Source organism: Phyllostomus discolor, chromosome 5, assembly GCF_004126475.2.
Source record: "Phyllostomus discolor isolate MPI-MPIP mPhyDis1 chromosome 5, mPhyDis1.pri.v3, whole genome shotgun sequence".
NCBI lineage: Eukaryota > Metazoa > Chordata > Mammalia > Chiroptera > Phyllostomidae > Phyllostomus > Phyllostomus discolor.
Window position 1 is genome coordinate 170,517,360 of NC_040907.2, and position 121,896 is coordinate 170,639,255.

The following is a 121,896-nucleotide window of genomic DNA, read 5'->3' on the forward strand; positions in this document are numbered from 1 at the left end:
CCAGGCAGACCCCGGTCTCAGACCCGCCGTCCCTCCCCTCATCACCCCAAAGGGCGCCCTGCACCCTGGCCACAGCAGCTGCCCGAGGTTGGACGGAGCTGCGGTTCAGCCTGGGTCCTGGCTACACCCGATTTCCACCCACGCAACATTTTGCTGCGGACATTGTCCCACGTCGTGAAGATTGCTTGGAAGCCCGGTCTTGAACACCTAACAGCCCAAAACAAGGATTGCCCATAGTCTTTGTGGAGCCCACCTCCTGTTGTTGGGCACGTGGGCTGTTCCCCATTTTCCGCCTTGTAAGTCGGGCTCTAAAAGCCTGTGAGTCCCCAGCGTGTTGACTGCATCATGGATTATTTTCCTGGGATGTGTTTCTAGAAGTGGGAGGAGTGGGCCGTAGACAGTGTTGCCGCTGGCCAATGAGATGCCGGTTGGAGACAGCTGATCTCTTTTTAAACACCCCATTCCGCGGTTCACCAACCTTCAGGGCCCCAAGCACGCACGCCCACCAGTTTGGTGCCGTGGTGAGCTTCCTGCCCACTGTCAGGGATGAGGGATGAGGATGCTGAGAATCGATGAAGGTTTGCCACGTGCCAAAAGCAGCAGACACAGCTCTAAAGGGTAGAGGCAGGATGGGTTCTAGGTTTGTCTAATTCCACATCCTGTGCTGTCCCCAAGAGGGTGTCACTTCCTGCTGGGAGTCCACCTAAAAAATAACACACACACACACCCCGCTGGTGCTGGGACACTTCCTGTGCAACAGCATGAGGGATCCCGCCAGGAGCACATGGTAAATTATTTTGGATCCTAGATCTTGCAGGTTACACGGTAAGAACATCAGGGTTGGTTGCACTGAGGACCCGTTTTAAGCAAAGCGGAGCTGTGCGTAGCTAAGAGGAAAGCCCCCCACCCGGAGAGGCAGCCCTGTGAATGGGGGGGCTCCTGGTCTGGGGCCTGTGAGCCCCTTGGCCAATAGAGCCGCAGCCCGGATGCTGGTTAGAGTTCCCTCCCATGGCACCCTCAGGTCCCCTTCCAGGGTCCCCGTCAGGTGGACAGAGGGAGAGCAAGTGCTGCACAGGCCAAGTTCACGGGGCTCCCCCGTCAGGTGTTCTTGGTGCCGCCAAAGGCCCCGCTCTGGCTGAGGCAAGTTCTGAAGAAATGGCGAAGGGGGCATGGGCTATGAAGGCGGGGGGTGGGGGGGCACCCTCCCTCCCCTGCTTCTTCCCTGAAGGGGCCGAGGCTCCCAGTCTGTGGCAGGATGTCCTTGTGGGCCGCAGCTCCCGCGGCCAGCGCTGAGTGGACACACATCGGCTGGGGCACGACAGTGGCGGGTGGCTTCCCCATCTGTGAGATGGGGGCCAGACACGAGGAGCCCCGGGGCTGCCCGTCGGGAAGCAAGAGCAGGCGAGGCGCAGACAGAACGCCCGGGAGGAGAGGGGCTAACATGTCACCAGGAGCTCTCTCCGCGAGACGGGATTATGGACGATTTTTCTGCGCTCCTGTATATTTTTCTACATTAAGTGCTTTTCAGTGAGCATATATCACTTTTATAATAGTAAAGCACATTTATAATGCAGTCAGAGCTCCCCTTGCCTCCTGGCCCACTCAGGGCGGGTCCGAGTGCTCCGCAGGTGTGGTGGCGGGACGGGGGGGCGCAGGTGGGCAGCCTGGGGCAGAGCTGAGCCCGCACCCACGGCCGCCTGGCATCCCGGGCACAGTCCACACCCGGGCAAAGAGGCCCCCTCTCGGCCTTTCAGGCACCGAGGGCGTATCTGGGGCATGAAACCACCAAAAGGTCCAGTCATCGGTCTCTGGGGTCCAGGACCGTGTGCCGACCGTCAGCAGAGGTCCCAGGGTGGGGGGCTGGCGGAGGGCATCCCGAGGGGTGGGGGGGGTGGCGCACAGGGGCTTGCCCCTTTAGAGTCACCCGCCCCCAGTGCGGTGCATACAGTCACTCCCCTGGCTCCCCCGGGGTGGCAGCGGTTCCGGACCAACATGAGGACTGTCTCAGAGGTGTGACAGCTGACGAGAAAGCCTTGCAGGGAGTGACAGGCTCACCCGAGGGGCAGACACCGGCCAGTAGTCCCCCAAGGCCTGGCCCGGGCCACTCGGTCCCAAGTTACCACCTCCTCGGCAGGCAGGGCCCAGCACCCCACCTCATGGACGCGGAGCGAACTCGTGGGTGTCCTGTAGCTCGGGGCATGCGCCCCGCTCTGAGGGCCAGCGAGGCAGCAGGGACTCGAGAAGGCTGGCAATTCGGTCCCTTCTGGCTGCTACCCTTGATGTGGGGTTTCACTGTCATTCATCCAGTGCAGGGACTCGGGGGCCACTGCTCCCACACTATGCAAAGCAGAGACACATGACCACGTGGCGGGGCTGCTGTTTCTGTCCACCTCCTGACCCTGAGCTTGCACTTTGCCTGTGATTTTCGGTGACACTCTGGTGCCCCTTAGAGGGGTGGCCTGGACAGTGAGTCGCCCAGCCGGGCCTCCCTTCAGTCAGGTCTGCCCACTCTGCAGCCAGAAAGGAACACCCACGTCCTGCCGCCAAGCTCCTGGGCCTGACCCTTCCCCTTTGCGGGTCAGACTCCACACACCTGCTCTGACGCCCCTGCCCCTCATGCGCAGTCCTCCCTGAGGCCCCTGCTTCTCCGTGCGCCTCCCCAACTCCTCTCCCATCCTGGTTTGCCTGAGTTTTTTTACTGCCTTGGTCTCTCCCTCCTCATGACCTTGAGGTTCTTCTGCCTGTCTTCTCTTTGCTCCCGCTCTCCGGCCCTGGGCACTGTTCCTAGCCTTGTAAGATGCCCACCGTCTCTGGATGAACTTGGAATTGCTGATCTGTTTCTGAAATGAATCCATTCTCCAGCTCTTCTTGGCAGTTGTCTGGACCCCCGTCCAAGATGCCGGCTGGGCGGGCAGGTGTGCCGCAGAGATCCAGGGAGCCAGCTTCTCCCTTCCTCCAAATGCCCCCCCAACTCCAACTCCCCCGCTTTCCTCCGCACATGCGCTGGGGGGAGCGGGCTCCTCCACTTGAATAAATACGCCGGCCCTTGTAAACATCAGCGCTGTGAGCATAGTAAATCACCACACCGGGAGGCACCTCTGCGAGCGAAGAGGATCTGCTCCCGCGAGCGCTGTCGGGGAGGGCGCGCCATCAATCACGCCTGATGGGGAAGTCAAAGCCCTCCTATCGGGATCCTGCTTGGTGGGAGCGGATTCCCGGGGTGAGGACTGTGACGAATGCAGCCTCCTGGGGAGGTCGGGTGGGGCCCTGGTCACCCGGTCACGTGGCCTGTGCTGCCCGAGCCAGGACAGGCGCCCAGGGGGCCGTGGGGACCAGCCCCACCTGAGACGGGAACTGCAGGAGGCGGCCCCAACCTGTCACTCAAAGCACCGGGAGCCCGATCTGCTCTCTGCCCCTGATGGAGCTCCCTGGCCCCCCGGGGGTGGTCCCTGTCCTTTCCAACTCGGCCACCCCCTGCCTGGCACACAGTAGGTACTCAGAAAAGACTGTGGAATTGTGGATCCCGAACTGCTGGTGCTAAACAAGTAATCATAAGTTAGAGGTCGGATTCGGTCCCAGGAAAACCGGTCTGTCCACAGTTATCCTCAGTGGAGCTGCTCAGTTCCCCGAGAATGGACGGCGCTGCTGTCATCACAGACCCGACCTTCCAGGCCGGACCCCTGACGTCTCGGTCCAAGGGTTCTCGGGCGGGCTGCCACCAGCAGCATCTGAGCCGTCTGATACAGAGATGCGTGTGGCAGGCCCAGCCCGGGCTGGGAGCGAGAGCCCTCCAGAGACAGGGCCGCCCACGTGCTGCAGGGGGTCCCCAGGACCGCTGTTGCTCAAGACCCCCTGACCCTGTTTGGGCAGAGCTCACCCTCTCCCCACCTCCGGCAGGACCACCACGCCCTGCTGGGTGCTGGGCCCCAACTCCAAGAGCAGGCAGCGGGCTGCCCCCCTCATCCCCACCTTGGGATCCGCTTGCCGCCCTCCAAACGACCCTGAACAAGAGCCGCCCGAATGCTGGCCTCCACACCAGGCCCACAGGGTGGGCACAGTCCGGTGACCACAAACGAGCCCACCAGGTGCCCCCAAAAGACTCATCCAGACCGCTTTTCAGCAAACAAGCAGATGCGGTCCCAGGAGTAGCAGCGCCCCCAGGAGGGTCTAGAAATGACTTACAGCTGTGCTGCCCTCCCCCCGTCCCGCCCCCGCCGCCACAGGGGACAGCAGCGTGCCCCTGGGATGGGTGCGTGTCCCTGCACAGAGGTGGGCCCCTTTCCCAGGAAGTCCAGGGGCTGTCCATCAGCACTGTTAGGGGAATGTCCCTCTCATCCCGCACCCAGAGCCCTGGGTGGCCCTGAAGCATGTCCCATGTGCAGTGAGGACACGGGGAGAGATGGCAAGAGGTTCTCCGGACCGGGGCTCGAAACAGGGGTGCAAAGTCAGATCTGCGGGCAGCTTTTCACAGCACCACGCCCAGGCCCCACCCACGGGCTGCACGAGACAGACCCACAGGGAAAGGCCCAGCCCCGGCACAGTGTGTGTGACCTTGGGCAAGTCAGCTAACCTCGAGGAGCCTCAGTCTTCTCGCCTGCGGAATGGGGCAATAGGAGCACACCAGCACCACCCTGCTGTGAGGGGGAAGAACCACCTTTGCACACGCTTTCTCTCGGGGCACGCAGAAAACCTGAGCGTGTGTTCCCAGTGCCCTGAGGACAGGAACATGACGACTTGTGTGATATCTCCTGCCCCTGAGGCCCCCAGCCACCCCAGAGCTGGATGGGCCCCCTTTCTGGCCCCCACACCCCGATCACAGGCAGCAGGATGCGGAGGGCAGCTGTGCTGAAGGCCGGACCCCACAGAGGACAGTCGGGGGCCGGCACAGGCCGAGCCCCCACCCGGAGCTGTGGTCCGCCCTCTCTGCAGGGAGGCCTGGGAGGGGACAGCGCCATCTGTAACGAGCCCCCTGCGAGGTTCTGGAGCAGCTGGCCTGCAAGGCTGCACTCAGACTTCGGGTTCTAGCTGGTCGGAGCAGCGGGCTCTCCCTTGCAGGGTCACCAGCTCCCCCCACCCTTCTCCCCGCTTCCTGCTGCCCACCCACCGCTAGGGTCCTCCCCACCTAATTAGCAGGCAAGTCCTGCTCTGGGAGGACTGAATGGGTCCCTTCTGCTCCGGGGCATCCCTCACAGTGTCCCTTTGTGGCTGCCAGCCTCCCGACCAGGCCAGACCGGGTCCTCAGCTGTTTACTCTCAGGGCAGTTCTGACTTCGCCTTCCAGCTCCCACCTTCTGGGCTGTGATGTGCGCCCAGGGGGCGGCACGGGCTGCCTTTCCCTCCGGAGAAGCCGCCGGCCGCAGGCGGGGCCGGGGCCACAGACACCCCTGGGCTGGCTGTTTGCAGGGGGTGTGTCCACCCAAACAGACAGGCTTGGAGGTGAGAAGGGCAGTCAGCCAGCCCAGGGAGAGGGGGACAGTCTGGCAAATGGGCTCCCCAACCCTCCATTCCACTCCTGCAGCTGAACACTGCACCCCCCACAGCTCCCCAAAGGTACAGAGGCCCCCACCTCGAGACAGAGCAACCTACAGAAGGCTCCTCAGAGGCAGACATTCCTCCAGACCCAGGCAGGGCCCCTCCGCACCTGCAAGAGCCTGTGGCTACCCTCTCCCAAAGGCAAACCAGCCCCTGCTCTAGGGGAGGGTGACTCCCCCAGGTGGGCTGGGGCTGGGGCACAGGTAGGGGGCGCAGACCAGGAGCCAGAGGTGGGAACTGCCTCCCGCACCTCTGGAGCAGGCTGCGGCCCTGCTTACCAAGCAGCCAGCCCGGCCACTCCGGGGCCGGGGACCTCCCGCCACAGGTCGCTGTCATGAAGTGCGCAGCACAGACTCGGGCCATCTGGGCACCAGGCTCCCCGAGGTTCAAGCCCCAGCTCCTACCGAAGACGGACACCTGTCTGCCCGATCCGGGACTGGGCCTGTCAACGGCCAGTTCTGGGGGGCTGCTGTGGGGACCCACGACTGCGGGGAGCGGCCATGGGAGGTCTGCTTCTACATTTTGGAATTTCCTACAAAGAGCACATGTAATCATGATCAACTCTTACAAAAAGTCCACTGCGCTCTCCGCGGTCGCAAGGCTCGGGCCGGACCCCGTGGACCCTGGCCCTCTTGCACCGCCCGCAGCCCGGCCAGCTCTGCCGCGTGGGGACCTGGAGACCGCCCGCTCGCTCCGGGCTCTCCCAGGGCGCATGCGCAGCTCTCGTTCGCCAGGCGCAAAGCTTTGCGGACAGCGCCCCCTGCCGTCCAGAAGCGCCTGGGCTCTACGCCCGCGAGTGGGTCTGGCCGAACCAAGACCTGGCGCCGGGTTTTGTGGAGTTGCCCGGGGGTGCTGGATCTTGGAGGGGAGGGACAACTCACCACAATCCTGTCGTTCTCCCAGAGCCGAAGCCCCCCTCAGCAGAAATGGGGCCTCCCCTTTGAGAGGGACTGCCTTTGGGGGAAACTGAGTCATAAGGGATCTTAAAATTCCAGGAGGGAATTGGGAAGCTCACAAAGCCAATGGCTGTTTTCCGGCTGTCTCTACGTGGAACCTTCTTCGGGGTCGTGAGACTCGGCCCCTCTGAGGGCTGACAGGGCTGCCGATGGCGGCCCCCCACCCCCCGACCCCGTGCACACTGGCTGGGCCGCAGGCTCACCGAGGCAGGCCAGGACCCCACCTCCCGAAACCAGCTCCGCCCCTCCAGGGCCACTCGCTAAGGGACCCCGGCTTAATGCAACCTGCTCATTTCATTGACAGGCAGCCAGTGACTTGCCTGAGGCCCCCGAGCAGTGGGGAGAGCAAACCTGCAGCTGTCAGGGAGACCGCCACCCACCCCCATGCCACACGGGCAGCGGAGACGGGAGGCTGTCACAGCTCCCACCCAGCTCTGCCACCACAGGCTCTGTGCGCGTGGCAGGTCCCTTCGCCTCTGAGCGGAGCAGGGAAGGACTGGCAACAGATCCCCAGGGCCAACCCAGGGCCCCTCCCTGGCCACCCCCACGGGTCCTGCAGCTTCCCGTGTTCTTCCCATGTTTCTATTGAAACCACTCCCGGAGGTCATTACTTCCAGGTCAGTACAAAGTGCATTGCTAGGCACTCCAGAGCCACAAGGGCTTTGCAGAAAAAAGGGTGCGGGCGGGTCTCACCAGCACCCTTCCCTGTCTGTGTGAGACAGGAGTTTTCATTAACGGTTTGAGGGCCTGGACCAACATGCAGGAGGAAGAAGCATCTCATTTGCAAGTCAATCAGAAAAAGGCTGGGGGGCCGGTAAAACTCCTCTGAGTCATTCGCACGTGCATGGCACAGTAACGCAGTGGAAAATATTTTAAAGAGCTTCTCCTAAACAGACGAAGAAGAAGCTGTGTCGGCTGTGTCCTGCAGATACTCGTGTGTGTGTGTGTGTGTGTGTGTTTGAATGGCTCCTGCCGGCCTCTTTAAGAACCCATCCCCCCTCCAAGTTAGAACCGAACGGAAGTGCTTTCACACACCTGGAGCCTCTCAGCCATGCTCAAGGGACATGGATCAGTCCCCCTGCTCCCAACCCCTGACTGGTGCAGTACTTTCGCTTTGTGGGAGCCACACCACAAAGCACAAGGTTGCAGGTTCGATTCCCACTTGGAGCACATGCCTGGGTTGCAGGCTCATGCAAGAGGCAACGGATCCATGCTTCTCTCTCACATCGATGCTTCTCTCCCTCTCCTTCCCTTCCCTTCTCTCTAAAAATAGTCTTCATTTAAAAAACCACCCAAAATACCCCATTCATCGGCAAAAAAGTTAAACACCATGAATAAGGATACTTCATAAAAAGGATACAGCATTCCCCCTTACCCACAGGAAATACATCCCAAGATCTCCAGCGGATGCCTGAGACTGAAAGTAGCACCAAACCCTATATATAGTTTTTCCTATATGTACACGGGTTTAACTGAGACACAGTAAGGCATTAACGGCAATAACTAGTAAAATAGAATAATTATAGTGGTATGCTGCTCGTGTCAGTGCACAGGCTGAGGGCCTCTGGCACAGTGGGGACGCGTCCTCTGTCCACACCCGCCACCCGCAACGTCACTGCCCTTCCCATCTTCACTGGGCCCTTACCACGCACTGTGTGGCCCTCACTTGTGCAGTCTGGGGTGCAATGGCAAAACCAACCCAAATCTTTTGCCTTCCGCACCGTCAGATAGATTTGTCCTCCCTGGAGATCTTAGGAACCTCAGCGTACTTTTTCCTTTCTTCCCTTATTAAGTCGAGAACTTTCGCCTTTTCACTCAACGGGAGCACTTCACAGCTTCCCGGCGGCGTGTCCTACTTGCCGGCAACACCCCTCATGCACCTGGGGGCCATTCCGTAAAGCGGGGTGACCTGAACACAAGCACTGCGACCCCACAGTGACATGGGGAGGGGAGAGGGCTGGGGACACTGGGCGAAAAGACGATGCCCATCCAGGACAAGACAGGACAAAGCGAGGCAGCCGGAGACCTGCCGTGCTCCTCCGAGGGGCACACGGCTGAAACCTATGAACTGCTTGTTTCTGGACCCTCCGTGGAACACTCCTGGACCAGCGTGGGTGGGCCACGGGTGACAAGCCACCGGCACCCGAAACTGCAGAAAGCACAACGGCAAAGCAGCCGAGACCGCTGCGGCACGGCCCCCAGGAAAAGGCGATTGCTCTGAAAGGGCAGGAGGGAATATCGTCAGAGACATTTTACAATTTCGTATTTGTAGAGGTGACCGAAGACACGGAAACGCTCTTAGAAAACTCAGTTAAAGCAGGCAGAGGGCATTCTCAGCGAGCTTCGAAATGCCAACCAGCGATACTGCGCCGGCGGTCACAGCACAGCCATCAGGGCAGACATTTTAAATACAGGCTTTATTTTAATTTTAAAGAGCAATTGATTGTAAGTATTTTGCACAATTTATATCAACACTTAAAACACAGTTTGGGAATCTTTAGCAATAATTCTTTTTTATTTTATTTTATTTTACTTTTATCCCCCCAGAGGGGATGGAAGGGAGAGAGGGAGAGAAACATTGATGTGTGGTTGCCTCTCTTGCACCCCCTACTGGGGACCTGGCCTGCAACCCAGGCACGTGCCCTGACTGGGAATCGAACCTGCGACCCTTTGGTTTTCCATCCACTGAGCCACACCAGCCAGGGCTGAAACAATAATTCTTAAGTCGAAATAAGGACACTCATCCTGGTGTGGGCTAATACGAACTTTATTTCAATCTACTAGTTTACATAATAAGCTTAACCATTTCATCCTTCCTAAAATTCAATGACTATGATTCAGCTTCATAAGGTTAAACCAGTAAAACCAGTCTCGTATATAACTTTTTAAACATAATACATTTACACCAGCTGGGAAACTATAAAAACGTAAATAGGTCGCACGGGGCTTGATCAGGAGGCTGCCCGTGCACGGACAGGCAGGTGCGCCCCCCTCAGGAAGCTCACGAACACGCTGCGGTGTCCAACGCGGACGCCGCTCTCTGACACGGCACACTGCACGGCCACGCCGGCCATGCCGGCACACGTGAACTGAAAAATGCACACGTTAAAAAAAAACACGAGTCCTTGAGGACACAGGGGAGTGGAATGTGCCTGCTCCGAGAGCAGGAACACAGAGGATCCCGGGCGGGATGTCCCCGAGCACCTGGTGCCCGGCCGGCCCCGGGCCCCGCGGGAAGCCGCCGCCGCCGCCACCCTCAGAAAGACAGGATGGTCTTGTTGATGATCTCCACGGACTCCTGGATCTCGTCCTCCTTGATCACCAGCGGCGGGGCCAGCCGGATGATGTCGCCGTGCGTCGGCTTGGCCAGGAGCCCGTTGTCTCGGAGCCGCAGGCACACCTTCCACGCGTCGTAGTCTGGAGAGAAACAGACACGCCTGCTGATCAGGGACACACGCTCCGTCCGACACCCCCCCCCCCCCCCCCCCCCCCGCGGCAGAGGGGGCACCCCTGCGGCAGAGGGGGCCCGGCCAGCGGAATCCCACTCCCACTCAAGGAAGACGGCTCAGCCCATAGATCGCTTTGTTCCGGTCTTAAAGAAGTCACTTGTCAGCAAGCACATCACTAGGTTTGAATGGTATGAGCAGACATACGGTTTTTGTTAGTTTTCCATAAAAGCACCCGAACCCAGCGCACGCCGCACACGCCTCCCACAGAGCTGCCCCCTGACCCGCGGGGCCGCACGCGCGTCGAGAGAGAGCACGGTCCTCAGCCCCAGCGGCACGCCGCCGTCCCTCCGTGCCTGCGCCCCCCCACCCACGGAACCAGAGTCTTCCGGCTGGAGCAACTTTTATGAAAGCCCCCGCCCCCAGGTATTTCTGAATGCAGCCGAGGCTGAAATCACTGCTCTAAAAGGAGAGGTTATCCCGACAAAATCCCGCAGGGAACCCAGAGGGTTACAGAGGAGGCACTAAAACACCCAACGGTTCGCCGAGTGGCAGCTCAGGGCATCTTCAGCACCACCTTCGCCATTCCTGTCATCGTCGGTGCCGTCCCTACAGCCCCGCTGACCAGCAAAGTGTTAAAGTGACACAGGACGGGGCAGCGGCGAGGAAGCATTTGAGGGGAGCACTCCCTGCAGACGCACGGACAGGAGTGAGTGTGCGTCTCCAGGCGCCCCACACTTAACCCCAGGCGGAACGACGGCCGTCAGAGAGGAACGAGACCGGGACGAATGAGTTACTTCCACGCACCTTCCCGCAGGAAGGGCCCACGTTCTGTAAGACCAGTCGGTAAACCGGATGGCCCCGGGCCTGAGTCAAGACTTGGTCTTCCAGCAGGCGGCCAGCCACCGGTTTTGGAGGGACCCAGCGACCAGACAACATGCCAGGCGTGTCTGGGGTCTCCCCACGCAGGGGACACCCTGGGAGGACGCGTACCTTTGGTGGCGCGGATGACGATGGCGTTCAGCAGGCCCTTGCCGCGCACGGCGGTGACAATGTCGGAGGGCAGCTTCATGAGCTCGTTCCTCAGGAGGGCGCCCATCCTCTCGGCATTCTCGGCCAGGTTCTCTTCCTCCAGAACCTGCGTCGGGAGAGAGATCACACACACACACACACGTTACAGCTGCCTTTTCCTCTCGCAGGGTGCTTGGAGGGGGATGCAAAGGGAGACACACGCAACGGGAGAACCTGACTGAAGGCCTGAACTTCCGTTTCAATTCTGCAAAACCTACGCCAGCCCAACTTCCAACCAAACACGCACGGGCTCAGACGGGGCCCTGCTCGGTCACAGCCCGTCGCCCGTCTGCCTCGGTGGCAAGAGAAGGCTTAGAATTCGTTGAAGGCAACTAATGTATCCTTTTCTTTTTTTAATTAATTTTTTTAAAAAAGATTTTATTTTTAGAGAGACGGGAAGGGAGGGAGAGGGAGAGAAACATGGGTTAGTTGCCTCTCGTGTGCCTGCAACTGGGGACCTGGTCCGCACCCCAGGCACGTGTCCTGACCGGGAATCAGACCAGGGACCCTTCGGCTCGCAGGACGACACACGATCCTCTGAGCCACGCCAGCCAGGGCAGATATAGTCTTATTAATTGCATAAATCAATGGACTGAATATAGTTTAACTTTTTAACTGTAATAGAGCTTCCTTTCTTTTCCCCCTTAAAAGGCCATCCTTACCAATCACATAATTGTATGCCTTTGGTAGGCACGAAAGTACTAAACTTGAAAGTGTCCAAAGACACGCTTAGAAAACACCATGTGTGCTAAGGCCTGGCGGCCAGGCCTGGTCACAGAGAGAGCCCTGGGCAGGCCACCCAGTGCCTATAGGACCAAAGCCTCGGGGGACTGCAGACGCCGCACGCCCACAGAGGACCCTGTCCTCTATGCCAAGGACTTTTACAGGATTTACAGGACTTTTCACGAAGGCCACGCCCCTAAAGCTGCTCCTCTGCCCTCGTGCTCAGTACGACTTGCCAGTCTTACGGCATTTCTCAGTGCACCCCGGGTTCAGAGTTCACGGTCCCTACAGCGCAGCCCGGGGAACAGCGCCGCCCAGCCGCACCAGACTCACCTCCAGGGCGGCGATGGCCACGCGGCAGCCCAGAGGGTTGCCCCCGTACGTTGAGCCATGCTCCCCGGGCTTGATGGTCAGCATGATGTCATCGTCGCACAGGACCGCAGACACCTGAAAGGCAGAGGTCGGGGCTTGGCGGACCGCTCCGCGACGAGCCGGCCCAAGTCTCAGCACGCCGGGAACACAGAGACGCACGAAGCTGCTGGCAAACTGGACGCAGAGCTTCAACAAGCAAGGGCTGCGCAGCGGCCGCCTTCGCCCACCCCCCCCCACCGCCCCCGAGCACAGCCGGCCCACTCCAACGGCACAGCGCGGCCGCCCTCCGGAACTAAGGCACAGCTGCCCCCCCCCCCCGGGGACCACAGCTGACTGTTCTGCGCCGTCCCTCCGAGCCTGTAACCCAGCGCAAGCGGCTGGCTCGAGGGCTCGCCCAAGAACATGGCAAAACACGGAATCTTCCCGGTCTCTGCGTGAACCCATCCCGGCTTCAGACACTGAGTGACGTTGTGCTTCTGAACGACGGGAAAGAGCGGGGCGGGGAGTTGGGGGGGAAAGTACAGAAGTACTTTGGGGGGGAACGCTCCCGCCCAAAGCAAACTCGGCAGCAAGCTCCAAGGCCCACTCAGGTCTCCAGTCCAAAGTGACTAAGGGGCCACCCTATGGGGCTCTGACGTGCCCTCGCACACTTTCCGGGGACCTACAGCCGCTGAGTAACCCCGAGCTGCAGCAACGGCACTGCCGTCCTGCCCGGCAGACACGGAGCACGTCTGAGGGGCGCACTCCGTGAGCGCGGGGAACAGAAAGGGGGGTGGGCGCCGAACTCACAGGGTACAAGCCTCCAGAAAGAGCCTTGCCCAGCAGGACCAGGTCAGGTCTGACGTTCTCGTGGTCCACGGCCAGCCAGCGGCCGGTTCTGGCCAGCCCCGTCTGTATCTCATCGGCGATGAACAGAACCTGGAGGAGAGCAGCAGTAATCACCCACTCCGCTCCCACGGGGAACGGCGGTCTTTGTTCGACTCCTCCCACCCCCGCAGGCGAACGTGACATCTGCCATTCCCTCAGACTCGCGAACGTGCTTTAATCACCCGTGTCGACAGTGCCCCGTGACGACCCTGTCGGACACACACACCAGTGTCCCCGGGTCAGGCCACTCTCCCCCGGGGCCCACTCTGCAGGTCCCACATGGTGGGGAAAGGCACCCACGCCACGGGAGGGCTTTCTCGGGGCCTCCGAATAGAACTGCTCTCAGGAAATAAACTAACTCGCTCACTTGCTCCACACACATTACTGAACCTTTACTTGTTACTAACTATGCACCAGCCTGGGGGGAAGGGGAGGGGGGAACTTAAATGTCACAGCAGAGGACAAGGGCCCGGGAGGAATCGGAACAGGCTGCTGCAGAGCCCGGGAGAGGGCGGCCGCTCTGAGAGCGCTGTCTCCCCCTAGTGGAGAGGCTGGGTCACCGCTGCACGCGGCCCATCAGCAGAACCCCAAGGGACAGACCCCCGCGGTGGGCGGGAGAGGAGGGGCCGCGGACCTGGTGCTGCGTGCAGAGCTCCCGCACGCCCATCAGGTAGCCTGGGTCCGGAACGATGACACCCGCTTCGCCCTGAATCGGCTCCACCATGAACCCGGCGACGTTTGGATCCTGAAGTGCGCGCTACAAGAAAAAGGGAACGATACATTCCGGTCACTTCCTTTCTAGCCTGTTTGGGTTATCTGGAGTCACCCGGCGCACGGGCACAATTTCCTGCTGAGAACAAATGTAACATTTCTGACTGACGTTCAGTTGCCAGAGACCCCAAACACTTCATTCAGCTTTAAGTTGCTCTATCCCACGTTTTCTAACGTATGGGGAAGTACACTGGAGCCAAAAACCAGAGAAAATGGCTGTTTTTAGAAGCCGTTTTAAGTGCATCTTTTTGTTTTTACAAGTTCTCCACTCTTGACTTTCGAAAGCTAGCTGCAAACTCAGTAGTTTGTCTAGTAATTACACAGAGACTCGCCCAGTTAGTACGCATCCAGGACGCAAATCTAAAGCGTGGGTGGGGCGTCGGGGTTAGACCGCGAACTCGGTCCCCCAGCCGCGCACTAGCTGGCCAGCACAGAACCCGGTCCAAAATCTCGGCTGCCTTCAGTGAGGCAGTTTCCATCAGTCACACCCATGGGTAATGCATGCACCCTACACATTTAATTCCCACTGAGTACGAGCCGAAGCGAGCAACGCCAGCGACGCACCTCAAGGGCTGGCAGGTCGTTGTACGGAATAATCTCGAAGCCTGGCATGAACGGCCCGAACCCGTCGTAACTGGTCGGGTCTGTGGAACTGGAGATCGCGGACATGGTTCTACCCCAGAAGTTTCCGGCTAGAAAGGAGAAAGACACAGTGATTACGTCAAACGAACACGCAAATTTAAAAAGCACAGTCCCCCAAAAATACCTTCGGAGAGTTTGAGTTTTGAAAAACCAAGGTTTTGGCCCTGGCTGGTGTGGCACAGTGGACTGAGTGCCAGCCTGTGAACCAAAGGGTCGCCAGTTTGATTCCCAGTCAGGGCACCTGCCTGGGTTGCAGGCCATGACCCCCCACAGGGGGCTCGTGAGAGGCAACCACACACCGATGTTTCTCTCCCTCTCCTCCCTTCTCTAAAAATAAATACTAAAATCTTTTAAAAAGAAAAGAAAAACCAAGAGCTTGCTTTAAAGAGCTCCCAGTGAGCGTCCCTTGGTTCCAATGAGTCTGATGTCAAACACCATGGGCCCCAAGGCCACCAAGGTCTGGCCTCGCAACCGCTCCTTTACACACTGAGCTCCTGACCTCCCACCTGGGCCGCAGAGCCCCCGAGGACGGACAGCTGTCCCTCCTCTCGCTGACCCACACCCTAACCACTGAGACAGCGCACCTGCGGCCGTGAAGTGAAAGAGAGCACCCTTCATAGAGGACTAGCATCTTTCCTTTCAAAAACCCTTTTAAAAACTAGTTAGCTGTGGGCTCACTAGTCTACCGAGTGGATTTTACATTTCATTTGGAGAATGTGCCCTCTGGCAGTCCAAACACTTTCAATTTCGCCTTCCGTGGTACTGTGGTCTCCTATGTGCCAGTGACAGACAGCTGCCTTCGTACAAAAGCACTTCCCACCCACCGACTCACTGCATTAGTGACTCTGATTGGACTGAGGAGCTGCTCCGTGAGGGCGCCAAGCTGCGTGCCGGAGCAGAAAGGCAGACAGGTGACCGGGACTGACACGCTCCCCGGGAGAAACACCGTCACACAGAGCAAACGCACGAGGTCATTTCAACCGGGTTAAATTCAAAGAAGGAAGGACAACAGTGTAGAATGAGAGAGACTCGCAGGTTCTCCTACTTTTGTTTTTTTTTTTTAACATCTTCCCACCACCGACTCATTAAACCCACTACTGACTCCCTGTATGTTGGCTTCACAGCCTCTCTAAACACCACTCTTGCGACATGTCTCACCTACGAGGAACCCCCACTTCGCCGGGCCACAGGCGGCAGCACGCCAACTCTGACCAGCATGTTCAGAGAAAACCCACGCACTGGACGTGAGCCTGATTGCTCTCCCTGCCCAGCCTCCGCCCAGCCTCAGGGGCCTCACCCTTCGGCCTCACCCTGCAGTGTCACCGACTGACCGCTAGGGGCAGCCTTCCGTGTCTGGGTGAAAACAGCTTTGCTAATCTAAGACACGGGATACGAGTGGTAAGAATAAAAACCGCCAGAAAGTCCATTTTTGTTTGAAAGATACAGTTGTGTTTTCCCACAACTAAGGCACAAGGTCCCAAAACGGCAGGTCACAGGGCTGGGCAAAGATCTCTCCTGCTTCCGTAGCAATCTGTCCCCGCAGCACCGACTGCCGCTGGCGGCCGGCTGAACCCCGGATTTCTGCCACGTGGCGGGGTTTGTCACTCCACTGCCGCACGTGCTCACAAGGCAAAGCATCTCACGACTGACTCTTACCAGAGTGACTTTTGACCATGTGCAGTGATAAGTTTATCCACGGTCTGCTTTTAGAAATTAAAATTAAAGCTTTAAAAAAATGTCACAGTCTATCAACGAACAGCGGCATTAAGGAGCCCAAAGTCAGCTGGCGTCATCGCGAGGAGCTGCTGCGTCTCCCAAACCAGCGTCCGGCTCGCTCCTCTCAGCGCTTCCCGGAGGCGCGCCCGGGGTGACTCCAGCCCCCTCCCCCTCCACTTCTAGGGACCCAATCCGACAGCACACTGCACATGGAGGCTCACACTTCGCATCACACCTGGGAGACGGCCCCGCTGGAACAAAACCAAGCTCAACCCCCTAACAAAAACGCTCCACCATTACACTGTCTAAGTAACGGAATCTGCTGCGAAGCCAGCCGACGAGCAAATGAGAAATAAATCATAGTCACTCGTTTTAGAGGGAGGAGCAGGAAACTATTTAAAAGAGAAAAATCTCATACGTGAACATTTGGAAATAAATCCGAGAAAAGAATGTTTCATGAAACATTCAACAAATAAACATTATCATGTATGAAGCACACGCACGGGGCGCATCTCATCGGTACGTTAAAACGGTGAACGCCGCCGCCACCGCCGCGTGCTAAGACCGCAGAAGGCCGAACCGCACACACCTGCGAAAATGATCTTCGCCTTGTACTTCGGGATGCCCTTGACGCTGTACCCCCACCGCCGGGCCAGCTTGCACGCCGTCTCCCCGGCCTCCACGCCTGTCGGGAGAGGAAACGGTTCGGTGGTTGGCAGTGTTTCTGAATCACCAGAAAACAATAAAGCTGCTCCCCCTGGGCTGATCAGAGGAAGCGAAATGCTTTACCCGTGTTCATCGGGAGAACTTTGTGGTAGTTGAACAGCTTCGTCACGTGCTCCTCGTACTCCCCGAGGACGGTGTTGTAGAAAGCCCTGGACGTCAGGGTCAGCTTGTCGGCCTGGTCCTTCAGCGCGTCCACGATCTTCGGGTGGCAGTGCCCCTGGTTGACAGCGCTGTAAGCGCTCAGGAAGTCGAAATACTTCCTGCCTTCCACGTCCCACACATAAATACCTAAAACACGTAAGGGAAAATAGCTGCGGAGAACCACAAAATCCAGGACAGATTGGAAAATCATTTCAGGAAATCACGAAATCACATGAAGTTCACTAAGACTGCTAGCACTGTGGGTAAGGCCTGTTTTAGTTCAAGCATGATGAACTCTGGCGTATAAGGAATTATTGTATCTGTCCAGCCTCAAATTTACATTTAACAAGAACAGTGTGACATAAAAAAGTCAGAACTTAAAGGGAGGAGTTATACATAACATAAACGTCGTGATTAGTTAACTGTAACAACCAACAAGACAGGAAGAAGTATCTCTAAGTCACGTATCTCACAAGGATCTAGTACCCAGCACTTCTACAGCTCAATGAAAGGACACAGAACGCAACTGAAAACAGGCAAAGAACGTGAGTGGGCATCTCTCCGAAGAGTAAACGACACAGAAAGAAAACACACGAGTGACCAACAAGCCCATGAGAAGGCGCTCAACACCACGCATGAGTCCTTGGAGAAACGAAAGGCGAAACCACAACAGCCCTGCACACCCCGTACCACGATCACGAATGTTTTAAGAGAAAGACAAACAAACGTTGGCGAGGATGCAGAGAAATCCGAACTCTCTTATTGCAAGTGGGAGTATACAGTGGTGCGGCAGCTACAGAAATAGTCTGGCAGAGGGAAATTCTTTGTACTACTGTTGCAACTTTTTTTCTTTAACTCTAAAATTACGCCAAGACGGCAGTTACAGGGGAAAACGACGGCGGTGTCACAGTGCTTCACTGAAGTGTATTACCTCCCACACGACACACACAGACTGAGGTCGCCGTCACCCTCCCCGCGGCACCGGACACAGCCAGCACTCGAGCCACTCACAGTGAGTGCTGGGTTACTGCATCTCAATACAGAAATCAAAGGCCTCTGGAGAAATGCAGACTGAGCAAATAACCGGGTTGGCCAAAGAAGTTCATTTGGTTTCCTTCTAGAAAATGGCTGTAGGTGCACTTAGCTGTCTGGAGCTTCATTCGGAACAATTTTGGTAAAATGCATGTGACAGCTGTCCTATCAGCGTGCATTAAAAAAAAACGTCAAAATTGGTGAATTTTTGTGCAGCCATCTTAATGTTGAAGATGGAACAAAACACAATATTTTCAGCATATTATGCTTTCATTTTTCAAGAAAGGTAAAAATGCAACTGTAACGCAAAAAAAAAAAGATCTGTACAGTGTGCGGAGCAGGCGCTGTGATGGATCGAACGTGTCAGCAGCAGTTTGCGAAGCTTCGTGCTGGAGAGTCCTCGCTGGACGGTGCTCCCCAGCCGGGCAGACCAGCGGAGGTTGACCGCGATCCAGTCGAGACATGAACTGGGAACAGTCCATGTTCTACCACATGGGACACAGCCAACATACGGAACACAGCCAAATCAATAAAGTGACTGGTGAAAATGAAAAATGTGTCTTTTATTTGAAGGAAAAACCATCCAGCCTTCCTTGGCCAAGCCAACACAGAAGCGATGTTTATCAAAGGGTTTGCAGCAGGACAGAAGGGCTGTTGGATAACTCGCAACGTACCTTTCCCTCTCTCCAGGGCCACGGGTAGGGGGTGGTAGTTGTGCGCCCCATACTTGGCTTCCCGCTCGAACACATAATCGGAGGACGGCGGGGGGCCCTGGGCCGTTTTCTTAGTCGCAACCGAGGCAACAGAAGCCGCTGACGAGTGGACCCCCCGGCAGAGCCCAGCGACGGTCTGGAAACGGGCCAGTTTGGAGAGCATGGCGTCCTTCGAGCGGGGACGTCACGGATCTGTCTGGAGGAGAGAGACGGCGCCGAGACGGAGTCGGTGCGAGACGAGTCCGCACTCGTTGAATTGCTACTGAGCGTTTGCCGAGAAGTCAAGAACGTGAGAGCTACAGCCTGTGGGAAGCCTGGAGACAGACAAGGGGAACAAGTACACAAATATTTACGGTGAGGCCTGGCAAGTGCTACCACGGCGCAGCCAACGGGCTACAGTCCAAGAGAACGAACAAGGAACACAATTGGTTGGGGGGTGGGGCGGTCAGGGGCTCTCACTTCTCAGGTGCACCCCTCTGTACCACCTGGCGATTTCGTAATAAATACACACACACTTTTTTTTTTTAAGTTGTCAGTGCTGACGGCACATCAAGGACAGGGCCCTCGCTCCGGGGGGTCAGGCAAGGCTGAACCGCAGCCGGGTTAAAGGTTGGTGTCTGACCTTGCGGACAGAGCAGCCCTTCAAAGGCACTTAGCCGTGGGGCACAATTGCCCAGCACTCGGTGAGCTGCCAAGTCAGCAAAGCTCAATGCCCGGGGCTTGGCTGGCGCCGCTCGGACTTGGCGCGTGCAGTAAACCCAGCGTGCTGGGGAAGGAGCAAGCACCCAGCACCATCCAGCACTCGGTCGACACACTCACCGGATACCCTTCCTTCCCACGGTTCGGAAGGGGAGACGGACGGTCAGCCCAAGGCCAGGGATGGTCTTCGGGGTCCAGTAAGTCCTGAAATGAAATGCAGAGCGAGCTGTATGCATGACGGAGGAGCAGGGCCCTAAGGCTATATCTCAGAGAAGCATGTGTCAACAACAAACAAAAAGTTCTATCAGAAACGTCAGACCGGACACGGCTGCTGGCAAAAATGCCTAGTTTCCCAAGACAGAACCTCCCCGAAGACTACTGCTAAGTCTAAGTCTGAAACGTAGGTTTTTAACTTTATTTCTCGGGCTCTTTCTGCTCAACTCAGTAAGAATTAATGCTTCACTTGGCCACCTAAAAATTTAAGCACATTTCTTGCCTTCACCGAATTCGCAATAAAACACAGCACTTCTCAAGGGCACGCTAAGCTACCTTCTGAAGAGAATTACAGGCGTCGGAAAAGCCTTGGAAGTGTTTGCATTCTCAGACCAGTAACTTCACCCACGAGGTTCCAGGGTAGGAAATACTCAGGAGGCCCTGGCCGGGCAGCTCAGCTGTCGTCCCGACACACCAAGGCTGTGGTTCGCTCCCGGGCCAGGGCGCACACGCGAATCAACCAATGAATGCATCAGTAAGTGAAACAACTCTCTCTCTCCCCCGTCTTCTCCCCCCGCTCTTTGAAGTCAATAAATTAAATATTTTTTAAAAATAGCCAACATCAATGATTTTATCTCCCACAAAGGCATGGTAGAGTAAGAGGCGAGAGTGGAGAGTCCAGGGTCCGGAGACCAGGAACTGGATTCTGGCGGGGGGCCCTGTCTCCGCACGGTCCTCCCGAGCGCCGACCTCTCTGTTGGTAAATGACGTGGAAGCCACTCGGGTCGTCCCCGAGGACTCGGCCAGATGATGCTAAAGCGCCGAACCTCGCAGAACTGGCCAGTTTCTGCAACACACGTGTCAACAGTGCCGTGGCTTCTTTTTCAAACCAGGCAATTTTTCTTTAAAAGAGCCCTGGCTGCTGTGGCTCAGTGGACTGAGCACCAGCCTGCCAATCAAGGGGTCACCGGTTCAATTGCCCATCTAAGGCACACGCCTGAGTTGCGGGCCAGGTCCCCAGTAGGGGACACGCAAGAGGCAACTACACATTGATGTGTCTCTCTCTTCCCCTCTCTAAAAATAAAAAATAACTTTAAAAAAAAAAAAATCAGTAAAAGTTTTCTATTGATTAAAACCCTTCTGAAGACTCTCAAGTAACTTTGCCCAAACTTTTGTCACAGGTCTTAACATTTCAGGACACTTGTCTTCATGACTGTCCCCCTATTAGAATCCTACAAGGCTCTTTTTTTTTTTTTTTTTAATTTACTTCTAGAGAGAGGGGAAGGGAGGGAGAAAGAGAGAAACTTCAATGTGCGATACATCAATTGGCTGTCTCTCGCACACCCACAACTGGGAACCTGGCCCACAACCCAGGCATGTGCCCTGACTAGGAATCTAACCTATGACCTTTTGGTTCACAGGCCAGAGCTCAATCCACTGAGCCACACCAGCCAGGGTGCTACTAAGCTCCTTAAATGGACAATAACTATGTCCTGAAATTCCCTTTGCATCCATCCAGAACCTAGCCCTGGTTTGGGATCCTGTCGGCTTTCCTTGTCTGTCCATGAGTGAGGCCCACTTAGACACAGGACTCCTGAAGGAGTCAAGTCAGCAAAGAGGGGTGAGGAAGGCCCTCGGGAGAGACAAACTGCCTTGTGTGGGTGGCTCAGGTGGTCGGAGCATCGTCCCATAGATCAAAGGGTCACAGGTTCGATTCCCGGTCAGGGCACGTGCCTGGGTTGCTGGTGCCATCCCAGGCCGGGGCACTTACAAAAGCAGCTGATTGATGTTTCTCTCTCATCCGATGTTTTCTCTCTCTTCCCTCCCTCCCTTCCCCTCTCTCTAAAGTTGGTAAACATGTCCTCCGGTGAGGATTAAAAAACAGAGGGACAGAGACACAGAGGGAAAAGCCACCCGTCCCTAACCACGTTGGATCTAGCTCGAAAAGGACATTAGATATGGAGTAACTAGTCTTTCCACCCCGAGTTCACTTCCCTAGATTCAATGACCTTCACGAGTCAAGATCAAGTGCACCAGTGTGAACATTCCAGGCCGTTATCATGCATTTCCCCAAAGCCCACACTCGGGTCCTAAGGAAAGGAAACTTCTATTGACAGCAAAGCTTCTAACATCAGATGTTTCCAGTAACCCACATAATTATTAACAAAGTCCTTCTTCAAGCCGCTCTTCACTTCCTCCTAGCTAACCGGCCCTACTTACACGAGAACATGCCTAAAACAGAATTTCTATTAAAGGCTGCATTTTGAAGAGTTCCTTTAGCAAACACCATGAAATACTATTTTTTAAATTCATTCAAAGAAAAACCAGAGTAAACTCATCAAAAGAACACTAAACATATTCCACTTGAGTAAACTTGGTTTTACTACATTTGTCAAATATTTACTTTTCTTGAGGTAACCATTTACAACAGATACAACCTTTTTAAAAGTTCTGCCAACAAAAGTGTTTTTTTGTTATCTTTTTTTTTATGTAATCTGGCTAAAATTCAACTGAAGTGCGTCACGGGCAGACACCTCGGGCGCTACGATGGGACAAGAACAGTGTCCACCTCACAGCACCCTCCGCCTGTCACCACATACCAGGCCACTCGCCAGGGTTTTAAAATGTATGAGACTGAGCCCATCCTCAGAAACTACTCAGGCAAAGCCATAAAATATGCACGCAAGTAACTGTGGTAAAGGCAGAGTAGGAGGGGAAATACAGCTAAACCTCTTTGAGGAGGGAAAAAAATGCCTTTTAAGAATTTTTACTATGTAGCCCTGGCTGGTGTGGCTCAGTGGATTGAGCACAGGCTACAAACCAAAGCATCGCAGGTTTAATTCCCAGTCAGGGCACATGCCTGGGTTGCAGGCCACGGCCCCCAGCAACCGCCCCCAGCAACCGCACATTGATGTTTCTCTCTCTCACCCTCCCTTCTCTCTCTAAAAATAAATAAATAAAATCTTTTTTAAAAAGAAGTGGCCAGTTGGATTCCCAATCAGGACACACGCCTGGGCTGTGGGCCAGGTCCCCAGTAGGGGGCGTGTGAGAGGCAACCACACACTGATGTTTCTCTCTCCCCTCCCTTTCCCCTCTCTAAAAATAAAATAAATAATAAAATTTTTTAAGAATTTTTAATACGTAAAGATTAATGGGTTTGGAGGAGAGAGGATGCAAAGTTAATTTCAAACACCATGAAAAATTACAAACCCAAAATACACTTTTTTATTTGTCTTATTTTTATCAAAACAATTCTTCTTTTCCTGGCTGGTGTGGCTCAGTGGACTGACTGTGGACTGTGAAGCAAAGCATCACTGGTTCGATTCCCAGTCAGGGCACATGCCTGGGTTGTGGGCCAGGTCCCCAGTGGGGGGTCGAGCAAGAGGCAACCACACATTGATGCTTCTCTCCCTCTCTTTCTCCCTCCCCACTCTAAAATAAATAAAATCCTTAAAAAAAAATTCTTTTTGCATGCTTGGATCTCTTTCAGAGTCAGAACTAGGTTCTCTGAAGAAGAAACCAGAATCCTCTAATGAAAGAAGTCTTTCATTCCTTTCCTGTTTATTTCGAGTGAACTGAGAACTTTGGATCACACACCTAAGAACAGCGCCAGGCTCCCACTGCGTGAACTAGTTTGCCTACAGAAACCCTTATAAACCCCAAGAAACTGGAGATTAGTCATTAATTCAGATAAAGCCACTCCATTGCCAGGTCACTCCTCCTTAACCCCCCCTAACTTACCACAACTTATCAAACAGGTAAGGCTGAACCCTAAGAAGGTACGAGAGCCCTTCTGGCTGGTGCAGCTCAGTGGACTGCGCTCTGGCCTGTGGACTGAACGTGTCTGGTTCGATTCCCAGTCGGGCCTGGGTTTCAGGCCAGGTCCCCGGTTGGGGGCACACGAGAGGCAACCACACGTGGATGTTTCTCTCCGTTTCTCCCTCCCTGCTCCTCCAAAAATAAATAAAACCTTTAAAAGAAAAAAAGATAAGAGATACAGCGAGTGACGACGGGAGGAGACGGCAGTCACTGAGAACAGCGTCCCGTCGAAGTCAGCCGGAGAGTGCGGTGCTCAGCTCGGTAGAAAAGGAATCCTAGGAATGCCTCCGTCGGGCTGGAATCCTTGTTGGCCCCAGTCCCTGGACACCATCTAGTTACCCTGCACGTTTCTCACTCTAAGGTAGGCTCTACTTCCTTAACGTTTTATTCGAACAAAGACTGGGGGCGGGGGGGGGGGGGGAGAGGAAGTTTGGGGGAGGGGAGTGATAAGCAGTTTGGCTACAGGGGCCGGAGGCTGCACGAGAGGTCTCCGCCGGCGCCCCCGCCCCCCAACAAAAGCCACCGCCTACTGGGTGAGCAGTTACGTGGTCTGCAGGATGCACCCTCCAAGCCGACCTCGGGCACGCAGGCCCGCGGCGCCCCGAGCCGCCGCCCCACGCACCGGGGCCCAAACGCCTCCTTCCCCGAAACCCGGTGGCGTTCGAGTGGCGCGGAGCCAAGACGCAGACACCTTGGGGAGCGTGGGACCAGCGGGCGGGGGCCGCAGAGGGGCCGGGCGGGCCGCGCCCGCTCTGGAGGGAGAAAGTGCCACATCCACAGACTCAGCCTCCAGCTTCCCGCCCTCGCCCGCGGCTCCGCGGCCCAGGGATGCAGCCCCCGCCGCGGAGGCGGAGCCTGCCCGCCCGCCGAGGCCCAGCGCGCCCCCTCCGGCGGCTCCCTCGGAACCCGGCCCCGAGCCGCCTGCGCCCCGCCGCCCCGTGGGGTGCCCAGGCCCCCTTCCGAGCCCCGGCCCCGCCACACCCACGCGGATACCTGGCAGCACCTCTGAGAACCGCCCAGGACGCGCGCTGCTCGGACTGAACGGGAGCGGAGAGTGTGACGCGGCACGGAGCTTAAAGCGAGGCTCCCGCCCCGCCCCCAAGACGCCCTCGCCGCCCATTGGCTGATGTCGAGGGCTGGGCCCCCCTCGCCCCGCCCACCCCGCCAGCGCGGCCAAGCGCAGACGCGCGCGCTCTAGATCCTGCCAGGAACCGCGGGTTCGAGCCGCACGCGCGCGCGCATCCTGGGCCTGGCTGCTGTGGGCCGCTCCCGGGTCCTTGCGCCTGGGCGCCCACCTGGCCGGTGCCTTTCCCTCGGTCTCTCACTGCCTGCCCTTTGCTGTTGGGAAAACGAGACCCGAGGGAATAAAACAGTGGATGGACTTCCTCGGGCACGCGGCGTTGCCTGAGCCCCAGCGTTGGGCCGGACCGCGGGCTCGACCCCCAGCCCTGTCCCCCCGCGGCCGTGCCAGTCCCTTGCCTCGCAGAGCCTCACTTGGGGCGCCAACGTCAGCCCCACACCAGACTGGGATGCTGCCCCCTTGCCCTTGAACCCTGGTGCTCTGTCGCGCTGTTGCGCTTCTGAATTCACCCCAGAAGTCCTCGCGGCAGCTGGAAAACACTGCCACCTCCTCGTCGCTGCGGGTAGAAGACTAAATGACTACAACACACTCACTGTGTGTGTGGCGCCCTCCACCCCGTTGTAACACTCGGGACTCAAAATGGAATAGTCGAGGGCAATCTCGTGTTGAAATCGGAAGGGACTTGGACATCATTTAGTTTACACTATTTTGTTATATGTTGGGTAACAGACAGGGAGAGGACAAGCGATTTGTCCAGGGTCACCCCAAAGGTGAGGGGCAGCCCAGCCCTTTGTGCTACCCCCCTTCTCAGAGGGCAGTCGCCGACAGCTACAGGGACAGAGGACTGAACTTAGTACCATGTTCCTTTAGACCCACGTGATTAGTCAGCGTCCCAGCCGGAACAGATGGGACCCTCCAAAATGTACACTTGGGGTCTGCTTGTGAGAGAAGTCATTTAAGCGTGGACAGGTAAACCACAGGGGTGGAGAAGTTCATCGCCTGGGGCCGGTGCGCCAGGGGGCCATTGTCAACCCTAGGCCTAAAGAGAATGATTTCCAAAACCCACACCTGCCTGGGCCACAGTCATAAGTGTCCCCTCGGGAACGGAGCTGGGCTGACAAAGATTCCGGCCTCTCTTCTGCCAGGGTTACCCATGGGCTGAGCCCATTAGGAAGCCAGAGACCTAGGGTGGCAGCCCTTTGAGGCCACCACCTGCAGGTCAGCCTCCTGGGACACGGACAGGGTACAGAAGGGTGGAGAGTAGATGGGGTAGGAGGGCAAATGGAAGACATTTGACATACGTAACCAGGTGAGCAGGAAGTAAGGTCACAGCTGTATGGTAGGGGTTGGGAAACGGCATAGGCACAGAGGCAGAGCCGTCAACTGCAGAGCCCAGGTTTGCAGGTGCCTAGAACAAGCCCCAGAAGGGATTCAGACCTCCTGGACCCGTCTGCCCTAGACCAAGGTCAATGACTCCAATAGTTGTGGCCGGGCAGCAGTCTCAGGGGCTCAGGGAGAGTAGGCCTATGCCTTTTTTTTTTTCTTTTTTCCTATCAGTCCACTACCTGCATACAATGTGGTTAACTTCTTGGAAGTTAGCTGGTTCTGCCCAAGGAATCGGACAGTAGTCATTTTTCCACATTCCTGCTCTACAAACCTGGGCACAGGTGTAAAGCCAAGCCGTCTCTCGGTACGGTCACAAAGCACAGCGACCCCAGGTTATGCCTTCCCAAGTAGGAGCGGGCACTTCTGAGTTCATAGAGGTGGCATGACACCCAAGATGTGCGTGGCACCATACACGGAAATGCTCTGGGACGCCCAGATAAGGTGCTCTTTCACAAACTGCTTTCCCATGCAAGAAAGTGCCGAGAATGTCTGGGTTTTATCTCTTCTCCCTTATCAGAAAAAATGCAATAGGTACAGAGAACATGATAATATTTTATAGTTTCTCTACGAGCAGTTGTTTTCTCTGCTTAACGTGACCTTGGAGATGTAGACAAGAAAAAAGCTTGTTTTCAACCACGAAATGGAGCTGTTTCATTGGCATGTATTTTATGTGTACAGTCCGGAAATACGTAAGGAAAAACATATATTCCCAAGATTTTTGAGCCTCTAAAGCTATTCATAGACTCCAGTAATTAACTGAACCATAATTACGGGAACCATGAAACTGAAAGGTAGAAAGACTGATCCCATAGCAGACAGCCAACACCTACATTGATTTCATCCGTTCACTCAGCACATGTCCCTGGAGTCTGTGAGCCTGATGTCGCAAAGGGTGTCGCACCAGGTACGCACAGGTGGGACTCTTCAGTGAGGAGGGAGAAGTCGAGGAGGAAATGCTCCTTCCACAGGTGTGAACTGAAATCTTGCCTGCACCTTGACCGTCCGAAAAAGCTGCCACTATATTAAAAAGGAAAGAACTCTTGATTTTCTTATACAAGCAACTCTCAGTTATTCTGGGACCAGAAAAAAATGATTTATGGATTATGCAGGCCTCTCGTTCTTGATTTCTTCTTCACGGTGTTGGGTGATTTTTACCCAGCATGAGAAAATACTTCCCTCCAGGTTATGGTCCCCCTAGAAAGACATCTTCCAACAAAAGCCTCGGCACCGTGCAGAATTCCTGCCCCCTGCCGCTGCTGCACTGGGGGGAGGGGGGGGGCAGGCATTTATGTCTGGAGGAGAGTGCACCTCCGTAAGTCCAGAATGGCAGCAGCAGGTTAAGCGAAGGGGTGAGGAGGATTGCAGAGGGATGGCAGTTACATTCTGAACTTAGGTGTGAATGGGGGATCGTAGGCAGAGATTCAGAAATTCTGCAGGCAAATGTTGGCTCTGGTAGGAGGAGGTGCCTGCCGTGAGCATTTATCTTCTCTCCCCTGGGAGCCAAACCTAAGAAGGGGCAGCTCCTGGCCTTCCTTGCCCACGTGACACGCTCCCCGGTGCCTTGGGCCACTTCGTTCTTCCTGGCCACTTGTCACAGCACTGCCCACAGTTGCCTCCAGCTCTGTCTGTATCTTATTCCTCCCAGCCAGGCTCTCGGTTCTTGAAGTCCAAGCCCCTCTTGCAGGATTCCTACAGCCTCCCAGAGCCCAGCAACATGTTGCTTTTAATAGGAATTGTTCTTCCACGTTTGTCAGTACTTATCTTTGTGCCCATGGGCAGGAATTAGGGGCAGAGCAAGGGGCCCAGTATGAGAGGACGATCCTGCATTTCCCAAACCCCAGGGGGCCCCAAACCCTCCCCACTCCTAGCATAGTAACAGCCATTCTAGTTAGAACACCCTAGAAGCTTGGGTTGGAGAAAGGAGGATGCTTCATTGTTGCCCTTGCTACTTGTCTAAGTGCCAAAGGAACGTCACCTGTGTGGGATGAGCGTACAAAGTTGCGTGCTGGAGAGAAGGGGCGGGCCAGTTCTCAGGGAGGGGCAGGAGATCCGGAACGGAGTGGGGTCCGGGGCGGGGAGCGTCTGAGAGAGCCGGTGACCACAGAGGGAAGACACGGTACCTGGAAGGCTGAGCGGAGAGAGAACAGAAAATACCAGAAGCAGGATGGAGGCAATCCGGGCCTATCCGGCTCCCACAGCTGGAGGTGAAGTCTGCTGAAAGCAACTCAACACCCTGTTTAAAAAGAACCGTGGCTCGGGGAGCTGAGAGGTCAGCTAATTCTTGATATTGAAACATCATAAACATGTTACTTCGAATATACGAACTAGAGATGTACGTGCATGATAGATTTGAAAGCTGAAAAGCCTTGAAGACCTAGTCCAGCACTTTTAAAGGCAGGAAAATGCCGGATTCCGCCGTCGAGGGCCCAGCCAGGCCGACGAAATGGGTGGCCAGGGAGCCAGCGGGTCCGCCCCGTCATGCTTGGTGCACCAGACACTTAATCAGCAGAAAAAAATTTCAACCAAGAGCAAAAAAGGTTAAAGTGACATCTTCTTGACAAAAAGTTAAGTAGTGAGTCAACAGCAGCATTCATTTGGAAAATATTTACATTGTTCATTAACTTCAAAATGAAGTAAGAGATACCTCAAGTACTAGTTAAATATTTACGGCCTTATTGACTTGGTGTGTTTTGCAATGATTTTTTTTTATTGATTACGTGAGGGCTACCCCCGAGTGCCAAAAGTTAGATAACTTCTGTTACTTATCTTGGCAGAACTTTAATTCTGACTTTTTGTTGTTGTTGTTGAACTATAGTAAAAAGAACAATATAATTAATTAATTAAAAATAACTCAAAGTTTTCTCCTAAAATCATTTTTTTAAGATTTCATTTTTTTGGTTTTAGAGAGAGGGGAAGGGAGGGAGAAAGAGAGAGAAACATCGATGTGTGGTTGCCTCTCACAGGCTCCCTACTGGAGACCCAGGCCCACAAACCAGGCATGTGCCCTGACTGGGAATCGAACCGACGATACCTTGGTTCACAGGCCAGCACTCAATCCACTGAGCCCCACCAGCCAGGGCTCATGTAAAATTACCATGGTAAATAAATTGGTTTTAATTTTTTTTAATTTCAAAGTTAAAGGCTATTTAATACATGTACTGTGGTATCATAAATTATTTCATCTGTGCTGAAGACACCAAGTTGATTCTGGCCAGAATTTTGCCGTGAGTGGCTCGCCATTCTGGAAAGCCTGGTCACAGACAACAACGCCAGTCCTGGTATTTGAGTCGCCAGCGCGCCCTGCGTTTGTGGCTGTCATGTCCTTGTCAGAGGTGTATGTCCTCTCTCTTCTCCTTTGCCATAGATTCTCCCCCAGAAGGATTTTAATTAAAAATGAATTAAATCACCCTGGCTGGTGTGGCTCCGTGGATAGAGCACCGGCCGGGGGCACCTGCCTGGGTTGCCAGGCAATCAGTCAATACTTCTCTCCCTCTCTTTCTCCCTCCCCTCCTCTCTCTCTAAAAATAAATAAATACAATCTTTTTTAAAAAATGAATTATATCCTTAAATTAGGGCTGACAAATGACACTTCCCTGCCACCTCCAGTTTGATGTATCGAATTGATTCAGCTAGTTCACTTTTGTTTTCCTGATGTCCGAATTGGTTTCAATAGAGATTAAAGCAGCAAAAGATCTCCACCGTATTAGTCTGCCCATCTCCGATTCTACCTGGAACCACGCGAGCCGTGCGGCCCGGTTCACAAAGCGCCCAGCGGCGGGGCTCTGAGAGAGCCGACGGTGGAATACACGGCCACTGCCACCTTCAAAGGTGTGAGCCTCACTAATCGATGCTCCCAAGCGCTGGCATCCAGACCTACAGAAGCTAAGACGCAGGTCTCAGCATCAGAAAATACAGAAGTAGTGTCATAGGTTCGATTCCCAGTCAGGGTGCATGCTGGGTTGCAGGCCATGACCCCCAGCAACCACACATTGATGTTTCTCTCTATCTCCCTCCCTTCCCTCTCTAAAAATAAATAAATAAAACCTTAAAAAAAAAAAAAAAAAAAGAAAAGAAAATCCAGAGGCCCATCCAGACTCCACCCCTCCTTAGCTGGGCAGCAAAAGATCCCCCAACCTTCCCCCTTCCCCCGCCCCCACCCCCCGCCAGCTCACTTGCCCATCATGTAAAGCAGGCAGATCACTGACACTCTGAAACACCCAGTCGCTTCTGAGCCACCCAGCCACTGAAACCGTGAGTGGCATTGTTATTTTTAATTACACTGATGAGAGGAGGTTATCGTGCAAGCCCTCACCATCGTGTCCGGTTCGAATCTTCCCTCTTCTACAGATTCCTGTTGCAATCTGTGCGGACGCGAAGGGGCCGAGTGGCAACCCCGACAAGCTCGGGGGAGGCCTGCGTGCTGGCCTCACAAACACAGAGACCTCAGGGAACCGCCTAGGGGGGTCGGTGACTCACGCTTTGTAACTAAGAGCAGTTTCTGTCACGTCGTCACGTCCTGGGCTGGAAGCTTCCCCGACAAAAGTCGCTCTTCACCTGAGCCGAGCCTGGCTGTGGTCTGTGTGCATCTGTGATAACACACCTTTGGAATGTCAGGTGACTTCGCTATTTCCAAACCCCTGGGGCACAGCCACCAGAGCTGAGACCACACATCCCCTCGTGGGTACAGTTACGTGTCAGTTGTTGAGTGTCGTATCTATGCCCTCACCCTCCTCTGTAAAGGAAGTCTGTCTATCATTTCACTTGTCACCCAGCCCCAGAGGTCCCACCCCCCTCTTGGCTCCCTCCTGCCTCCCTCACCTGTTACCCGATGGATTCCATGTAGCCCTCCCACGCCCCTCGTTGGGTTGTCATGCATACAACCAGGTGCAAAACCGCTGCCTTCCAGAGCATGTTCTCAGTCCACTGAGGTTTTGTTTACCAGGAACTGTTGTCAGTTTGGCTCAAATAAACTCATAAAAATTCTTACCATGTGGTATCATAAATTATTTCATGATTGGATGTTCATTATTTCAGGTTTGGATGTTTTTACCTCGACATCCAACTAAATCACATATACTTAGAAAGCTAGAACACTGTGAATTAAGGAAGCAACAGTTAATTACTTTGATCTTCTGGAATAAATTTTACTTAGAAAAGATGACTTCTTTTCCCTGTTGAGCGACCTCAGCTGAGAAACTTCCTACTTGGGCCCCAGTTCTCCGAGCCGCTCCCGGGGCCCGGGAGGCTGTGCCGGCCGGGTTACAAGGTCCAACTTCCGCGCGAGCCGGCTTTCGACTGATCAAAGAGACGCCTTGGCGAGGGCTCTACCTGTGTGTTCGTTTTCTGGAGGGAACCCGAGATAAAGGCAGGGGCACAGCCCGGGGCCCCACCGGGCTGGTGTTGCAAACAGTTTCAATTCTCTCCTTCCTTTCCAAAGATTGATACTAGAAAGAACTTTAAAAACCTTCCAATTACATAAAGATTCCAGCTCTTTTTTTTTCTTCCTGCCTTTTTCTTTCTTTCCTTTTTTCTTTTTTCAGAAAACCATCAAACTACTTCCTGCTCCACCAACATTTCCACCCCATCCCCCAGCCCCAGCAGCATCTTTCTGTTTTAAACAGTGAATGCACTGGTTTCCTCTACCAATCAAGGCACAGCAGAAAGGACACGCCTGGAAGGCTTCCCCTGCCCACCGCACCCAGCCCATGTCGCCCACCATGGACGCCCCCTACAGTAGCTCCTTGTGTGCCCTTCCGGGGATTTTCAGTGGAAACAGAACCAGGTGCCGAGGCAGGGGAGTAAGGAGCCAGGAAGGTTCCTCGGCAGGTGCGCCAGGGCGAATGAGACAGAGCTGAGCACACCGGCCGAGCCGTGCACAGCCCGACACAGAGGCCGCCTCCGCGGAGGTAGCACCTGGGCCTCGGCTGTGTTTCAGCTCCAGGTGCAGGGAGGCAGCAAAACCAGGTGGGCGACTCCAGGACCTGCTGCTGCAGGGACGGATGCACCCCTGCCCGGTGCTGGCCAATCAGGAGAGACCCTGACTCTCAAAGAGCGCACCTGGAGAAGGGATGAATATTCGGCTGGAACCCTCCCCTGAGGCCTCCCTTAAGATCCCGCCTGCAAGAGAGAAATGCAAACAGACAAAAAGCCCAGCTCTCCCGCTAGCCCCTCCCTCCAGGCAGCAGCGCGTCCTGTTTTCTGCCCCCACTTACTCCTCCACTGCCACTCGTCCCCTCCTAACTCTGAGGGCCCCTGTGAGATTGCAACCAGGGAAGCAATGGGCAGCAGCAGCTAGTCCCGGGCTAACCCCCTGAGTCTGTCCCCAGGGACCCCTTTTCTTCGACCTCCCCATGAGCTAAGGCAGCCCTGCCTCAGCTCTCCGGTTGCTTCTTCCATGCCAGGCCCTTCCTTGTGCCGCAGTGCCCAGCTTTCATAAATGGCCCCTCCTAGCCACCTGGACGCGTGTTGTGAAATCTTCCCTACAGGAAGTCAAGAGCCCACACATGACCAGCTGGCCCCAGGCGGACCCGCTGGGGGCCAGACCCCCATCTGGTGACAGTGCAGACACCTGTCACTGTCCCCCACTTTATAGCACCTGCACTAGCAGGTTGCGTGCACTCTTTGTACCTGGCTGCCTCCTGGGCCCCAGCGCTCTCGGTGTCGGTGAGAGAGCTCGCCCTCCACCTTTTGTTTATTGCTGCACTAATAGCCCCGGATCGCCAGACGCTCGGGTTATTTCCCGTCTCGCGCTCTGCGGTATCACAACAGATAACCTGGTCCCTGACGTCTCAGGAAGGCCTGTCTGTAGGTTATGTAGCATCCAGCACACGCGAGAACCAATATCGGAGACTTTCAGGGGTTCAAAGGTGTTATTTTATTGGCCAAGTTTAACCTGCGCAGGGGCGAACTCTCAAAGTGTCCAGCGACACAGTGCCCACAAGGAGCTGCAAACGAGAGCCGCCGCGAGCGCGTACAACTACTTTCTTATATAGGGGCGGGCAAGCAAGCGTTATACAGAAGCAGACGTGGCAGTTAGCAATTCGCTTACAGAGACCGCGCGCGGGAATTTCAAACCAAGCATTTTTGCATAAGGCGGGAAGGCAGGCTGTTTGTTCATTAACCTAGTAATCTCCTGGCTCTAGCTAGCTAGATTTCTATTTTCTCATTAAAAACTACAAAGCACTGCTTATCTAGCCTACTCAAGGGAGAGCGTCTGCTAGACACGGGATGTTTGCTTAACTGCCCTGTGTCTCCCTTATCATTTCCTTTTAGCTACAATGTGGTTCTTGTCTATTAGAGGAAATTTAGTTCTTAATTTCCTTATTCCCAACAGTTAAAGTCCCAGCCCAGGGTTGCTGGGTCAAAAGCCTGGCCTCCATTTTCCGTCTCAGCGCATCTCCATCCAGGCTTCGGGGGAGGAAAGCAGGCTGCTCCCTGTGTGGTCCGAAAGGATGAAGTCAGCGCTGTTTGCTGCAACGGCAGGCCTCTGCCCTTGGTAAACAACGCTGCTATTTCACTCTTCTGAGCTCACCCCCAGGACAGGGAAGCACTGGGAGCAGGAACAGAACTAACCTCTCCCTGCGGCCACAGGCGGAAGAGCATTTTGTAACAAACTGCAGCCTCGGTTCCAGCGCCCCCAACAGTCCAGGGGCCACACAGTGGCAACCCCCCCACCCAGCCTTCTTTAATCTGATTATAACCCCATGAAAGCTCAAAGCCCCCACCCCTCCAGGCTGGCGCACCTCTCCACGCCACCCACCTCTCCTTTCTCAGAGAGGGAGTAAACCCTTCATCGTCTACACGTCCTTCTGACTGTGAATTCTTTCCCAGCCCGCGCAGCCACCCTGAGGGGGTCCGCAGGCCGGGGCCAGGCTGCAGCCAGACGGAGAGGAAGCTGAGGAGCATCAGAAAGCCGAGAGCCATCTGCCCTTGCGCTGACGTCCAGGCACGCGCGGTCACTTGTCCAAGTAGTTGGTCCTTATTGATTTTCTCCATCTGTGACGAGTGGAAAGAAAAAATTGCTTCTGTCAACACAAGGAACGCTCAAACCTGTGGGGAATTTTTATGAGTGTACTCGAGCCCCAACGACAACAGTGGCCAGGAAGCTTTAAACCTCAGCGAGCTGAGAAAATGTTCTGGAAAGTGGCAGTGTGGCACCTAGTTTCACACGGTGCAATCCAAAGAGGAGGCATAAGGGGGTTACGTGGAACCCACTGGTGGCAGATGAGGGAGGCGGGAGGAAGCAGAGAGGGGTCAGGGGGCGGCTCTGGGGTTGGGTAAAAGGTGAAACGGTAGCCACGCGCTTCTTCGCACAGGCGGGTGCGGGCAGTAGCGGTCAACGAGGAACAGGCCCACAGCAACAAGGAGGAGATCAGCGGGCTCTGCTCTGGTGTCTTTCTGTGCCCAGAAGAGTCCAGAAAAAGCGATGGTACCCTGACATCCAAAGGTGTGTTACCACAGATGCACACAGACCACAGCCAGGCTCAGCTCGGGTGAAGACTGACTTTTGTCGGGGAAGCTTTTAGCCTAGGACATGGCTACGTGACACAAACTACTGTAGTTAAAAAGTGTGAGTCACCGACCCCCCTAGGCGGTTCCCTGAGGTCTCTGAGTTTGTGAGGCCAGCATGCAGGCCTCCCCCGAGCTTGTCAGGGTTAGTACGTGGCCCCTTGGCATCCACACTCCTACAGCTACGGCTACGCAAAAGCTATAAACAACTTTTGTATCCATGTAGGATGTCCTTTCAAATCATTTCACATTCAGTAACGTTTGTTACCCAAAGCTTCGAAGAAGTTGTGGAAAACTAGGACTACTCCTACACACCAAAAAATAAAACAAAAGTAGCCAAGAAGGAAAAACCTATTTCAGTCATTTAACAGCAATGGATTGAAGACGAGCATGCCCTGATGGGGGAGACCAAAGCCCCACAAACCACATGGATACATTCCAGGGTCAGGGAGACAGGAGCAGAGCCTGTCCCGGATATCGAACGAGCAGATGATGAGACCCACAAAGTGCAGCAGCAGGTGCTGAGTGGTGGGGGGTGTCAGGGGAGTCGGGGGGGGGGAGCCTTCCCTGCAGAAGGACCTGGCCGCCCCCCAGGCAGAAAAGCAATGTCTCCAGAACAGTCCTGTCTGCCAAACATTGGGGAGACGGTGTGAGAGGAAAGAGGAATGAATGTGCGGGAAGGAAATGTCAGAAGTCCCACTTCGATTTCATAATCTCATCCTTTGAAATAGACATTTTTTTTGCAAAGTAAATACTCCTTGATTTTTTAGGTGCACAGGTTAAACAAATGCATATGTTGGGGATACAGACATGCTGCTTTTCTGTTCTCAAAGGTATGGCATCGGAAGAGTTGAGAGACCACGCGCTAGGTATAAGGAAGGACTGGATGGTAGGGATGGGCTGTCTGCTCCCCGTCGTGCCCTGGGGACACGGGGCCCGACACACAGCAAGCCAGAGGGACTGTGTGGGCCCCGACACAGCTTCGGGAATCAGCACCCACCAGGGGCCCAGCTGCTACTTTCTGCAGGCGTGGTTGCTACAGGTCAAGCTTCCCAAGAGAGGAAGGACAAACTATCATTTTTTACGTCCCGCCATGAAGCTGTTGTTGAAACGCAGTGCTTTGCCCTTCTGGAGTTGAAAGCCAAAGTAGACACCAGCTGTCGGATCGAATCACATGGGCCGGTTCTTCGTCAGCACACGGGAAGCACGGGGCGTAGCCAGTGTATGGGTCCGGGTCTCCGATTGAAGTGATGAAAAGATCTGGAACTAGAGAGAGCTGCTGGTTGTGCAATATGGTAAACATACTTACCTGCTGTTATTGACGAGTTTGGGTTCTTGTCTCCTGATTTAAAAGAATTTAGACCAAAGGCAGGTTTATCGAGGCTCTGCAGAGGGTGAGAGTACTGAGGTAGGGCCTCAGATTCCGTGCCCTAAATGTGGGGCTGGGGGCCCCACATTTATTTATTTTATTAAATAAGTTTATTGCTTGGGAGCACAGAAGCTGCTGGCGTTAACCAATCAGAGTATAGGTTAGCAGGCTTTTTTCCTGTTTTGGAAAAGTGATGTTGGAGTACATGTCAGTGAAGCAAAGCATTCTGGGATTGGGCAGGACTTACTATGAGATACAGGAAGAAGCTTCCCCCACCAGGTACTGAGTTTGTCTGTGTGGCTTGGCTTTAGATCTGAAACACAGACTTAAAAGGAGTCAGAGTAGCTCCAGGGCCATTGTTTTATAGCTGTTACACTGCCATGGTTCCAGCAGGGCTGGACTCGATGGGGCAATTTTTCAGAACGTTTTTTTGTTTGTTTGTTTTTTAAATATTTTTACAAGATTTTTTTATTTTTCAGAACTTTTTTGTTTGTTTTTTAAATATTTTTACAAGATTTTTAAATTTATTTATTTTCAGAGAGGGAAGGGAGGGAGAAAGACAGAGAAACATCAGTGTGCGGTTGCTGGGGGTCATGGCCTGCAACCCAGGCATGTGCCCTGACTGGGAATCGAACCTGTGACACTTTGGTTCGCAGCCCGCGCTCAATCCACTGAGCTACGCCAGCCAGGACTTCAGAACGTTTTATTCTAGCTGTTTCAGTGCCACTAAATCAAACACAAGGGTAAAATGATCAATTTTCTGTTGTGTATATGTTTCTACAATCACCAAAAAACAGTGTTTTAAAAGATGAAGAAGTGTGATTCCCATGAAAGGCGTTTGGATTAAGTCAGCTTGTGAATTCGTCACAACAAACGGGGTGTCCTTGCGGCAGCTCCAGAGGAGTTCCTGTTTGCAATACGACCGAGCTGACTTCTTCGGAAGGAAGCTAATTTCTAACTAGAGATCTGCTTGAATGTCGACATCTTTAAAAAAATTTTATCAGCCCTGGCTGGTGTAGCTCAGTGGATTGAGTGCGGGCTGCAAACCAAAGCATCGCAGGTTCGATTCCCAGTCAGGGCACATGCCTGGGTTGCAAGCCACAGCCCCCAGCAACCTCACACTGATGTTTCTCTCTCTCTCTCTCTCTTTCTCCCTCCCTTCCCTCTCTCAAAATAAATAAATAAAATCTTTTAAAAAAATTTATCAAAATCTTGCTTTGAGATACATGAGTTTGGTTGTGGTTTTTTTCTTCTGTTTGTTTGGTTTTTGGGGATCGAAGAAGAGTTGGTTAGTTTTTTTTTCTCCCTGTGTGGATATTTATCAGAATTAAGTATTTCTGAAGTCTTGGGAACTTAGAGTAAGTTAGTCAGCTATAATGATGTATCAAGAAAGAAAGAAAGGAAGAAAGAAAGAAAGAAAGAAAGAAAGAGAAGGAAAGGAAAAGAAAATCCAGCTATGTAAAACTAGTACCCCTTGGAAAAATGCAATAGTGGAATAATGTCATTTTTAAATTTTTTTATTTATCAATTGAGAGAGAAAGAGAAAGAGGGAAGCATCAGTTTGGCCTTCCCTTTATTGACACACGCATTGGTTGATTCCTGTGTGTGCCCTCACCGGGATGGAACCGGCAACACTGGTGTATCGGGACGACACTCCAACCAACCAACTACCCGGCTGGGGCTGGAAGAATGGAATTTTGGGGAAAGGAATAAACTCTCCTTTTAACGGTTATTTTAGAAACTTTCTGCACAGTGGTGGTCACTTCAGACCTCAGGAGTACGGACTCCTGGCCAGGCTAAGTTCCCCCAGGTCCAGCCCCTCTGCCTTAGGACATGCCAGTTATACAGAAGCAAAGAGGACCCTGGCCCCTTTTGTAAAGTATTAACGGCACACAAACGAAAATGAATCACCAGGAGGGAATCAAATCTTTTAAATAATGGCTTTATAAGATTGTCCGCTCAGCTCTGCTGTGTGGACTGCCATCTCCCGCCCCCAGCAAGCCCAGCAGGGGAGGCCTTTCAGGGGTCACCACGTGGCTGGCAGCTCCCTGGGATGGCTCTGCATTTCAAACTTGGTCTTTGCTCATTTCGAGGCCAGTTCCAAACCCCGTGGTCACCTAAATGTGCCAAAGTGCAATTAGGCAGGAAGAACGTTAACACCTGGCGAGGGAGGGCACGCTCTGTGCCTGTCAGAGCCTTGGAAACCTTAGGACACTAGCCGGAGGCTGCAGTGAGTGGCGGAGAGAGGGCTGTGCACTAACCTCCATGGTCCTAGAAAGGCTGGGAATGCCGAGGTAATCTCCCCCGAGCCTGGGACCCCCTTTGCCTTTATAAATTCTAACTGCCCAAAACAGTCGTTGGCACAGAATAGGGGCTCCATGCCCCTATGCAGATGGCGGGGTGAGTGGGAGGGCAGGAAGGAGGCGGAGCTACGGCCTACGCTCTCCTTCCAGGACGGGCCCAGCCCTGCAACCGCAGAATGCCCAAACAGCGCTGAGACCGCTGTAAAGGACATTAATGGGATATTTTATGTGGCTGGCAAGCCCGCATCCAATCTCAACCACCCACGTCTCAGGCTCTGCTCTTTTCTCCCCAGCTGTATGACCTTGGGCAAGTCAGGTAACCCCACTGAGCCTGTTTTCCAGGTGATGTGGGTCACTTTGGACAAGTCACCCCCTCCCTAATACTCAGTGTACCCGAAAACGAGGGGGTTAACCAGCGGGCAGAGAGCCGATGAAACACTTCACTAAAACAGAGACCCAAGGGGCCGGTGGGCATATGGAGAGTTAGGCAACCTCATTCCCCATCGGGAAACGAACATGAAACCCACACACAGCGCGGGTACTGCTCACACCCTCCGGGAGCACCGGATGGCAAAGGCAGTCCATCCCGCGTGTGGGGAGCTGGCTCTCCCTGCTCTCCGCCCCCAGGCTCCTTTTGGTGTCCTCCCTCTGAAGGGGTCAGGGGGCACTTTCAGCTTCTCTTCCCCCAAGTCTGTGTCTTCCCGCTTCTTAGATTCTTAGATGCTTCCCTTGGATTGATCTTAAGGTGGAATTTCATTTTTAAGTGTACTTAGCATTCATTGAAGAATGTCTTATGTTGGCCTACTCATAATCTTAAAACATAGTTCAATAGGTTCTTACAAGTTATTTCTTTTTATTTTTAAGATTTTATTTATTTATTTTAGAGAGAGGGGAAGGGAGGGAGAAAGAGAGGGAGAGAAACTTCAGTGTGTAGTTGCCCCTCATGCACCCCCTGTGGGGGACCTGGCCCACAACCCAGGCATGTGCCTTGACTGGGAATCGAACCAGTGACCCTTTGGTTCACAGGCCAGCACTCAATCCACTGAGCGACACCAGCCAGGGTGGTTCTTATAAGTTATTTCTAAAAAGGCAGGTAGACTAAATTGATCTGTGCCCACAAAGTGGACAGGGGGTCGCTAAATATTAGGAATGCTCCCTACTCACTCCCTGGCCACAGGGTTTCAAGTGGGAATCTAAAATAGTCATTTTTAACACCAGAAACCTATGACTAGTGGGCAGCCCAAGTCTGAAACGTGATCCACCAAGCCCTTTATGGGCTGTTAAGGACTTGTAAAGTAAGCGTAGAAGTTAACGAAGCCTTAGAAATCTGGTAGGTAGGTGTAGATTTCAATTGCAGCCACTAATACAAATCCTGTAAACATGCTTCACGCTTGCTGTGAAGTCGCCCGTGTGTCTGTCACGTACCGCTGGCCAGGGTAGCTGCAAGGTGCACATCTAGCCATGGTCTGAAAAGGCTGGCCTGAGGAAGTGGTGTCAGGGGTAGACACACCCTCTCTTTGTGAATGCTAGCCGGTGGGGCAAAGGCGATACCTCTCTACAGCCTCTGATCGTGAAATTAGTAAAAGCTTTGCTACCAGGGAGCAAGAAATAATTCAATGAGCAGTCGTTACAAAAGAATTTATTAGACAAACACATCCATAGATTGAGCCTAAGGATTTGGTTGCAAAGCCACGGGGCCTTTTAAAGCAGCAGAAACCCAAGGTCACACGTTTCGAGCATTCTTCTGTTCAGATCGGGGGACACAGGGAAGGCCAGGAAGGAGGGCATCCCTCGCTGGTCTGCACGCGAGTGGGCTCCCCCTCGTTCCCTAGTCCCCCTCTCTAACTGCAGTCTGTGGTTCTGGTACCTGAGAAGAATGAAACTGTTTCCCACTCCTTCCAGAAATGCAGCTTTTGTTACAGATCTTGCCTCTGGACACGTGCACTGCTGTGGACTGTTACTTTTGAGAAACCAGGGAATAGTTACTGAGGGAGTTTGTATCAACACGCAAAGTGAATAAAATAATAGCCTCTGCCAGAGGAACCAACCGCATTTGGAATCTCATCTGGCATCGGCTGTGTTGTAGGAAGTACAGTGCCTTGTTTGGGAACGCTTTTCTTCTTCGGAACAGAAGAAGAAGAGTCTCATTAGTAAAGGATATGTAAATAAATAATACATATTTTCAAATCGTGTGAGTCCTGTAAGTGAAGTCTTCACTTAACGTCAGAGAAGGGGGTATTGTCTATCATTCCGGATCAACACAGAAGTTGATATTTCCAGATGACAATAGTATCACGTGCTCATGATACCAAACAGTGTGATTTTACCTTATAAGAAGTCATCGATCATTACATTTAACTATCGATGGAACAGACTACCAAGAAGTAGCAAGGAATACACCATCCAGGTGGGTATCGGTGGGCCCCCATCAAATGAAGGTGAGCACGAGACATCCATGGCCTGGTCTGGGTGTCTGAGAGACGGGCCACAAACCACATTGCCCAGAGGACTGGAGGAAAGACATTCCCAACACAACTGGCAAGAGGATTTCACAAGGGAAATGATTTTGAGGGGAGATGATAAAAGCAGTAGTGAGAATGCATGTTGGATCCATTATAGGTACGTTTCTGATTCCACAGTCCTTCTTTACATCCAAGAAGCATTTCTTGCACAGCCCCTGACGACCTACTGCCCATTCATTCACCAGGTCATTTTTGAGGAGAGTGTCTTTGAAACAAGAATTGCTTTCCCACCAGAATCTCAGAGGAAGCTCGAAAGCTGTCGAATGTGTGCTTTTAAAACATAGACCAATTCGTGTATGTGCTTGAGGAGCCAACCCGCCCCCAAAGCTGTCCCCCATCGGGCACCTAGGAAGCGCTGGGACAGATACACTGGCCAGGACTGCGGCTTCCCCAGGGTCAGGTCCTGCAACTCAAAATAGGCCGTCTTGTCCCTCTCCTCCCCACAGAACTTGTGGGGGACGATCGGCAGGCTCGGGGGTGGACCTTGAGACTTCAGCTGAGCCACGGGACCCTCCCCAGCCGTGTGTCTGTCCTTGGGGCCACCGCTGTGCTTTGCCCACGCTGCTCTGAGACCTTGGCCGCGCCGCGCCGGCTGCGTCCACCTGAGCAGGTAAGCCTGGCTGCGACGCTGCAGATCTCCTGGCACCGACTGCGGGTCTTCCCAGAGACGGCGAGTCCCCATTGCCTCGGGAGAGTGGCCTGCAGAGAGTCCGTTTGGCACAAGAACGGTGCTCAAGTCCAAGTCGTAAAGGAAGTTCTAAACACGTGAGCTTTGTGCGTTAAAAAAAAAAAAAAATGTCCATCTCACCGCGGCAGTGTGCGCTCCGGGACCCAGCTCGGCCAGCTCTGTCCAGTGTTTGGGCGGGGTCGCTGGGCTCGGGCCAATGGTAAAGCATGGAAAGGAGAACAGTCGGCTAGGAAGAGGGAACGCGCCTTACCCTCCGAGTGAACCAACACCGCGGAGGTTTCCGTCCCACGTGCGAGCAGCTGGCGGGCTGGAGGCCTCTGCTCCCTGGTGTCCGCACCCCCGCGGGTTGTGGCCCGGCGCCCGACACCCAGAACCACGAAAGGAGCCCCGGAGCCGAACTAAGCCCGACCGAGAGTGAAAATCCAGGTCGTGAAGCGAGCAGATTTGAGGACATTTGAAAAGACGTGGGCTGCGAGGATTGGGGGGTCGGCGCCGCAGGCAGGCGCGCCGCTGGGAGCCCCTCCCTGCCCCCTCTGGCAGCGCTTCCCGCGGCTGGCTGGAAGGGGCGCGCCAGGAGGGGTCGGTCCCTGCGCCTCAGCGCCCCTCCGTGGAGTGGGGAACCTCACGACGACGCCACTCACTCGGCTTCATAGATGAGGGGCGTAGAAAGGGGTCAGGTAGGAGGGACCAAGGAAGGGCGCAAAGGAGCCCCCGGCAGCTGCGACGGCAGTCAGCGGGAAGGAGGAGGCGGCCGGGAAGAGGACGTTGGCCGCGGAGTAGGAGGGAAAAGTCTGGAAGGGCAGTGTGCTGGGGCCTGGGGGTCCGGGGCTGCCCCCGGTGCCGCCACCACCGCTGGACGCTGCCACCCCGGGAGCCCCGGGCTGGGGCGCGCTGCCCCCCGCCTGCGCGGTGCCGTCTGAGCCGGGGTTCTGCTTCTTCCACTTGGTCCTGCGGTTCTGGAACCAAATTTTGACCTGCGTTTCAGTGAGGCTGAGCGACAGCGCGAGGTTCAGGCGCTCGCACACGGAGAGGTAGCGCGTGGCCCGGAACTTGTTCTCCAAGGCCACCAGCTGCTCGTAGGTGAAAGCGGTGCGCGCGCGCCTCGGCTTGGCGCAGCTGGGCTCCGCGCGTCGGCGCCGGGGCCGCGGGGAGCCGGGCGAGCCCGGGGAGCCCGCCAGGCCGCCCGCGCCGCGCTCCCCCGCCGCCAATGCCGCCGCCCGAGTCTCAGGGGAGAGCGGCGGGCCCGCCTGCAGGCGCGCGGCCCGCTCCGGCCGCGGACGCCTTCCCGCATCCTCCGTGTCCTCCTCCTCCTCTGCCTCCTCCGCCTCGGAGCCCTCCAGAGGGGACGTCGCCCCCGCGCCTAGGCCCGCAGCATCTAGGGGAGAAGGGGCCGGTGATCAGAAGCCCGGAACCACCCGGCCCGGCCCGGGTCCCCAAGCCTCCTTCAGGTCCTCCCCAGAGCACGCAGCTCTTCTCCCAATCCAGCCCCCAGCGCATCTTAGCGAGCCCGACCCAGGACCATACATCTCCGCAAGGCCTTCCCGGAGTCGGAGTTTAGGGGTGCAGTGCCCCCTTGCCTCTTACTCATCTGTCACCCAGTAGGCGTCCAAGAAGTGTATTTTGAATGAATGACACCCTGCATTAAGGAAAAATAGTGACCTTATTGGACAACCCCATGGCGGGGGCAACCTCATTGCACATTAAGACATCGGGACGTCAGGGGCGTTTAGGGCTGTGTCTCCCCAGCCACAAGAGCCCGTTTTGGCCTGGGACTCCTAGCAATTAAGAAAGAAGTTATTAGGCCCCCTCCCCCTTTAAAGTGAAATCCCCCTTTCCCATCTTCTCTCTCCTGCTGTGTTAATAGAGTTTCAGATTTGTGCGGGGCTGGATCGATAGATGTCATCTATTAAAGGTAAGTTTTAATCGAACAATATTAGGATCAGACAGGGAAAGGGGGTTTGAAGTCCGTACCTGCAAGCTGTGGGCAGGAGATATGCAGGCGCCAGTAATAGAATATCGATCATGGGACGGGGAAGGGGAGCGCGGCCCCTCGGAGAGGCGATCCTAACAATTACCAGGCTGACCGCCCGGGCTGGAGCGCAGCCGCCAGAGGCGCGCGGAGCCCCAGACAATCACCGGCAAACTCGGGGAGGGGAAGCGGGAGGATGCGCGGCGTCCCGCCCCTCCCGAGCCAGCTTCCCTGACCCTTGGCGCCCCTCCAGGGAGCCTGGTGCCCACTCCCCACCCAGCACGGCCCTGGTGCCTTTTGCCTTTCCTCCTAGACACCAGCTCGCCTGGACCCCTCACCAGGTGTCCACCAGAGTCGGGAGTAAGTCAAAGGGTTCCAAGGAGAAAGAACCAAAAGCCTCCCACCATCATTCCCCGCCCCCCCGTGAGCGCGCGGCCCGCGGAGTCTCTGCAGGTGTCTCCGGATCGCGGGGAGTGCGCGCTCCATGGTAACCCTGCCCTGGGTGCTCACTAAGACCACCATGCCCGATGAGGCCTCAGCACCCCCGTCCGTAAAATGGGGGCGATGTTGATGACACAGCCTCGCAAGTCCTGAAGTTTTTCCGACTTTTGTCCCAATCTCTCGCCCAGGTCCGGGCACACGGCAGGAGCAGTGAATGCCCCATACGGGAGCGAGCCTGGGGAAGGTGGGCGCTGGGCGTCGGTTTCCACTGCCAGCAAATCGCAGGTGTGATGCTTACTCGCTGGGCAGGTGGGCAGGGATGGGGCTTTGGTGGCGAACCCCTCACCTGGGATCCTGGGGGCCTCTCTTCTGCCTCCACCCAATTCCAAGACAGGGGCTACACCTTGTCCTGTGCGCCTTCTCTCTTTGGAGAAGACTCCGCTATATGCCACTCCCCGCTCCCCGGCTGCCCCCCCCCCCCCCCCCAACTCCCCACCCCACCACGCACGGACACCTTTCCGTCGCGCCATCTGAAGCCCGGGCTTCCCGGGGCTCCTCGAATCCTTACCAGGGGTCTCTGGTTGGCTGGCCTGGTCCCCCGAGCTGGCGTCCTTCCCCGCTTCGGCCTCTGCCAAACTTTTCTTGGCTTCCCGAGGAGCAGGGCGCAGGGCCGGGAGCGCCGCGCGGGTGAATTTCTGTGGGTCCAGGATGTCCAGGACGGAGAAGGAGATCTTGTGGTGGGCGGGGGCCGCCTTGGCCCCGCCGTCCTGCCATGCCAGCATGCCCGCCGCCCGCGGGCCGGAGGCCGGCGGCGCGGGGTCCGGGATGGCCGCGCTCAAGCTTGCCTTGGTCTGCGGCTCGGCGGTGGCTCTCCAGTCGATAGGAGGGTCGGGGCGGCCAAGTGAAGCTGGGGCGGGGGGGCGGGAAGGCGGAGCGGGGAGAGAGCAGCGGGGGGCTGCGCGCGGATTGGCACTCGCGCGGCCCAGGCCCCCACCACGTGCAGGGCGCGCTCGCAGCAACCCCTAGACTGCCTCGCGCGGGACCCGGCGGCTAGCCTTTGCAAGGGGCGCTTCGGTGCGCCCGGTGCGCGCGCCCGCTCGGAGAGCGCTGCGGGCTCCGCGCGCCTCCGCCCAATCCGCGGGGATTACCGGTGTAAACGAGCCAGGGAGGGAGGGCCGGACGCTTTCATCCCCGGGACCCCACACAGACGCACACCACCGAGCTTGCGCCCTTTCCCCCGGTGCACCCGCCTTTGCGCTGGGGATGCGGTTGAGGCCAGGACTGGTTACCTCCGGGCAACGCTCAGCACATCTTTTGACCCGCCAGCGAATCACGGACGGTGACGGCCTCGGACCCGGCCTCCTCCTAGGGTTTAGGCCCTAGTGTCCTCACAGTTTACAAAGCGCTCTCGGGCTTTCGTGATCCCACTTTATTGTGGGGATTCTCAGAGCATCCCAGTGAGGTGGGCGTGGTCCCGCAAGGCTATTATTCCCGTTGTAAAGATGAGGAAATTAAGTTTCAAAGATGAGTAGGGAGTTGTCCGGAGTCTCTGTTGGTTGGTGACAGAGTCTGAATTCGAACTCAGGACTTCGTCTCCCAGACCAGTACCCTTTTCAGTACATCCTGCTGTCCCGGGAGTGGAGGAAGAAAATTCTGCCCTGAGCCAAGGCTTCCCCCTCCACCCCAGGGCCAGGCTTTGGAGAGACGTCCTAGCGCGCCCCCACCCCCAGGTGGGCCGCTGCTTTGCAGACTTTGGCGGGCCTCGGGCTCAGAGCCAGGTGAGCCGGGTGAGGGTGGCTACCTTGGTGGCTCACACACCGAGCACAGCCCTCGGTGCCCTTCAGCCTTCTTTGCGGTCACAGATTTAGTCGTTTGCAGCGGAAATTGGGTCTCTGAGAATGTATCTTCGACCTCCATCCCTCCCAGGCCCAGGAAGAAGAAGGTTAAAAGACGTTTGCCTGGTTTGAGTGTGAGGTCAGGACACAGAGAGGACCCAAAAGGCCCCGGTTGCCCCGCCGAGTCCTGGGGCCCAGTGAGCACCAGCCCCTGGGGAGGCGTGCCGCGGCCACCCTTGTCTGAACATCCCCTTCTCCCGCGTCACTCACTCGGGCAACAAGGGACTGGGAGCACCAGGCGCGGGCCTCATTCATCTGAGGCTTCCCCTAACCGCTCTGCCCAGAAGCACCTCTGCCGCTTCTGTCCTCCCCCACCCCCGCCCCCACCCCATGGGGCTTTCAGACAATGGCTCGGCCATTCATAGTGTGCAGGCAGGTAGAGGAGGAAGGGGAGGAGAAGCCTCATCAAAGGGCTGGGGCTGCGGAGCCCATCTGTTCCCGAAGAGCGGGCCCACCAGGCCGGCCCCTTGTAGCTTTTCTCATTCAAACCTCCCGGCTCCTCCCCACGGCCGCCACTGGGTTCCCCGGGGACTTGAAAGCCCTGCCGAACTTCAAGCCAGCCCCCGCCCTGAAGCGAAGATGGATTGTGCTTTAAAAGGAAATCAGGAAAGGAAGCGCCCTGCCCGAGCCCGCTGGACCACCACCTCCCACCAGAGGGCACGCCCACCTGTGACCACCAAAGCAAAGGCAGCCCCCGACTCTCACGGTGCAACCACCGGGGGCCTGGCGGGGGAGGGGGGGGGCGGACCGCAGACCTGCCTGCAAACGGAGAGGGCCGCTCTGTGTCCTGTTCTGACTGCTCTTCACACCCCGCTCTGGCTGGATTGGCCTTCCTCAGCCTTCCTCTCCTTTCTCCCTCCGTGCCCGTCCTGAGCTCAGCCCCCTTTTACTTTTTAACGCCCACGTTTGTATTTTTTTTCAAAGATTTTATTTATTTATTTTTAGAGGGGGAGAGAGAGAGAGAGAGAGGAACATCAATGTGCAGGTGCTGGGGGTCATGGCCTGCAACCCAGGCATGTACCTTGACTGGGAATCAAACCTGCGACACTCTGGTTCGCAGCCCGAGCTCAATCCATGGAGCTACGCCAGCCAGGTGTATTTTTTCAAATGTAGGTTCTTCAGGGTAGCTGGACGTAGATCTCCTGAAGGTAGCTCCGAAACGGACGTTCGTGGCTTCCCGTGGTCCCTCTCTCATCTGTTCACCCGAGGAGACATGGAGGCCATTCTCACGGGGAGCTGGGCTGGCATTCCTGAGCCCCCCCTCCGGCCCCCCACTCAAAGGGACAGGGAAGAAGGCCCCAACCCGGATCATCTGCATTTCGCTTTATAAATTGCCTCAACGTGTTTCGTTTAAATGATAGGAATTCTCTTTCCTTGGATGCGAGTCATTTTCTTTTGCGGCCCACAGGTGTTAGATACGGAAACGGAGCTGAGAAGGGAGGAGCAACACGTTGGGAAGTCAAGAACACATCAAGGCCACGTGCTTTAAGACTTTGTATCTTCTTTTAATAGTTACATTGTTTCGATCATTTATTTTTTAAGACTTTATTCATTTTCAGAGAGAGAGGAAGAGAAGGAGAAAGAGAGGGAGAGAAACATCCATGGGTGGTTGCCTCTCACACAACCCAACCGGGGACCGACCTGACCCACAACCCAGGCGTGCGCCCTGACCGGGAATCGAGCCGGCGACCTTTCAGTTCTCAGCCCGGTGCTCGATTCGCTGAGCCACACCAGCCGGGGCTGTGAAGTTTTTCTTGTACTTTATCATTTCTGTGTTTCTGATGTGTGTGTGTTCACACTCCGTGCCTGGCTTCTGGGAACAGGGGACACAGAAGAAACAGTGAGGGGTCTCCCCCCAACACTGAAGGGAAAGAAAAGTTCTCCCCTGTACTCACCCAGCCTCAAGGGAACCGCCCACCCCACCCTGAGAACAGCCCCGGGTTCTCCAGTTTGGCGAGGACAGAGGCGGCTCTGGGGAGTGGTTTTTCTGGCCACCGGCCGTGTGAATGACCAGGAGGCAGGGAGAGGCACAATTTGGTGGTGTGCTGACTTGCTGACATCCTCACATGTGTGTTTACACCCCAGGTATTTTGTATGATAAATACACCCATATCCGGTGAGCTGCTTTCCCTCTGTGCATGGAGCTGACCTGTTTTTCCAGCGTGGCCATTAAAATTCCGCCCGAGTGCTGTCTTCAAATTGCCTTGATGCAAGGTGGGCTCCAACCCTGACCTGTCCTGATGGCGAGTGAAGGCTGTAACAAGCCCGGGATCAATATTCATAGCGGGTGTGCTGAGCTGATAACGCCGTCCGAGACAATGTTCACTATCAGGGCAGACAGCTGAGATATTGCACCATTAGGGATGTTGTGTTAAATAACCTGATCCATTTCTGGGGCTATTTAATGAATTTCACAGTTTAGATAGTATCTGTGAGGAGAAGGCAAGGGCTGTTCCGGAGGCACTGAGGCAAATCAATGGCGCCCCCCCTTGCGGAGCTATTTCACAAACAAAGTGGCCTGTGACTCCAGCAGGGCCTGGAGGAGCTGCTGCCCAGCCCCAGACCGCTGTGAACAATGGAAAGAATTTGCCGTTGATGCGGAGGGAGAGCAATATTATGAGCCCCATTAAAGCAACGTAGATACAATCTCATGTTCCTGAAATGAAACACAACTGAAATTCTCGAGGTGAACGCCTGCCGTTTGGGCCAGCCCACACACAGGGCAGGACACACGGGCCAGGAGACAGCTTCATAAGGCACAGCGCGGCGACAAAGGGGTAGTCGACAGCGGGGAACGGTCGTGTGGGCGACCCCGTTAACTCGTCACCTCGGCCGGCTGTCCCCAAGTTGGGCCTCTCCAATGCAGGGGGTCTCCAGGGCCCGAGGGGGCAGCTCTGGCTTTTGAAAGCAAACTATCGATAGCAGCAGACTCTGTCGGTAAATCTTTGCTTGACTCTCTCTCTGCCCCTGGTTGCTGGAGAGTTCGTTCACCATTCAAGGCCAGCCTTTTCCGTTTCCCACCAGATCTTGGGGCTCTGGCTGCCAAGCACAGAAGGTGTTCCTTTCACGGTCCCCCCTCGGAGACTGGGGCGAAAGCTCAGCCTTTCCACCCACCCCCAGACTGTGACCCGAGAGAAAATGTCTAGTCAACCTATTTTGCTTTTAAGAAATTAGCATTTCTGGGCCCTGGCTGGCATAGCTCAGTGGATTGAGCGCAGGCTGTGAATCAAAGTGTCGCAGGTTTGATTCCCAGTCAGGGCACACGCCTGGGTTGCAGGCCACGGCCCCCAGCAACCACACGTTGATGTTTGAAATGTTACTCTCACCCAAAACACCCAGAATTACGTGTGACCAAATGTCTGGGCACCCCAGGGCCCAGTCCAGTTGACCCTAAAATTAATATTCACGGGCCCCCAGAGGGGTTCTAATCCCAGAAGCTAGAACTCGCTGTCACACCTGTGCTGTGTCACTCCAGCATGCTCCCTCCATCCCCTGCCTACCTGGAACCTCCTTCCTCTCCAGGTCCCCCTCCTCTTTCCAAGTGCCCCTTCTGCGAGGCCTTCCGCTTGCCCAGGCTGTTCTGGGTGCTCCTCACGGCAGGGCCCAGGCCCCCACCAGCCTCAATGGACGGATGTCTCTGGCTTTGGCCTGATCAGTGAATGTCCTTGCCCCTGTTTCTGGTCCAGGCGGTTTGACTTTGCTCAGATCTCCTGTAGTGGTGGGCTTGCCGATCAAGCCCCCTGCCCCCCGCCACCAACCCCACGGCCACAGGGTGGGAGTGGGCTCCTGCAGCACCCAGCAGGCCCTCTCCCCTGGGAATCTGGAGCAGAGTGACACAGGTTGGGGCTTCCTGATCCCGGCAGCCAGGCCTGAAATCACTCATCTGCCGTTTCCCACCCCCAGAGCGGTGGTTCCGGGCGCTTCTGAGGTCTGTGGTTCCGCCTTCTCTCTGATGCTGTGAATTTCCCGATAGCCTTCCCGGCTCCCCCGGAGCCCCGTCCTGCACTTCCATTAGCCAGGGCCCAGGAACCCTGGCTGGCAGGGCCTTTGTCGCACTGCAGGGGTACAGACCGGTCCTCCGGCGGCCCCCAAGTGAGGGCACACACAGCACTGTCTTTGTGTCCCTTCGCACACGGGCGACGAGCAGGTTGCAGAGCTGGAAGGAGTGACTGGAGGCCCAACAGTGTAAACCCGAAGCTCCACAGTCTGATTAAGATGGACTGGAGACCCTCCCCTTCCGAGGCGGTGGAGGCTCGGCTGAGGAGAAGGATGGGATCCAGAAATGTTCAGATATGGCTACGGGTTCGTAGTGCATCCCGCATCCTTAGGGGAAACCCCCTGCATTGGTGGGACGACTTATGTTTGTAATGGGTCACCCACGCTGGGCCACCGGGCTCATCTCCCCACCCCAAGATCCCCAGCGTAATGACATCTGCAAAGTCCCTTTTGCCATGGGTGGTAACATATACACAGGTTCTGGGGGTGAGGACCTGGACATCTTCAAGAGGCCATTCTGTCAACCGCGGTCCTAGATACAGAATGTGATTCGCTTGATGTCACACGCACAGCACTTGTGGAAGAGGGAGAGCTGCACACAGGCTCACCAGCACCGGCCCAAGTGCCCGGCCTCCTGTCCCTCCTGCTCAGCAGGGAGCGAAGGCCCGGCCATTCTTCAGGGTCCATGTCAGGCCGCTCCTCTGCTCCGAAATCACTGCTGTGCTCGGTGGCCCACAGAGCCCATCCCCTTGGCTGTGACTGGGTCACCCACCGGTGCTGGCTGGGCACACGCTTGGACAGTCACCCTAAAGGTGCATGCCTTCTTCTCTGTCCACTCTTGACTCAGAGGCGACGGTCACCCTTGGGCCTTTCTGTGCCCCAGAGCCCACTGAGCCCGCACGGTGGAAGTTCAGCACATGTGCACAGACCACGGCGTTCCTGCAGGCTCTCCAGACCGGTTCACTCAGCTCCTGCCCCCGAGCACCTGGAACGCTAACACTGCATTTCCCAGACTCCCTTGCAGGCTGAACTAGGTTCCACCAAGCCAGAAGTGGTGAAAGCAGTGAGGTGGTGGCCACAAGTGCAGAAAGAATCCTCGAAGGGCACGGTGGCGGGTGGATTTGGTCGGTTGGGGGCTGTACCATCGGCCTGACAGTATGTCCCTGGCATCCTAGGAGCCAAATGCTGGGGTAGTGGTCCCAATGGAGCCCTGCCAGTGGGCATTTCTCATGGCTGCATGGCTCCTGGTTGTGTAACACTTGAACTTGATTCCCCAGCCCCCTGAAAATCTATAAGCTCCCCATGCCCTTTGCAAACATGCCCTTCTAGCTGCAGTGCTTTCTCTTGTCTGCAACTAAGAACCATGACCACTGTGAGGCACACTGTTCTCTTCTTCTCCGACCAGACTGCAGATCCCCAAAGGGCAGGAGCTACTTCCTACAGCTCTCGGGTACAACCGGCGGCTGGCCCAGTGAACGAGCTTACCCACACAAATACGCACGATTCACTGAGCTACATTAAGTTTGAATATTCTGATGGATTTTTCACCTTATCTTTGAATCCAGACCCGAAAATGAAGCGGTCAATCTAATATGGTTTTCTTCTTTAGAAAACTTCAAAGCTAAGTCAGGCCTGAGGTCAAAACTTTTTTTCAAGTTTTAATTCATTTATTTATTTTGAATGTGTATAAGATTTCATTTGAGTCAAACTGATTACAGTTGCCAAGCCACAAGACTGCCAGTGCTCCACGAGTTTCAATTTCAATCCTTCCAAGGGTCGGGTACCAGTCAAGGATACGCTTCCCTTTTCTATCATTTTTTACTGATTGCAAAAATGATGTAACATGAAACGGGATGTAAAAGTTTGCCCAAGAGCTCACTGGCCTAACACATTGCAACAGCGCCGCTTTCTCCCCAGCCCTATCCCTATGCATCCTTATTTCGTTGCCTGCACACGGCTTTGCATTCTGCTTTTTCACATAATGTCGCAGCATGAGCATTTGCCATGCTTCCTAGTCTTCATTTTTTAAAAAACATTTTATTTATTTTTAGAGAGAGGGGAAGGGAGGGAGGGAGAGAGAGAGGGAGAGGAAACATCGGTGTGGGAGAGAAGCCTCCATCGGTTGCCTCTCACACTTGCCGGGACTGGGGAGGAACGCGCAGCCCAGGCGTGTGCCCTGACCGGGAATCCAACCAGCGACTCCTGCTTTGGGCGTTGACATCCAACCCACTGAGCCACATGGGTCACAGCACCTGGTTTTCCCTTTATGATGGCAGAATATTTCTTTTAGTAGCCATGTTACAATTTCTTGAGCAATTCCCGTCTTTGACCGTTTGCTCTTCTTGCAGCTTGCGTTGGCATTGTAGTTCACGCTGCAGTAGTTATTGCCTTTAGACGATGCATTTCCTCTGCATCCCTTTCCAAGTGCGTGATTGTGCGGTCCACGGTCCCTTGCTTTCAGGGCTGTCACTCTGTCAAGGATGAGAACCCCACCGGAGCACTGGTACTGCCTGTTCTCCTTAAGTTTTGCTACTTCTACAGGTGTCTCCTTGCTTCAGTTTGTTATGATTTGCGCCCCCTGATCTGCGGAGAGGACAGCCATGGGGAGGCATGTGACCCCGAGGTGGGACCGCAGCGCCCGCCCCTTCCCCGACGGCTCCACCCCACCCCACTACACTTCCCAGGCGCCCCTGCGCTGCGAGCGCAGCCGCAGTTTCCAACCTCGGGCTGGGACTCCGAACCCGAGGTGCACGGCGGGGCGCAATGGCTGCGTGGGGCGAGCGGCTGGCTGGCGTCCGCGGGGTGCTGCTCGACATCTCGGGCGTCCTGTACGACAGCGGCGAGGGCGGCGGCAAGGTGATCGCCGGCTCCGTGGAGGCGGTGGCGAGGTGAGTGGGCCGCGCTGGCCGCCGGGGGCGCCGGGCCGCGCACCCAGGCAGGTCCCTCCCGCCCCTTCCGATCACTGCCGGGGGGCGGGGCCGGAGGGCGTGGTCTGGGCGGGGCTTCTGCTTTGGTCCCGCCCCGGAGACCCGAGAACCCGAGAGGACAGGACCCCGCGGCGGTCCCTGGACGCGCACAGGGCCCCTGGCTGTTAGAGCTACGGTCCCACGGGGCACCTGCTGGCTACTTGTGGCCGCTGAGCGCTCGGAGGGTGGCTAGTCTGAGCTGAGGTGTGCTGTCGGTGTAAAATCCACCACGGATTTCTATTTGATACGGACTACATGTTGACAGATAATAAATAGTTTGAACATACTAGGTTAAATAAAATAAATTCATTCCATCTGTTTCTTTTGACTTTTGTCAATGCGGTTACCATAAAACTTGAAATTGCATGGGACTGCATTGGAATTCCACTGGACTGTGTTTGACTGTCCAGACGGTGGGAGCAGGACAAGGTCTTGCCCACCAAGTCTTGTGAACGGAGGACGTACCAGGACCACAGCTGGCCCCTTTGTCATCGCCTGCAGCATCACAGGCCAGTGCTGCAGGGCCTCCCACGGGCGCTAGCTGGGCAACCTTTGCTGGTGGCCTGACTTCTTTGGGACTCAGTTTACCTGCTTGTAGATGACCGTTCAGTCAGCTTCTCGCTCCTCAGAGAGCCCCCCTCACTTTCTGCACGGCAGCCAGGCTGTCCTGCACAGCCACGAGGGAGGTGTCTGAGAGGCCAGGGACTCCAAAAAGGGAGACGTGGCTGGCGGGACAGCACCCCGGACCTGGGAGCCTTCCCTGCAGCCCCGGGGGTGCCGGTCCTGAAGTCCAGGTTTAAGTGTCTCCCCGGCTTCTGCGTGAGCCTCCGTTTACCCCAAGGCTTCAGACCAGCTCTGTCCCAGACGAGAGCACCTGCAGAATGGAGCAGGGGCACTGGGCTGTGTTTGGGGGTGACGGGGCCCAGGATGGAGGAACAGGAGGCCAGAGCTGCAGGGCTGTGACTGAGGCAGACAAGGCCCCGTGGGGCTGGTGTCTGGACACAGAGGAGCCCCCAAGTCCCCGGGTTGGCAGAAGGGATGGGAAGAAAACGGGTGCTGATACAGTGGGGCCGCCTGCGCTAGGGAGATGGGTCCGGGAGGGCTCTGAGGAGGAGGCACTGGGCTGACCCAAAGGTGAGAAGGGCGTTCTGGGTCAAGGAGCAGAGGTCATGCATTCCCAGTAGAAGGAACAGTGGGCCAGCACTTAAGATTTTAGGCGGGAGTGTCGTGTTATTTGATTTAAGGTTTAAAGAAATGTAAATGTAGCCCTGGCTGGCATAGGTCAGTGCACTGAGTGCTGGCTGCGAACCAAAGTGTCACAGGTTCAATTCCCAGTCAGGGCACATGCCTGGGTTGCAGGCCACGGCCCCCAGCAACCGCACATTGATGTCTCTCTCCCTCTCTCTCTCTCTCCCTCCCTTCCCTCTCTAAAAATAAATAAATAAAATCTTATAAAAAAAGAAATGTAAATGTAAAAGTGGAACTATCTAAGTATCAAATGAAAACGGGAGGTTGCCTTGGACATCGTGAAGACCAGTTCAGCTGGCCATAGGCGCCAGCCCCGTGGTCCATGTCCTCACTGACACTTGGGCTCGTCAGTCCCTGTCACTGTGGCAGGGTCCCCGTGGCCTCTAAAAACCCTGTAAAGTGGGTCAAGGACGTGGACAGAGCCTTGGTCTCTCCACCCTCCTTCTGTGAGTAGCAAGCACAGAACGGCTTCAGCAATGGCCTTGGAAAGGGCAGGGCTGCCTGCTGAGCTGTTTTCCAGGGAGTAACTGGGTCCGGCGTACCCCACGCCCAGGCAGGTGAGCCTCCAGGGGTCTACCAGCAACAGCAGAGGTGGCTGTTCTCCAGAGAGCGCCTACTGTGCGCGAGGCATTCCTGCCTTCCTCTCGCTATCTCATTCAGTCCCCCTAACAGCCCGGGGTTTGGGCGGGCCGGCAGCGGTTATCCCCCTTTATCAGCTATGGCAGCCGAGGCTCAGAGGCTGCTGGGTCTGCGCTGGAATAACCCAGGGGCCATGGGGACCCAGGTCTGCCTGGCTCCTCACCTGTGGGCCAGACCTGTACGCAGATTCCTTTCCGGGAGAATGAGAAAGGCCGGGGGCTTCTCTCCCCTGAGAGAGGCACAGACTGCAGGGCGTGGCATTAAGGAGGGCGTTCCCCGTGGGGGCTCTGCACTGGTGCTCGGGAGGGTGTTGTTTTCAGATCTGCTGCACCTCGGGCAGATGTGTCCGGCGAGGGGGGGGGGGGGGCACCTAACAGCGAGGTGACGACAGTGCTGAGCTCGCCCCAGGCAGGTCCCGCGGAGCCTGGAGCCGCCTTCCCCAGAGTCCGTGCGTCAGTGCTTTCCGGTGAGGGGACGCAGTGCCTGTCCCCCCGGTGGACTTTATCATCATGGTGCTGCTCGGGGGCCTGGGGAACTGATGGCCCGGTCCCTCTGAAACGCCCTGGGCTTCCATGGCACGGGCCCAAGACCCCACACCTGTCCCCTGCCCACCAGGAACTTGAGAGTGACCTTGGTGACTCTTTCCCTCCCCCTCTGCCCCCTTCCCACCTACTTGCTCCCAGACTTCGGGTGGGAGGGGGATGGGGATGGTTCCCTTACAGAGCCCCTGAGCCTCCCAGTGCCCACATAACCGGGGCCCCTCTGCACCGCAGGGCCCCCGAGTCCCCCTGTGTCCCCCTGCGTCCCTTTCCCTCTGCGGCTCCTCTGCTGGCGCTTTACAGGCTGGGCCTTCCACGCAGGCCCAGCCGCATGGGTTGTGCTCCATGCAGGTCCCGCGGGGCCTGGGTGGAGCCCAGCCCTGGTGGCAGTGCGTGTAGTTCAGAACACGTCCCCCCAGTAAAACACACCTGCTCTGGGGGCTTTCTGGGGGGGTGCTTCAGACATGCTGGTGGTGGGCACACTTTCCCGCTCGTGGCAGCGGAGCCCAGAGAGGGGTCTCACCGGGAACCCACAGAACAGGCCTGTTTGCTGAGGCGAACGGCGCCGGCCAGGGCATTGGGCTGCTTCTTGTAGGTTTTGGCAGCCACACCAGTGAGGCTTGTTTGCGCCGCACACTCTGTGGCCTCCTTGGTGGGCGCGGCTGCTCTGGGTTCCCCGGGAGCTCGGAGGACGTCTCCGGGGGAAGGATGGCTGCTGCTGATGGGGAGGTGGGTGACCCTGGGTCCTGGGGGAGAGTTCACCTCCACGGCAGCTCCCCAGCACCATGGGTTCCCCGATAGCACCTTCTGCTCTGGGAACCCCTGAGGGGAGGGGGAGCAGTTCACCGCCCTTCCTCCCACATTTTCTGCAGTGACAGCTGACCTCAGATTTTCGGAAAGGTTTCCTTCCACCTTTCGGGGACAGAGCGCCAGGGGAGCATAGACTCTGCTTTCTAAAACAACGTCCACCACAACAACAGCCACCACAACAACAGCCGTCGCCATCATGGAGGGAGGCCTGTCCCGCACCAGGCAGGTGCGGGACCCCACGTGCTGCCTTCAGGGGCAGCGCTGGGGTGGGTGTCCCCCCCCCTTTTCAGAGTGGGGCCGAGGCTGTGAGGTTCAGGAACTGCCAGGACTCACCCCAGATCTGCCCCACTCCGGAGCCCGGTTTTCCCCACAACACCGTGCGGCCTCAGTTCACCCCCACACCCAACACGTGTGTCCTCTGAGCACTCCTGCCATCCTAAACACTCTGCTGTGGGCGCTGGCAGTGACCTGGACGGATGGTCATCCCAGCCCCTCAAAGCTACAGTCCACTGTGGGGGGACCAGCGTAAAAAGCACCTGGATCTGGCTGGTGTCGGAAGGAGAAGCCAGGAAATGGGAGCAGGGGGAGAGGGGCATGAGGGCCGGAGTCTGAGGGTGTCACCTGGGCCCGCAGTGCCCCACATGGGCGAACAGGAGGCCCCGGGCTCCTGAGACCATGATGACCCTGCCCTTTGTTGTTCCCCTGCGCTGTGGTCCCTCCTTGGAGCTCCGGGGGGCCGGCACTGGCTGGGCGGGGCCCCTTCCACTACGCCAGGACTCATGGGCGGGCATGGCCACGGGACATCTGCACCCAGCCTGGGTTCCCCATCGGGCCCTTTATTGGAGAGCTGTTGGGAGGCAGGGCCGGCCGGGCAGGGCGCCGGCCCGAGGCATCTGCATGTGAAAGGCCGGTGGGTCTTTACTGCCTCCTGTCCAGCCCCTAAAGCACATCTGCTGGCCGGCAGGCCAGGCCCTTCTGGGGCCGGAAGGAAGCCGGCTCTGCCCCCGCCCAGGGCGGACTCATAAAGCAATTCCCACCCGGCACCCCCACAGCTGCCCCCCATCCTTCCAAGGGGGGCCTCTCACAGCCCACGGTGCACCCGGAGCCCCAGGCCCCCCCACCGTTCAAAGTCAGGCCCCCCCCAGCGGGCCCAGGAGCCGAGGGGAGCAGGGCCGGGGCGCCGGTCTGGAGGAGTCTGGCCAGCCCGCCGTAGACTTGGGCCCACCCCCTCCTCCATGCGGGGCCACGCCGGCACCTTCTAGCCCTGGGGACGCAGGTCCCCAGGAGTGGCAACACTGACAGCTTCTAGGGACCGTGGGCGGCCAGGAGCCTCTCCGTCATCGGTGTTGCTTCATCCCGTCCCCCCACACGTGGCCCCGCACCTGCCGGGGGGGCCCTTAAGGGTATCTTGGGGACAGCACTTGTTTGAGTTTGTTTAGGCCAACGGGAGCCTTCCTGACTCAGCCTGGACTTTGGACAAGGGACATGTGCTGAGAATGTCCTGTCCTGTCACTGGGGCTGTCATTAACTTGGGGGAGCAGCGGGTGAACGGCTGTCTTCAGAGACGGGAGGGGTGGTGAGGGCAGGCTGCTCAACCCCCAGCTGTGCGTCCTCATCCCTTTACTGTTTCAGCTTCAGAAGCCGTGGGGGGCCTCCTTCCGGCACATCCCCTCTGGCGCATGAACACAGGGTCCCGGGTCCGAGTCCTCGTCACCAGCCCCGTCTCCGTCATTTCCTCAGGGTGACCTGGTGGGCCCTCCAGCCTTCCCCTCCATTCCCCCAAAAGCACAGGGGATGTTGTGATGCTCCCCGTGCTCCCCTGATTCTAGTCCAGGCCTGTGGGCCCCCCCTCATCCCCTCCCCCACCCTGCCCTGCCCTCCCCAGGCAGCCCCCAGTGCTCAGCGGGAGTGCTTTCCTAGGTCATGGACCACAGGAGCCTGGGGTGCCCGCAGACCCCCCCCCGGGGGCTTCAGACTCTTCTGTGGCCTTGGAGCGTCTCCCCCGAATGTGTGTGTGTGTGGGGGGGGCAAGAAGCAGCGTGTCCGTCGGGAGGAGAGGAGGGTCTGGTCATGGTCTGTCCGGGCTGCAGGGTGTCATACAGCAGTTCAGCAGCATGAGGGCGCTCTGTTTGGTCCTGGCTCCAGCTTCTGTGATGTGAATGTTGTGTCTAGTAAGTGAAAAACTCATAGAACAATGTGTATGAGATACCACTTTTGTGCAAAAAGATGAAGAAAGGAGACACAACAACTGCCTGCGTCTGGGGTGGGGTAATGACAGAGTCGCGCCCCCGCCTGTGGAGGGACACCCAGGGATGCCATCGGGCGCGTGAGGCCACACCCCGGCTCCCGTGTCGCTGGGTTCCTGGCCTCGGCCTCGGTGGGCCAGGAGGGGCCCCCCTCCATGGAGGTGGAGGGCCACCGGGTGGGGTTCTGGGGCAGAAGGACCGTCCGCCTGACGATGCTGCTTCTGGTAGGAAGCCCCTCCCGACTGGGAGCCCTGCCCCGCCCCGCGGTCTTGGTCTCGGGCCGTTCCCGCAGCCTTTTGTGGAAGCCTCAGCTTCCCACCTGTGAGAGCGACTACGTGAGACGGTGTTTCCTAAGCCCACATTTTGCTTGTTCGGTCCGGGGGCTGGAGAGCGTTGGGCTACCTCAGTGTCGGATCAGGGATAGAGGTGGCTCTTCAGCCAGTGACCATGGTGGCTCCGTTGTTGAACTTGACACATATTCTGAACAAACTCACTTAGCTCTGCCAGGGGCTGTTGTTGTTTTTTTAATCCTCATCCGAGGATGTTTCTCGATTTCAGAGAGAGAAGAAGGAAGAGAGAGCGAGCATCTCACTGAGTATGCGCAGTGTGCTAGGTGCTTCTCCTTTGCTTTGTAAAGTGTTCACGGCAGCCCCATCGGGAGCTACGCCCACTGCCCCATTTGACAGATGTGGAGACTGAGGTTGGAGAGGGCCAGGTGACGGGCCTCGGTTACTCGGTGTCTGCCGCCCCAGCCGGGCACCCCCCTTACTCTGGGAGCGCCTGGCCTCTGCCCCTGGTGGCTGGCGCCCTGTCCTGGACCAGCCTATACCACCTCTCAGCGGGTCAGGCTGGCTGTCGGCCGCTGCCCCAAGGCCGGGAGTGGTCTAAAGAACCTGTGACTCCCAAGACGTGCCGGCGGGCGCCTTGTGTCTCCTCTGGGAAACGGGCCACTAGGGTGCAGGGTCTCCAAGGTCTCCACTGGCTTCTAGACGCCCTGCTCCTGATCCTAAGCTGTGTTTATAAATAGACAGGAAGTGGCGGCACGTCAGTGGGACCTGAGCGGAGAGGCCCGGGCAGGCCGGAGAGAGGACGCTGCCGCCAGGCCAGGCGGTCACGGGCACGGGGGAGGTGTGCCGTGTGTCTCCCGAGGGCCCTGGCTCCGGGGCTGCCCCACGTCTGTTTGCCCTCAGCACTGTCCCCATGTGAGGTCACTGGCTGGCCGGCCCGACCTAAGGCCCATCCAAGGTCCGGCCGTGCGCATCACCACCTCCTGTGTTCTCCCTCTGTCCAGACTTTGGACCCTGTCTCTTGCCTGGACTCTGACGACAATGTCCGGCAGTGTCAGCCAGAGAGTGGGGGCGGGGGCCCTCCTGGGTGGGTGGAGCAGGGCCGTCAGGCCCGTGGGGAGGTCTGCCCCGAGGGTCAGCAGGAGAAGGGGGAGGTGCGGCTGGAGCCCCCGGCAGAGGCGTCACAGGTGCCCGTCAGCATTCTCGGTCCCGTGGTGACGCCAGCACCTGGGAGGGCTCTCGGCGTGTCTCCAGTGCCCGCCCTGGAGGGCTGGCCGGAAGGCCAGGTGCTGCCATTAGCCCATTTCATGGCTTGAGGGGCTCAAGGACCCCAAGTCTGGCCCATAGTTGCTCAGCCAAGGGTGTGTGCATGGGGTGGGGGCAGGCCCCCTTCCTGGAGTGGGGGAGAGGCCCGTGGCTCCCTGACCCTAAGCAGATACCTCCTGGGGCGCTTGGGGGGCTGGGCCAGGACCCTCCCAGAACCCCTCAGGGTGCACGGGTGCCTGTACTTTTCTCCTGCAGAACCAGTGCTGCTCTGACCTTGGGCTTCCTTCCGTCCGACCTTCTGTTCAAAAACGTGACTTCCTAGAACAAAGCAGCGCTTTGCAGGTTCTATCTCTCCAAAGTGCGTTTTCTGTTCCGGGGGCTTGCCGAAGGGACGCGCCGAAGACCCCAGAGTCCCAGAGGGTTCGCAGAGCCCTGCCACGCGACAGGCCTCGATGCCGCCGGGGGACGGAGACAAGCCATCCCCGAGGGCCAGGACCCAGCGCTGTGGCCACTCAGAGCGGCTCCAGGAGGTGCTGTGCATGCCCCGCCTCTCTCCCAGGAAACCGAGGCATGGAGTTTTACTTACCGGCAGTGGTCCCCACCAGGTCACGTCTTGAGTTGTGGCCCCAGGAGTGGAGCAGGCTGGTGGGTCAGGGGGGCAGGAATGAGGGGAAATGCCCCCCCCACACCCCCTTCCTCCTGGGGTGAGTTTCTCCTGCCCCCTCACCGGGAGGGAGAGAGCAGAAGCAGCCCCGGCCCTGGGGTAGGACAGAACTCCAGCCCCGGCGGGTCTGAGGGCCTCATGCGGCTCTTTGAAGGCCAGCCCGGGGGTCAAAGGAGGCAAGTGGGCACTCATGTCATTTGCCACCCCAAGTGTGACCTGTGGTTGCGGCCTCACCTTCCCACCCAGGACCCCACTCAGCCGAGGCCTCCCCGCCACTCTCTGTGGGGGTCTCTTCTCCTGGGCGGGAGGTCGGGGGTTGGCAGCCGTGCTTGGCCTGGTCTCCCAGACCCTCCGCACAGCCTGCTGGGTAGCGGGGTGGCTGGGGCGTGGTGGGCGAGGTGGGGTGGGCGTCCCACCGTGAGCAGTTCGGTGGGAGGGGCGGGCAGCAAGCAGGGTGGAGAAACGGCGGGGGTGGGGAGCGGCGAAGGTGCCGATGCTGAGAGCAGCCCCTGGGCTGCAGGAGCCGTGCACCGGGAGACAGGCTCTGCCTGGGCAGGGTGGGCGCCTGGGGCCTTCCTGGAGGAAGGGACACGGTAGCCAGGCCTTGGTGAGGAGGACTGGACGGTGCAGGCAGACGCAGGGCGCTGAGAGGGGCCCGGAGGTCAGCTGAGGGTGACGGTTCCCGAGTGCCGGGGGTGGGGACCGAGTCCCATTGGGCAGCCTCCTCCCTCGCCCCTGCCTGGCTCCCCCGCGGGCCCCCCTGTGGCGAGCCGAAGGGCGGCAGGCTGTGGAGCCCAGCCAAGGTCAGTCCGGGTGTCCGGGAGCCGGCCCGGCGCTCCACCTGCTGTGGCGAGTAATGAGAGGGCTTCCATTATTTTCGGGTGAGCGCCCCTGGCAGATGCGACAGCCAGCAGATGTGTGAGGTCCGAGGTGATTTGCAAGGGACCAGTTCCTGCGATGCACGGTAATTGCCCCAGGCGACGGCGTTGTCACTCAGAGGTTGTCCTGGCCTGCCAGGGTGAGGTAGAGGTCAGTCCAAAGATCTGGCGTGGCCGCCAGAAGTCAGAGGACCCCCACAGGGCTCCTGGGGAGGGGGCAGCCAGCTGAGGCCGTGAGTGTGGTCTCAGGGGCTGTCTGGCCAGAGCCCCACTCTGGGCTGGGGGAGCCCAGCAGTAGGCCCGCTGTCCCCAGGTTTTAGGTGTTGGGGTGATGTGGTGGCCCATCCTGGAGCTGGAGCTGGGCCTGTCTCTGGAGCTGAAACCCCCTGGATTCACTCCCCGGGGGGCCCTGAAGCCGAGCCTTGCCCAGGCTCTCCCGACCCTCTGTATGCTCCTGTTCCTGGCCTCCCGAGGCCCCATCTGTGACCCCCTAAGAGCTGCCAGCGTGTGGCTCCTTGGATGTCTGAGTCAGTTGGGCGGCCCTAGCAGCAACACGCCCTGGGGGCTTCAACCACAATTGCGTGTTCCCGGAGTTCCGAAAGCTGCACGTCCGAGACCCAGGTGCCAGCCGGGCCAGCTCTGGTGGGAGTTCTCTTCCCGCATGGCGGGCTTCCACCTTCTCGCCGTGGCCTCACCTGGCCGCCCCTTTGTGCAGCAGAAAGAGAGAGACAGAGAGAGAGAGAGATCTCTGGTGTCTGTTCTTAAAAGGACGCCAATCCTGTCCTAGCATGTCCCCACCCTTGACCTTATTCATTGGACACAGTTCGGGCCACAGCATTAGCCACTCAGGGCTGGCCTTCAGTGCGGACCCATCCTCTCACGCTTTCTGTCCCCGGTGCACGCCCAGGTGTGCCCCGTGCACACCCCTGCTCACCTGGAGAGTGTCGGTGTCCCTGCCGGCAGGAAGAGCCGTTCCCGGGCTGCTGGGCCTTGCGGGGCACGGCGCTTCCATACCGGGAATGCGCCAGGGCTGGCGCATGCCGCCTGCGAGCCGAGTGACCTTGTGGGTGTCTGGAGCCTCCGTGTTCTCGTCCCTGGGACGGGGTTTGCTCCGTCAGCACGGGCTCAGTGAGAGGCACTCGCCCACCAGCACCTGGCCCTGGGCGTGGCTGTAGGGGCCACCAACTCTGCCCTCAGGGAGGGGACGAAATCGAGACTCAGGGTAACACACTCACGCATCACCATGTTGACGAGAATAACGACCCCTGATATTACTATTCTCAGTGACTAAGGAAAACGAGGAGAGGCCCTGGGGCTGGTCCCAAGTGGTGACGCTTCAAAAGGGGGTGGGGGGTGGGGCCCCGACGGACAGACCCCCCCCCAGGGCAGGCACTCCCCCCCAGCTTTTCCCAGCAGGCTTTTCAGGGACTGATGAACCCTCCCCCGTTCCCCGGACTCAAAAGCAGATGTTGTGGTGCGGGGGGGGGGGACCCCGAACCTCGGTTGCTTTTCCAAGGAGACCCGAGGCCGAGGCGCCCCAAAGTGGGTTCTGGTGTCGACACGCCTTTTCACGGGCTCCGGAAGTTGCGGTTGGAGCAGCAGATGGGAGGCCCCGTCCTCTCGCCGTCCCACGGGCTGCTCGCTGTTCTGAGAAGGTCACATCGTGACTCATTAGCATTAATTCGCCCCCCGGCCCCCCCCCCCCCCCCCGCCTGGCACCTCCTCGCTCAGCAGCTCCATTAACTTGGGTGTGAATCGCACGTTCCGGGCGCCAGTCGATGAAGGTTTGTTCCATAACGTACAAGGTGAGGCTATTAGTTACAATAATTAACTGCCTCATTAAAAATACAAAAGCTGTCTTTATGAAGGGCAATTAACCACTCAGCATAATTGATAATTCATAACCCTCTGATTAGGAAAGACAAATACTAAGAAAGGAAGGACCGCGTCGCCTGGGCTGTCGGTTAAGACGCTGTCGGCCTCCGGGTCTGCGTCCACCCCGTCGCCGGCAGCCTCGCAGGCTCCTCCCCGAGCGCCCCTGTCAGCCCCGGTGCCCGGGGGGCCTGCAGGGCCGCGGGAGCGTGGCGGTGTGCGTTTCCACATCGGGTGCTGTCCGCTCCCGTCAGGGCCCGTGGGGGGCCGCAGGCCCGAGGCACCCCCGGGTGAGCAGTCGGTGTGGTCCAGAGGACGGGTCCCCCTCCCCGGCCGTCGTTTGGACTCTGCATCTGTCAGCCATTCAGCCGGCACCTGCCAGGGGCCTGCCGTGTGCCGAGCCCTGCACGGTGCGTGGGGGGCTGAGGTCAGCTGAGCAGACCCTTCCCGACCTCACAGAGCACACAGGGGACCCCGATAAGACACACACCTCCGCCTTTGCCCTCTTGGGGAAACACGCGTCCAGCGTTAATTAGGTGTGCGTGGTTCACATGCGGCGTGCGAGTGCTAGTTACCGTGGAAAGGTCCGGAAAGATTGCTACAATGTTCAGAGGATGACCTCCAGCCAGGCCAGGTGGGATGGTGTGTGGAGGCAGGTGTCCAGTGGGTCTCCGAAGCCGGGAGAAGGCGTGGAGAGGCGGAAGGTCCCAAGCAGAGGGACTGGGGACGCGTCCCAGGTGGGAAGCGAGGCGCGGGCAAAGGTCAGGTGGAACCTTGGGGAGTCTCAGGTGCGCCAAGCGCAGGGGCGATGAGAAGGAGGGAGGTGGGGGGACTGGTCAGGTCCCCTGGAAAGGTCTGCTTCCACTCAGGAATACCAACCCAAATACTGTGGGGTCTGTCCAGGCCCACCTCGGGGACCTCGGGGACCTCGGGGACCTGGCCCCGGGATGGTACCAGGCGCCGTGGAGAAGCATTTGTGTAGCCCCCTCCCCCAGAGGCCACACACCCTCCCTGGTAACGGCAGCCTCCGCCTGCTCGCACCTCCAGACTGAAGCGGTCGGGGCTGAAGGTGAGGTTCTGCACCAACGAGTCTCAGAAGTCCCGCCGACTCCTGGTGGGGGAGCTTCGCCACCTGGGCTTCGACGTCTCCGAGAGTGAGGTGACCGCCCCGCCCCCAGCCACCTGTCGCATCCTGAAGGAGCGAGGCCTCCGGCCACACCTGCTTGTCCACGACGGTAGGCCCGCCCGGCCCCGGGGACCCAGTGGGGGTGAAGGTGCCCCCTTTCAGGATGGGGGCTGGGGGACAGCATCCCTCTCACCTGGGCCAAACCCCGAGGAAGCACGCGGTGTACCCCGGGCTCCTGCCGCCAGCACTCACAGCCCGTGGGCTGGAAACCTCCCGGGCCGCGTCATCCCTGGCCTCACGCCAGAGGGGCCGCCGGTCCCAGATGGCTCCTCAGGGGAGAGCCTGCGTTGTCCTTGTCTGATCCAGAATAGACCGAGGGGGCAGGGCACCGTGGGGGGTAAAATCCTAGCTCCTGGGGGGTGTGTGTTGCAGAGGGCGGTGTGCAGGGAGGGAGGGAGGCTGAGGACTGGACGGCTCTGACCTCCCGCACCCGCAGCCCGGGCCGTGTTTGGGGAGCCAGCCCTGCCCGTGGCGGACGGCACAGCGTGCATACCCCTGAGCAGTCCGAGGGCGAGGGAAGAGCCTCCCAGCCCTGGGTGGGGGGTCCTCTGGGCCGGAGGGAAGGTGCAGTGTTGCCTCGGGATGTTTAGGAAGCGGAGCCGTAAGCAGTGCTTCGGTACCCAGGACACTTTCCTGTCCTTGCGCCCAGCCCTGCCTCTCTCTGCTCCTTCCTCCACTGTTGGCCTTCTCGTCTGCAAACTGCCCACCCAGGCCGGTGTGCTTTTCTGCGTCCCAGCGGGAGTGGGGGCCCCCGACCGGCCGGTGCTCCCTGCGAGGCCCCAGCGTCCACTCCGTGGCTCCGGTGTCCACCGAGGGTGGCTGCCCAGCCTTTAGAGACCAGGTTCCTCCAAGTCCTTCCCCTGCGATCTAGGACCCCTGCTGGTGTCTTCCAAACAGTCCTCCGACACAGAGAAAGACCTAGGGGAGGACCCGCCCTCCTCCGGGCAAAGGCGGCTGGGGACCGAGCGGGCGGAGGGCAGGGGAGAATTCAGCGCCGGCCTAGAGGGGTGGATCCACGTCAGACAAGCAGACAGAGTTGGGGAGGAGCTGCGGGGGGCGCCCGGTGCCCCCCTCAGCTGTCCTCCTGCATCCGTGGTCTCCAGAAATGTATCTGAAGTGTTTTCAGACATGAATTTTCCCCCCAGGTTGGACTGCTGATGGATTTCCCCTCCTTCTCAGCGTTTTACTATGAAAGGCTTTCCGCACATGGCGAAGCTGAAAGAGTGTTACTTGGAATATTTGTATGCCCGTCGCCTTGATTTCACCAATGAGGCTCTCCCGTTTTCGCCGTTACACACCCAGCCGTCCGTCTCCCCCGTGCACCCGCCCAGCTCAGCCTTCGGTGCATTGCCCAGCAAACCACAGACACTGGTCCCTTTCCCAAACACTGCAGCACACTGTTGACTGGACGTCAGTATCTGTTTACAACTTAAGACTTTATTTATTTATCTGTAGAGAAAGGGGACAGGAGGAAGAGAGAGAGATTTTATTTCTTTATTTTTAGAGAGAGAGGAAGTGGAGTGTGAGAGAGAAACGCTGATCGGTTTGCCTCTCATGCACATCCCGACTGGGCTTGAACCCGAAACCCAGGCACGTGCCCTGACCGGGAACCGAACCGGCAACCTTTCCCTTTGCTGGACAATGCCCAGCCAGCCGAGCCACACTGGCTGGGGCTGTTTATTGTTGTTGTTGTTTAATCTAAAATTGATATACCGTCATGCACTGCGAACACCCCCAGTGTACTTTTGCTGGGTTTTGACTCATGTGCCCGTCTGTGCGACCCCCAACCCCCATCAAGATGTGGAACTTCACCCTCACCCCGAAACTTCCCTCAGGCCCCTCCTCGCCTGTCCTGCCTCCCCTCAGAGGCGCCCACCATTTGCACTTTTTTTATTATAAACAAGTGTGCCTCGTCGGGAGTGTCACGGTGATAGAATCACACAGCCTCTAGTAGTGTCGGGGTCCCCAGACCACTGCAGGCTGAGCGCTTGCCGGAGGGGTCGGAGGCCTCGGCAAGCTGCCCCTACGGCTGCCTGCTGTTGTCGCCACAGGGGAAGAATGCAGATGGTCATTTGGCCGCGGGCAGGGGCCTGGGACAAGCTCCAGGAGAATCCAGGCGAGACCTTCCAGGCACCCGCCCCCCCCCGCAACCCAGTGGAGCTGCCGGGGCTTGCTTAACTCTCCCCGCAGCGATGCGTGACCAGCCACGCACGGTGGCGTCACCCAGGGGAGCTCCGGGGGCCTCCTGGGTTGTGATTAAAGGTCAGTCAGTTGGCATGCAGTGCCCCTGTGACTGACCTTCCCTGCTCAGTCTCAGCGTCCCCGGGCCCACAACACCCCTCTCTGCAGGCAGGATGCTCTGGGGGCTCAGCGGGTCCCCCGGAGCTGGTGGGAAGCCAGACCTGGTTGGGGGAGGGGGTGCAGGTAGGTTCCAGCAGCCCAGCCTGCTGAGCTCCCCCCTCCCCCCCCGCCTCCCACAGTGGCCGTTCATCCGCGGGGCCCCTTTCCCCCAGCGGGCTGTACCGGCAGGGCCTCTCCTTCCACCGCAGGGCGGTGTTCAGCGAGCAAGCATCCCGCCGTCCGAGGTGGGCAGCGTGAGGCCGAACTAACCGGACCGTCCCAAACAGTTCTTCCGAGCGGACACCCAGGGGCGGGGCTGCCGGGCGCAGGGCGGCGCGTGCTCTGTTACAGACCGCCAGCCCTTCTCTGGGGCCCTTGTCGCTTCGCAGTCCTGCCGGGTGGCGGCTGCGTGGCCCCCTCCAGCACTGGGTGGCGTCTGTCTGTTTAGTTCTCTGGCCGGTGGGTGTGGTGTGGTGTGGTGTGTCCTTGTGGCGAATTCTGTTTGTTTGTTTTTTAACCCAGAAAGGCCAGGGTCTGTTTCTTCCTAGGAGCTGAACCCAGGGCTGGGACGGGTTCGCCCTGCAGCTCTCCTGTTGGAATTTACAGTGGGGGAGGGGAGACTAGGAGGAGGAGGAAGAGGCTTTCCAAAGGGAGGGGGCTGGGTGCGGCCCTGCTTCTCCTCCTCCTCAGGATATCCCTGGTCCCCCCCCCCCCCGCCCGCTGCCCCCCCCCCCCGCCCCAATGGGGTCTGGCTGACATGCGCTGATGGCCGTATAGTTTGGGGCCGGCGGTGGCGACGCCATGGAGGTTGCAAGCGGCCTCATCTCATCCACTTGTCCTCCAGGCCGACCCCCCTTCTTAGTGGCAGAGCTGTGGGCTCCACTAGTGGCCCGTGGGAGAGAACTAAGGGGGCTCCCTGGTGGTGCCCGTGTTGGGGTGGGTGTCCCCCAAGCCTGCCCATCTTCCTCCTGACAAACTCTGTCACCGTGGGCCATTGGAATTCCCTCACCTATAACATGGGAGCAACCCCCCTTCCTTTCCCCGCCCCAGGGTGGGAAGTGGAGAGAGTGCCCAGGGGAAGGGAGGGAGAGGCGGGTGTGGCCGACGGGAGGTGTCCAGGTCAGGGAGGACGGCAACCACGTTGCCTGGGCTTCATCCCTCTTTTTCTCTCTCTCTCTCCCCCCAGACGTCCGCTCAGAATTCGATGAGATCGACACGTCCAACCCCAACTGTGTGGTCATCGCAGATGCGGGAGAGGGTTTTTCTTACCAGAACATGAATGAGGCCTTCCAGGTGCTCATGGGGCTGGAAAACCCCGTGCTCATGTCGCTGGGGATGGGGTGAGTCGGCCCCGGGACGGGTGTGTGTGCGGGCCTGGGACTCACCGAAACCAGGAGAGAAGGGTGCGGGAGCCTGGGTGCGGGGTGACTCCCTTTTCCCTCCCTTATCTTGCTTTTTCTCTTCAATTCTTCCTTCCTTTCTTTTATAGTTTTCTAGGAGACCCACATCCACAGGCGCTGGTGGGTCAAGCTTCCCTGTGGGCCCTGGGCTGGGAGAGGCGGGGCAGGGGCAAAGGGAGGGGAGGGTCCTTGCAGATGGCCGTTGCCCTTGGAGATCTCAGAGGGCGAGCGTGACTCTCCAGGAGAACCCAGGGAGGGAAGGAGCACTTGCGTGGGACACAGCGGCCGGCATTGAGAGGTCGTGCCCAGGGGGCAGAAAGGCAGTGAGAAGTGGGCTCGGGGGCCCGGGGGCCACTCTGGTCCGGCCCCTCGGCTCCGGGTGCAGAGCGTGGTCCGTGTCGTACGGGGATTTCGTGACTGCTGTTTTTGCCTGAGCGTTTAGCATTTCCTTCTTTACAAGAGCATGTCGGTTATTTATTTATTTTCTGACACCCTTCACCACCGAGACGGCACATGGTCGTGGAAGAAAAATTAGATCTTGCACAGATGCGCAAAGAGAGGAAAAGGCACCGTCCCCGTCGCACGGGGAGAACAGCCGTCACCACCGGGCCGGGCACGTGTCCCTCCCAGGGTTCCCCTGGGCACGAGCCGTCCCCGGGGCACCTGTCCCCCTCGGCATCAGGCCTTGCCCAGTGTGGCCCCCTGTCTTCTCCCACGCACACACTGGGCGTCGTGAACAACTCTCCTCGCACTGACCCGATGGCCCCGTGGCCTGGTTGTCCCACGTGGGGGACCCTGCGGGGCCCTCAGCCCTCACGCGCCGAGGGAGGGACATTTAGGTTGCTGCTGGTTTCCTGCGGAGGTCAGGCCGTGGTGAGCATCCTGGCGTTTCGGATGAGGTGCATTCTTAACCTTTTTTTTTTTAATTATTTTCACTTTTTAAAAAGATTTTATTTATTTATTTTTAGAGAGGGAAAGGAGGGAGAAAGAGAGAGAGAGAGAAACATCAATGTGCGATTGCTGGGGGCCGTGGCCTGCAACCCAGGCATGTGCCCTGGCTGGGAATCGAACCTGCGATGCTTTGGTTCGCAGCCCGCGCTCAATCCACTGAGCTACGCCAGCCAGGGCCATTTCTGGGTTCTTTTGAAAACATCAGACTGGCCAGCCCTGGGCTCCACGTTGGTGCGCGTACAGCAGCCTCGCTAGAGCCCCTGCCGCGTGGGTTCCCACCCACCAGCCCCCACGGCACCCCACCACCGCCTCCCTCTCCGGGCCCCAGAGTCAGCTGGCTCTGTCTTATGCTGTTTGTACACACAGTAGGGAAGTATTTCTTCGTGGCCATGTCGCTGTCAGAAAAGGCAAACAAAAGAAATTATAAGAAAGAAAAGAGAGGATCTACTTGGAACTACAATATTCTAGTGTGTTTATCATACAAATAAAATGTGTCCTGTTTAGTGAGGTTTTCTCCAGGAAAACTGAACCAACAGGATGTGCATATATATTTCTGGGGAGAGAGAGAGACTCTGATTGGGGGGCGGGGGGGGGGGGGGGAGTTGGCCAGGCCAGCAGGCTGGAAACGGGGGGCTGAGTCTCACCGTGAGCCCAAAGGTAGATTCCTTCTTGCTCAGGGAGGTCAGACTTTGCCCTTCCCAGGCTTCCCACCGGCCAGAGGTGGCCACGATGTGGTGGAGGGACAGCCATCTGCTTTACTCACCGTCCGCAGATTTAAATGTTAATCTCATCCAAGAAACACATTCTCGGACACATCCAGACTAATGTTTGGCCAAACAAATACCTGGGCGGCTTGGCCCAGGCAAGGTGACACCCCCGACGCACTGTCACTGTCCCTCGGTGACCTGACAGCCCCTGCACTGGGGGTCCCTGCAGAGCCCGGAGCCCGGCTGCTTTCCTGGCTGACGCCCCGGGTGGGTGCTCAGGGATCCCTCAGTGGCCGGGCCGTCCCTGGAAAGCAGCATAACGAAGAAGCTCCGTTATACCTCATGCATGTGAACACCTCGCTCTTTAGAAATTGTCTCTAACCACGGAAAGCTGTTCCAGATCATGGGTAGTAGTCAAAATAGATACGTTGTTGAAAAAGAAAACAATGTAACTCTTCCGTAAAGGATTCAGTAGCGGGCTTGTTTGTTTCTCGGATGAGCAGCCAGCGGGCGGGGTCTCTAGCGGGACGGGGTTCTGACTTGACTTTGGGTTGGATGCTCAGAAGCGAGAAAGGGAGGACGGCTTTCCGGCCCAGGGTCTCAGGACGGCCCGAGGCCCCATGGACGCTGCTGTCACGCCTGCCCAAGTGGGGGTCACGGATGGCGCGGGGCCGCGCCCCGAAGGAGGCGGGACAGTGGGCGCTCCGGGGCAGAATGCCCTGCTCTGGAAACGGAGTGATTTACATCGGGCATCTGTCTGGACCGAGAGCGGGAATTGCCTTTGTCATTGCGTCTGTCATGCCGCCGTCAGAAAATTAAGCTGTTTACGCGGCAGACTGTGGAGGTTAATGGCTCTTGCAGGGGAGGTCAAGTGGCCATTTCGAAGGGAGGCTGTGCTGAGTAATCGGGAGAGCGGGAGAGCACAGCATAAAATCTGTCTGACGGCCTCTCCGGGCTTCCTCCGGGCGCCCCAGCACCGCGGGGCCTCCTCTGCGGCCGGGACCGGCCCGGCCCGGCCCGCCATTGCGGTTCTCACGTGGCAACAGGAGACCCGTGTATCGAGGCTCTGGTGTTTGGGGAGTAACCTGGGCCTTTGTGTTTAAACACAGTAGCTCAGGTACTTGCATTTACTGTATCTCTAAACACGTTTCAGCTCTCAGATGGCCCACAAGGTGCCTTCTTGTCTTCCTGAATGTATACGAAATTTTAAAAAATATATATTTTGGGCACTATAACGATAAGCCCAGATTCAGTTAGAGAAGAAATATTAAAGTTTCTAATTTTGATTTCAGAAGTCAGTTTTTTCTTTAGACTCTAAAAATTCAGGTCACAAAAACAAGGGTTTTTTTTTATTTTATTTATTTATTTTTAGAGAGGGAAGGGATGGAGAGAGAGAGAGAGAGAAACATCAATGTGCGGTTGCTGGGGGCCGTGGACTGTAACCAGGCATGTGCCCTGACTGGGAATCAAACCTGCGACACTTTGGTTCTCAGCCCATGCTCAATCCACTGAGCTATGCCAGCCAGGAGACAAGGTTTTTATTTTATTTTATTTTATTCATTACAGTTTCCATTCAATATTGTTCTGTATCAGTTTCAAGTGTAAAAGACCAGGTTTTAATTGACTATTTTAAGCCGCATTTTCCGTGTTCTCCTCCCCTGAGGACTCAGCTTAAACGTAAGAGAGTCCAGAGTTCTGTCCCTTGGGAAGAGAGACCCTTCCTGGCTGGCATAGCTCAGTGGATTGAGCGCGGGCTGGGAACCAAAGTGTCCCAGGTTCGATTCCCAGCCAGGGTACATGCCTGGGTTGCAGGCCGTAACCCCCAGCAACCGCACATTGATGTTTCTCTCTCTCTCTCTCTCTCTCTCTCTCTCTCTCTCTCTCTCTCTCTCTCTCCCTCCCTTCCCTCTCTAAAAATAAATAAATAAAATTTAAAAAAAAAAAAGAGAGAGAAAAGAGAGAGAGACCCGCGGGCCCAGGAGACAGGCACATGCTGGGCTGCGTGGCTGCCCTGGCAGGCTTCTCCGAGGGGGAGGTGCCCCCCGCTCCTGCGCCCTCCAGCCAGGCCCGGGCGCTGGGCCAGAGGCCCCCAGAATCCTCAGCTCCAGACAGAGCTGCGCCTGTTGCAGTGGGGTGGTGTGGTTTGGTGACTCTTTCTTTGGCTTCTGGGTTAGCCACTGCCCCCTCTTCCCTTCCTGCAGCGGCCACCAGGCAGAGGGGGTGAGGGGCCCTGGGGGTGGCTCTGGGGCGCCTGGCACAGGCTGTGCCTAGTGCAGGGTCTTCCCCTGCCCTCTCCCCGCCCATCCTCCGTGGGGGGCCATCTGTCCATTTGAGAGGCTCCCGGGCCTGGACCCTCCCATCCCCTCCCTCAGTTTCAGGTCTCGGCTGCGATGTGTCCTTCCCTGGGACACCCTCCTGTCTCCCTGTCCCCAGGCTGCCCGGCCAGTCCAGCAGCGACCGCAGAGCACACGGTTCCCCTGCCGTCGCCCCTGCCCTGCCCTTTCATACTCGCCTGCGCCACCAGACCAGGCGTCCCAGGAGGGGGGCCTGGGTCTGGACAGGCCCCTGAGTCCCACAGAGGGCCGTGGGGGGCCATGTCCTCCATGTCCGGGGGAGCTGATTGACGGAGCCAGCCACAGCGCCCGAGATCACAGGCCCCACCCAGCACACCGGCGTCTCCCCCTCCCCCTCGGCCATGCTTTGCTTTGCTCTGCTCCGCCTCACAACTCGGGACTGAGCTAAGGAAACCGTCCCTTCACAGTGTTTATCGTGGAAGGGGGAAAATGAAAGAAACGTGGGAAAGGCTGTATGAACGCAGGATGCTTGTCTGCATCCCAGGTGTGAGATGAAGGCCGTTACCAGCCTCATAGCCTGTGTCTGGGGTCACCCTTTAAAAGGGGGAGCACCTGCAGGTCCCGGCTCTAAGCAGGTGGCGGTGCTGTCTGCATAGCAGGCACCCTCCTCAGCACGTGCAGTGCCCCAGCCGGCTCGGGTCCCTGTGCAGGACCCCAGAGGGCACAGGGCCTCGGACCCTGGGGAGGAGGCCCGGGGTTGAGGCCAGGAGACGCCCCCATGGCGCCCACACGTGGGCTGCAGGATTCAGGTCCACCCGGCAGGGGTGAGTGGCAGGGAACCGGCCCCTGTCAAGGCCAAGGGCTTGGATGAAGCCTGCAGCCCCGCCTGCTGCCAGCCCCCCAGACAACACAGACCCAGCGCGGAGAGCACTCGCCTTCCTGAGTGCCGGGTGCGCCGGTGCTGGCCGGCAGGGCAGAGAGGGACCGGCCGAGTCCCGGGCACAGCGGAGCTGGAGGTGGGGCCCGGCCCTGGGGCAGCTCCTGGGAGCTCGCTCAGCTCCCTCCCTGCAAACTGGCACAGAACAGCCTCCAGGCCCACAGGCTGGAGAGACCCCTGTCCTCCCCCCCTCCCCAGCTCGTGTCTGCGTGCCTATTTCTCGTTCTCAGTCTGGGCGCACAGTTGTTTGCAGTAACATTCTCTTAATTTTTTTTTTTCTGAGCAATTTTTACATGTTGGGCATATGTTAAGGACTTGGTGTGTGTTATCTTGTTCAAGCCTCAGTCCAATCCATGAAGTATGTTACTGGGGTTTTCAGGCCCATTGTACAGACTAGGAAACTGAGGCCCAGGCGGCTCAAGCAGCCCAGAGCCCCTCAGTGAGAAAGAAATAGAGGCCCTGACTGCTGGAGCCAGAACGCTCCGCTCTTCTCCGAGTGGGCCCTGCGCGCACACGTGGTTTAAACGTCTCCTGGACTTGAAGGGCGTGGGCAGGGGGGAGGGTGACCGGGAGTGGCTCTCCCGAGAGCCCAGCCGTCCCCGTCCCCAGTGAGACGTCCCTGTCCCCAGTGAGACGGGAGGCAGGGTTGTCTTCTCGTGAGAGCGTCTGGCGCCCACGGGGCCTGGCACGTCTCTCAGCCTCTGACTAACAGGCCGTGTGGCAGGGCGCCACGCAACCGATGGAGTTTTCTTCTTCAGCAGCCGTTAGGGGTTCATGGTTAGCAGTTGGGGGTTCCATGGTCTCTCATCTTTCTCTGAATTAGCAACTGCGTCCGTCCGCCCCTCGGGCCCCCCGTTAATCTCTGTGGCAGAGTCCCCACGGAGCTGCAGCAGGGGGCCGTTCTGACTGCAGGCTGCTGCTGGCCCACCGTGCGCCCAGCCCGAGCGTGGCGGCCCATCTCGGCGTGGCGTCTGAACCGACCCACGCCCCGACCCAGTGGCCTTGCGGTGCAGGGCGGGGCAGTTTCCCCGGCACGCCCCGGCGCCTGCCCCCAGCTCACCTTGTCCCCCTCGTCTCGTTTCAGACGCTACTACAAGGTCACCTCCGGCCTGATGCTGGACGTTGGCGGCTACACGAAGGCACTCGAGGTACCGGCCCTGGGTCCGCCCGAGCCCTCAGGCTGCCTGGGGCGTTTCTGGTCTTTGTGGAGGAGCGGGTGTGCTCCCTGTTTGAGTTGCTTTTCGCGTTGTCAGAGTAGGCCCTCGTGTTTGGGGCTGTATGCTGAGCGACCCCTCTGCCCTGGAGCTTGACCCCCCCTGGTGGCTGTGGTCATTCTGTCCTCCAGTCCCCTCCTTTCCTCCAAACCCCCTGTGATGACCCAAGTGGGCCGCCCCAGCGTGCCCTCTGCCACCCCCTCGTGGACTCCGGCTGCCGTGTCTGTGTGGCTGTCCGCCTCCCTCTGGCCCTGCTCCCCGGCAGCACCTTGAGCTCGCCAAGTCTGACTGGACTCCTTCCGGACTCCTCCCCCCTGCACTTTGAAGGCCAGGCCCAGATGGGGCCCTCCGGCGCCCCCCTGACCCTCGCCTGCTCAGCGGTCCCAGCCTAGGCCCCTGCCGCAGGCCAGCTCCTGTCGCCTGCCACCCTCACTGCTCCATCAGCTCCGGCCTCCCTGCCCTTGGGTGACAGGAGTGGAGGGGTGGAAGTGCAGCTGCCCCAGCCTTGTCCCCCCTGGAGGGGCCGTGACGGAGCTGGCCAGGGTGGGGCGGAGAAGGGAGCGGGAGAAACAAGAGAACAAGTGAGAACAGCGGTCGGGGTGGCCTGCAGGATGCCTTGCGACTTCTCCAGCTGTGGGCCGGCCACCTCCCCCTCCCAGTGGGTGTCTGAGCAAAGGGTGGGGCGCCGGGGGGCAGGGACCCGAGCCTCCCGGGCAGCCCGATGTGGCATCCCCACGCTCTCCTGTCGGGGGTGTCCCCCGCCCCTGTGTCCTGCCCCTGGGAGCCCCTGGCCCACGGGCACACACTTGGGGCTCCAGCGGGAGGCCCTCCCTGCAGGTTGGTGCTGCGTTGCCTTGTCCCCAACCCACGCTGTGTCCCTCTCTCCTCCAGTACGCCTGTGGGATCCAAGCTGAGGTGGTGGGGAAGCCGTCTCCCGAGTTTTTCAAGTCTGCCCTGTGGGAGATGGGGGTGGAGGCCCGCCAGGTAGGTCACCCTCGCGGAGCTCACATGTGTGGCAGTGGCGTTGCTGGGGGGTTCGGGGGGCTCCGGCAGCCTTGTCAGCCAGGCGGCCGCGAGACCCGGTTCTGCTGGAAAGGGGGGAACAGATGGGGTAGGAGGCCCACTGAGTGATTTAACCTGTTACACGAGTTTCAGCCCAAGGGTGGGACACAGAGGTGCCTGTGACAGCTCTTCTGAGCGACCTCAGCTGCTTCTCTCAAAGGTTAAGAATCGAAAAGTCCTTTCAGTGCAGAGAAAATATTTTGTTGGGAAGACAGCCCACAGCAAGATTGAAAAGATGCATGAAATAAAACCTCGCTTCTTGCCACCTTTACACGATGACCATTTTGAGACAGGTTGCGTTCTGAACATACATCTTAAAAAGACAAAAAGTGGTTCTGATTTCAGTGTCCACCGTGGCCCTCGCCCAGGTCCCCTGCAGCTGGAGGTTTCCCGGAAGCGTTGCTGGGAAACCGGGCCCTGGGCAGCCCTGCCACCTGTTTTGGGCTGCCCCCAGGGCACAGTGTGGTGAGGCCGGTGCCCCAGGGCCACCGTGGCCTCCTAGCTGTTGGACCTGAATTTGCTGTGGGGGTTCCGGTCCTGGGCACTGGTCTCTCTCCGTGCCTAGAGGAAGGCGGCCACAGCCACTGAAGTCTGGAGCCCCTGTGCTCACTGCCCCCCTGGCTGCTCACAGACAGCAGGAGACACAGGGCTCGCGGTCCCTGGGAGACACCCCGGAAACGCCCTGTGGGGCTGGTCGAGACAGCGGGGTTGTGTGTGATGGATGAAGACCGCAGGTGTGAATAAACCGTGTCTTCATGACGTTGCTTCGTAGGTGGGGCAGACCTTCTCCTTACGGTGAGACAGATTATGACACCAACACACACGAAAGCAGAGAGAGTGGCACAGCGAGTCCCCCAAACGTCCCTTCGTCACCCAGATCCCACAACTACAAGATGTTGCCACAGTCCTTCTTCTACCCCCGTTCTTTCTTCTCCTTCGCTATTCAGCAGGTTTATTGACTTTAGAGAGAGGAGGGAGGGCGGGGGGGGGGGAGAGAGAGAGAAACCTCCGTTGGGTGCCCCCATCTGCCCTCCCCCCCGCCCCGACGGGGGGTGGAAGCAGCAGCCTTCCGATGTGCGGGGCGGCACTCCGACCGGGCAGCCCGGCCAGCGCCCTTTTTCCTTTCTTGTAAAGAATTCACCTGTTTTTTTTTTTTCATTTACCTTTTTTTAATTTCTTTTTTTATTTCATTTAAATGTTGTTGCAGTACCATTTTCTTCACCTGTTTTTTTTTTAACTCTTGCATTGTAAAGCAGACTTACTGTTATTGTATCCTTTCTTATTGTCGTGTGCCATTCAAAAAGGAAAGTTACCTTAGACACAGCCCTGCAACGCTTTAAAACACCTGGCGAGGGCCCGGAAGCACACAGGCGACGCTCAGCCCCGTGGGTCCCTGGGGGAACGCAGGTGAGAGCCACGACGAGGTCCCCCCGGCCCCCGGCACCCGCGCAGAGGGCCGTACCCATGAAGGAGCAACCCCAAAACCAGGCAATGACCAGCGTCCGGCGAGGCCGCGGAGAACGCGGGGCCCTCGCGCAGGAGGGAACGCTCGCAGGGATGTGCCGCGGGGCGGCCCCCGGGACGGCGGTGTCTGCACAAGTCATACCACACGGGAGCGCCGCACGACCCAGCCGGCCCACTCCCGGGCGCACCTCCGAAAGGATCGACAACGGGTCTGCAAATAAAAACGTGCACCTGAGCATCCGCAGCAGCGTCAGCCACGACAGCCCGAAGACAGAAGCGGAGCGAGCGGAGGAGGAGAACGCGGCATATTTGCGCCGCGGCGAGCGCCAGCTGGAGGAAGGAGACGCTGGCACGGGCTCTGACGCGGGCGGAAGACACGGTGCGTGCGGGAAGCCGGTCACACGGGCCGCCTCGTACATGTTTACAGGAAACTGGGAAGAGCCCGGAAGGGGCACCTCCGTGCGGACGTCGGACGGGCTAGCGGTGGCGGAGGGGGGGGCGGGGCGGGGCGGGGCTGCGTGACGGGCACCAGGGGTCCTCTGGGGCGAGGACGACGTCGGGGTCCGGATGGTGACGAGGGCGGCACCGCGCTGCGGAGTGAACGCACTTACTGCCACGGGTCTGAACCTTTAAACTGGTGACACCGGCCGATCTGGGGTGTGTTGGACCGCCCCACCCCCGAGATCAGCAGCGACGCCTCGGTGTGAGCTAACGCCGGTCCTTATGCGTTAAGTCATACCGCCCGTGTTTAATGTCCCCGTCTCGGGTGTGTTCCTCGCCGTCGGTGAGTGTGAGTCAAATCCAGACGAGCTCTGTGCCGTCCCTGCTGCCCGCGGCTGTCGGGTCCCTGCGCGCCACTCCCTGTCCAGCCGTTCGCCGTGAAACCCGGCGGCTACTGCGCGAGCAGAGAGAAGGGCGCCGCGAGCCCCCGCGGACCCACCACGGGCTCCAGCAGTCGCCAGCTACGAGACCACTTACAAAAACGGCTCGTAACCGTTTGTTTTGACGTAATGTCACGTGCATAGAAAAGTCGCCAGAACCGTCACAAGGGACCCCCCCCATACGCCCTTACAGCGACTCCGCCCGCGCTGCTGCCCTCGGCTGGAACAGTCGCGGAGCACGGCCAGAGGGCGCCGGCCCGAGACCGTCTCCGCAGGGGGTCTGCAGGCGAACGAAGGGTCTCGTGCTCATCGGCCACCCGGAGAGCGTCCCACCGGCACCTCGCTCGGGCCACGCGCCGTGCGTGGTCCTGTCGGTTGGGGGGTCGGTGGCGCGGGCTGCGAGAGACTCACGAAGAGAAGGAGGGACGGGGTTCTTCTCTGCACTTTCCCAGGGAGGGGAGGGCCGGGTGCGGAGCAGCACCCCAGCCCCGGGGGTCGGGGCTCTGAGCTCTTACCCGGCGATCACGTGGGCGTCCAGCGGGGTGTTGTGTCGGCCTCGTGCAGGCTGCCGCTTGTCTCCGCGTCACCTCTGGTGCGGGGTCCGGTCCCTCGCTGTGGTCCGTCATGGTCTGTGTCGGAAGTTCCGGAGCCTCTGCACCTTCAGGGCGCTGCCGGTCAGTTCCAGTCCTGAGGACAGAGGCCCATGACACAGTTCGGCTCAGCCGTGCTTCGTGGGGCCCAGCCAGCACTGGCCAAGGCGGCCTGAGAAAGGGGCTTTTGTCCTGTTGGTGTCCCCGAGTGTCCTCCGCTCTGGGGCAGGCCCTCAGTCTTCCTTTGTCTCTCAGGACCGTGGCATTTTTAAGGAGTGCTGGCCAGGGGTTCTGTGGAACGCCCCTCAGTTTGGTCTTTCCTGATGCTCCCTGCTGCGATGCGTTCGGGGCGGAATCTCACGGGAGCCACACTGTGCCCTGGGGGCGCGTCCCCTCGGGAGGCAGGTGACACTCCGTGCCCGTCGCTGGCGATGTCTCCCTGGGGCGTCAGCCAGGGTTCTCCACTGCCAAGTTGCTACTTGTCCCCGGGTAACGAGTACGCATCTTGTGGGACAGTCCCTGGTAATCCTCTTCCTCTTCCTCTTCCCTCCTAATTTTCGCCTCCGTCCATCCATCTCCTGGGAACAGTCCCCACGGAGCTGCCGCCGGAGGGACGGCGGGGTTCCGTTCCCGTCACCCCGTCCGCGCCCGCCCACGGGAGTGCACCCCAAGGGGGAGTGTTCCTTTCTCCTCCTTCACCAGTTCATTCCAGCGTGCACTCGGAGCATTTGTGTGCTTTCAGGAGTCACAGTCCGTTTCTGGTGTCATGCATCTTCTCGCTCAGCGAGTCCCATCTTCGGCGTCGGCCCCCCCCCCCCCCGCTCAAGAGGAACCCCCGAGTCTCTCATCTGCACCCCCCGCCCCCCTGGATTGTTTTCAGTCAAGTCCCAGAAATCGAGTCCCTTCATCCGTACATACTGCTGGGTCTCTAAAAGGCAGGGACTCTTCTTTAAAACACAAATACTGCCCCTCTCCCACCTGAATGATACTAACAGGAGCTCCTTGGTATCATCAACCCCCCCCCCCCCCCGCCCCCGTCATGGCCTGGTCCTGCTGCGAGGAAGGCTCTGGGTGTCAGGCCGGCCTCAGGCGCCGTCGGGGTGCATCGGCTGCACCTCGAGGACCCTTCCATGTGCGCCTCTGCCCGCTGGACTCTGGGGGCTGGTGGCGGGGCTGGAGGCTGGGCCCGGGTCCGGCGGCTCGCTGACGGGCACTCTCTAGGTGGCGGTGCAGAGTGTCCGGTTGTCCCCTTCTGCGGGGCTGGCGGCTGTGGAGGACGGGCCCCCGACTCCGTGCCTGCTGCCCTCAGGGCTGTGGAGTGGCGGTGATGTCTGAATTCTGTCTTTCCTCCCTCGTTCCCCCCCTCCCCGCCCCTTCTCTACAGGAGAGCTCCCCACCAACTCTTTGCTCCCCCGGGGCACAGTGCCTGCAGGAGACCGGATAATTGCCTGTTTCTTTCCCGTGTTCATGAATGTTCGCGATCATGAGGTGACTCTCTGACGTGCTCCCGAAGCGGCAAAGGAGATTTAAAAATACAGGCACTGTTATAAAAACTGGGCGTAAACACACTGGAGGTGTTTCGACCCGTGCAGCTACTGCCTTGTCTCCACCAGGGCAGGGACCACAGTGACTCACCTGGGACCTGCGGGAGCCTTCACCGTGGCATTGGAAGGGGCCTTCCCCGTGACTTCTTTTTATTTTTTCTTAAAGATTTTATTTATTTATTTTTTAGAGAGGGGAAGGAAGGGAGAAAGAGAGAGAGAAACATCAATGTGTGGTTGGCTCTCATTCGCCCCCCACTGAGGACCTGGCCTGCAACCCAGGCATGTGCCCTGACTGGGAATCGAACCGGCGACCCTTTGGTTCGCAGGCCGGTGTTTAATCCACTGAGCTACACCAGCCAGGGAGCACCATTGCTTCTTACTTTTTATGAAGCTGCGGTCTGTTTCTGTGTTGATATTGTCCCTTACGAAGTGGCCGACTGCGGGGGGAATGACTTAGCGCTGAGCCATCTCCGGGTGTCAGGGGTGGGGGGAGTGGGGCCTGGGTTCCTCACGGACCCATCCTGGGCTCATCCTAGATGTCACCTCGAGGTTCCTCCCTGTGGGCGTGTGACCCTGGGGCTGACACACAGACCGCGCTGCTTGCTGCCCTGGGGGAGGGGGAGGAGCTCCCGGGAAAACTAGGATGTTGCGAACCTCGGGCTTTCCTGGGAGAGCTCGTTAGCGCTCACAGGCATCACCTGTTAGGATGGGCGCCCCCTGCTGGGCCCCTAGGACGGCACAGAGGACACCGTGGCAGGCAGGCGGGCAGGCAGACGGGCAGGCGGGCAGTGAGGCGGGTGGGAGGCCCGGTGCTCCTCGCACCAGCCCGCAGTGAGCGGGGAAGTGCAGCCCAGGCCTGACAGGTGGGGTTTCTCTCCTTCATTTCCCCCGACAGCGCACCTCTTGACCTCTATCTTCTCACCAATGATTTTTTAAATCCTAAATGATTTGGCAATAATTGCTCCTCCTGGCGTGATTATTGCCCTTCACCGACAGTAAATTCTGTGAAGTCCCCAGGGCCCGAGTGCATTCTGGTGTGCAGAGCCCGCACGCTGGCCCAGACAGGCCTCGCCGCCCCGGTGGCTGTGCCCCTGGAGCCCCCGCACCCCGCGCCCCTCCAGCCGCACTCGGGCTGCCGGCACGGCCGGGGCCTGGGCATCCCATCGTGGGGCAGGATCACAGCCGCTGCTCCTCCGAGATTCGCCCTCCAGGCGCCCACGTCTCCGGCGCCAGCTGCATGGGCCACAGCTACATGGGTCCTCACCCAGGAGGGCCCGGAGTCTGTTCTGAGGGAAAGAATTTCTCCTGCCCTGGGGGGGGAGGGGTGGGCGCAGGCACAAGTGAGCACGTGCAAGACTGGACTTTCCCCAGAAGCATGGAGGGTGCCGGGCAGGACGTGTGGCCGTTGGAACCTTCATTCCCTAAGGAACCTTTTAGCACAATGCCCCGGGAGCCTCCGAGATTAGGGAACCTTCTAGCACGATGCCCCGGAGCCTCTGGGAGCCGTGGGCAGGGGGCTAGGTCAGAGCATGGCGACTGCCCAGCAGCTGACCTAACTAACGGTTCCAGGACAACAACCCCTGGAGAAGGGCAACATAGAACCTCACGCTGGGGCTTACGGCCGGCCCGGCCACCTGGGCCAGGCCCCTGCCCACTCCAGCCCTCTCCTCCCCTGCGAGCCAGGCGGTTGCCCCGGTGGCCCTGGCTTTGCAGGCACCTTAGAGTCACCTGTGGGCACTGCGGGCTCTGCTGCCGGCTCCACTGCCAGTCCCTCGTCGGGGACCGCACGTTGCCCCCAGCGGCTTCCTCTCCGGTGACTGGTGGCCCCCACGCGGCTGGGTGGGGACACGCGGACACAAAAACCCAGCCTCGGTGGATCTGGCAGCCTTTTCCCCAACACCAGTCTTTCTGGAACAGAAGAATACTGCCTTTACCGTGTGTGGGTGCTGGCCCCTGGCTCTGCGGTTTACTTCACGTTTCTTGACACTGACTCCTTTCCGAGCTTCAGTCACGCACTTCGGAAGGAGCTTTGGGTCACTGCTGTACATGGAACAGCGGAATCGCTCATTTAACATATGCAGGTGGCTCCAGAAAAAATACAGAGCAGTCCCAGTAAAACTGTATCAGTCTTTGTCTGAGTAAAATTGTCGTAAATAGTACGTCACCAGGATGCATAGCTCACTTTGGGAACGTGGAAGTACATGGAAAAGGCTAGAAAAAATATACGGAAACATCTGAAGTTGAGAAGATTCACTGGAGAGAGGGCAGTTGATTTCAGCGCTCTCACGGGTCTCGCGGTGGGCTGTGGCTACCGGCAGTGGGCAGAACCCTCAGCGCTGGCGGACACTGGCCACCTCCTCCGAGCTTCCTCTGGGGCCAGCGCGCCGGTGACTTCTCCCACGGAAGCCCCTCCGGCCTCGGCTGGAACAGGACTAAGGGACAGGGGCTTGTAGTCTCTGCCGACTGTTGGAAAAGCCTCGTGTTTGCCTGAAACTACCTGCTCCGTCTGTGCGGCACCGTCTCCGTCTTGGTCCTCCTCCACAAGCTGCTCTCGATTCCCCCTTATTTAAAGGCCTGTTCACGGGATGTCTCCAAGGACAACTGCTCAGGCTTATTAGCCTGTGCTTTTGGAACTCACCGTGTGCCTGCCCTGGTGAATGGCGACAGATGGGCAGTTAGCACCCATGTGGTGTCCCCCGCTGGGAATGACACTCTCATCCACCCCCCTACACTCTCAATCTGATTGACCCCTCTGGCCCTTAGGATCAAAGTGCAAAAACCTCACTTCCTCCAGGAAGCCTGCCCTGACTACCACCTCGCCCACAAGGACAGGCCTCATAGCCTCCTGCGTCTTCCTCCCTGCACTTTATTACAGGCCCTGACTGGGTGTCTGAGAACGTAGCTGACGGATCATCTGCATTCGGCCAGCAGCTTCCCAAGGACGGGGACTGCATGTCCGACCCGCTGTGTCCCCACTGCCTGGCCCACAAAGGGCTTGATACAAAGGTGCAGGGGCACTGGAGGCAGGGTGCCATCATGGAAAGGACTGTGACCTCTCTGCAGTGGGGCGAAGTTAGGAGTTTCCCCGATAAAACGCTTCCTTCTTTTCCCCACTGAACGTAGGTAGACGGCTTATGATGCCAGTTACTGACTTGATGCTTAGCACCTGTGATTGCACTTAAACGTCACACCGACTATACCCATTTCACAGCTGCAATGGAGGCTTGCCCGTTGTCCCTCGTCCGGTGTCCGGAAAACGGTTGTTGTCTGTCGTCCGTCTGATTTTCTAGTTGCCTCAGGTGGGAGCGCGCTCCCTCGTGGCTGCTTGTGAGCAGGATCCGGGCTGTGAGCGTTGCCCCTGCTTGCACTTGCACGCTTGCGTCTCTTATTATTTTGGTTTTTAGAGGTAGTGCCTTCACTATGGGAAGCAAAACTTTTTAAAACCGTGACCTTCAAAGGTCTCACAGGGATTTGCTTAGTTTTCACAGAACCAAGGGTTGACGGGGTCACCTGGCCCCAGAGTGCTTCGCCACACACTAAACTCGGCCCACGTGGGAGTGGGGGTGAGGCAGGGCTGGCCCGCATGTCCCCCCGGGGCACAGTGTCACTCTGACGCCTGCCGGCAGGTTCCAAAGTGCCCGGAGCTGCCTGCACCACCCGGAGCGACGGCCCAGGGGGCGGTGGGAGGGGCGCTCCAGGTGGGCTGACTTTTAATCGACAGGACAATGAGTCTGCCTCATGTCACTCGTACGATGGGGAGGGTACACATCAAACCAAGCAGTTTGTTATGTCAACAAGGACGAAGGGGCGGGACCCTGCCGACGGGACATCTGAGTGCATTTCCCCATGTGACAGGCCATCATGATCGGAGACGACATCGTGGGTGACGTCGGTGGTGCCCAGCGGTGCGGGATGAGGGCCCTGCAGGTGCGGACCGGGAAGTTCAGGTACGTGCTTCGCGTGGCCGGCTCGCCGGCCGCCGCCCTCCGTGGGTTCCCGGGGCGGCCGTGTTCTCATCCTGTTCGGTTGTCCGGAATGAAGGGGGTCGTTCTTCCCCCGTGGAAGAGCGGTGGGCGGGCACCCGCTGACTCGTCCGTGACTGTGCCCCGAGCTCGGCCCGGCGGCCCTTATGGTCCAGGCAGTGGGGGCGCAGAGCAGCTCTGGGTGCCGGGCTGAGGTTCCGGATGGGTCTGCGGAGGCGGGTCACGTGGAGGGGAGAAGGCAAAGGCTCCGGCCGTCCCGGCTGCTGCCCGTAGTGGGTTGGGCCGAGTGTGGTCCGTGATCCTCCCGTCCTTGGCCGCGTGGCACCAGCTAGGGCTTCTGGGCGCTCCATCCCCCCCCCCCCCCCGGGCACATCCCTCCCTCTGCTGCCACTCTGCCTTCGTCACTACCCACGAGACAGAACCCAGAGGTGGCAGACCCTGGGTCAGGGACGGGTCAGGGGCACTTTGGAACTGAACCTCCGTCTCCAGAGCCTCTGGGTGACGCTCTGTGGCCTGATGCTGCCTGGCTCGGGGCGGTCCTGGTGTCAGCCGTGCCGCCGGGAGCCGGGCCAGCCGCCGGCACTGCCCGTGAGCATCGCTGACGATGAGCACAGGACGGCCGCCTCCGTACTGGAAACTGAGCAGGGGGTGGCTCAGGCGGCAGTGAGGAGTGGGGTGTTTTGCACAGAAACTCTGCCGGGTTCTTGGGCATGGAAGCAGCTTGTCCATCCCAGCAAGGTGTGGCCTCAGTGGGGTCTTTCTGGCCAGCCCGAGCCGCCCACCGACAGCCTGAGGATGTACCGACCTTGCCCCAGGCCCCAAGCGTGCCTCAAGGTCACTGTGCCTCGGAAGAAGGTTCGCACACGCAGCCGGGATGCCCGTGGACATGCAGGGGGACGGGTGGTGGGAAGCTGCGTCCCACCGTGTGCCACCAGCCAGGGTCAGTGCCTCTCCGAGCTCCAGCGACCCCAGTTCCCGGACAGAGAAACCCACCAACCGCTGGCCAGAGTCCTCCAGGCTGCCTTCTCCCTGTGGGTGACGTGGCTAGTACATGTTTTTTTCTCTTTGGGAAACTGGGATTGTGTTATTTCCTAACCTGGTATGTTCTGGACCTGTGTTTTGTGGCATCGCTCCGTGGCCTTTCCTCCCCATTTCAAATGCCGCAGGACCTAGTGGCACCCAGTAAGCGCTCGGCCAGGGGGGTGACGGTAGTGATGTCTCTCTCGCTCCCTCCAGGTATAGCTGCCTGCCCCAGTGTGGGGAGGGAGGGGCTTAGGAGGTCTTAGTTTTTTAAGAGGGAGAGAAACATCAGTGTGTGCTTGCCTCTTGCATGGCCTGCACTGGGGACCCGGCCCGTGCAACCCTGGCACGTGCCCTGACTGGGAATCGAACCAGCGACCCTTTGGTTTGCAGGCCGTGCTCAGTCCAGTGAGCCACACCAGCCAGGGTGCCTGTCTTCTCTTTACGGCCTTGAAAATCTCAGACCTTCTGAGTGGTCTGTGTGTAAGGGCAGGAATCTGCTGTCGCTGCCCTGCAGGACGGAGGGAGGAGAGCCTCAGCCCAGTTAAGAGAGGGAATGAGCCACCCACGGGGAGGCCACGCGGCAGGAGAGGAGACTGGGCTGGGTGGGTGTGCAAGCCGGCGGGGACCTCCCTGCAGCCAAGCTGCCCCAGCCGGGAGCCGGGAGCCGGGAGCCAGAGCTGCAGGTGGCTGCCCAGCACCCGCAGCGTGGGTGGTCCGGACTCACCTGTGCTGGAAGTCACCATGCACACGGGATTCCCCACTGAGCGGGAGGAAAGGAATGTGAAAGTGGGCATTCATCTTTTCATACTGATGGCAAATGCTGATGTTTTACACTTATTTGTATTTCTGTGACCCTGGCTACTAGAAAGTTCTTGCTTGCCTCTGGCTCTCATCAGGGTTCAGTGCTTTCCTGTGGGGCAGGGGGGCCCCTGCACCGCCCCGTCCTCCCAGCAGAGGGCACTCTTGGCGCACAGACGACACCTCGGCTGGGTCAGGGCCCGGCGGGACGGTCGCAGGAGCTGTGTGCTCCGCGGCCCCCGTGGCGCTGGAAATCCACAGAGGCCGGACGGCGCCCTGCACAGCGCCCTCTGCAGGTGCGCGGCCGGCTCAGGCCAGTGAACAGCCTCGGAAGTCAGCCGGCGCCCTGGGACATGGCTTGCGGCCCTTCCCTGCGGGCCCCCGCCCCCAGCACCCAGCTCCGTCCAGGGCTGCCCCGCCCACCTCCAGAGCCCGCCACCCCTCTGGCCGACTGTGTGAGCGAGGAGCACTAGGTTCGAGGGCCAGCACGTCCCCTGTCAGCACCAGGGGCAGGGGCTGTGTCCGGGTGTGAGCTCTGTTCTTACTGTGCGGTGCGGATCTGCTGGGGTCCTGCCGGCTTCTGGTGCTCAAGAAGGAAGGAGGCAAGAGGGGGCGACGGGGCCTCCCGGGGGCCCTGCTACAGGATACAGCCTCGGGCCGGCGGCTGCTGGGTGCTCACACGGGTGCTCGCACACGGCTCGCACACAGGCGCAGGCCGGACTGTGTGTCTGGGGCTGCAGCGCTGCTGGGGAGTGAGCTCGCCCGTGGCTGTGAGACCCACCTGTGACCGCCCCTCCCTTCCTTCTGCTTTTGTCATAAATCGGTGTCGGGAGAGGTCACAGGGTGGCCTGAGCTTGGGAAGCCCCAGCCAGAAAGCGCAGCCCCTTGTCGCAGGAAGGGCCTCGGGCTTTGCTCCGGGGCGGGGTCCCCTCTGGCAGCCCCATGGGAGCAGGGAGCAGGGAGCGGCTCGGGGCAGACGGTCGGCAAACACGTCCTGGACGGGGCGCACAAAGCTTCCCTTTCATACCTGCTGGGCTTGGACTTCCAGCCCCACCGGGGCGCGGCCTCACCTGGCTGGCAGGTGGAGGCCTTCGGGGCGTTCTCGGCCTGCCCTGTTCCTGGCGTGTCTGACCCGTGGGGCCCGCTGGCGGAGGCTTCCAGCAGGAGGCTGGGAGGCTGCCGCTCCGCCCCGACCCCTCGCCCTCCCTCTGTGACCGCGGGTCCCGAACGGGCCAGGCTAGGGCTCTTCCCCCATCAGGGCGCCGTGCCCTTCGATGGCAGGTCCTCGTGGCCCCAGAGGGTCCCGGAGACCCAGAGGGTGCTTGCTCCAAGGGGCTCGTTCGGGCGAGACCGCTGACCCCTTGCCCAAGGCTGCTGCCCAGCAGGGCGTCGCAGAGGCCCGGCTGAAGTGCCCGACTGTCCCCCTCATCCTGCTGGGGACATCCCGCCCTCGTGGTCAAATCCTGCAGAGCTCTGGGGACCGGGGCTGCGTCCTGGCCCCTTGTTGTCCCGTCCTGGCAGATCCAGACAAGAACCATTCTTCCCGGCGCCCAGGGGCCATCTGTCCACAGCGGGGGAGGAGCAGTGTCGGCGCGTGCCACAGACCCCTCCTCCCAGGCACAGGCCAGCAGGGGGCAGGATCTCCCTGAACTGTCCCCCCCACGGCCCCCTGTTCTCGGGCACCCTGTTTGGAAGCACAGGTGCGGGTGGCTCTGCCCCGGGGGCCCCACGCCAGTCGTGTGCCTGAGCCGGCCACTCGGGGCCCACCCTCAGCTGCCCCCTGTTGCTCGTTTACTCTAGGCGGGAAGATACTTAACGAGCCCGGGGCGTTCTGGACATGCAGTCTGCCCTGTTGGCCTTGAGAGGGCGAGTCTCCTGGGCCCGGGACTCCCTGTGTCCTGTGAGGGCCCCTCCCGGGCTGGGGCCCAGGGGTCCCTGTGCTTCCGGCTCACCAGGGGCCCCCTCGCCATTGGGGACTTTCTGGGCTCCAGGGTGGCCGACGGCTCCGGGGTCCCGGTACCTTGCACGAGGCTGGAAGAGGAGGGGGGCTGCGGAGAGCTGGACGGTGGGCGCAGAGGCTGGGGGGCACCCGCCCAGAGCCCGTTGGCTGTACGGAGTCAGCCGCCACCCAGGCTCGACTGGGTCTCCTGTGACTTTGTGGCCGCCGACCCCGGTTTCCCCGGAGGAGGCTCTGCTTTCTGTGTGGAATGAAGTGGAACGCCCCCCTGGTGGCAGGTGGCGTCTGAGGGAAGTGCGTGGACCCGGGTGTTAATTTTTCAGCAGTTGCAGCGGTTGGGGCGAGGCCAGCCACGTTCCGAGCCAGGGCTGGTCTTCACCAAACAAGCGCAACCGTGGTGGGGCCCTTCCGTCCTTGTCCCCACCGCCCCCCGCGCCCAAGGAGAGGAGCTGTGTGGAGAGGAGCTTCGGCTTGGGCAGCGTCCGGCCCAGGGCAGGCCCTGATGTCGGTCACCTCCCTCTGCCCAGGGACTTGGCAGAGGGAGGTGACAGGTGGCGGCCCCCAAAGTCACATCTTTGCAGCCTCTGCAGTAAGGCCAGCTCACCCCGCGCCCTCCCTCTGCCTCCTGGGTGGGGGTGGGGTGGGGTGGGGTGCCAGGCAGGCCTGGGCAGTTCTGCCCGGCCACAGCGTGTCAGGGAAGTAAGGCGACACCGTGCTGGCTGCGTGCGCGGCAGGATCCGTGGCCAGCCCGGAGCAGTGTCAACCCCGAGGCAGACCTTGGCCACTCAGGCTCTGCTGACGCCCCAGGCCGGCCAGGGCCCTGTGGGGAGCCCCTCTGAGGTCTGGGGCAGCATCTGGCTGCCGTGCTGCAGCCCAGGGGTGACCAGGGCTCCTGCGCCTGGTGGGGGGCGGGGGGCATCCTCAAAGCTCTGCATTGTTGCCGCTGTTTTCTGATGTCCGGGGGAGGGGCATCTTGGGCCCACGGATGAGGCCTCTGACTCCTGCGTCTTCCCCAGCACGACGGAGGAGGAGGAGGAGGGGGCGGTGGCTTGGGGGCCCCACCCTCGCAGACGCAGCTCAAAGCGGCTCTTATTTCTGTTGACCGGACGGCACTCGGTGTCCTTGGTGCTGAGGTTCATCTGTGTTGCGGGCAGGACCCAGGACGTGCCACCTGCTTGTGCGCCCCTCCCCCTCCCCAAATATCTGCGGAAAGCCTGCCGTGTGTGCGCCCGGGAGGTTGAGGGGATGTGACGGGGCCCCCTGTCCCCCAGGGCTGTTCCTTCTGGTGCAGAGGGGCTCCAGGGAACCGGTGGCTGAACCCACAACCAAGATCCTCCTGGGGAGTGAGGTTCGAGGCTCCTCCCCGACGCCTGCCGGCCCGCCGGCCGCCTCTCCCCCAGCCACCTCCCCTGTCTGCACAGCTGCCCCAGGCAAGCAGCCGTGCAGGTCCCAGGCCTTGCACACAGTCCCCCTTCCCCGGGCTGTGAGCCGCCCACCTGGCCCACCGAGGGGAGGTGGGGGGAGTGGGGGAGGCACTGGGAGCCCGGGCCTAGCTGCCTCTTCTACTCTCCCCTGTGGGCCTGGGGACTCGGCTCCGCCAGTGTCTGGCCCCCTCACTTTGCCCATCCACCATCCCCAGTGAGGGTGAGGTTGCCCCCAAAGGGGCCAACATTATTTTGGGGGCGAAAACCCTTGGCTACTACAGTTGTCAGTGGTTTCCCAAAGGGCCTTAGGACACGGCAGGCTGGGGCGGCGGGCACCTTTTGCTCCTGCCTGCTCTGAGTGTGGTCCCTGTGCTCCGGCGGGCTGGCATTCCTCCGCCCCTCCCCGCCACGGGCCCTCGGCCTGTGCACGGGACTCGGGCTCAGCCGGTCTGGAGCTCGCCGAGCGCCTGGCCACGGTGACCAGCATGTGATCTGAGTCGGGCCAGCGAGCTGGCCCAGGACTTTTCCAGAACCCCCAGGACAGCAGCCAGTGAAATGTAAGCTGAGAAGCACCAGTGGCCACCTCTGTCAGCCCAGGGAAACCCAGCCCAAAGGTGGAGCCGCCCAGCAGGAGGAGAGGGCCCCTAGTCACATGTTTCAGGGCCTGGATCGAGCTCTGCCTGAAGCTGCTCCCACCTCTGGCCTTGTTAGTGGCGCGCACCAGCAAATTAGCATTTTCACCAAACAGGAGCATGTGGGACAGCAGGTTGTGCCTGCGGCCCCTCGATCTTCCTGGCTGGTCAGCCGAGTGGGCTTCCTTCGGCCCCGGGGAGCCTGCCCCCGGGTTCTGCCTTCGTCCTGCGTGTGCCCATGGGTTGTGTGAAGCCCGGTTCCCGGCAGCCCCTTGCCAGGGCCAGAGAGAGAGAGAGACCTCCACGGTGGCCTTTGGCTTGTGTCACTGCTGGCTCTCCCCAGGCCCTGGCCGGGGCCGGAAGGGACCTCGTTTAACCTGGGAGGGCACGGTGCCCATGAAGGTGTGTCCGAGCTGTTCCAAAATAGCACGGGCTGCCCAGAGCGGGGTGAGCCCTTGTCACTGGAGATGACCCGCCGGCGCTGGCAGACCTCCTGCTGGGAGGCTGCAGAAGGGACCTCGGCGGCCGGAGGCGGGGCTAAATAAAGCCCCAGCCCATCCGGAGAACGCGGCGGCATTTGAAGGGCGCCTGTCGGTGCCGGGTCATCTCTGCGCCTCGGGTCCCTGGGACCACCACCTCGGGAGGCCGGGCCCGCGCCCCCATCGGTGGACACGGCGGTTCAGGGTCACCAGCTGCCACCTGCAGGCGTGGAAACCGAAGCCCGGGCGGGGCAGGGGCGTGGGTGCCGCCGTTCAGGTCTCGGATTCCTCCCGCTCGGTGACCTCCCTCCAGGCCTAGGGCTGTCCTCGGCCGCGCTGCAGCCCAGCGGTCCGAGCCTCAGGGACAGAGGCAGGCACCCGGGGACAGAGCAGCAGGACAGGGGCTGGGAAGAAAGACACCCCCTTGTCCCTGGCAATGTGGTCACGGCTGCACCTCTGGGCGCCCTCTAAATATTTTACGGTGCAAGTGTAACGCTCCTATCAGAACAAGAGTCCACTTACCTCCCTGTTTCCCCCGTCGGGTTGTGAGTTTGGGGGATTCTTAAAAAGCAAAGCCACCCAAAAGCACAACTGTATTAGTTTACAACCCAGCACCAGCCCACGTTCCCGGCGCCCCTGGGCCTGTGTTGGCCTTGACCCGACCCTGAAGGCCGGCCAGGGCCCATGCTCGCCCACAGACGGCTAGGCTGGAGACACACCTCCTCTTACAGGAACACCCCAGCCCGGTCGGCAGGTGAGCCCCACTCCTGCCTCCCCTCGCTCACAAGGACACGGCCAGAGGCGCCGTCTGCACCCCCTGCGGCGTGTCGTCCGGGGGGAGTCAGAGCGAGGGGCTCCGGCCTCTGACTGTGAACCCGATGCCTTCTCTGCGGCCTCCCCACCGAGTCCCCTGTCCCCTGGGGGGCAGGGCTGTGGCCTCGTGCTGTCCCACACTCACACCCAGGCCCCACCACTGCCTTGCACACACACATGCACACGCACGCATGCACAGGCACGTGCACTGTAGACCCGTGGCAGGGCAGCCGCCTGAGGGAGGGGCCGAGGAAGGGAGCCCAGAGCACGTGCATGGAGCAGGGCCTGGGGCCGCTGTCTCTGGGCTTGCAGACCCCAGACCCCGGGGCGGGGGCGGGGGTGGGGTGTCTCGGGCCCAGCTGGACAGAGGCGGTCGCAGGTGGACTCTCGGCTCCCCTCGCTGAAGGGCCAGGCGAGCCCGGGCCTGTCGTGTGGGGCCAGTCCGAGCCCGCCTGCCTCGTGTCCTCTGAGGACACCCCTGACACCAGGGCAGGGAGAGGCTGGGTGGAGAGACCCGGGAGGGCTGGGCGGGGGGTCAGTGCCAGCCACAAGACCCGCGGCTCTGGAGGGGAGACCCCAGGGAAGCCCTCATCTCCTGTTTCCTCCCCCTCCTGCCCCCCTCTGACCCCACTCCCTGCCCTTCAAACCCGCCCTTAGCTCCCTGCCTCTTTTCACATCTTTCAGGGTCAGCTTCCCTGTTCCCTTCTTCCCCACGCCACTTCCTGCTCGGGCCACTAGAGGGCACTGCGCCGCCGGGTCCCAGACAGGCCCGGCCTGGCTGGAGCCACAAGGGGCCGGGATGCACCCCCCACACTGGCCCGCAGGCCTGCCACGCTCTCTCCCTCCCGCTGCTGCTGCTGCTGCTGCTGCTGCGTGTTTCTGCCAAGACCAGGGCAAACTGGCCCCCGGGGGTCCTGCCCCTGAGAGCCAGGCCCTGGGAGCTTGCCCACCCCCACCCCAGCCCCCTCCGTGGGCACAGCGGGCACGGCGTGGAGAACACGCAGGGGCTGGGGGCCACGGCTTCCCCGCCAGCTGCAGTGAGACTGGGGTGCCCCGGGTTCCAGGCAGGCGGACCGGCCGTGCCTCCCTCCGCTGGGCCTTCTCCCTCTGCTGTGGCACCTCCTCAGGGGAGGGGCTGAGGGCTGGGTGGGCTCGTTGTGGGGGGGGGGGCCTCCCCACAGTCCCTGCACACGGGAGAGGCTGGGTCCCCACTCCAGGAGGAGCCCTGAAGCCTCCCCAGGCCCCCCTGTCCTCACCTGATGGAGTTCCCCAAGTTGCCCCCCTGGAAGGGGCTTAGAGGCCCCCCACGGCTCCATATGGGGAGCCAAGACTGGCAGAGGGGGCCACCCCAAGGTCAAGGGGAATCGGTAGCAAGCTGGGGCCTGTGCTGGCTCCCACACCGGAGCCATTTCCATGGCACCCCAAACACACTGCCCCCTGGAGGGCCAGGCGGCCCTGCTTGAGCTCCCGCAGTCTTTTCCCTAGACCGTGTCCGAGACCTCCAGGACAGACGAGGGCTGCACGCGCCCGGCTCCAGCTCCAGGCCTGCCGGGTTTCACCGGGTGTCCCGTCACCTCCCTCACCGGGAGGGAGGTCAGCAGCCACTGACCCCTGGCCCCGCAGCCCCGGGGCCTGTTCTCCGCAGTTCTTGGGGCCGGGGCGGTCATGACAGTGGCGGCTGTGAAGGTGGCGAGACAGTCGTTTCGTCTGAGGTCTCCTCGTGCTGTGACCCAGCCTGTGCATTTGGGACCGGATCGGCCCAGGAGCCACGCCCGGGGCTCCGCAGAGCATCCTGTCAGGAGGCGCGCGGTGCCGTGCACTTCGGCACTGGTGACGCCCCCGTCGTCTGACCAGGTGGCGACGGCCAGGCGCGGGTGGCCTTCCCTTTGCCACCGGTCACCGTTTCTAAGGAGAAGCTTGGAGACTGGGGGAACCCCTGGCCCGCTCCCTGCTGTCCCCCAGCAGCTTCCATGTCCGCGGCTGCCTCCCGAAGCCGTTGTCTCTATGGCCACTGCTGGGCGGTCCCATCGTTCATTCTCCCAGTCGTCATGGGCACTTGGCTGCAGGGAAGAATGGTGTCTCCTCCCCATTTCTTTTTAAAAGAATTTATTTTATTTATTCTTTGAGGGGGGAGAAAGAGAGAGGGAGAGAAGCATCAGTGTGTGGTTGCCTCTCACGAGCCCCCTACTGGGGACCTGGCCTGCAACCCAGGCATGTGCCCTGACTGGGAATCGAACCAGCGACTCCTTGCTTCACAGGCTGGCGCTCAGTCCACTGAGCCACACCAGCCAGGGCCCCATTCTTTGTTTATACCCGTGAGGACTCATGGATTCCTCTCTCATTCAGTGGGTTATAGTGTGTCACTACCCAAATGTATCGGGGTGCCCAGATGACCCCCAACATGACCAGGGATAGCCTCTCCAAGCTGGCCCTGCATCCTTGACTTATCCCTGCCCTTCCTTTCTTTCTGGAACAAAGGACATTTCGGGCTCATCATGTTCTGTCCTTGTCTCAGCCCTGGACTCGGCCATCTCTCCAAGGAGCCCCGGTCCCTTGTAGTGGGGCGCAATGTTTAGGACCGAAGACCTGGGCATGAGGTGGTCTGGCATGGCCTCTGGCTCCCGTGCCCAGTCTGGTTGCCTTTTGGCTCCCAAGACCATTTTCCTCTGCAGGGTTCTAGGTCCCAGCTTTGCCCTCTGACCTCTGACCCAGACCCAGACACAGGCTCCCGCCTCCCCTCGCGGCAGAGTGGGTGGCGGGGCTGGTTTAGGTGCTCGGGTGGGGGAGGGGGAGTCCAGGCATGGCTCTCGCTGCTCGTGACCTGGTGGCCGCTCGGCAGAGCGTGGCACGCACGGGGCCAGCCTCTCCCGGAAGGGCAGGTGCCCGATTGGAGGAGCGGACTCGTCCTTACCCAGGGCCGTGTCGACTACGTCCGGACCCACTGCGTGGGACGGAGGGGGCGGCTGCTGGCAGCCTCCCTGGTGCCCGAGCGGGGAGACACACGCCAGCCTGGCCCAGGCCCCCTACTCCTCCCACCCTTCACAGGCACCGACTGCGTGTTTCCCGCTGTGTGGGAAATGGTGACAGTCGGGGGGGGGTCCCCAGCTCACTGCTGGGCACAGACTGTGCCCCGGGGGACTTGGGGGGCTCCTCGAGCAAGGTGCCGTGCGGTGCAGAATGCAGGGGATGAGGCTTGTGGGGCGGGTTGGGGGGCGGCAGGGACTTTGTTGGCCCTGGTTGATGTCCTTCCTGTGCTGGACATGCTGTGGGCTCCAATGGCAAGTCTGGGGACTGGGCTGAGGACACAAGGGCGCTGGGGTGGGATCCCCGGGTGGGGGGGGGCTGTGGGCCGCTGGAGTGGGCCCTTGGTGGCAGTAGACGTCCCAGAGCCTGGCCAGGAGCTGGTGGGAGTGGGGCCCCACAGTGTGGCCGCCCACGTTAGGAGCAGATGGGCTGCCTGGAACCCAGCATCGCCGGCTTTTCTTGGTGCCGGGAGCTCAACCGCCAGTGACAGGCACCGGGTCAGGCTGAGACTCCTCCAGCAGAGCGCCACAGCCTTTTCTCCGATTTTTTTGAGCCCCTCCCCCCCGCCCCCCCCCCCCCCCCCGCCCCGTATGGAAGGTTGTAAAGAGAGCCGATGGCGGGGCGAGGGGAGCACTGGCCTGTCAGAAACTGCAGCGGCTGGGGCAGGAGGCCTGGGCGGCTCCCAGCGTGGCCAGCCCCTGCTGAGGGGCGGGGGACGGGGGCGGAGAAGGGCCTGGGCTTTGGAGTCTGACAGGGACTGGCCTCTCTGAGCTACCCTGAGCCTGCAACTCCACACAGGCTACTACCCCCCCCCCCCCCTGCCCCTTGCCCGCCGGGAACAGACAGATGTTACTGCTGCTGCTGCCTTTGTAAGCCCCCGTGAGGGCAGGTACAGGTGAGCTGGACAGGTACCGGTGGGCCCCCGATGTGCCCTGTCCCACCCCTGGTACCTGACGGAGGGCTCGTGGTCCCTGGCACTGTCTCCAGCTTGGCTCTGGCTCCCCTGGGCCGGGAGGGGCTCGCCGACCCAGCTGTGTCCATTAGCAGTCCGGTCTTGCTAACGGTGCCAAGTGAGGACCTCCACAGGGCCTGGGTGTTTCCCCGGGTGCCCCGGACTCCGTCTGGAAGGTTCCTCAGCGGGAAATGTCTCCTCTCCATCTTCGGAGCCAGAGGCTAAGCACACAGGCACTGGGACCTGCTGCCCGGACGTGGGTCCCGGCTCAGCTGTGTGGCTGCAGGCTGGTTACTTAACCTCTCTGTGTGCCTCAGCCTCCTCGCTGTAGGATGGCCAGTGGCTCCGTTGCTGGCAACACATGAACTGTGACCATGACAGACACAGGAGCTGCTCCACCAGCGAGGATTCCATCAGCCCGTTTGCCCTCAGACTGGACGTTGGGCACTGGCTGGTGTCGCTCCAGACAGGCCCGGCAGCCCCCTAAAGTTGCAGAGCGGGTGCGGGCTGCCCCAGTGTGTGCGGGGAGGTTGGCCGGGGTCCCGCCTCTCCATTTGCGTGTGCGCGGTCTCCAGGTTTCCACCTCGTGTGGCCTCCAGGGCCCGTGCTGTGAAGTCCTGCTGGGCGGGGCCGGTGCCAGGAGGAGCCTCTCACAGTGGCCAGAGGAGCTCAGCACCCCAGGGTGGACGGGAGGGCCAGCTCAGAGCCCTTGGGCTGGGGGCCCCAAGGTCCAGCTCTGCGCTGCTCTCTCGGGGGAATGAGGGGACCGAGGGGGAGTCCTGCCCTCGAGCTGTAGGGCCGGCTCTCTCGTCTGTGTTGGGGTTCCGTGCAGATGCCTGGGTCGGAGGGAGGTTCTCCTGCTTTGGAAACCTTGGAAAGGCCCGGGGAGCAGCGATCTCTCCCAGAACTCCCTGCCCCGAACCCACCTGTGCCCTGCAGGTGCGGGGGGCCGAGGCCTGAGGTGTGGACAGCCGGGCGGAGGGGCGCACCGGAGCGACAACGGTGCAGCAGCATCTCACCAACACAAAACTGGGCTCGAAGGACTTGAACGCGTTTCCAGACAAAGCTGTGGACACGGGTGTTCACGGCAGCGTTATCCATGCTCTCCCCTAAGTGGACACAGCCCGGGTGTCCATGGTCGGTGGAGGAGTAGGTGGCGTGTGGCCTGCCACACAGCAAAATGTCGTTCCGCCGTGGGAGAGGAGGCGGCTCTGGCCCATGCTGCCACGTGGAGGAGCCTTGAAGCATTCTGCAGGCTCTGGTCGGGTAGCTCAGTGGGCTGGAGCGCTGTCCTGGTAGGCCGAGGTGGCAGGTTAGATCCCACCCAGCTCAGGGCACATGCAAGCATCAAGCAGTGAACGCATCTTGTGAGTGGAACAACAAGGCGATGTCTCTCTCTCTCTCTCTCTGTCTCTCTCTCTCTCCCTCTCCCTCTCTCCCTCTCTCCCTCTCTCCCTCTCTCCCTCTCTCTCCCTCCCTTCTCTCTTCCTCTCTCTAAAATCAATTTTTAAAACAGAGAAAGAAAACACTATGGGAAGTGACAGCAGGCAGACACGGAAAGCCACGTCGTGTGTGGCTCTCGTTCCCGGAACCGTTCAGAACAGGCGAGTGTGCAGAGACAGAGGGCAGGTTGGTGGTTCCCAGGGGCCGCCGGTCCGCCAGGGGCGGCGAGTGGCGGCTTCACGGGCACAGGGCTCTCTCTCAGGGAGGCAGCGCGTCCTGAAATCAGTGGTGATGGTTGTGTAACGTTGCGAATGTGCTAACAGCTGTGAAATCCTACATTTTAAAGGGGTGAATTTTACGTTGTGAGTTTTACCTTGGTTTTTTCAACGTGACTCCACGGACACCTGGCTGGGACCTTCGAAGGTGCCCATGCCACTGAGGGTCCTGCCATGAAGTGTCATTAGCTTCATGTTACAACCACCCCTGCCTCACATGTTGGGTTCTCATTCTCTGGTTTGTTGCCTCATGGTACAAGAGGGCTGCCATGGTACCAGCTGTCACGGTCACTTCCAAGGCACGGCCATGAGCTTTTCTCCCATAACTGTACCTTTTAAACAGATGCAAAGGCTCTCAGAGGTGCCCCTAACAGACCTCTACTTATTATATATTTGGAACTGGATCACACAACCATGCCTGCCTCGAGGGCCTCTGAGCAGGGAGATACCCAGAGAGAGGCAGGAGAATGGTCCCTGCTGGCTTAGCCAGCCGTGATTCTCTGCCTAGCAGTGGGCCCACTGCTGTGTCAAACAAAGTTGGGGTGGTTGTGGCTGGGACACTAGCCTCCCTGCCCCCATGGCACGCCCCTTCCATCCCTCGCACAGCAGCCAGGCCAGTCCTCCAGGCGCTTGCTTCTACTCTCTGCCACCCCCGCCTGCAGCTACTCGACAGCTCCCTGCTGCAAGGCCAGGCCCCTCTTCCCCGTGGTCTAGAAGATTCTTCTCAGCTGGCCTCTGCCAGGCCGGCCTGTCAGCAGGGTTAAAGGTTGTGGGGACCGGATGAGACCGCATGCCTGGTCTTGGGGGTGCAGTTGTGTTCCTCCCAGAGATCTGTTTGAGTCCCGGCCCCGCTGCCTGTGCACGTGACCTTATTCAGAAATGGGGTCTTTGCAGATGTCATTAGTTATGGGGGGGTCACACTGGAGTGGGTGCGCCCTACATGCAACAGGACCAGTGTCCTAATGCAAGGGGGAAGGAATGCAAAGACAGACCCAGAGGGGGGACGGCCACGTGAAACAGAAGCAGAGACTGGAGCGATGCAGCCACAAGCCAAGGACGCGGGGGGCCGCCGAGAGCGGGAGGAGGCGGAAGGACCCTCCCCCACAGGCTTCGGAGGGTGCGTGGCCCTGCCAGCACCTGACTTCTGGCGGAACGGTGAGGCGATACATTCCTGGGTCTGAAGCCACCCCCCTCCCGCACCTGCCCCTGTATGTGGTACTTTGTTACAATTACCATTAGCCAGGCCTGTCTAGTAGGAGCTGAAACAAAATATTTTGTCTGACAACATTTCAGCCCAGAGCTGAAGACCGGCAGGCTGGGAGGTGGCAGGGCAGGGGGGTCAGGGAGACCACGTGGTTGGGGCCTGAGTGGCTGGTGGGGGCTGGGGGGCCGGGCCAGTGGACAGGCCAGAGCTGAGACCCGCAAATGGCCGCAGCGCGGGCCCGGCCCACGGAGCCCCGGCCGGACCCTGGCCGCACGGACAGGCTGGCTCTTTCTGTCCTGGTCTCGCCGCAGGCCGAGGCCGGTGGCCTCGGAGCCTCCCTGACCTGGGGAGAGCGGGGAAGGGGGACACGTCGGGATAAGTAGATGCGTATTTTTCAAGCACGCGGCGTCTCCCTTTTAAGCAGCGATGGTGATTATCGTGTTTAGGCCTGAATGGGAACTAATAAACCCAACATGAAAATCGAGCGTAATTAGGGTTTCCCACCGAACGAGCTCCCAGCGGGGCGTCGGGGCCGAGCAAGCCTCGCTGCGCGAATCTCATCTGCCGAATTCAGGAGCTGAGGGGCGAGGGCGGGGCTCTCAGTGTCCGCCGGGGCCTCGTCCTGGAGAAGAGCTTTCTGTTTCGTCTCTCTCTCTTAGCTCTGGTCTCATCTGTAAAAGCTCAAACACGCACGGACGAAGCCGTGTGGCACTCACTGTCTTCCCTGAACGGGGGCACGAGTGGGACTTGCAGGCTGGGGCCTTCGTCCACCGAGGGGCTGCCCATCACCCTCGGGCATCCAGGTGGGGGTCCCCGGCACGCCATCACCGCCCCCCTGCCCCCCACCCCCCGTGGGTCCCACAGTCTCCCCACCCGGGAAAGTGGGTTAATAATGCTTGCTGCCCCTCTCCCCGGAGACGAGGAGAGAAAACCGTGTCTGCTCCTGGGAGGCCGGGGGTCGTCACCCACAGCCGACAGACGTCCCCGTCCCCCTGAGGGAGGAAGGGGGGCCTCCGGGCCGTCCTCAGGGAGGCGAGGCTGAGCTGGACACGGCCACAGCCCCGCAGTCACTGCCCCGCAGGCTGGCCCGTCACCTCCCCACCTCGCTGCCAGCCTTGCCTGAGCCAGGCCTAGAGAGAGGACGGGACAGGTGGCCTCCGTCCTCTGGAAAACACGAGATCTCGCGGGCCACCCTCCCCTGCCTGCCCCCAGACTCCCAAGGGCCCCTGAGCCTGCCCAGGGCCGGCCCCGGGTGCGGGGCCCTCACAGCCCCACCTTGTGCTGGCCTTGCCCGAGCCAGGAGGAGGGCCCCTTGGCTGATTAATATGCTGTGCACTTGGGGCTTAATTGGAGCATAATTGTAATCCATATGCCTGTTAAGGTAATTACACTTATAAACCTAATATAATCCATAGCTCAATGGGTGCGGAGCTAATTAGGGCAACCGTAATTAACATTTACAAAAAAAAAAAACGTGCAATTACAGGAATATCCTCTAAGCCGGTCCTCCAAGCTGATAATGAAGTCGCCCTGGCCTCCCCTCCCCACCACCCCCAGCCTCCAGGAGGCTCTGATCCTGCCCCTCGGGCCTCCGGGCACCCATCTGGCCTCACCGGGGCAGGGGCAGCACCACAGTCACCCCCCCAGGGCCCGGAGATGGGCACCCCACTGATGACAGTGACACCGGCAGGCCAGGCCTTGTGACTCAGCTGTGCCCCGTGCCCGGCTTGCGTTCTGGCCCCACGGGCTCAGCCCAACCACGAGGAACGAGACCTCGGACTCCCACGCTGAACGAGAGGCAAGACCACGCTTGGGGGAGGGGCTGCCTCCCAGAACAGGCTTTCCTCCGGCCCCTCCCCCCGCACCTGCAGCGCCACACCTGTGTTCTCCTCTGCCCCGGGGAGGGGGGGGCCGGAGGGGCTGGCTCTGACATGGCGGCTTGGTCTTGCCCACACTCCGTCCCCGGGTCCCTCTGAGAGGGCGAGGGGGGCCTGGTGGGCGAGGGCCCCCCCGGGCGGCAGGAGGAGAGGCCAGGCCAGGGTCCGGACCGCAAGGCCGGCGCCCAGGGGCCCCTTCTCGGGCCGGCACGGAGGGGGCCAGCCAGGAAGTCCAGCCGCTCTCAGCCGCCGCCTGTGGGTTTTGCACGGCCTCCAAATCGGCGTCTGGGCAAAGGAGCCCTCTGATACAAAATGTTCCAGACTTCACCCCTCTCCCTTCCCAACCTCCGGGAAAGTCCGGCCGCCACACACCAGGGCCGGGGTTGCTCCGATCCCCACGTGGCCTGGTTCCCAGTGACACTGTCGGCGTGTGGGCTGCACAGAACCCCCTAGCGCCCGCCCGGCCCGGAGCAGAAGGGCAGAGGCAGGTTCAACAGGCGGTGCCCGAGGGGGGACCACCCAGGCCAGCCTGGAATCGGCCCTTTCCTGCCCTGCGGCGGGTGGCGGGGGGACCTCCTGTTGTCCTCGCAGCGCTGTCCTCTGGAGACAGGGACAGCACCTCCCGGAGGGATCTCAGTGTGGACAGAAGGTGCCTATGCTGGGGGGGAGCGTGGCGGGGTGGGCGCTGGCTGAGCAGCCCGGACTCACGCCCCACCTCGGCCCCGGAGAGCGCGCGTGACCACGGCCACTCGAAGGCCCAGCCGATGCAGGTTGTGTGTGTGGAAAGTGATACAGTAACTAATGACACAAGAATAAACTGTTCCGAGAACTCACAACGGTCCACCTGCTTCTGCTCCACCCAGCAGAACGTAACGAGCGAGGCAACGCCGATTAAACTAAATCGCGTGCGTGGAGGGCTTAGCACAGTGCGTTGGCTGCGGTAGCGCTCAGCCAGGGCTGCCCCCCGCTGCTGTCGTCAACCGGGGCCCCGGAGGAGCTGAGAGGTATAGGAGCAGGTAGCGGGCAGGGTGGGATGTGCGTGGGGCCCCGAGGGTGCAGGGTCGGCTGAGACAAGGCGGCCAGGCCGGGCAGGACTGGTGGGCCTCGTGAGTCTTGGCTGTCCCCACCCGCCGACCAGAGCCCCGGGAGGCATCGGTGGCCGTCTTCCCGGCATCGTCCTCATCAAGATAAATTCCCCAATGTGAAATCACTGCGTCAGGGGATATGCCTGAACCAGACATAGCGCAGAGGCGTGGGGTCCTCGTGCAGAACGCCCCGCCCCCTTCCGCGGCACTTGGCCTGCGGGGTGGGTGGTGCTCTGTCTCTTCACGCCGTCGCCCACAGGGGGCGCCCACGAGCGGCACCCTTGTTGTACACGGTCGTCTCCGTGGTTAGGGAAACCCCTGCTGTCTGATGCCTACTGAGAGAGACTAACGGGTCTTCACCCCCTTTGTTTACTGGTACTGTGTCCTCTGCAAATTGCACATTTATACCCCTTTTCATTCTGTATTGTACGTTCCCCACACCGAGGCTCTCGTCTAATGAGAAATCTGCCCTTCATCACGGATGGAATGCGGGGCCTGGGGCTCGTTTGTTCTCCGGGGAGGATGCTGCTGCCGCCTGGTCCTCTCGCCCAGTCGCACGCGGAGGCCGAAGGCCGTGGGCAAGTTCATTCCTGGTGTGCGAGGTGGGCCGGCAGCGCTTACAAGGCTTCCGGCCCGGGGACCCCCCTTTTCATCCCAGTTCCTCAACGCGGTCAGGCCGCCTGGGGTCACACGGACCAGGGTTCAAATCCCCGGCTTGACCCTTCGGAGCACGTGACTTTTCAGTGGGCCTCAGCCCTTCAACAGCCTCCCTTTCCTGTGGGCTGTGGGACGAGGCCCCGCTTTCAGCTGCCGGTTTACACGAGGCCTGGGCGGGTGGGATGCCCACCTACTGTGCCTGGCACGCAGTCGGCGCTCCAGAGCCCTTCTCCAAGGTCATCAGCCACTTCCCCTCTCGTACCCAGGAGCGGCAGCAGACAATCAGAAGAACAAGCTGCTCTGGCCTGGAAGGGGGTATGACGTGGTCGTAGTTCTTTGTGAAGAAAGTGTGAGTCGTCGCTGATCCAAACATATGCAGCACGTTGTGGGAGAGGCTGGCTAAGTGCCGTCCGAGCCAGGTCCAGCCCCCGTCCCTCGGGGACGACAGGCCAGCAAAGGAAAGGAAGGAGGAAATGCCTTCAGACCGGCCTCGCGCCAGCCGGGGCCGCGTGGCTGCCGGGCCTCAGGGGCCGGGGCCAGCCAGAGAGAGAAGGGAGGCTGGAGCCCCGTGTCCGAGGCCCGCGGCCCGTGGCCGGGCGGGAAGGCCGGGGAAACCCTGCAGCCGTGTGGCGGGGCTTGCCGCTGATACTTACGGAGCACTGAGGCGGATGCTGTCTCATCCCCATCTTGCAGACGAGGAAACTGAGGCACAGGGAGGAAACTGACATGCCCCAGGAAGCACAGCTGGGGAAGCAGAGCTAGTTCTTCCTGTGGTTCTCTGTGAAAGGCCTCTGTGTCCAGCAAGGGCCTCCCCTGCCTGCCCGTCCAGGGCGCTCGAGGCCTTGGGAGAAGCAGCAGCCACGTGGTCCTGCATCCTTAGGCTGCCCCGGGCAGCTGCACCGGCCACCTCCAGGGCCACGCTGCAGCTGCTGGGCCACCTGGCCCCAGGAGTGGGCCCGGCAACCCCCCCACTGTGCTCTCGGAGGCTTTTCTGGGGGCGGGGGGGGAGCACAGGGACTCTTCTGGCATCCGAGCCCCGTGTCCTGCGCCCCTCCTGTGTTGACGTCCTCCTGCGGCTCTTGGGCCTTTTCGTCTCCAGGCCCACCGCCTGCCCCCCCCCCCACACACACACAAGTGGGCTGGCGTGCAGCTCCACCGCCTGCCGTCCATCCTCGCACGTGCAGCTTGCTCCACACGCCCTCCGACTGCAGTCCCACCTCCTAGCTGGGGCGGGGCGGGGGGTGTCGGGAGGCAGAAGTCCTTTGCCCACTCCACCCGTGGGATGGCCCGTGGCAGCCTGACTCTGGAAGCCATGCTCCGAGTGGCCGCTCTGCCCTCTCCCTCTCGGTGGTGGGGGGTCCCTCCCGCTCCGGTGGGTGGATGCGCCTGGCCGGTGTTTGTCCAGATCACAGAACCTCCTGGAAGGGCTCGCAGGAAAAGACTGGGGGGGGCAGAGCCCTGAGCTCTTGTCCTGGGGGGGCCCTGCGGGGGCCGGGGCCGGGGGCAGCAGGCAGCCAGCAGGGCCGCTCACCACGCTGCCAGGCTCCGCCCACCGCCTGCCCAGCGGGGAACAGCGCGGCTGCAGACCCACTCTTATTTTGGTAGAGCCTCTGGTCCCCACGCACATGTTTTTTTTCTCCTTCATGGCCCCCAGTGCGGGCCCAGCAGAGCGCAGATGTCCCACCAAACAAAAATAGATCCGCCGAGGAGCGCTCTGCGGCCAGACGTTCTCAGGCTCTCAGTGAAGCCGGCTCCCTTGCCAAGAGCTCTTTGGGAGGATGTTTGGAAAAAATGTCAAGGCGTTCATTTTTCTCTCGACCTTTCCGGGGCCTTAACGCTGGAAGTAAGAGAAGTTATAAATAAAGACGGCCAGTGACCAGGCCGGGCCCTGCTCCCCCCATCGGTGGGTGCCCCGCAGCGTGGCGGAGCGCAAGGGTCCTGCTGCGGGAGACCCACCTGTGCGAGAGGAAGGGAGCCATCGTTCCCAGAGAGCAGGGGGGGGGGGGGGGGGGACAGCATGGTGGTCATACCCTGCAGCAACCGAGAACAGAGGCCCGAAGGGAGAGGAGAGCAGCGAGAGCCCGGCTGGGGTCCCAGTGTGGGTGGCTGCCAGCAAGCCGGGGCCGTCTCAGAACGGCGGCCTGGTCTGCCCTGGAGCTTGGAGGGGCCGGTTCCTGGGCTCCTCCTGCCCTCTGACAGCACCTGGGGGGATCTGAGGCCGCCTGCCGGGGTGGGAGGGTCCCGGCTGGCTCTTCCTCGAGCACCTCCCTGCACTCCCCGACGTGGGTCCCTGGCTCCCAGCCAGGGCACTGGCTGGCTTCCCCGGGGCCCACACCCTTCCAGCACTGCCTGCTGAGATGAAGGCCACCCACCAAGGCCACAGAGCGGGTGGGTGTGCTGCCGGGGCCAAGAATGTGGCCTCTGGGGAAGCTGTCACATGCGGGCCCGGGCTGGCGGGAGTGCTCGCAGGCTAGTGAGCGGCTCTTGGGTCTGCGTCTTGGAGGACTTCCTCCAGCGAGTCTGGGGCAGGCCGTGCCGGGGGAGGTTGGTTCTCGGAAGTGCCGGGTCCTCCTGCACCTGGGTACTTGCTGGTGTGCACACCTCTGGCTCCATAGCCCACGGGGAGGGGGGTCCCTGTGGTGGGGAGCATCTTTGGTCAGAGCTACAGAGCTACTCCCAGCTGGGGCGTTGCCAGCCGGCCGAGAGCAGCTCGGGCAGCTCGGGAGCCCAGGGCAGGGCATCCCCTGCCCCCTCCCAGGCCCCGAATCCGGTGGGCATCACTTGCGAAGGCACCCGGGCCCTGCACTGCCCGCAGTCGATGACCCGCAGGCGCGGTGAGCTCGGCTCCGGATGTGGCGAGCGGCCTCGGATGGCTCTGTGGAGCCCCTGGTTTGTTTCTGGAGGGGAGAGAATTGTTTTCTGGTTGAAATGTTTGTTTCTAATTTAATAAACACAGTCATGTGGAGAAACTGGAAGTTATAAACAATATGAAAGAGGTGGCTGTGGAAAACCCTTTCATAACTCACCAATAACATGGATTCACATTTTGACACAGTTCCTTCCAGTTGCCATGCCCCCCCGCCCCCCCCCCCCGCCCACACACACTCTCCTTTCGGCGTGTCTCAAACGTGGCCGAGACTGGGCCTGCTGTACGCACAGTTCTGCAGCACGTGCTTGGCGGCACTGGAACGGTCTCCGGCGTTCCCTGCTCGGGCTCCAGGAACAGGCCAGATTGCCGAGGCTCAGCGGGAGCTCTGCGACAGGAAGTCTAAAAATACCCTCTCGGCAGCCTTGAGCAGGGACGCCGTGGCTCCGGGTCTGCGCCCGGGAAGACGGGGGCCGAGTCATTGGAGTGAGCCCGCAGAGGGGCGGGCGCCCGGTGCTCTCGCCCCAGCGTGCGCGCAGCCCGCTCCCTGTGACGCCCGGAGGCAGGGACGGGGCGTCGCAGGAAGGCACGCTGGGCCTCCCGTGAGGCGGACACTTCCTAGGGAGCCGCAAGGACCTCTGGGAGAGACGCGTCCTGGCTCCAGAAGGAAAAGCTCTAACCTGAGAAGAGCAGAGGGGAGTGGAAATACCTTCCCGTGTTCCTCCTTCCACAGTCCACTGAAAACCCTGGGCGTGGGGTGTGACACACATGTGAGGAGTGTCTGAACGGTGGACAGAAGGCGGCAGGCCGGCTAGGGACCTCGGGACCCCGGGGACAACCCAGTGGCGAGGTCTCTCACGGACCCCAGGCTGGGCACTGAAGACACCAGCAAGCCAGGAGCACCGAGAGGACAGGCAGTGACCCCACCCCGACCCCCAGCAGCCTCCTGTCATTGGCCAAAGACCAGGGAACCAGCAGCGCGGCAAGGCGGCAGACTCGTAGGCGATCGTCACCCTACGTCAGCCACACACCACAGAGAAAGCTGTGGCCCATCCCTACACCTCCCGAGAGGGTGGAGCGGGGGGCCTAGACAGCCCCCCTTGTGAGGCTACCCTGAGCCCCAGTGCTGGGGGCTGTGAGGGAAGGACAGGTGGGCAGCTGGGGAGGAAGGGGGGCAGCTGGGTCTTGTGGGCCGAACTGGGGTGTCAGTGGGGACCGAGTGGAGAGCCTGGGCTCCCACCTCCCCACCCGCCCTGCGCGCACACACACACACACACACACGTGTGTCAGTGGAGGCCACGTGGGACGCAATCGTGAGGCGTTCCTGCCCCCCGCCCCCCTTGACCAGCCCTCACGAGCCCCTCCCCCAGCCCAGTGTCAACAGGGGCCAGGTGGAGAACCTGGGCTTCCACCCCACCTGGCGATAAGGAGGCAGATCCCCCGCCCTGTCTCTGTGCCCAGAAGCAGCCGGCGACAAGAGGAGGTTCACACAAGACCCCGAGTCTTGGGCCACGACACCCAAAGTGTCCTGGTGTCAACACAGAATCCCATGTCGTACCAAGAACCAAGGAATCTCAACATTGACAAAGAGCGCAGGCGCCCGCGGGCTTGAGGTGCAGGTCACTGTCCCCAGGGCTCGCTCACTGAAGCGTGTTTATATTTAGGGTTGTAGTTTAGTTTGGGGGGGTGCGGGACCCTTCCACCTGGGCTCCCAGATTCTGCACCTCTTTCTAGAGAGGGTGCTGTTCCATAGCCACCAGCCTCCTGTGTGCACCTGGCCCGTGTCCTGTGGAGCCAGTTTGGGGAGGGGCCGGCGCTCGGAGCCCGGCCCCATGCCAGGCTTCCTGGGTGGCCTGGGTCGTCTGTGAAGCAGACACTTTGTCCTAGACGCTCAAGGTCTTTTCCGGTATCCGTTCTTGGCTTGTGGGTTCTGTCAGGTGGGGAAGCAGCGGGCTCCCCGGGTCCCCATGTGCAGCTGGAGACCTACCTGCGGGGAGCAGGCCTGGTGCTCAAGGTCGCAGGAAGGGGGCTGCCAGCTGCCTCCCAGCCTAGGGATCCGGGGCCACCGATCTGCAGGACCAGCAGGCCTTTCTGCATGTGTGTGTGCTGAGGAGAAAACGGCCCTACACCTTCGGGAACCCCGAGAAACCAAGGCACCTGGCTGGGCCACTGCTGCGGTGTGCCCGGCAGGGCCTCCTCGCACTGTTTGTTGTGGTCGTTGCCATGCCACGCTCGGCATTCAGCGGGGGGGGGGGGGGACAGGGACAGGTGTGGCCGTGCCCAGCCAGCAGTCACCACCTTCTCCAGCTGCTCCTAGGGGCCAGACCCTGGAAACTGGACGTGACACCATGTCCCCTCCACATGCACAGTTAGCCTCATTGGGTCCCCAGGGACGGGGTTGTCCCTGTACCCCAGGGGCACCTCACTTCTCCATCCTCTAGGGGGGGCAAAGCTGGGGGTGCATGGGGGCCCCCTTTCCTCTGGCTTTCCCAGCATGGACACTGAACTGCTGGGCTCCGGTGACATGTGTGACTGTCACCAGGCCAGCCGGGACCGACGGGCAGGAGTCAGCGGTGCGTGTCCCTTTCCCGCTCTGCTCAGTCCTGCGGGTGGCTTGAAATCAGCCTCGTGCGAGCATCGACGCCGTGGCAGTCGGCGGAGGCCGCGAGCCAGGGTTTGCCCCGAGCCCGCCAGCAGGCCTCTGCGCTGGGGGTCCTTCGCACGGAAACTCGGGCGGCTTGCCGTGATGCCACGGGGGCGCGGGGGGAGGGGCGGCGCGCAGCGGAGCCGTTTGCCGGACCGCGGAGGCGAGGGCCCGAGCGTGCGCAGTGAGGGCCTCCCTGAGCAGGCGGCTCTGCCTCTCCCAGCCCGCCTCACACTGCGGTTGGCGCCTCTGACTCCTGGGGGGCGGTTTGTTCGTGCACGTCCCCCCCACCCCAGGCTGTGAGCCCCCTGAGGCCGGTCCCACCCTCTTGGTCACCACGGTTCCTGTGCTGGCCCAGCCAGGGAGCTGCCTGAGGGAGGGATGAACTCCCAGGATTTGGGGGTTCATCAGGGGGACTCCATCATTTGTCTTCACTCCTAACCGCACTTTCTGGAAGCTGCACCCAGCCCTTCCTCAGAGTTGGCGGCAGCAACCAGCTGAGGGCCCAGCCTAGAGCCCCGCTCCCCAGGCCTGGGGACAGGAGCCAGCGGGGAGGGGGGGCGGTCTTCCTGCCGCAGTCAGTGCCCCTCCCACGCCCTTCCAGGCCCCTCCCACAGCCCTTCCAGGCCCCTCCCCCCCCCACCACCCCAGTGCCCAGGACATAGCTGCATGCACTGGCCGAGGGCCTCCCCCACATTCCGCCATGGGCACCTCCTCTGACCCCCCAAGGGCTGCTCCGTGAGCCCCACCTGAGAGGTGAGCCCAGGTGGCAGGCCTGGGTTGGGGACCCAGGGGGCTGAGGGAGCCGGCAGGACAGCGGCAGATCCCAAACTGGCAGGGATGGGGAGGGAAGGTGGCCAGGAAGGATGGCCCTGCATCTCACCTGTGAACTGTGCCCAGGTACCTGTGTGCCCTGTGCGGGGGGCCAAGGGGACGCAGATCCCTGGGGACCTAGGCGCGGCCACTGGACTCAAGGACCTGACGCTCTGAGGCGCCTGAGGCCGCGGGGCCGGCGGTGCACGGACAGCAGGACCTCTGCCGGGGCCGGGCAGCCCTGCCGCCCTGCGGCCTGGCTCACAGTCGGCACTCACGCACCGTGACTCGCACGCTCGCAACCAGAGCTCTTCGCGCCCTTCATCTCTGGCCCCGCCCATGTCAGGCTTCAGGGAGGCCCCAGAGAGGCCCCAGGGGTTTCTGGGAAAGGGGTTACTTGGAAGAGGGTTCCGCGGGTGAGCGGTCTGGGAACCCCCGGTGGGGTGGCTTCCGGCGCCAGCTCTGGACCGTGCGCCCCTAAAGGTGTCCCGGACGCCGCCATTGGGCGCCTGAGGCTCCGCAGGGCGGGGCTTCCCGGGGCTCGTCCCAGCCCACGGGCCCTGTCGCTGGCTGGCCGGGGAGGGTGGCGTCCCCCGCATCCCCCACACGAGTCTGGCCGCAGAACCCTTCTTTCGAGGAGCGTCTCGTGGCACCAGCGTTCGGCGCGCTCCTGGCAGAAGGCGCTCAGCTCCTGGCGCCCCGGCTCCGTCGTGGGTCCGCTGAGCGTGAGTCACGCCCGCCCGCGGGTGGAAACAGCCAGCTACTGGGCAGGGGGACGAGCCAGCCCTGAACGCCGTCCAGCGGGCGGCTCACGCGACGGCACCCACGGCAGGAGCCGCACGTAGGACCTGTTTACCAAGCCGGGCGGAGGCGAGCGTGACGCCGCCGCCGTGTGGCAGCGAACCGCTGCCCCCAAAATTTGTAGCCCCGTTTCCTGTTGACGGACGCGGAGCCGGTTTCCAGTTTTTCATGATTATAAATCACACTGTGGTGAGCGGCGCTGGCGTGCTTCCTCGGGCACACGGGTTGGGTTTTCCTTGAGCACAGTTTTCCCCCACGCTTGCTGGGTAACAAGCCTCACATTGGGGAGCTTGTTAAATGCGCTCACGGCCGGGGCTGCGCCTGGCAGGCCTGAGTTTTGGACTCGGAAACCGCGTGCTTCTCTCGACAGTACTCCGGTGTCAGGAGGGAGGCGCAGAGAGCCCTGGTTCGGAGCAGGGGGCTGGCTCCGGGGCAAACGGGTGTCTGCGGCGTATTAATTGGGCCTTGCTGCGCTCTCCAAAGGGGCTGGGCCCCTTTCCATCCCCTCCAGCAGTGGGACAGCATCCCATTTTCCCACATCCTTGCCAGTTCTTGGTACTGGGAGGTGGTTTGGTTTGGTTTTCCCCAAACCTGAAGGGCGTGTAGTATCCAGTCGGCGTTCCCTGGGCTTTCGGTGCCGCGGTCAGAGCGCTTCTCACAGGTTAGCGGGCCGGTGGAGGTTCCCTCCCGTGAGTGACCTCTCCAGGCCCCTCTGCACCCTCTCCTGTGGGGTGCCCGTGTGCACAGTTCTCGAACAGTCCGATCCTGCTCGTCCAGCAGGTGTCTGTCCCGCACACACTCATCCCCAGTCTGCGCTCTGCCTTCGCCGCCGGCATCCTCCTGAGCTCGCGTTCTCCCCGGGAGTATAACCAGGTGCACTCAACCTCTTGTCATGGTTCATGCATCGGGGATCCTGGCAAGGACACCTCCCCGTCCCCACAGTTAGAAAGGGGTTCTCCTCCATCCTCCTCCGGAAGCTTTGGTGTTTGTGTGGTGCGTCCCGTTGATAAATCTCCTCACCTGTGACCGTGGGCCGGGCGTGAGACAGGGGTCGGATGGGATTCTCTCTGTGGGTGGCCAGCTGTTCTGGCGCCAGTTTTCAGCAGCCCGTCCTTGCCCCGCCGACTTCTAATGCCACCTCGGTCGTAGGCCAGCTTGCCACATCTGCTTTTATAAGTCCCTTTAAATGTGTTTTTTTAAGATTTTATTTATTTATTTTTAGAGAGGGAAGGGAGAGAGAAGGAGAGAGAGAGAGAGAGAGACATCAATGTGCGGTTGCTAGGAGCCATGGCCTGCAACCCAGGCATGTGCCCTGACTGGGAATCGAACCTGCGATACCTGGTTCGCAGCCAGCGCTCAATCCACTGAACTCAATCCAACCTACGTCAGCCAGGGCTAAATGTGGTTTTTAAAAGTGGCTTTCCTGAGATAGAAGGCACGACCGTGTCGTCCGCCCCTGTAAGTCTGCAGTGTGATGGCTCTCGTGCATTCACACACCAGCACCATCAGTCACGTTTAGAATGCGGCATCACTCCGGAACAAACCCGGTGCCGCCTTCCCCACCCGCTACCTGCCCCACCCCCCGCCACAGGCAGCTACTAATCTGTCTGGGAACTTCCTATAAATAAAACCACATAAAACGTGGTCTTTTGGGACTGGCTGCTTCCCCCTGGGTCTAGGCCTACGAGTGGGTGAACTGCAGGGTCGAACGGCGAGTAGTGATGAGCCATTTGAGGAAGTGCCAGGCTGTTCCCCACAGCGGCTGCCCCTCCCCGTTCCCAGCAGCAGTGCACGGGCTCCTGATGTCTCCCCGTCCTTGCCAACACTTGTTATTGTCCGACTTTCTGGGTTTTCCCATCGGGGCCTCACCTCCTGGGTGACCATGGGGCCCCGCTGACCCCAGGCATTACTCTCCACAGCAACAATCTATGCTTTCTCATTAAATGTAAGCAGTGGAAGTTGTTTTTACAAATGCCCGTGAAAACGTATCCATATTGGTTAGGTTCTTACTCCTCACAATCTCCTGTGACAACAGCTTGCAGGGGATAAGTCTGCCCTGAGGCCTTCCTCATCCCTTCCTGCTGGCCTGGTCTCGCCGGGCACTGGGGCAGACGGGGGACACTGGGGAGGGATGCAGGGGCTGGCCCACAGGCCACGCTGTGCTCTGGGAGCGAAGGAAGGAGGAACAGAGGCTCCCGCATGGCCTTGGGGGCGGGGCCGCTGCTCGCAGCCGGCGGAGGAGGCACGGTGAGGTGGCAGGAGCTTCTCCTGAGTGAAGCCACTCAGAGCTTAGGGACAGCGCCTCCTTGGTGGTGGCCGTGCTTGCCCGGGGCACGCATCACAGGTTCTGAGTTCTCATCTGTTCCAGAAGCTGCCAACTGCCGGGTGCAGCTGTGCCCACCATGCTGGCTTTTTTTTTTTAAGATTTTATTTATTTATTTTCAGAGAGGGAAGGGAGGGAGATAGAGAGAGAGAGAGAAACACCAATGTGCGGTTGCTGGGGGTCATGGCCTACAACCCAGGTATGTGCCCTGACTGGGAATCGAACCTGCGACACTTTGGTTTGCAGCCCACGCTCAATCCACTGAGCTACGCCAGCCAGGGCTCCATTCTGGCTTCTAAGTCACCTCAAAGACAAAGGCCCGGTCAACGAACATTAAAACCTGACTTTAAAAAGGTGACAAGGGGCCCTGGCTGCTGTGGCTCAGTGGACTGTGCTCTGGCCGGCAAACCCAAGGGTCACTGGTTCAACTCCCAGTCAGGGCACATGCCTGGGTTGCAGGCCAGGCCCCCAGTCGGGGGCTCTTGAGAGACAACCACACGTTGATGTTTCTTTCCCTGTCTTTCTCCCCCCCCAATAATAAATAAATAAAATCTTTATAAAAAAAGGTGACAAGGGCTCTGCCTGGGAGTGGCTCAGACCTGGCTCACAATTCCACACAGGACTGCAAACCCGAGGAGGTGTGGGCAGTGGCCACTCGGGCTCAGCACGACCCCTTGGTCCGGGGCCGGCTGCACAGGGCTGCACGGGGGCTGCAGGGGGAGCTGGAGGTCCGCGGCGCCAGACGGCTCACTCCTCGAAAGTCCGGCGGCGGTCTGGGATTGGCCCGTGCTCTCACCCGCTGGCAGCTGCCGCGTGTGTTCGGAGCGTTGAGCGAGGCCTTTTCCTGGCCGTGCCGACAGACCCACGGGCTCTCCCAAATCCGTGGGGACCAATGTACACGGGGCTCCCCGCTGGGCAGCCTGGGCCGCGGCGGTAGCACCGAGGTCCGGCCCCTGGTTCAGAGCCGGGGGTCCCTGGAGCCGCAGCCCCTCTGATCTGCAGCCCCCCGAGCGCGCGGCAGCTCCGGGCTCAGCCTTGAATGCGCTCATTATTCCAGCCCCGGCGCGGCGAGCCGGGCCGGCAGTCTCTGCGGGCTGGCGGCGTTCGGAAGCCGGCTGCTGCCAAATCCAGTTGTTTGACTTAATGTTTCAAGGCCAAGTCCTTTCAGGAAAGTCCTCTCCACCCCCACTCACCCCCTTAGAAAAGTAGACGTGTGATTGACTGGCTTTGCAGGTTTCTAATCCGTCATTCTTTCCAAAGAATTGTGTGAGCGGCTCCTTCATCCAATCACATAGCATTCCCTCTCTCTCTCTCTCTCTCTCTCTCTCCCCCCCCCCCTTCCAGATGCACTGGAAACGGAAGTGGAACAGGGTGGGTGAGCACTGGGGGCTGGAGGTGCAGAGCAAGCAAGGGCTGAGGTCTGTGCATGAGCCTGAAGGCAAAAGTGCCCCCGCTGCCAGGTGTGGTGCTGGCCACGCGTGGCCACAGGGGAACGCCGGGATGCTGCACACGGAAGCCGAAACTGGGTGTCCCTGTTGGCCTCCCTCCTCACGCCTGTGGTGGTTTCAAGGCCTGGCTTAGTGGATAATCACCCGTGTGTGTCTGTGCGCCCACCTCCTCCCCACGTGGGAGGGGCAGTGCCTGTGCCGGGCCTGGCCTTGCCTTTCGTGGCGGCGAGGCTGTGAAGGACGCACGGTCAGGTGGGCCCTCCTGGTGCTCAGCAGGCACCATCGGAGCCGAGAGAACTGGTCCCGGCTCAGGATTCCGAGTCGAGCTGCGGTGTGGGCACTGGGGCCCCCTCCCCCATGGCTGCACTGGGACTGGTCAGCCGCAGGCCAGAAGCTGCAGGACAGCAGAGCGGTGTTCCTCCCCTGCCCAGGGCTCCCCAAGTCTGAACAGTGGGCCTCTGCCACTCAGCTGCTCCAGGACGGAGGGAGTGGCAGCCCCTACTGAGCCTGCTCCCTCGACCGTCGACCAGAGGAGGCCAGACCACAGAGGTGCACGAGCAGGGGGGAAAGGGTTCGCAGCTGTGGCGAGTCCCACAACGTCGGGGAAGGCGCTGCGGTTGTAGCGGGTGCCCAGGCCGCCCCTTCTCGGGAAGCAGGGGCCCTGCCCTCGACGGAAGGTCTCCGGTGGACTCACTGGCGGCATTTCTGCCCTAGCTAAGGGGGAGGCGTTCCCAGCTCGATGGCGCTCTGCGCGGCGGAGCACGCAGCAGCCGCTGGAACGTGCACAGCGCCCCCCGGAGGCTCACTGAGCAAATGCACCTGGGGGCCACCGCCCCCTCCCACAGTGTGTCGCAGCCCACCGGAGCCCAAGGAGCTGCTTCCAGGGCTGCCCGTGTGGCCGCAGGCCCAGCTTGTTCGCGGAGGGTTACGGCTTCCCTGGAAACCGCGGACGGGGCCCCGAGGAGGAGGGGCATCAAAGCCCTGCTGGGTAAACGTTCTGGGGGCGCAGCTCCCCCTCTGGAGCCGGGGCGAAACTGAAGAAAACAAGACTCCGTCTGGGAATCGTCCAGGGCGCGGCCGCGCGCCAGCAGCCGGGCAGCTTGGACGGGCTCCCTGCAGCACAATCGGCCCAGTGAGGGCCTCCGCGCGGCAGCCCGGCGTCCCCGAGGGCCGCGGCTCTGCCCGCTCCCCCCATTTATGAGGTGCTGTCTGGACGGTGATGGATGAGGTGGCGTCCGTCAGCCTTTCGGGGAACCCGACCGGGGTGGAAGGTGCTAAGTCTGGCCGGGGGAGGGGCGCCGGCCTCCTGCTGGCTCACCGCAGGGCCCCCCCCCCCCCCGTTTCTGTGCCTCGGTTTCTCCATCTGTGCGGACGGGTGGGCCCGCGAGGACCCACCCCCACTCCCCCACCCCCAAGCCCATGGGGTGCGTGCAGGCTGGAGAGGCGACATCCTGGGACCCCTTCTGCTCAGGCTTCTGCTGTGTGGGTGGCAGGCAGGCAGGCAGGCAGGCGGGCGTGCACCCGGAGCCAGGCTCTGCTCTCTTCCCAGCTCAGGGGCAGCTGCGCTGGGCCGCCTCGTCCCCTGCCGCCCCTCCCTGGGCCCAGTCTCTTCACCGGAAACTGAGGGGCTGAGCCCTCCAGGTCCTCCGGGTCTTGGGTGTGAGGGCTCACGGGCCCCGTTTCACCCAGCGGGTTCGGGAAGGTGCTGGCGCTGGGCTGAGGCTGGGATCTGAGTCCCAGCCCTGCCATGTGCTGGCTGCGTCCCCTGAAGCAAACCCCTTACTCCCTCTGGGGGGCAGGATGTGGCGCCTTCTCCGGGTGGTGATGAATGAGGTGTCACGGTGCTGGGCAGACCCCTGGGCACCCTCTCCGGAGGCTGGTGGGCTTGAGCCCACTGGACACCTGCTGGCTGTTGGCTAGGCAGAGAGGCTGGGGTGAGGCCAGCCCTGGGCAGCAGTTGGGGGCGGGGCTCTCTGGGTGGCGTTTGTTGAGGTTGCAGGTACGGCCGGCCTCCAAGGTCAGCTGGGCTCACCTGGGCGGGCTGTGCTCTGTTATTAACTGATGTGCTCCACAGAGCAGGTGGCGTCAGCCATGGCCAGCTTGGTGTTTGGCCCCAGGGACAGGACACCCCTCCCCACACGCTCCCTCACCCTGCGCCTCCTCTTGGGCATTCAAGCCCAGGGCCAGCTGGGCTAGCCACCGGGTCTTCCCGACATCGAGCAGTGTAGCCTCGAAAGGAGCATGTTGGGGCGGCATTTCTGGGGGGATCAGGCATAAAGGCCACCCTGTGCCCCTCTGGGTCTGGGTGGGGGTGCCTGCGGAGTCTTCAGGGGGTTCCGCTGTTGGAGAGCACATTGCGAGGGGCTGGACCGGCTTGTTTTCATCTAGACACACGCCAGGTGCTCACTGTTTTTATCAAAATATTCTGAACAGCTGTCCGGGCGCCTCCGCCCTGAGACCAGCTGCCCGGCCCCCAGCCGGCCGCCCCTCTGCCACAGCCGGCCTTTCAGGTGGCCCGCCCACCACCTGCACTGCGGCCTCTGGGCTCCTGGTGGGGTCCGCACCCCGCTGCAAGCGCCGTCAGCCAGGCCGGGCGGCAGACAGGCCTCCCGGCCCCATGGCGGTGGGCCGGCCACTGCCCCTCTCCGAGCCTGCACCCCCTCTGCTGCGAGGTGGCTGCCCCAGCACCTGCCTCGTGCGGGGCCCTGTGCCAGGTCCCCCCCCGAGGGGAGGGCGCTTGGTGATGACCGTCGCTGCCATGAATAATACCACGAGTAGAGTGTCCAGTCGGCTTGGAGAAGGGGGACCTGGGCAGCCGAGGGAGCACAGGCCAGGTGGCCACTGCGTCCCTCTCAGAGGGGTCCGCTGTACCCCCGGCCGCCTGTCCCCGGCCCAGCCCACGGCATCTCGGCAGGTCTGCCATGGCCTAGCCAGCCTGCCGCCCATCACCCGCAGAGCAGGGGCGCGGCCCCGGTCCCTGTCGAGAGCCCCTTGGGGAAAGCCTCCCCGAGGTCACTCGGCAGCTGTGAACCTTGTCTGTTCCTCTGGCCAGGGTGGCCCTCCAGGGTCTGTCGCCCACCCAGCCTGGCACCTGTCGTCCGTTCACCCACCCGACCTCACACCTGCTGCAGGCCACGCCCTGCCCAACTGTTTTCGTCTGCCCGGCTGCCCGCTGCGGCTCTGGGCGGTGGGGGGGGGGGGGGCTCTCCCACCCCACTCACCGATGGGAGAATCGAGGCTCCCAGTGCTTGTGTCCGTCCAAGGTCACACGGCGCTCAGGGCAGCCCAGCCTCAGCCCATGGCTCAGGCACCCTCTCCAAACCCAGCGGACAGGACTGGCGGGAAGGCCGCACATACTCAGCTGTGCAACACCCCGTTCCCCCGGCCCCCAGCCCCCAGACCCCCCCAGCCCAGGTGTGGGGGCTCTCAGGCCTGCAGGAGGATGTGGTTGGGAGCCGCTAGGGTCAGGCCCGGAACGCTCACTGGGAACGAAATTAAGGAACGAAAAGAGAATCACCCCTTGCTATTTGGACAGCCTATGGGGGTCACAAGGGTGGATGCTAGCTGACTGATGGGGCCTGACTCGGGGTCCCCCACCTCCTGGGGAGCTTCATCTGTTCTGTGGACAGTGCTGCCAGCTCTGGGGCGCTCTTCCTGGGGTGACGTCAGGCTCCCCTTCTGGGAGGTCCCACCTGGACACCCGGGGCCCCTGGCCCAGAGGCCTCGCAGTGCTCACCCATGCATGTGGCCCTTTACTCCGGGGCAGGTGGGTCCTGGAGCACGTGGGCGGGAGAGGACGCTGCAGGCGGTGGCATGGACGCTGGGGGTTACGGGGGAGGGAGAAGTAGGTGCGGCTGGTGGGCTCCGGCAGCCTCTCCTGCCCCGTCAAGGAGCCTGGACTTGGCCTTGGTGGGGATGGGGAGCCTCAGAGGGGACAGGCGCCCCCTGCCGCCCTCTCAGACCCCTCCGCTACTTTTGTGCAGCCCCCAGCTTCCCTGTGCCTCAGCTCCCCCCTCCCCCGCCCCGCCCTGCGGCCATGCAGGGGACACTGTCCCCAGCGCCAGAGCCTGCTGCAGGCCTGGCTGGGCGGGTGGGGGTGGGGGTGGGGTGCTTTTCTCTGCGGGTTCCACTGGACTGGCGTCCTCCGGGCTGGCCCCAGCCAGCTGCTGGCCCTGGGGCAGGGAGGCGTTTTCCTGTTTCCGACAGCCTGGGTTTGGGGAGAGAGGGCGTTTCACCCTGCTGAGTGCTGCTCAGAAGGAAATCCCCCGGGCCTGGCGCTGCCACCCACCCAGGCTGAGAGCTCGGGCGCTCGGGGGCCCAGCAGTGGCGCCTCTCCAAGAACGTGAGGAGTTCAGAATGCCCGTGGCCCCCGCACGCTGGGCCTGCGCTCCGGGGAGGACCCGGGGTGAGGCCGGGCCAGGGCTCCAAGGTCCTGAGCCACACACACCTGCCCTGTGCTCATCGCCCTTTGACGATAGGGGTGGACTGTTCCCTGGGCCTACTCTCTAGGCTGGCGTGGGCAGACAGAGACCCACGGGCCCTAGACAGTCAGGAGGACACGGGGTGCTTGCTCACCCGCTCTGCTGCCTGCTCCTGCCTGTGCCAGGAGCCAAGGCCATCTGCTGGGAGCCAGAGATCACCCCAGGGATGCCCCTGACCTCAGGAAGCGCACAGCCTGGAGGGGGCATCACACAGGCAACCAGAAGGTTCAGTAGAGCGACAGGTGCTCCAGGGGGGTCAACACGGTGCTGTGGGGCACAGAGCGGGCACTGCATCCAGGTGAGGGCTGGGGAAGGGCTTCAGGGAAGGCGTCTGGAGGAGGCAACCTGTTCCTTGGGAACAGAGTCATAGCCAGCCAGGGCTGCAGGGAAGGGCAGCAAACCCAGACACCTGCGAGAGCAGGCAGGACATGCAGTGGGGTGAGACGGACCTGCACTCAGAACAGGGGTACAGTAGGGAGTGGTAGGGAGTGTGGCAAAACAGAAGATGCTGGCTTCATTCAAGGGAGCAGCTGCCACACTTTATCAGCCCATTTTTGCTGAGGGAATGCTGGCGAGATTTTTCAAAACAAGCCATATTTCTAGCTTCTATTTTTAAAAAGCACCATGTGGGCCCAACCAGACATCTTCAGGGGCCACCGGTGTATGTCTGTGGCCTCGCTGTGCATGTAAATCGGGCAAAGGCTGGGGCAGGGCCTCCAGCCAGTGTCGGGGGTTCAGGGAAGCTCATTCGCCAGGGCGAGGGGGTCTCCTGAGACTGCTAGCGCGCCAGGGGGCAGCCGGGTGGCACGCGCACTCCCGTTCCGTGTGCCCGCCTCTGGCCTCCCCGCCTCCAGGTGCCGGCGGTGAGTGGGCAGTGAGAGCGGCACAGGAAACAGCTGGCGGTGCGGGGCCCGTTCTGGATGACAAGGTGCCGCCCGGCTGAAACGCGCTGTAAACAGGCCAGTTTCCTCCCTGTGGACAGAGTGGCCCCGAGGGCCGGTGCCAGGGTCCCTGATGGAGCCCCTCCTCTGCTGGGCTCACCCCCCGCCCCCCCAGGGTGGAATGCACCCCTGCTCTCGCCTGGCCTGGAGGCTGGTGCCCTTGAGGCTCAGATGAGGTGTTGCTTTGTCTCCAAGTTGCCCCGGCCAAGCCCAGCCCAGCCTGGCCCTCAGTGCCTGGTGTGCGGGTCCGCGTGCATTGTGCCTTGTCTTTCATTTCTCCCCGACACTGTGCCGTCCTCACCGCACGGGTCAAAGTCGGCCCCCAGGCCCCAGGGCCCGTCTCTGTCCTGGAGCTGACCCGGAGGCGAGGCACGTCCCTGCCCGCCGGCCTCTCGGGCCACGGGCCCCCACACAGCAGTGACTCCCAGGTGCAGGGTCGGTCCCGAGTGTCAAGGGAGGAACCGCTAAAACGAGCCGGGACTGAACTCTGCGTGGGAGCTCCGCCATCTCCGGCCCATGGCTCTGGGCAGGCCCCACCCGCCTTGCGTGTGTGTGGCTGTCTCCGGAACGGAGGGGCCAGGCCGCCCGCCGTGTGGAGTGCTGTGCAGCACACGTGGGGGCCAGTGCGCAGCCGTCCCCTTGTTCCCGTGGCTCAGCGTCTGCCGCTCGCCCCCCCCCCCCAGCCGGGTGACTTTCCCCGCCTCCCGGGGCCTGCCTGCTGCCTGGGTGGGAGCTCCTGTCTGTGGTAAGTCCCTTCCCTGCCTCAGTCTACCCACCAGGGGCCCGAGCCCCTGGACCTGGGCCAGCAAGCACCGCTGTCTGCTGGGGGGGACTCCTGGGCCTCCCCAGCCAGGAGACAGGTCCGCTGGGGTGGGGCACTGCTGGGCTCGGGGCAAAGGGGCACCAGTTAGCCAGCCTGCCTCTCACCCCGGCTCATCTCCACGTCCACGTGGGGGTCAGGCCACCGGAGCCCATCGGGACCACTGGAGCTTGTTGCAGAAAGTATAGCTAATGCTACCCCCCACCCGGTGGCTCCCCCACCGCAGCCCACACGTGCACAGGGGGTGCCTCCCAGGTGGCGGGCACAGGACCCCACCCCACCTTTCGCTCCTCTGACAAGCAGCAGCAAGAGCCAGGGGGCACAGCCGTCTTGCAGCCCCTGGGGGAGGGGGTACTAGGACTGAGGGGACAGTCTTGGGGTGACTGGGGTCCCCCATCATTGCATACAGAGCTGCCTGGGGCCCCACCAATTCTAGGGCCTAGCCCATCACCTCTGTGCGAGGCCACCACCCTGGCTGGGCACCTGCAATGCCCCTGCCCCTCCCCTCCCCCGATGACGTCAGGCTCCAGGCTCCACTGTTAGTTCCCGAAGAGCCCAGTTCTCCCGTGGCCGGAGGAGGGCATCGGGGTAGGGGCGGTGCACGCCACCCAGGATGCACCTCTGCTTTCTCATTTGCACAAAGACTGGGGGTGCAGTGATCTGGGGAAAGGTCACCCCAATCTCTGCCTGTTACAGACGAGCGGGCAGACAGGGGAAGCCCAGCACGCTGCCCCCCAGCCACCGCACAGCTCTGACCCCGGGGGAGGTCCCGCCAGCAGAAGCATGTCCCCTTTCCCTTCCTGGCCGGGGAGCCTGGGCCTCCCGGGGGCCCAGGGCCGGGACTCTTCAGGCCCGGGTTTTCATTTCAGCGCTTGTCCCCCACGTGGTTTTAGAGCAGCTGGAGAGGCGGCGTCTGTGTGAGCTGGTTGACAGGGGACGGCGGTCTCTGCCTTCAGAGGCGGGAGGTGCCCCAGGCTGCGGGTCCCCAGGTGGGGTCTCGGGGCCTCATGCTGAGGCTGGGCCCAGGTGGGTGGGACTGGGGGTGGCTGGTGAGGGACACAGGAGGCGGGGGGCCCTGACCGGTGTGGCTCCAGCGGGTTGGGTGTCATCTCACAAACTGAAAGGTCGCTGGTTCGATTCCCCGTCAGGGCACATGCCTGGGTTGCAGGCCAGGTCCCCGTTGGGGGCAAGTGATCGATGTTTCTCTCCCTCTCTTTCTCCCTCCCTTCTCCCCTCTAACAATAAATAAAATCTTAAAAAGCAAACAAACAAACAAAAAAAAAGAGCCAGGGGAGCCACAGGCCTGGTGGGTGGGGCGGGGAGGACACGGGCCTGAGGGACACTGAACCTGAGTGAGGATGAGGACCTGAGGTTGGAGCCGAGGACCAGGCCCTCAGCTAAGGCAGGACGGCTCAGGGGCCACCCCTGTGGTGACCTCCTTGCAGGCAGGCACTAGGTCGGTGCCCCCAGTGATGCAGGGGCTCAGCAGGCCCTGGCGGGGTGGAGATGGGCTGCGTGGGGAGGACCTTCTGCGTAGGAGCCTCTGTAGGCAGGACCCAGCCTTGTCCTGGAGGCACCCGGGTGCGTCTGCCCACGGCTGGGGCCGCCCCACCTGCCCGGTCCACCTCCAGAACCCAGAGCAGAGGTAGATGGCAGGTGAGCCTCCTGGTGTTTGGGCAGGAAGGAACTCAGAACAGGGTCAAGTTCATGGCTCCCTGCCCAGGGGGTGTTCCTTCTGCTGACGGCTCAGACGGAGCAGAGGCCATGGATCGCTCCACCATGAGGCACTGAGCCAGCTTCCAGGGGCAGGGGTTTTCGGGGGGAGAGGGTTCTCCTGGTGGAGGCAACAGTGGGGGGGCGTGTGTGTCCTGAGTGGGGGCGGCTGGGGCGGGGGTGCAGACTGATGAGCCTCCGCCCTGCTCTGCAGGCCCAGCGACGAGCACCACCCGGAGGTGAAGGCCGACGGGCATGTGGACAACCTGGCGGAGGCCGTGGACCTGCTGCTGCAGCACGCGGACAAGTGACGGGCCTTCGGGGAGGGCCCCTGCCTCCTGCACCCCTCCCCCCGCCCCCGGCGCGGACCCCCCCACCCAAGGCCCCACCAGCAGGGGAGAGGGCGGCTGCCGGCCCCTCCCTGTCTCCTCACCCCCCACCCCCGCCCCGTGGCCCCCACCTCCCAGCAGTCAGCAGTGCATCCCCCGACATCCTGCTCCCCTGCCTGCCTGCGCAGCCCTGGTGAAGCCGGGGTGACAGCAGGGGGATGGGCCCCGAGAGGCTGATACTCCTCCGGGAGTGTCCGGGACACCCAAGTCCACACGCTCTCATGAGCGCCGGTCTGCAGCACTCCTCCCGCCTGGACCCCGCGGCGGCTGCCCACGGCTGCTTCCTCAAAGGTCCTTGGCACTGTAGCCAGGAGCCCAGAGAAAGCGGGGACCTCCCTGGGGTGGCCCAGCGACCGGCCCTGTCCAGCCCTGCCCAGACTCAGAGTGGCTGCTGAGCACCCCCAATGCACTCACACCATGCTCGCCCACCCCTTGCCTGTCCCCACGAGTCCCCTGGGGAGCCAAAAGCCGGGGCAGCTCCCAGAGGCACTCGGAAGACCACGTGCTGTGAAGACAAGAATGCCGACCCCTGGGGTCAGGGGTGCGGACACAGAGGGCACTTTGTAGAGCCGTAACCTGGTAGACTTGAGTGTGTCGTACCCACTGTACGCGGGAGGAGACAGTTCAATAAACCACCCTGACCTGCAGCCGACTCGACTGGCCAGGGCCGTGGGCGGGGAGGCGCGGGCGGGCCCTGTGCTCGAACCACTGGACCGCAGATGGGGAAACAGGCCAGCCTCGAGGGGGGCCAGGAGGACTGCGTGAACGTCGTCAGCCTTCCCTCCCGAGCAGCCCCGGGGCCAGCGGCGGGCAGCCTGACGCTTAGGTTTCACAAGCAGGCGTCAGCCGACGGCTAACTGGGTCGGTCTGCTTCTCCCCAAATCAGTCTGGAAGCCACGGGTCCATCTCGGGAAGCAGCGTCTCATAAAAGCAGCCCTGGGTCCCATGGTGGGGGGGGGGTCCCCTGGGACGGGATTCTGGCTGAATGAAAGCAGACGGGGATAAAACGCTGGACCCTGAAACCCAAGCCCCCAGCACGACGGGGACCCAGCAGGCAGGCAGGTGTCAGTCAGGAGCAGGAGTGAGCCGTGGCGGTGACTGCCTTTTTATCAAGACGCGAGGGCCCTGGGCCGGTGCCGCTGGCCCACGAGGAGGGGCGGGGCGTTCGGCCTGTTAGCTGGGGAAGATGCAGATCACCTGCTCTTGGGTGGGCCCCTCCGCACAGCCCCTCAGCACAGCTTGCTGGGGAGCCCAGGTGCAGCGGCTTCGGAGGGCAGCTCCGTGGGAACGGGCTGCTCTGTCTGTCCTGCTTGTTTTCTTCCCCTTCTCGTGGCAGACCCCCGCTTTGTCTGGGCAGAGAACACGCCCCCCCGTGTGGGTTCCGTGGAGTGGAGGCTGTCACCTCCCCTCCTTCCACGTAAGGACACCGAGGTGCTGAGAGGGTGGCCCC

At 60.2% G+C, this 121,896-nt stretch overlaps 3 protein-coding genes across 6 annotated transcripts; 1 reads left to right on the forward strand and 2 right to left on the reverse strand.

Moving 5' to 3' along the window:
• Positions 1-9,234: 9,234 nt before the first annotated feature.
• OAT (ornithine aminotransferase) lies at positions 9,235-24,538 on the reverse strand. Of its 3 annotated transcripts, none has more exons than XM_028512519.2 (11): positions 24,432-24,538; positions 19,527-19,610; positions 18,669-18,903; positions 16,885-17,109; positions 16,685-16,780; positions 14,302-14,429; positions 13,601-13,723; positions 12,889-13,017; positions 12,061-12,174; positions 10,927-11,071; positions 9,235-9,904 (listed from the first exon to the last, which is right to left on the reverse strand). In XM_028512519.2, the coding sequence occupies exons 3-11, from the start codon at positions 18,868-18,870 to the stop codon at positions 9,744-9,746; spliced, it is 1,323 nt and encodes a 440-aa protein (XP_028368320.1). In that variant the 5' UTR covers positions 18,871-18,903; positions 19,527-19,610; positions 24,432-24,538; the 3' UTR covers positions 9,235-9,743. The 3 variants fall into 3 exon arrangements, with proteins under 3 accessions (XP_028368320.1, XP_028368318.1, XP_028368322.1); XM_028512517.2 differs by having other exon boundaries at positions 18,669-19,021; XM_028512521.2 differs by having other exon boundaries at positions 18,669-18,899; positions 24,432-24,525.
• Positions 24,539-41,942: 17,404 nt separating this feature from the next.
• Positions 41,943-44,487, reverse strand: NKX1-2 (NK1 homeobox 2). Its single transcript, XM_028511265.1, has 2 exons — positions 44,274-44,487; positions 41,943-42,670 (listed from the first exon to the last, which is right to left on the reverse strand). The coding sequence occupies exons 1-2, from the start codon at positions 44,485-44,487 to the stop codon at positions 41,943-41,945; spliced, it is 942 nt and encodes a 313-aa protein (XP_028367066.1).
• A 7,807-nt stretch (positions 44,488-52,294) lies between these two features.
• Positions 52,295-121,092, forward strand: LOC114497548 (phospholysine phosphohistidine inorganic pyrophosphate phosphatase). Of its 2 annotated transcripts, XM_028513348.2 has the most exons (7): positions 52,296-52,484; positions 64,059-64,246; positions 67,724-67,877; positions 73,911-73,974; positions 74,932-75,024; positions 83,437-83,528; positions 120,272-121,092. In XM_028513348.2, the coding sequence occupies exons 1-7, from the start codon at positions 52,360-52,362 to the stop codon at positions 120,366-120,368; spliced, it is 813 nt and encodes a 270-aa protein (XP_028369149.1). In that variant the 5' UTR covers positions 52,296-52,359; the 3' UTR covers positions 120,369-121,092. The 2 variants fall into 2 exon arrangements, with proteins under 2 accessions (XP_035883326.1, XP_028369149.1); XM_036027433.1 differs by lacking the exons at positions 83,437-83,528; positions 120,272-121,092 and adding an exon at positions 76,053-76,082 and having other exon boundaries at positions 52,295-52,484.
• Positions 121,093-121,896: the final 804 nt, after the last annotated feature.

Excerpts from the sequence above, each read along its gene's own strand:
- OAT (XM_028512519.2), bottom strand. The coding sequence starts at position 18,870 with ATGCTCTCCAAACTGGCCCGTTTCCAGACCGTCGCTGGGCTCTGCCGG. Across the intron at positions 16,781-16,884 it reads AGTTCTCCCGATGAACACGG|GCGTGGAGGCCGGGGAGACG; the intron begins GTAAAGCATTTC and ends CTCTCCCGACAG. Across the intron at positions 13,018-13,600 it reads AGCTCTGCACGCAGCACCAG|GTTCTGTTCATCGCCGATGA; the intron begins GTCCGCGGCCCC and ends GCTCTCCTCCAG.
- NKX1-2 (XM_028511265.1), bottom strand. The coding sequence starts at position 44,487 with ATGCTGGCATGGCAGGACGGCGGGGCCAAGGCGGCCCCCGCCCACCAC. Across the intron at positions 42,671-44,273 it reads CAGCCAACCAGAGACCCCTG|ATGCTGCGGGCCTAGGCGCG; the intron begins GTAAGGATTCGA and ends CTTCTCCCCTAG.
- LOC114497548 (XM_028513348.2), top strand. The coding sequence starts at position 52,360 with ATGGCTGCGTGGGGCGAGCGGCTGGCTGGCGTCCGCGGGGTGCTGCTC. Across the intron at positions 67,878-73,910 it reads CTCATGTCGCTGGGGATGGG|ACGCTACTACAAGGTCACCT; the intron begins GTGAGTCGGCCC and ends GTCTCGTTTCAG. Across the intron at positions 83,529-120,271 it reads GTGCGGACCGGGAAGTTCAG|GCCCAGCGACGAGCACCACC; the intron begins GTACGTGCTTCG and ends CCTGCTCTGCAG.